Source organism: Staurois parvus, unplaced genomic scaffold (assembly GCF_062004578.1).
Source record: "Staurois parvus isolate SC_StPar_1 unplaced genomic scaffold, SC_StPar_1.0 ptg000715l, whole genome shotgun sequence".
NCBI lineage: Eukaryota > Metazoa > Chordata > Amphibia > Anura > Ranidae > Staurois > Staurois parvus.
In genome coordinates, this window is record NW_028318511.1 from 1,829,369 (window position 1) to 1,973,547 (window position 144,179).

Here is a 144,179-nt window from a genome sequence, read left to right on the forward strand (position 1 = left end):
ACCATTTCTCAGCTGGTTGTTGTTGTAGCACCTGGTTAGCTTCCACTCAATTCCAGGAATGTGTGCAATGGGAATATTGTAAGTCATAAATAGGAACCAAGTCATAAAACATTTGGTTTACTAATTTTCATTTATACAGCAATCCATTACCTGTTTACAATTGAGCTCACCCTTTTTATAATACACAGGTGTGAACTAAAATCACTAAGCATATACAAACTGTTTGTTTCAAATATACTTAGTAATTATGAAAGCCTTCAACATCTACTAACTATACTAATTTTACAGCCTAATGCATACAGACCTGGTTCAATTACCACCCAAGTTTCTTTGACCTGGACCAAGCCTTTCATGTTGATTTTTTTTTTCTTAAGATAAGCTAAACATAGCCATTTCTTTTGTAATGCTTGTCATGCACTGTGTCAATGAACCTCCAAGACGTCTCTTGTGAAAGTAAATTTCATCTATCCAATTAAGAGCAAACATCCTGGGTTAAACTTCTCCGTGCTCAAGGACGCTGAGAAAAAGGCTTCCTAAGGTTGGTCCACTCTATTACCCACCCATTAAACAGTTCACATCCTCTCTGATGTGACATGACTCACTGGGCCACAGAGTTTGTTTCCTATAAAAAGGCTTAGTTGAGGGGAAGAAGAGCTGTACCACCTCTGAATGACCACATGTTCAGTACCTAGTTACTGAACTTTACAAAAATGGGGACACAGAGGGGTGTGAGTTTAGCAATATGCTTCTTTGTAACAGCCCTAACTACTATATCCGTGCAAGGTGAGTACTGGGTGTGGATCACTGTAGGAATAAAACTGATTTTGCCTAAGTGGAAACTCTCAGTTTCTCTCATTGAGATTCTTAGGTGAACTATGATTGAGAATAAACATACATTTACCAAAATGGTGATATGTTGCCAAAATTATATATTTGGCAAAATTTAGGGTAGATGAGAGATAGATAGATAGATACTTTATGCAATAGTTCAATGTGTTTAGGAGCACAAGGGCCATTTCCTGATGGTAGAAATTATAGAATTAATATATCTGTATACAATTGGTTGTCAAAAAAGGACAGACAGAGAGGTCAAATAGGCAACAAATGCATACCTAGATATAAACGTATTAAACCAATGCCAGAACTAGTGTAAAAACATACAAGGGTATAGTACCTGTAAATAAAAAAAAAGGAAATATCCTACTATATAAATAATAATTATACATAATATGGCTGTATTTCTCTATTTTAGCTGTTCACTAGAGTGACATGAAATTGATTAAACTAACATATTATCAAAGAAAACACCACTGTGTAGTGACTTATGACTGATGCAAATTCCATAGTGCTAAATCGTTAGCTAATTTTTCATGAATAAATATCAAGCCAGCTAACATATTTCCAGTCTGGAATAATGTTTTATTTTTCTTTCTTATTTTGCTGCTATACTATTCACTCTTCTCTGCTTCTTGAATAGGTGAACTGTTATCATATTATTCAGTGCAGCAGACAACTGGTAAGAATCTTTTTTTTTGTTTGTTTTTTTTAACATTGAATGCAATAGTAATTTAATGGCAAGAAATATAATGAGCATTAAGGTATAATAAAAATCGGCCGCAAATGGTGGCGCGGGTAGGGCGCATGTGCGGCTTGTGCGCGGTCCCTACCCAGAAATGCAGAATGACGTATATATACGTGATTCTGTGCACAGGTGCCGCCTTTTGCAGTATATCTGTTATAGGGTGGTCCTTAAGCGGTAAATAAACTATATTGAAGCTGTGAATGTATTACATTGTTTTGACTTCACATTTAACCAAATTCTGGTGGTCAATCAATACTCCTAAATTGTAGATCGCTTAGTTTCTGTTGTTTACGTGGAAATGCATTTACAATTCTTGGTGGAAAAAATGTGGTGGAAACTGCTATGTGTATGGCCAGCTTTACTGTGTTACTGAGTTCAAATCCAAGTGACACAGCTGTAGTAGGGCAGCTATTTAAAGATGTTCTCCAGTTGGCATACATCATTAGAAAACCTGTGCAGTTTAGCTTCAAATGAACAAGCAGTAGTAATTGTAGTAATAATAAAAATAATAATAATTAAAAAAAATAATTAAAATGTTATAAAATAAATAGAAAATTGCTACTGCTAATAAAATAGCAATATTTGCATCCATGATTATGACTTTAAAGTAGGTACTTGGCTCTAATTGCAGCTCTGATAACACATATGCTACTCTTGAAGCTTTTGATCGAGTCTAATATTTACTTTCCCAGCAAAATGTCCTTTTACTGAGAAAAGTAAATGTCCAGTTTGTTATTCTATTTTTTTGCAAACAGCTTAAATTCACAAGCTTTTTGTTATAACAATCATTTATCCTAACATAAATGTATTCAAATGATTTACTCCAAAACAAATAAGTTTTGTTCTTGTAAAATAAAGTCCCATGAACATTTTTACTTGCATATGTAGATTATGTATTTCATGGAAGATGTAATTTCTTACATACAAAGGTTGCCCTCAAAATGCTTTTCAATAACTAATTAAAATCTACATCATTATTCCCAAAAAAGATTAATCAAGGAATAAATCAGAATACTAATCCTAACAATTTAATTTGTAACCATCCTGATTACAACAGATAGCCATGACATCTTGGGCAAGCAAAATGCATCTAAACATGACATAAGAGTTGAAAATATACATGCAAATAGATTTATATATTACATATAAGAAATAACATTTCACAATTGTCACACAATGATTTATAGTTACATATTCTATACCACATAATATCAAGTGAACATGTATAAATGTCTTGAACACTTTATTAAGTTTTAAACAACTGTTTCCACAGAAGTTCCTACATTGATGACTTTCATTGGTACTCAAGCTCCTGTTATAAGAAGTAAGTTTATACAGGACAGTAAAATACTAGTTACGTGTATAACATGGTTTATAAGAGTATGCAAGTCTTAGTATGGAAATGGTGGTCATTTAGATGTGGGAAAATAATAAATACACAGAAACTATTAACTTGGAATGATAAAAATGCAAGGTGGAGAAAATAAACAAACAGAAACTCTAAGGGGATTACCTGGGACACACATGCTTCATTTTTTTTTCCATGAAGAATAAAACAATGTAAATAAAAAGCGACCTTTGTAAGCACTCTTTAAAGTATTTTAATTGTCTCAAAGCCTATCACTTTTTCTGGAAAGCTTGGTCTATGTGTAAATGTGGCATAAGCTATAAATAAAGCATGTGAAAAACAAAAATAAATTAGTAACTTACTAAAATACAGTATCTGCTGCAATAGTGTTTCTCTAATTCCTTACACTAAATAAATATTAATGGGGTACCAGATAATGTTCAATTAATAATAGCCACCCAGACTGTCCATTATTACCTCTCTGAGAGGAGCTGCCACTGATCTATGGACTCAACAGGATGTGATAGAAATTACTTCATTGCTCTTTGATGTCACTGAGCAATAGAACACATTTATGGTGATAATTAAATACACTGCATGCAGTAATTTAAATGATGTTTTTGACCCAACACAGTGCCTGCTGCAGTATTTACTTAAATCTAGCTAGTGTTTTCAAAACCTGAAAAACAGGAAAATAGATAACAATGTAAAAAAATTGAGCTTTTGTCAATAGCAACAAAATGGCATTAGTCTTTCATGGTATTGGCAAATAAATTGAAAATCTGATTAACTGCTATGGTCAATCTATATTTTTTTTTAATTTCTCAAAATAAGCCCAAGATCCAGGGTCACAGGTTGTTTTGTGTAGTATATATGTCACTTGGAGGACCCCTAATTCCTAAAATGAGTGAAGTCTGCCTTAGACACTTGTTTTCCATTGACAGGTGCCGGTTCTGCTCACAATGGACAAGTCTGCAGCTCCTGGGGAAATTATCACTTCAAGACCTTTGATGGGGATGTCTTTTATTTTCCTGGCGCGTGCAACTACCTCTTTGCTTCAAACTGTAAAAGCAACTATGAAGATTTCAACATCCAAATTAGGCGATCGATTGTAAATAATCTTCCAACAATTAGCCAAATAACCATGAGATTAAATGGCTTTTACATTGAACTGAAGAGTGGGGGTGTGACATTCAATAAACAACCGTAAGTAATGTAACATTTGGTTTCTTAATCGTCCTCTACTTCAGACATGGCCAGAAACATTCCATTGGAAAAACCAAATAATTGCATCTAGGGTTGGCTTTTCTATGCCGAATGGCATTCAATTCAAAGATTGAAATAAAAGATCAGTCTATCAGTTTACTCAAAAGATGATATTAATTTATAAGCAGAGCTTGGTTTCTTTTATGTCATGGGTACTCCACATCAGGATATCCCTTCCATAGTTTCTAACTTTGTTTCAGTTGACCTGAGAGTTTTGCCTGTTCCAGACAAAACTATTGGATGGTGTAACTCTGAAATATCTAGCAAAAATGGATACATTTGGATAGAATGATCCTTAGAAATTAACTTATATTATGGGTCATCATCATTTCCCTTGGAAGAACCAGGTAAAGACTGACCAATGAAGAACCTCTTTCATTTGTGGTTTCTTGAAAATCTAAATAGATTTTTCCTTAGCATTCCAATTCAAGTGCTGAAAAACTCACTACTCAATTCTTTGTAATTTCCTGTAAAACACTTAGAATAAAAATATATCACCTATTATATTAAGAAATCTTCTAATATAGTAACAGAATTTACAACCATTTATTTAATTTTAGCCACCGTATTTGACATAAGTTATTTGTGACCTTGTACAGCTGACCTCTGCAAAATCCAACTGTCTTTATCTCATATCTTTTACAGAGTGGCGCTTCCCTACAGCTATTCTGGAGTTCAGGTTGGCCGGACTGGTCTTTACATCACGGTAACTGCAAAACTGGGCTTGCAGTTCATGTGGAATGAGGATGATGCTATTTTGGTAATTTAAATAATGTATTCTTTTTTTTTGCTGCATTGAGGTAGATAACTGATAGAATTTATCCTAAATTTTGAAAGGTTTACACCTAATATGATTTTGCACTTTGCAGAGAAAAACACATTGGTTGCCCCTAAGGCCTAAACACACTGACCCCTAAAGCCTCCACATTTCTCTCGTGGCTGGTGTGCTTTAACATAAGAGTTATTCTTTGTCTTCTTACAATTACTTTTAATATTTAGGTTTTCATGTTTTTCTTCCTTTTAAATGACTCATCCTTTGTATTTTTCTGTATGTTAGTAGACAGGTATGGCTAAATAAAGCATACTGTGGATAAAGGCCATTTCTTTCCCAGCTGGACAGCTGAAAGGAAGCAAATATACAAAGAGCCTATTATTCTACATTTCTCAAATATGAAATGTCTGTACATCTCCTAACGACTAAATAGATACATATTTTAATTTTTATTTGTGGAGTGGAGGTTTTGTATTTATTTGGCTGCTGTTGGGCCAACGAGAGCTCTTGTTTGAGATAAGTTGAAAAATAAGGCTAAACAAATCTATAGCAGTTTTTATGTGATCTCTCACATAGCAGTAATAAATCATCACCTTAGTTGGAATTTCTTTTTATTCCTGTATTTAGAACACCTAGTGATAACAGATTTTGGAGAATACATGGAGTGAAACTGACAGGGGTTAGGTTTAAGGCTGCAGATAATAATATCTTTTGACTCTCTAAAGGGTAATTTATCTTGCTTCTTGTTATAGCTTTCGTTAGTTAACTATGCTAACAATATTGTCACTCTTATATTTTTGGAATATATAATAGCATTTTTTGGAATATCCTTTTCTATTATTAGTTTGCATATAGCATTAGATCAGGAGATTTATCTAACATACTAGTTAGACCATACTACTATTCCCATCTACCTAAAAATTTAAAATGGCTTTCTAAACCTTAGTCCTTTATGGAATTAATAAAATGGAATCTGTCAAATAACAAATATACATTATCCTGGAATGGTAGGCACCACAAAGTTGTAAATGTCATCAGTCAAATGGAGCTTAGAGGGCTATTTTTTATGTATTTACAAGTCCCTCGTGTTGCCTACTGTGAGTAGGTTGTACCCAATTATAATGTGTTTTGTATTGGGAACTTACCTTTAAGTTTACTACTCATGAGTAGTAAAATTAGACCATATTTATCTTTTTTACTTACAGCTGGAGTTAGATCCATCATTTGCCAATCACACTTGTGGTCTTTGTGGAGACTTCAATGGGATTCCAATTTACAATGAGTTTACTGCAAACAGTACGTTTTCATTTAAATTTTAAAACATGGTGTTATTCAACTACAGAGTTATAGCTTAGTAATGTTTTGCAGATGTTCAGATGACTGATATTCAGTATGGAAACTTGCAGAAGATTAATGGACCAACAGAATCATGTCTGGATGTGACAGTGAAACCGAAGAACAACTGCACTGACACTGTAAGTTATAAAACAACTATAAAGCATATAAAACAGGCATAACTGAAAATGCACATGTGCTGATTCTACTTACAGTGCTTGCCTGGACTACAGTGGTAGTATAAACAAAGGGGTTATACAGAACAGTATGCTAACTTTCAGCATCAAGGGACTAGTGCTGCTGTTTTTTGTTGTCGAGCTACCGGAAAAGAGCTTCTTGCACAGAGAACATTTTCCTTCCCCAAGGTCCCCATCATGCTAACACTTGCTGTGACTTCTATCATAACTTCCTGCTCTCCTTCCCTGTAGCCAGATTCTAACTTTTGCACTAACCCACCCTTTAATCCAAACACTAACCTAGCTGTGCTTTAGACGATTTCACTCTTCAGAAATAAATGCATGAGGCTGTAGGCTCAAAACTGCCTAGGCAAAGTAAATGCATTGTTTTTTTCTGTAGGAATTGAAGACAAATGGCACATTTTACATTTTTGGATGTTCCATTATAAGATACAGGAAACAAAAGCAGCACTTGCAGAGGAACACACCTTCAATTAAATGGAGGAATCCAAACTCAGCTGAGGCTCTACAGTGTCCTCCAACCACTAGATCCAATATATACAAATAGAAGGAGAAGGCAACTCCAAAGTCCTTGTGATGATTTTTAATGAGTGTACAGAAGTGACATAAAAGCACACTGACACGTTTTGGCACACAACCTTGTTCACAGCATATCCCTTATTAGATACATAGGTGTAGGACTCTCCTAGTGTATTAAGATCAAGCCTGGGTCAAAGTATGGTTGGAATTGGTCCTGAGCACAGTCCTGCAGAAGGAGTCACTAGCCTGTATGGGGCTCTGCCCCTATGTAAAAAATAGGACTATCCAGTTCAACTTGCCAGCCTACCCCAGTCTAATAATGGCTATTGTTGGCAAGAAACATGGATAAGTATAACTTATCAAAAGAGGGGGATATGAAAGCCAGTTCAAACTGCCAGCCAGTTAGCCAACTATCAAAAACCAAATTAACCTGTCGAAGAACATGCGCTTAAAAACAGGGGTTTCTACAACAATTTAAGCTTGCTTCCAGTTACCCCTATTGTCATGAGCTTATGGCCTTAGCTTACGTGCAGGCGCCGCGTCCACCCTCCCTCCCGCTACAATCCTGCATGGCGAAGCACAAGCACAGGAGGCTTAATGCAGCAACATCCCAGATTGCACCACATTGGCTCCCGATTACTACAAGAATAACCTTGTCGTAGCCTCGTTCAATATTGCTGCATGTGTTCTCGTATTTGACTTATTGCTGTGTCGCTGTATGTAGTGCCTGTTATCTCGTTCATGTAACATGTGCATGTCTTTTGTACCATTATGCTCTTTATTAATAAAGGCTTTTCTCTTTCGAAAAACAAAAACAAAAACAGGGGTTTAGTTAGCACACATTTGCAAATACATACGTAAGCCACAGAGCCACATCACGGCACCCTGAGTATCTGTGGTCCTAACTCTATAAATCTTGAAAGTCCTCACAATGGAGGCACATGGATTTAAATGGATAGAAACAAGGGCAGGTGAACCTGAGGGAGCCCACCCCTCATTAAGGTCATGGGAGCGCACCTGACACCCAGCATGTAGCACAACGGCAGTCAGGGTGTCCAATGCACCCACTGAACCTCCAAAATTAACATACAAAGAAAAAACTGGTCACCTACCCAGGTCTATAACTGGCTTTTTAAACAGTGAACATGGAAGGCGTCACAAAGTAAAAAATAGGACTATCCAGTTCAACTTGCCAGCCTACCCCAGTCTAATAATGGCCATTTTCGGCAAGGAACATGGATAAGTATAACTTATCAAAAGAGGGGGATAAGAAAGCCAGTTCAAACTGCCAGTCAGTTAGCCAGCTATCAAAAACCAAATTAACCTGTCTAAGAACATGCATTTAAAAACAGGGGTTTAGTTAGCACACATTTGCAAATACCCTATGGGCAGATTTCTGGAATGCTGACTCATTGAGGTCCCAGCTATGGCATTGCTGGTGGGCCTATTTAAAAAGGGCTACATTTGGGGACCAGATCTGGAGAGCTCCTTGAAGAGTGCCTAGTGGATAGTGGAAGGAGGTATCCAGTGATCCTGTGGCATTGTAATTACTGACTTGGACTCAGAGCCCTAGTGACTGTGTGCATTTTTTTTTCTTGTTCCCAGAAGGCCCTAGTATTTGCTTGGTCAGTGGTGGCCTTTACCAGAATTTAGTTTCAGCTACCTATCCTACCCTTTGATTGTTTAAGAAAGGACGTGCCATCTTGCTACTGAGTGTCCCTGGGGTATCCCATACCACCTTTCACCCTATCCCAGTTTCTTTAGCAATAAAAAGAAAAAGCTTAAACAACCTCCCCTAGACTATTTATTGATAAGAGAGAGGAAAAATGCTGTGTTCCTGGCTTCAGAACCATCCAAGTCACAGTGGCTCCTCCGGGGGTAGCATTACATAATCTTCACTTTTTGAGTTCCTCTTCCAATTCTACTCTAAGTAAACGACCACTTGTTTACATACTCACCTGTCTTCAGTGCTGGACCAAAAGGTAATCTTCCTGCACCAAAACATACTGGCCCAAAAGATAAGGGGTTGAATTCTTCAGTGATAAGAGAAAAACAATTATAATGTATTTTACTAATGATACAATGATATTATTAGGTGCCTATAAGATAAGGTTTTAAATGTATTTATTTTTGTAATATACAGTTGTGCTCCTTTTCCATCTTTTAAAGTTCCATTACCTTGTTACGCAGGACTTTTGACAGTTCTTTTCTGATCCCCATGGCTCAGCATCTAGCCTAGTCAGTGCTTCCATGTAAGAGCTAACAAACTCATTGACTGTTTATACACTTACACTAATTGCAATTTAAAAAGCCACAGATGTGGAACATTAACCTCTAGTTGGCATTTTAACCCATATGTGTCACCTTGTGTGTCTGTTCCAAGGCCAAACATTCCAGGGTATGTAAACTTTTGATCATGGCCATTTGGGTGATTTCTGTTATCATTATGATTTAAAAAGGAGCCAAACAACTATTTGATAATACATGGCATCATCCTGCAATAAAAGAGCATTTTTTGGCATGATCAGTCATATTTTCAATATCAATGCCAACATTTCCCAATTTCTGCCAGGGTATGCAAACTTTTGAGCATAACTGTATGAAATAACAGGACTGCTTGCTAGAATGACCTTTCATAAAGACTGTTTGTATAAATGGCTCTCCTTCAGATTTTTTTAGAATGTTTTATTGTGCAGCATGGACACAATTAAAGTGCACCTTTCCCCTCATAAATTAAAATTCACAGGTCCGGGCAACTCTGCATGCTGATCTGTATTTATGTCACATGCCTATGTAAAATAAAAGCATTGTTTGTGAACGTACCTTTTTATTTTTTCTACTTCCTGGCCTTCCTATGCATTGATGACATAGCTTGGGAAGGATGAGCTGCCCCTGGGAAGGATGAGCTGCCCCTGGGAAGGCTGCGTTGCCACTGTATTTTAGGGAGATCTTGAGAGTACAGTGCGAGATCTTGCAAGATCTCAGGGAAAGGTTCAGAAGAAAGGAGATCTTGGGTGGAAAATTAGATCAGGTGTAGACAGCATTGGTGGGCTTGGCTACTGATGACTTTTTTTTTGAAAATAATGGCTTGGGATTCAGAGGACAGGCAGGAAGGGTGAGTGTAGTATGGAAATAATTCATTGAAAGCAGTGTGCCACTTAATGTAATTGAGCTTGCTTTCTTATATACGTACATTGAATTGTTGTTGTTTTAAGGTGGGAAGGGGGGGTTCTGCTTTAATCTCCATGTTCTACAGGAGGCATTTGGGAATCTCCAGGCTGGTAAAGCTGATAAGGAATTCTTACATAGCAGAAAGAAATGTCACTTGTAAAATCTTGCTTGTGCACCTACTTAAAGCAGAGCTCCACCCAAAAGGGGAAGTTCCGCTTTAAGGACTGCTCCCCTGCTCCCCATTAAGGATTGCCACCTTTGGGAGGTGAGGGGGAGCGGGTACCCGAATTTGACAGGTAGCCACTTCCAGTCCGATCGCCTAGGCGTTCGGAAGCAGAAGGTGTCCTCCCTCCCTCCCTCCCTGTAGCCTTTTGGGACACGTGACAGGTCCCAGAAGACTACAGGACCATTCATGAAGTGCAGCGCTACTCGCACAGTGGATACCCAGCTGTGAAGCTGCAAGCTATCACAGCCGGGTGCCCACACTGAAGATGCCAGCATCCTGGAGTACAGGACAGCCATTGAAACAAGCTGCGGGGGACACACCATGGGACCGAGGGACAGGTAAGTGGCAGTTTTTTAAAAGTCAGCAGCTACAGTTTTTGTAGCTACTGACTTTTATTTTTTGACAGGGTGAGTGGAACATATGTAACATATTTTTGTTTGGGAGGATCCTACATGGCAATCCTTAAGATTGGAGCATAAAAGCCTCCATTTTTTTTGTCAGAAGATCAGATCCTTGGAACTGCTGCCATTTCAAGGGGGTCTAAATGTGTGCTATTTACTCTATTTTCTAATTTTTGCTTCTACTATTTAGAACACTTCTTTTCTTAATAAACTTTAAAAACTGCACTGTGAGAAGAAGGGCATAGGTTTTCCTTATTACCTGTCTACTTTGAAATATCCATTAAAAAAAAAAAATAATACACAGTGACAATAGAAAACATCCCCATTGAAATAAACAGTACATGTTTCTGAGGACTTACTTGTGTCATGCTGTTATTATTCCTCTCTCAACAGCAAATGATATGTGAAATTGTACTGACGGGCACTGCCTTCTCACAATGTAACACTCTGCTGGATCCAGCTCAGTACATTAATGCATGTGTTCAGGATCTGTGTAGATGTGGAAAAGATGCCCTGGGCTTCTGTTTGTGTAACACCTTTGCAGAATACTCCAGACAATGTGCCCATGCTGGCGGAACCCCACTAAACTGGAGAACCAACGAAATTTGCCGTAAGTATAAAGAAATTCCAACGACAAAGATATTGGACATGATTAAAAACTATCAGCAGTGATAACTTTCTTACAAAGAATAATAAAAAAAAAAACACTGATTGTTATCACTTAAAGCAAAATCAAAAATAAGACCTGAGAGTAACTATCTTTTCCTTTTCTTTGCAGCCTTGAAATGCAATATGAATTTGGAGTACATGGAATGTGGAAGTCCGTGCCCCAACACATGCACTAACCCAGATAGTTCATTAGTCTGTAACAACCACTGTATAGACGGGTGCATATGCCCTGCAGGTAAGCATACAACACAATATAATACAATTCAATATATCTAAAATGAAATACAATATACAAATACAATTTATCTATAAGGGCTCATGCACAGAGGGCATAAAAATGCCTCTTTTACCAATGTTTGACAATATTCAGTCTAAAAAATCACATCTATGTTAGCCTATGTGTCCATGCACACATAGGCATTTACAGCCATATTTGAAGAGGAATGTTTACAGGTGGAAAAAAAAACTTAATACTGTGAATGCGTTGAGTGCTGAAACGTGTTTAATCCTTAGAACTACTTTAACTATCCCACGGCTTATCTCTTGCCCAGCTATAATGAAGCTACAAGATTCAGCTTGATACAATAAAATTATTTCTCCCTTCAGGAACTGTATTTGATGACATCAGCAATGCTGGCTGTATCCCTGTTCAGCAGTGTTCTTGTACTTACAATGGAAAAGTCTACTCTCCAGGGACTGGATATTCATCTCAGTGTTATTCTTGGTATGTTGCATGTGGCACAAAGTAAAACTATGCTGGTAGTTTTGATGTTGGGTATATTGAAAAAATTACAAGTTCTACCTTAGAAGTGCCGCTTGCCCTGCACACTTTCCTAACCAAGTTGCCTTAGATACTGCTGTACAGCTCCCTGAACTTGTAATATTGTCTTTTCCCAATGAATTAATCATCACTTTTTGTATTTTGTTGTTCATTTAAAGCCTACTTCTTTACAGTCATGCCTATTAGGAAGCAGAAGGAGATCAACTACTGGACCATATCTGCAGCAATGTGTGGCCTACATGACGAAATGTTAATTAAATACATTAAAATAAAAAATATACTCTGGTTTGCACAAAAACTGAGAATGTATAATAAATGTGCTTAGGAACTCATTTGAGATATGTCCAACAAGAAAACTGGCACACTATGTTGCATTCCTCAGCAACATCTTTCAGTACATATCACCTTATTTTACAGATGATTGAGGCATCAAATGCGCCTTTTGATATATTTTGATATTCCTGTACACAACACATTCTTATAATATATATATATATATATATATATATATATATATATATGGATAATATACTCTATTTCCAGCACCTGTAATGGAGGAAAATGGAGCTGTGCTAACACAGAATGTGCTGGATCCTGTGCAATTGAGGGGGGATCCCACATTACAACCTATGATATGACTCGTTACACCTTCCATGGAGACTGCAGCTATGTGTTTTCTAAGGTAAGAACTTAAGTTGCATCTATTCCTTTTCTAACTGCCCATTAGCAGTGCTTGTTATGATACATGGCACATCCAGAGATTCTGATGACTAAGCTCATATTCATCTTTACGGAGCCCACATGCACAGTATTGAGCGTGCTCCCATTATTGCAGTCTCAAGCAGAAACATAAAGGAGAGACTGAAAATATTTTAGTGGAAAGAAAGGTACGGCTGAAATATAAAGCTTCCAAAATGTAAGAAGGTGGTATTTGGTCTCCTCACTGACTGTTAGGAATGGACTTGCCAATAATGGTGGGACTCACCTGCCTTGTGGGCTGCAGTACCAGGGCTGGCCAGCGGGTGCTCTCAGCAATCAGAGACTCACCCCTGCAGTCAGCCAAACACCTGAAGCTGATTGCAGGGGTTGTATTTAAGGAATGGCCAGACTCACAGTCAGGGCCTTGGTGTGTGTTTTTCCATGGGCCCCTGTATCTTGTATCCTGTGTTCCTGCCTGACTTGTTGCCGACCCTGCCTGATCCTGACCTCTGCTGACTTCTCCTGTTTTATCCCTGGCTTGTGACCCTGACCATTCTCTGCCTGACCCTAAGCACCACACTGCCCGTGAGTTACTGAACCCAGCTTGTGACCCCGACCACTCTCCCGCCTGTTCCTGGTACTCCGTTTGCCCATTTGCTACTGACCCGGCCTGCCTGACGACTCTTGCATTGTATGTATTGTTATCGGTGGGTGGTTTGGTTTGTTTGCACTGTGTTTATGTTTAGTTTTGCACTGCGTTTTGTATTGTTAGTCTTAATAAATCATATTGTTTATACTATATCTGAAGCCTGTGTTTCCCTGTGTCAGTCCACACACTGCTGGTCACACCCGCATCCCTGACACTGACCTTCACAATTGTGAATGATAGAACTATACTTTAATATGGTTCTCTTATAACTAACCTGTTTTCTTCAAGACTTGCTACAACAACACCTTCATTGTGTTGGGAGAACTTTTTCAATGCGGCCTGACAATCACTGAGACCTGTCTGAAGAGTGTGAGCCTCAGTTTGAACAATGGGATGGATGTAAGTTCCACATACCTTGCGATGTAAATAGAAAAAAAATGTATATATTTCAACCACAATATTGGGAGTCAACTTGTACAGGTTTCTAACTGCACAATATTTTTCTTTTTTACAGTTTATCTATGTAAAGTCCTTTGGAAGTGTATATGTAAATTCACTTTACACCCAACTGCCCATCTCATCAGGTATTTTAATAAAATTAGAATCAAACAAATTAGGAAATGTTTGCCTAAGCATTATAAGATTGCCTTCTGAAGTTTTTGATATGATTAGAGAAAATGTATTAATTCAACCTCCAATCCATTTTGTTGTCAATGGCCCCCAGCAGGGAAAATTTACTTTTATCTCAGTGTTTTTCAACCTTTTTTCAGTCGAGTTTAAAATTATCGACAGTCTCAAGGCACCCCTTTCTAAAATGTGAAAAACTATTCTAATAGTTATACATATTTCAGCAACATCCACACACATAGGACACCCAACATTAGAGGTGATTTCTTCTTCTAAAGCAAATACACCCTTACACACTGGTACTGACTAGTATTCTTCTCCCTCAGTTTCTCTATCTCATTCAGCTAATATGACCCCAGTGCTGGCAGAAAGGGGCAGGGAAGGGGCAAACAAGGATGCTGTGCAGGAGCCCGATTTATTATTTATCAACCAATGACATCATTGGTTGTTAGGATTCCAGCAGCTAGAAGGTTGTAATGGTGCACAATGAAAACATGTGAATTTGTGTAACTTAAAGGCAGACTTGATCCACCCACTGGTTTGTATACAAGTTTTGGGCAATTTTTAGGCATTTTGCTAAGGCACCCCTTAAGAGACCTAAAGGCACCCAAGGTTGAAAAAGGCTGCCCTAACTCTTCTCTAGGTAGCACTGCTCTGCTCTGTTCTGGGCATGTTTTTGAGGCAGACTTCCTAATTCCCTCTCTTGATTACATTTTTCATATACAAGTTTTTGAGACTTTGATAAAATATTCTTGAATAATTGAGAAATCTTGAAATGTACTCAACTTAGAAAATAAAGTCTGTGCTGGAACTATACAAACATGAATTTAAAATCTATTTAACATCAACATGTGTATTAACATTTATCATATATGTATAATGGCCATTTAAATCAGTGAAGTGTATATCATTTATACAAAAAACAGGTACTTGATAAAAAAGTGGCTTGTGCCCTGAATCCAGGTATCGACCATAATGACTTACATTTTCATCCACAGCCAGTGTCACCATCTTCCAGCCTTCAAACTTTTACATTATTATACAGACTAATTTTGGTCTACAGCTGGAAATCCAACTGGTGCCCATAATGCAGCTATACATCAACCTGGATCCATCTTTTAAAAATGAAGTCTGCGGTAATTACTTTTTTTACATTACATATATTAATGTACTATCAAATAAAAAATATAACAAAAACTCAGTAGAAAACATAGGTTATAAGTAAACGATACCCAGTATTTTTAAGTAAATATTCATATATGCCATTTGCCATTTGAAGAGCATAGTTAGTAACCATCTCTGTCTCTTCAATGCATATAGCAATATGTATTTTAATTACATACCTATAAAGAACTCTAGTTTCCAACATGTACATCATTTAAGAATTCTTCCACAGTTATTTCAAGCAATAATATTAGGAATGAAAGTGTCCTAGCAGATTTTAAAACAAGTAAGCATAAAAAGTGATTTGTGATTCTCTTTTTTAATTAAATGATGGGTTTATTGACCCACATGGTTCTACAGCAGGATCGGTACTTGTATTCAAGATGAATTAGTATGTACTACACTTGCATTTTGCAAGTGAGCACATAAGATTTATTTTATTTACTGATATATTGTTGAATCATCTATTGCAAAATAGAGCATGACTCTAGTATAGCAGTGTTATACAATTCCTAATGAATTTTTGCAAACCTCCTTTTTTTTATTAGAATTAAGGCTGCCATATGCAGAATGAGGCACCATATATTGCCAGTACCACTAAACTAAATAAATTAAATTTTTTGTTTGTAGGTCTTTGTGGAAATTTCAACAATATACAAGCTGATGACTTCAAAGTTCTGAGTGGAGTGATTGAAGGAACTGGGTCTGCATTTGCCAACACCTGGATGACACAAGCCAACTGTCCCACTGTTACAAACAGCTTTGAGGATCCTTGTTCCCTAAGCATCGATAATGGTAAACAACTCATGTACAAGACATATACTGTGCTACAGGATTGTGCAAATATGGTGGCCAAAGACATTAGGCGTTCCAAATGACAGTTGTTCTTATTCTCTTTAATTGTGTTCTACTTATTGTGGATCATACTTTCATGTTTTCTATGTACACTAAATCATCATACAATTAAATAGTTCATTTTCTTTCAGGAAAATATATCCATTTTTTATATTTTAGTAAGCAACATCACTTAACCAGTCAAGTGCCAATGTTACCTGTGAGCTAATATGGTAAAATTCAATAATGTTTAAACCATCAATAAATCAATCAAAAAATATATAAACATGCACAAATTGTTTGCCAGCGCCTTACACCAACTCATACATAGTGCTAATAACTGAATATATAAATTCAAACAATATTGCAGCGCTCCCGTGCTAATTGATAAGATTTAAAATAAATAGACAACCATAAATGATACTATAAAACCATGCTTCTGTGACTTCAAATCCGTGAAATGTCTATTATATCAACAATAGTGAAAAATTCCCAATAATAGTGACCAAATCAATATATAAATATAAAATATTAATGCCACAAAAATAAACAATATATCCCATCAAAAAAATGTCCACTAATCATACCGTCCTCATAAAATGATAAATGAAAAAGGACTTGTTCCAACATATGGAATACATGGATTTGAAGTCACAGAAGCATGGTTTTATAGTATCATTTATGGTTATCTATTTATTTTAAATATTATCAATTAGCACGGGAGCGCTGCACTATTGTTTGAATTTATATATTGAATCACTTAACCAGTCATTACTATTGTCTAGAACATCTTATGATTTGCAAGAAATCACAGTTCACCTTATAACATTATCCTTGACTATTGACTATATATCCTTGCCAAACCAGAATGTCAATTTAAATAATGTACGGACATGAGTGTGTCCTTTCAGTCTGTTGCTCTTCAATTTCCATAATGATCTGTAATTTAAGAAATTAGAAGTTAAGCATCATAATCTATTCTCCAATTGTCTTTCCCTAGAACAATATGCCAAACATTGGTGCTCTATGTTAACTGACCCAGAAGGAGTGTTTGCAAAATGCCATTTAACAGTGGATCCAAATGTTTACATGCAGGTAATTGTGTGTTCTGTTTCATGTGTACATATCTCATTAGTTTACTACAATATAGCTTCTATACATGTGCCTATAATATACTGTATATGGCATAATAGAAAAATGTTGGACCTATTATGAATTCGTAGTTGTCCATGATATTGGTGAATCCCCCCTACAGGTAGACATGAGCTCATGCAGAGTCAGCAGATTGCATGGTCTTTACTGCTACCATCACAATTACGGTATATCTAGAGTTCACCAGGCAACAACATTTTGAGTGTGGCACTTGGGTTTGTCCCACTGCTAACACTCAAAAACTGGAGAAAAACTAAGTAGGAACAAACATAAATTTAAAGTTCCAAGGTTCCAAGGGCACAGATAAGTCAGGGCTAGTATTTGAGACTCTGGGCAGTCAGGTGTAGCTGAAAATTCATCTCTCTGAAAATCATGGTAAGACAGCAGGCAAGCAGAAACAAGTGAGACGTAGGTCAAAAAGAGAAGAATAAGTAAAATATTCAAGCAGGCAAAGCTCATACAAACTGACAAGAACATTTTGCTCAGGGACTAATGCAGTACAGAGACACATTTTAAGAACTTGACTCGGTGACTGTCCCTATACAGATTTTTTAAAGTAACATACATTAGCACAGGTGTAGCAGTTTCGTCTCATTAGAATATCCATGTCATGAAAGAAAAGAATATTGTAACATTTTCTAATAAAATATTTACTGGCATATGCATGTTATGATGCATTGGTTTGGTGTTCATCTAGTTTTACAATAGATTTGTAACAGGGGAAAGTGCAAAACGAGCCATGAAAAAGGGGATGGGTAAAGAGACTTACTTAAAGTTGAGTTAGAGTTCTGACCCTGGGGTACGATCAAGTAGGAGATGTATTCTTCAGAGAATATAAACTCATGCCAATAATACCAGTGGCAATGGAAAGTTTCCTCTGTGCCGAAGGTAATAAGGTGTATATCTTGTATTTTGCCAAACTATTGTGCCAAGGTTGGGGGATCCAGTTGATGCCAGAGCACAAGGATACATGTCTTAGATGCGTTATTATGATGGATAGTTAAAGAATTTTTGTATACTTTTCTTGAGAACTTGTAATAGAGCAGAAGAAGGCCGGATCGGAAGAAATGGTGTAATCTGTAAACTTCTGGATAATCAGTATTTCTGAGCTCTAGTATGGTTAGTGGTTTGCCAGATGTGTAGAATGTTTCCCTTTGTATCAGTACATGGCTAATATCTAGTAGAGACCAATGGATACCTGCTGTGTAGAACAGAGGGGCTCTGTACCAGCAGGGTAGTGTTTTGTAACTTGCTGTCTGATGTGCATTGTTTATAGATAATCTGTGGTTGTAGTAAATTACTTTGTAAATATGATCAAGTGAAAACCTAATTTCCAGGTCCTTCCCCCATTTCTGAATAAAGGACTGTGTAGGATGTAGTCTTGGGGTTACCAAGAGTAAGTAGAGAATAGACAGAACATGCCTAACTCTGCTACCCTGTTCTGCACAAGGTGTTTTTTGTGGGTTGTCAAGGGACGAGTTTATTTTTTGTGAACAGTTCCGAGTTTTAGCCAGCAATGGTCATGGAAACATGCCTAGAAATAATGGGAATAATGATAAAGAGGATGCTAAAGACAGAACTTTTTAAAACAACGAAGTTACCCTCAAAATAAAGGAAAATGGACTTAAATGTGCAAGGCATATGTGGGAGCAGCACGCATACGTTTGAAAAAAAAAAATGAAGCAAACTAATTTTGAATAGCAGCTTAAGTGCTAACCAGTTTCCTATTCTCTACAGAACTGCATGTTTGATTCCTGTAACTGTGCAAAGAGCGAAGAGTGCTTATGTGCTGCATTGTCTTCCTATGTGCATGCTTGCACTATGAAAGGGATCATTATCATAGGGTGGAGACAAAATATCTGTAGTAAGTATATAAATAGTCATTAGCCAATCAGCTCCAATCATGTAGGATTGATTTTATGGACCATAAAACACAGCATTATCAGCTGTTCTTCTCAGTGCAATTACTTCTATATTGTTCCAGAACTACTATTTTTTGTGGTCGATGCAATCATAAGTATTCACTGACACCTTGCTCAGTGTTGGATAAACCAGTAATTATATGCATAGTCTAAGACACATGAACCAAGGCAGAGTTGGTAGGCAACCCAAGCAGAAGCTTAGAGCTTGGGGAATGTCCTGGGGGCCCAGCTACAACCTCCATATTCCTATAGCAATGAGGAAAGCACAACCAGTCAGAGCTGGACTCCCTTCACAGGGAAAAAAGCATTTGTACACAGTTGGGGGGAGATTTACTAAAACTAGAGCACTCAGAATCTGCTGCAGCTGAGCATAGTAATCAGCTTATATGTTCAGCTTGTTCAGTTAAGCTTTGACAATAAAACCTGGAGGCTGATTGGTTTCTATGCAGTATTGCACCAGAGTTTGCACCATGCAGTTTTAGTAAATAACCCCCTAGGTGCCTGATTGGGCCCTGGCAGATCAGACAGTACAAATGAGAATGTGGTTATTGCAATCCTTTTCAATATCAATTGAAGGAATGGGGAATAAATATGCTCCCCTAAGTCCCCATTCTGCCTTCATCCATCTGTGCAGGCATACTAGCACATTATGGCATAAACCTGCAGGGGGCACATTTAAAAAAAAAATATGGCTTTGTACTGCTTTAATGGGGGGGGGGTTCACAGATTTTGTCTCCAAAAAAACTATAAAACTGTTTTAATAACTTTATGATCCATATCCACCAGCAGTGAAGCAAGATTTAAACTGGTAACCCATTGCTAGCAAATACCTTCACATTGAGACTCTGGAAAGTACACTAGCAGTTAAAGTATAATTAAAGTCAAAACTTTTTTAGCTTTAGATAGAGTGGAGATGGATTAGAACACCTGTCATGTTTTTATCACCATCTGTATTACTTTTAGGGAAATTCACCATCTCTCTTTGTCTTGTTTACTGTTATCACTGAGAGTGAAAGGGAAAAAATTCCAAATTTTGGATTATCACCAGAACAGGAATAGAGGGAAAATCTTCCAATGGGGTCTCTAGTTTTAGTGATCCTGTTGACAAACCAAAGGTTCCCCCACCTTTTGAAGTATTTCTTCTCAGTTCTTGTTTTGAATATGGAAAAGGGAGTGAAAGAAAATCTCCTCAATGGGACATATATGGCAACCCCCCCCCCCCAAAAAAAAAATAACAGAACTGACTGGGAGGTGTAAATCTATCATTCTATTCATAATAAAAAGTTCCACTGTGTCAAAGAAAACATCAGTTTCTTTGACTTGCTTCAATTCCGTTTTGCTGCTAAAAGATTTTTAATTATGAATATGTGTACCTCTAAATATCCTAATGTAATTCTCTCTTTTTAACCTTAGCCACATACACAACAAATTGCCCTGCCACATTGACTTACAGCTACTCAGTCGGTACCTGCCAACCAACTTGCAGTTCCCTCAGCAGCCATGACATTACTTGTGACATCTCATTTGTACCTGTTGATGGCTGTGTCTGCCAGAATGGAACCTACCTGGATGACAGTGGTAGATGTGTCCTCCCATCAGCCTGTCCCTGCTACTTCAAAGGAACCACCGTGCCACCAGGAGAAGTGGTTAATGATAATGGTGGTATTTGGTGAGTAAATTAATGTTGTGTTAAAACTTCTGAGATGTGGCAAATCATAGCATGCTGCCTTTGAGAAAAAGTGTTAAGTACGTACAAACGCTTGATACCAGTGCGGGCTAACATTCTTCATGCTTCAAAACAAGAAGAAAATAATTATGTTATGGCTATTTTTAATAGCAAAGCCTAAACATAAGCTGTCTACACAACTGTTCTTATCAGAACATTATTCGAACCACACAACAATGAAATAATCTTCAGAAGAGTGTCTGCAGAAATATGGTACTTGACAAAGTCATCTAAAGCAGGGGACTCCAACATTTACAAAATTAATTTCTACCTTACATCAGAGTCCTCCTTACATGAAAGTCCCCATCATAGTCCCCCATTGCATCAGAGTCTCCATCAAAGTTCCTTTTTTGATAAAGGATGAAGACTGAAATAACAATATGCATCATTATCTGCTTATGGCCCCTATGCTGGTAAATTTTAACAGGATTTTTTTCACTGAAGAGTTATGAGTCAAAAAATGTATATTTGTTGTTTAGCATTTAGGTTTTTAATACATTTCTTGATCAACTAATCATTTGCATTCCTCTGACACAGGGGTGGACTGACCATTTGGAAACTCGGGCACTGCCTGAGGGCCCGGGGTCAGTAGGGGGCCCCATGAGATGCCCCTGGTACCTTTTACATAGGCGTTTTTGAGTTTGGGCAAGGACACAGGGGTCCCATGATCCCCTATTGCCCGGGGCCCCATGAGTTGTCAGTCCACCCCTGCTCTGACAACTAACTACAGCCACAGTACATATAAAAGCTGTGAAAGGGTGGGATCTGTGTACGACAAGAGTTAATGGTTGGCTGATTCTGCTTTAAAGCGAACCTTTCATTTTCCTATGCAGGGCAAAATAGAAAGATAACTTGACTCCCTCCCTCTGAGTAGCATATACTAATCTTTCTTTTGCTCTCTTGGGGCTCCATTTACCTGCTGGGAGTTAAGTGAATTATTTGGCACTTTCTGGTATGTGTTAGCATTTGACTCCCATGTGACAGTCATGGTACAATATGATTGGCCCAGAGCTGTCACCAGGGGGTAGGAAAGGAATACCATATTTCTGTGTAAGCACTAAAAAATGGAGTGGAGCCTCCACTGGTTCTGGAAGTTAAGTGCCCTACATGGCCAAAGTAAAGGGTCACTTTAGCATAACCTTTTAATATTACCCACATGACCCACCAAGGCTGTGCGTGATTGCTGACAGAGCCTGAACATGTTGGTATGTGAGTATTAGGCAGCTTTACCTACTACATTAAGTGATAGAGCAACCAAAGGGCAAGAGGCTGTGAAATAGCTTATTTTTTAACAGTTATAAACGTTACTTAAAGTTTTTAATAACAGCAGTATCTGTAAAACATAATACCACAGATCAAGTAACTTACATTGTTGTAGTACAATCACAGATGTATAATTTGTATGAACCTTACAGAAAGTAAAAATTAGTGACAAAATCAGGTAGCAAGAGAGTCCTTTCTCAACGGAAAGGTCTTTTTAGGCACATAATAGGGGAAGGAGAGAAGGATGGAGGAAGAAGGGAGATCAAGCAGAGTCCAATCATACAGAGAAGATTTGATCATATTTGGCTGAGTAGCCTCTGATCATATATGTCAGTTGATATAAAGAGAGTGCAGATCTAATAGCTGAACACCAATGAATGTAGAAGGGTGGAAAGTTTACATTTAAGGAGAATTTCCCTTCTAGCCTAGTAGAACATGTAAAACAACAGCGATTTAGCATGTTTTGAAATATGGAGGGAATCATAGATGCCTAACAGCAAAACAATGGGGTCAAGAGCCAGCAATAGTGCCAAGGCCTTGGCCAACCTGGATGTAGCCAATAATCATAAACCAAAGGACAGGCCCACGCCATATGATAGAAGGTGCCAGTGACATTTAAACATTTGTTGCAAATTGAAGAAAGAGAAGGATTGAGGCATTGCAACCTCTGATGGGTATATTAAATCCTATGTAAAAATGTAATATGGATAAATTTATACCTAGCAGATATCATCGGTTTAGTATATTGAGCTACCATATCTTCCCACCCCTCTACACTGAGGCTAGGAGTATCAGTTTTATATTTCTGAAACAATAGAAAAGTCTCAGCCCTGTGATGAATTATGAGGAAGACACAATTTGAGAAAAGGGGCTTATCACGAATGGAGGCATTCAGAAGAAATTCTAATGAGCTCTGTTGGAGTCACTTATTGGAGATATTTATCTGTCAGTGAATCATAGGGACAGAATTCTCCTGTCGAGAAGATATGACTAAGAGTGTGGACACCTGCTTGTTTCCAAATCAGAGGTCCAGGACAGCGGAAAGATGAGAGTGATCCCTTTTGTATTGAAAATTGTAACAGTTGTGGGGAGTCACCTATAACCACCTCCAAATCCAAGGAGGGGTTTCCATTAGGGAGGACAAGCCATCAGTATAGAGTACCTAAAGTGAAGCCAAACAGTAGAAATACAGCATAGGCAGAGCTGGACAGGCTTCATATATGAGGGTGTATGCCTGTCTAAGGAGAAGAGGATGAATTTGGATCAATGTAATTTTATACCAAAGCAGGAGAAATAGCATTTTTTTTAGAGCAGGGTTTACAGACTGTCAAACTCACATCATTTTCTTCATGTTATAGCACCTGCTCTTTAGGAAAACTAGACTGCATTGGAGTTACTCAAGTACCAGGTATCTGTACAGTCCTCTTTTGTACACACTTTTACATTTTATATGTTTTAGGGGTATTATATGTTTTAGTTAATGATTATTCCTTACCAATGAGCCATTATGAAATACATCACAGCTGGTTTGGCACACGATTTCTAAAAGATTCTAGTGCATTGATCATAGTGCTAAATGGAACCATCTTATCTTAAAATATTACTAGTTATGGGAAATAATAGAATATCACTATCACAGTGCAATGATATGGGAAAGATAAATAATGTTCAGAAATACTGTAGAATAATAGAATTGACTGCCAACAGAAGTAGTATTGAGAGCCCCAATAATTTCCGGGGCAGTTCCAGAGGTCACACCCATGGAGAACTTAGAAAGCAATAGATATAAAAGAATATTTTAGTGAACCACAGGCATCTGTAAAATATATATCTTTTTTCAAGTTTAGTGTCCCTTTAAACAAATATCGGATGCATTTGATATTTTAACCACTTGCCATCCAGAGGATTTACCTCCCCCCTTCCTGACCAGACCATTTTTGGTGATACAGCACTGCGTTAATTTAACTTACAATTGCGTGGTCGTACAACACTGTACATAAATTACATTTATGTCATTTTTTCCCCACAAATAGAGATTTCTTTTGGTGGTTTTTGATCACCTCTTTGTTGTTTATTTTTTATTTTTTTTATAAACACAAAAAGACCAACACGTTTGAAAAGAAAACTATATTTTTTACTTTTTGCTATAAAACATATCCAATAAAATAAATAAATAAATAAAATTTCTTCATAAATTTACATCAAAATGTATTCTGCTACATGTCTTTGCTTTATTTTTTATTTATTTATTTTTTATATGGACAGCATTCAACTAGGAACACAAGAATTTAAGCATGCTCTAGATATTTCCCATGTGTAACTTCGTATTTTTTCCACTGACAATAAAAATATTTAGTCTCTAAAATCTCATAAGTAATACTGATCTTTATTTGGCTCTTGTTCTGTTTTTAGTCTGTACTGCCCCCATGGTGTATTTTGACTGCACACATAAGGTTGCAGGAGCAAAAGGAGCTGAGTGCCAGAAGAGCTGTCAAACCTTTGACATGCAGTGTGTAAGTTACCACAACATTAGTAAACACATACAGTATATTACTAATTATATATGCATTTTGAAATCAGAGGATCAGTATACCAACCATACCTTGTAGTTTTCTTTCAGAAGGAATTATTTAGAATTGTATTTAATCTAATTTGCCCTCAAAATTATAGATGGAATCTATTTTACTTGTTATGGAATGCAGGACTTTTTTCTTTCAATTTTAAAAAATGAAAATCACAACAAATAGCAGACTCTCTCTATTGGGTGACAAACCAGTCCCAATCTGTGTTATGATCCGCCAGGCGGTGCCTCTGGCTGCCCACTTGACAGACCTACCCAAAGCATGGAGTCTAAGTCCCGGTCTGTGTTTTCACCAGGGCCCCTGATGGTGGGGATGGACTTGAAACAGACCAGGACCAGGTCACGACCTCTGAGCAGGCCCACCAGTGGCAGAGGGAACCTCCGGGGATGTATAGGTACCGGGAGAGCCAGATGTGAGGAGGCCGGCAGGACCTAGCAGGATGGATCACGAGTAGTGGTCCCGTGGGGTAGGCGAGGTACAGAATCGGCAGGCGGAGAATCGTCAGGTCACACGCAGGGTCAGCAGGATAAGTCAGTCCGTAGATAGGTCAAACAAGCCGGGAGTCAGGATGGGAGAAGGCAGAGTAGTCAGGACGATCCGGGTCAAATACAGGAGAAGGCAGAGTAGTCAGGACAATCCGGGTCAAATACAGGAGAAGGCAGCGTAGTCAGGGTCAATAACTCAGGTACAGGACTCAGGAACTCAGACCTTGCGGCGATCAGTGACAGTGCAGGGCATCTTTAAATATTGTGCCCTACACTGTCATTGGCCACCCAGGACGCGCCCCCGGGCTGTCATTGGCCGCCCGAGGCGCGCCCGTGGCTCCTACTGCGCATGCGCGGCGTCCTGTCATCTGCGGCCCGCCGGGACCTGGTGCTTGTGTCCCGGCGTGAGCCGTCACCAGTGCGCGTGCGCCGGCCGACAGGACGCCGCGATCCCTGACAGTCTGTCACTAGCATGTGCCAATAGGGTCAGATTGTGTTATTGATATTGATATGCCCAGGGCTTTTTTTCTCAGAGAAAAGATGCAGGAACTCTCTGTTTCCAAGTCACCCCTTGTCTCTGTCCTACACCGTGCCTTGGTTCCACCTCTTACCTACCTCCCAGTACCACCCTTTTATAAAACACAGAACAATTTGTATGGAATTTGTAAATTATAACAAGAAAAACAGTCAAATAGATCCCCTGTAGCCAGCAAAAATGGACCACCTGCAACAAAATACCCCCCCAGCAACAATAGAACCCTGGCAACAAAAGATCTCCTCAGAGCCAGCATAAAAAGACCCTTCAACAGTTAGCGATAGACCCCTCCCTCAACAAAAGATCCAGCAACAATAGATCTCCCACCAGCAACAGTAGACCTAACCAGAATCAATAGATATTCCCCCAGCAAAAACATATCCCTTCCAGCGACAATAGATCCCCCAGCAGCCAGCATCACTGGATCCTGCAGTACACCCCACCACCTCTTGCCATTACATACATTTAGTGCTGGAGGTGCCAGAACTGCATTCCCCCACGTTCCCACTGAAAAAAAGCCCTGGATATATCTCAAAGACTTGTCAAGTGTGCCTGCAGTCAAAGGGGTCAACTATGGTTGTAGTTTTGAGTACCAAAACTAACCTCTAGGCAGACACAAAAATAAATAATTAAATATATTACTAATTTACTAATTTAATATATTAACTCATGCAAATGCCAGATGCTGTGTAATCCCTTGTACAGCTGCACTCAGACTGAGAAAGGGAGAGTCAGTATTCTGAGCCAGCCAGGTTCTGCTGCATGCACATGTGCTCAAAAGGAACAAGCTGACATAAGAGTAGAGCAGAAAAATGGCCTCTTAGCTGCTGCTCTTTCATTGGCCAACCATAGGCTAAGGGATTTGTTTTTAAAGAGACTTTCACCAGACCGTTCATTTATGGCAGATCTTCACCATCCCCCATTCTTTTTAAACCCCTGATTGCCGGGTTGTTGGTTATGCAGTGATCGGGTCCTGCACTACTTTATTCATTGTGACATCACGGGAGGCTGCCAGCTCTTTGGGGCTTAGTTGGCGGGCCTCCAGATGATGTGCCGCTAAGCCCACCCCCTCCTCTTTTGTGAATGCAAGACTATGCCTCCTAGGATATGTAACGTTCATATACTAGGAGGCACAGGGAGCACAATGCATGTCACTCGCCTCAGCAAATTACTTTTTTGGGGAGGTAGGACTGAAAGCTGTACCTTAATAAAAGGGTAAATGAACAAAAAAAGAAACGTGCTATTTGTGTAGTTAGCTGAGGATGAGTGGAGAGGAGAGAAGTTGGTTTAGAAGGTGAAGGTCCACTTTAGTAAATCTACCCCATAGTCTTATGGGACAATTTTTGTTTAAACTGGAGAATGCAAAATCGGGTGCATCTGTGCATGGTAGCCTCAGCTTCTAACTTCAGCTTTTTCAATTAAGCTTTGACAATAAAACCTGGAAGGTGATTGGTTTCTGTGCAGACCTGCACCAGATTTTGCAATCTCCAGCCAGTAAATCAACCCCCAAGTGTGCATTTAATGTTCTTTATGAATGTTATGTACATGTAATGAAATCCCTTGTATAGACATTCAAAAACTCGGAGACTGCTGCTGGACATTGCCATCATGGATGTGATGTCACAAGCCCAGCAGAATCGGAGCTTTCACTCAAGTATCACACTTTAGTATTCTCCTACACTTCTTCCTTGGTATCTACATTGAAGGATAAGTTCACTCTCAGTAACACGTTAAAGCAATACTGAAGACTTAAATTTTTTTCTCTAAAAAAACAAAAATGTCTATACTTACCTGCTGTGTGCAGTGGTTTTTCACAAAGTAGCCTGGATATTCCTCTTCTCAGGTCCCCCGTAGGTTTTTCTGGCTCCTCCTGTCTGTTGGGTGCTCCCACATCAAGCAGCTTGTTATGGGGACACCCTCTGATCTGTGTGCCCATTCACACACAGAACCATGGCTTGGCCCCGCCCCCTCTCTCCCTCTCTTCATTGGCTGACTGGCTGTGATTGAGGAGGCAGAGACCCAGGACAGCTGAGCCCTGCAGGCTCTCGTGCCCTCCCCCTCCTGCCGGGTGCCCCCACAGCAATCAGCTTGCTATGGGGTCACCCGCTGATCCGTGTGTCCATTCCCACACAGAAACACAGCTTGGCCCCACCCCCTCTTTCTTCTCATTGGCTCACTGGCTGTGATAGACAGCAGTGGGAGCCAATGGCTCCCGCTGCTGTCTTAGCCAATGAGGATCCACCTTTGTGACAGAGTGTGGGGGAATCATTATCCTGCACCTGATGTCACAAGTTAACAGGGAGGTACAAGCATACAGCTTTACTGAGAGTCTGCAGAAGCCTGGTAATGCACCTGTGATCTGCTGATTTTATATACAATGCTCTGCAGACTTCTAAGAAAAAATAAAAAAGAAAGGAACTTTTTTTAACCTGAAAAAAATGTGCATTTATGATAGGATAAGGTGAACTTATCCTTTAAATGTTACATAGGGAAATAAGGAGAGGGTAAGAGATCCTGGGCCAGCACAAAGAGTAATTAGACATTCCCAAAGGGGGTCGTGACATGCAAGAAGGCAGGGGGATTTGCTAGGGAATTGATTCTTGAAGTAGTCAGATTTTTATTTAAATTGAAAGTTCCATAGTGCAGATACTTGCAAAGACTTGTTCTCCTTAATTATCCAAAAAGGGTCAAGGCGGTAAATGGGACACACAATTTGGGTGCGTTGTGTGATCAATCTTTCTATTGGATATCCTAAATATGTTTTATTATGTCTCTTATAGTACAGCACTCAGTGTATCTCTGGATGCATTTGTCCCGATGGCCTTATAGCTGATGGTCAAGGTGGATGTGTTCAAGAACAGCAGTGTCCATGTATCCACAACAATGAAGCTTTCCCTCCAAGTGCTAAAATTAAAGTGCAGTGCAATACTTGGTAATCATTTAAAAATCTTTTTATATAAAATTAAATATAAACAGACTTTTTTTTAAAGAAGATGAAAACAGAAGTGTTACTCAAGACAAGGTAAAGATATGTATAGGATTGGCTTTTGAATGAAACATCAAGGTTTTTCACATGCCCTATATCTTGTAAAGTAATATTAAAATCGTGAAAACTGAGCATAAAGTAAAGAGAATGAGCCTGGTGTACCTTTTGTCAGCACTCTCAGTGAATTTCATTGTAAACATTTTTAACAAGTCTCTGCAGTAAACTATCTACATTACTTCTCTAGTATATTGGGGTGGTGACTGCACTAGTTTGGGGGAATTCAGTAAATCCCCACCAATACTTTTCTGCCACTATGGCTTCCAGATTTAAAAACCTGTGCTGCCAGATTCGGTAACTTTACTGACATATGCAGCAGATTCATGTAGTTATTGATAATGCCACTTTTACAGAGTGGCACTACTAATGCACCAAATTCAAAAATAAATATTTCAATTTCGTAGATAACAAAACTGGAGGTAAAACTGTTGGTGTACAGAGACAGCCAAAGTGCCTGTCCCTGAACGCAGTGAAGAAGAGTGGCATATTTGCTAAAGCTAACTCTCCCCTGTCACTGGTTATTAAAGGCTAAGTTCACCTTTTACAAAAAAATAATAAATGCCCGGGTTTTGGCAGGTAAAATAAATGTCATTTATCTTTTTTTTCTAAGGAGCCTGCAGATCTTGGGTACAATGTTAGGCTCCTGGAGACACTTGCTACAGCTTTCTGACCATACCACTGTACTGACTGTCTATTTGAAGGCTGTAGGAAGTGTCAATGAACAATGAGAGCGCTCACCAGCGCCCTAGCAGTTCATTGAGAACTACAAGCTACCTGCTACAGTAGCAGATGCTACTTGTAGTTCATTCATTCAAAGAGTGCTGTGAATTAATGTCATGGTTGGGGGAGGGGGGTACCCTGCTCAGCTGTGCTGTTTTTCAAAGCAGCAGGTCGCAGGGAGAGGATTCCCCTGCCCGTTGTCACAGGGAAGTGGAGTTTTGGGGGTGCACAGGGAGTTTGCTAAAAATGTTACATGTTACACCCTTAATATAGGTGTAACATGCAACATGTTCAGAAAGGTGAACATATCATTTAACTACTTCAAGTCCAGACACTTTCACCTCCTTCCTGTCCAGGCCAGTTTTCAGCTTTCAGTGTTATCACACTTTGAATGACAATTGTGCGGTCATGGAACACTGTACCCATATGCATTTTTTAGCATTTTTTGAGACAGATAAAAATTCATTTTGGTGGTATTTATTCACCGCTGAGATTTTTTTATTGTTTTGCTATAAAAATGAAAAGGTCCAAACAAAAGTGTTTGTCTTATAAAATTTTGCAAATAAATAATCTTTCTTCATAAATCTTGGCCAAAATGTATTCAGCTAACTTTTTAGTAAAAAAAAACCCCACATTAGATTATAACCAAAAATTATAATTAAAAAAAGTTTAAATTTTTTTTTTTATATTATTATTTCTGTTTTGTTTTTTTTTTTAACATACTGTCATCCTAGCAGTACAGTGTCACCATAGTAACACTGTACTACTTGTAGGGGTGATGAAGATTTTTTTTTTTTACACTGATTGCTTTTACACCTGTAAAGACTGTAAAAGCAATCATTTGTCCTTCTCTCTGGCTGCATTCTTACAGCCATTGAGAAATACTGTGAGAGCTATGATTGGTCACAGCTTGTCACATGGTACAATGCTGTTGTGAATAGCCTTGTACCATGTGACCATTGTGATCTTCACAGATTTCATTAGTAGTAAGCAATGATGTCAGAAGTGACATCTTGCTTATTACTATTCATGTGATCACTGATTGGCCAATCAGTGATCATATGTTCAGGACCTCACACAGAGGTCCCGTACAGTGATCAGTGTTCCGCCGTGTCCAGTGCCGCGCAATCCTGGGGAGCGCGCACAAGCAGGGAAGCAAGAGGACGTTTATAAATGGCCACCTGCTCCTGCACTGCTCCCATCTGGCCATTTATGTATATGGTAGAGACGGAAAGTGGTTAAGGATGCTGTCATCTTTACAGTTTTCAGCCTCCTAGCAACTAGTGATAGTGCAGTGGGTGGAAACTAAAGGAGGCTGAGACTCTAGTTCCCTATCAGGTCCTCTCTCTCCTTGCAACTAACGGCAGAAAGTGGGCAGATTCTACAGCCAAAAGTAACCTGTTTATTAGCTAAGATCTGCCCAATGCCTACTGTCAATCACAAGGGGAGCAGACCTTATGGGGAGCTACAGTCTGTGAATCTCCATTAGGATCCATCCACCCAGACCCAAAACGTCCCGCCTCTGTGCTGTTTGTATGACAGCTGCACCATCAGGAGGAAGCGCGGATGCACTGAGGGCAGAGTCTCCATATGGACGCTCCAATATCAATGCACCTCCTCTACAACAGGTACTTGAATCTGTCGCCCACACACATTTGTTGTGTGGAAGCATGACGGAATTCTAAAGAGTGTCATAGACACTCTTTATGAATTCCCCACAGTATCTTTATCACACATTATATGAACACTAATAAATTAAGAAGATTTTGGATAGATCTTTCTGCACAAAACTCATGGATTGTGGGATTCTTTAATAAATTTGTTGTATGACTATTATGTACAGTTGCAAGAAAAAGTATGTGAACCCCTTGGGATTACGTGGAGTTTTGCATGAATTGGGCATAAAATGTGCTCTGAACGTCATCTAAGTCACAACAATAGAAGAACACAGTCTGCTGAACATAATACTACACAAACATTAGATGTTACCATGGTTTAATTGCACATAACATGTAAACATTCACAGTGCAGGAAGGAAAAAGTATGTGAACCTTTGGACTTAATAACTGGTTGACCCTCCTTTGGCAGCAATAACCTCAACCAAACTTTTCCTGTAGTTGCAGATCAGACCTGCACAACGATCTGGAGTAATTTTGCACCACTCCTCTTCACAAAACTGTTTCAGTGTAGCAATATTCTTGGGATGTCTGGTGTGAATCGCTCTCTTAAGATCATGCCACAGCATTTCAATTGGGTTGAAGTCAGGACTCTGACTGGGCCACTCCAGAAGGCGTATTCTGTGCTGTTGCAGCCATTGTTTTGTTGAATTACTTGTATGCTTAGGGTCATTGTCCTGTTTCATCACCCATCCTCTGCGGAGCTTCAGTTGGCGGACAGATGGTCGTACGTTTTCCTGCAAAATGTCTTGATAAACTCTGGAATTCATTTTCCCATCAATGACAACAATCCGTCCAGGCCCTGAGGCAGCAAAGCAGCCCCAAACCATGATGCTCCCTCTGCCATGTTTTACAGTGGGGATGAGGTTTTGATGTTGGTGTGCTGTGCCTTTTTTTCTCCACACATAGTGTTGTGTGTTCTTCCCAAACAACTCAATCTTGGTTTCATCTGTCCACAGTATATTTTGCCAGTAGTGCTGTGGAACATCCAGGTGCTCTTTTGCAAACTTCAAACGTGCTGCAATATTCTTTTTAGACAGCAATGGATTCCTCCGTGGTGTCCTCCCATGTACTCCATTCTTGGTTAATGTTTTCCTTATTGTAGATGTGTCAACAAAAATGTTAGCATGTGCCAGAGATTTCTGTAGGTCTTTAGCTGACACTGTGGGATTCTTCTTTACCTCATGCAGCATTCTGCGCTGTGCTCTTGCAATCATTTTTACAGGACGACCATCCCTAGGGAGAGTAGCAACAGTGCTAAACTTTCTCCATTTGTAGACAGTCTGTCTTACCGTGGACACATGAATATCAAGGCTTTTGGAGATACTTTTGTAACCCTTTCCAGCTTCATGCAAGTCAAGAATTCTTGATCGTAGGTCTTCTGAGAGCTCTTTTCTGCGAGGCATGGTTCACATCAGACAGTGCTTCTTGAAACCAGTAAACCCAAACCAGGTGTGTGTTTTTTAAGAGCAGGACAGCTGTCAGCAACACATCCAATATCATCACACTGATTGGAGTCAAGGTTGGCTCACTCCTGGCTCCAATTAGCTCTGGGAAAAGTCATTAAGCTAGGGTCTCACATACTTTTTCCTCCCAGCACTGTGAATGTTTACATGTTATGTGCAATTAAACCATGGCAACATCTAATGTTTGTGTAGTATTATGTTCAGCAGACTGTGTTCTTCTATTGTTGTGACTTAGATGACGTTCAGAGCACATTTTATGCCCAATTCATGCAAAACTCCACGTAATTCCAAGGGGTTCACATACTTTTTCTTGCAACTGTATTTACATTATATTATTTGACTTATTTAGTTATTTATTTATTCTATCATGTCACATTTTTTTGCTGTAATTGTGATGAGTTATGATTCATTCTTGCACTAGTAGCCTTAATTAGATAACGTTGACACAAAATAACATAACAAGGGAAAACTAAACTATGAATTCTGTGTTCATTTACCTCTACTGTACACTTCTTCATTTTAGTACTTGTGTGAACAGAAACTGGGAGTGTACTAGTGAATTGTGCATGGGAACCTGTACAGTATATGGTGATGGTAACTACATCACATATGACACCAAGAGATACAGCTTTAGTGGGGACTGTGAATATACACTTGTTCAGGTAAATATTCATTTTTCTGTCTTTTTATTGTTTTCATAGACTTTACCACCCACTTATATTCATGCACTCTTCAAATCATAAGTAATCCTTCTTATATGAATGTGCTAACTTGTTATATTTGCCCCTTTGATGTCAGGATTATTGCAGTAGCGATCCATCCAATGGAACTTTCCGTGTTATCACTGAGAACATCCCATGTGGATCTACAGGCACAACTTGTTCTAAGTCCATAAAAGTCTTCCTCGGTGTAAGTGTTATTTTCAAAATACAAAGTAAAATAGAAATCAAAAAATTATTTCACAAATGTTTTTTCTTTGAAAATAAGGTTTGTAGGGTTTTACTGTCAATAAAGAAATGTCCCTTTAACTTAGAACTACGAGCTTATATTGAGCGATGGGAAATTTGAGGTCATCCAACTTAATTCTGGAGAATATGTACCATACAAAGTGCACCAGATGGGCATCTACACAGTGATTGAAGCTCTCAATGGATTGGTTTTGGAGTGGGATATGAAGACCACTGTGTTTATCAAGCTGGATCCAAGCTTCCAGGTACTCTATTGTAAATTTTGAAAAGGTTTAACAAACCTTGCAATGCCATATCTTTTAATCGAAATGTCTGTATTGTAGTAAACACTAGTGTTTTTGAATATTTTCTTTGCTTTTGTTTAGGGTAGAGTGTGTGGATTGTGTGGCAACTATGATGGAAATGCCAATAATGACTTTACCACCAGAACTCTGTCTGTAGTAGGAGATGTGGTAGAATTCGGCAACAGCTGGAAGCTCTCACCAAGCTGCCCAGATGCTGGAAGCCTCAAGGATCCCTGCTCACTAAACCCTTACAGGAAACCCTGGGCACAGAGACAATGTAGCATCATCACCAGTCATGTGTTCTCAGCTTGCCATCCTGTGGTATGATCCCATGTATATAATCAATATAAGTGCAAAAGCTATAATAGTTCAAATTCAGATAATTCTATGATAGTGTGGAAATGAGCAATATGAGAAAATGCATATTTTTTTAAACTCACCAATACATTGACTTTTATTTTCAGGTTGATCCACTGAAATACTATGACGCCTGTGTCAGGGATGCCTGTGCTTGTGACACTGGTGGGGATTGCGAGTGCTTCTGTACTGCTGTGGCTTCATATGCTCAAGCTTGTAGTGAGGCCGGAACCTGTATCAACTGGAGAACCCCCGACATGTGTCGTGAGTAATTCATTCAGCCTATGTTGGAAAAGGATTAATAGAACATCGAATTATTCCATTGCACAACTGAACATATGTATAACCATAGAGAGATACATTAAGTAGGATTTTGCTTCAGAAAAAAAAACACGCTACACACTACCTGGACTTGTAATTTGCTGTTTGACATTCGCATAGGAAGTGCATAACTCCCAAATGTTCCTCATTGTTAGGGACGGTCCATCTTTTAGTAACAAATCACTTTGTTTCTTTTTCCTTCTTGGGTGTTCTTCTCTTTGATTTGATGCATAGACTTCTAAAAAAATGTACTATTTAACCATTTCAATACCGGGCAATTTTACACCTTCCTGCCCAGGCCATTTTTCAGGTTTCAGCGCTCTCACACTTTGAATGACAATTGCGTGGTGATACAACACTGTACCCAAACTAAAATTTTATCATTTTCTTCACACAACTAGAGCTTTCTTTTGGTGGTATTTAATCACCGCTGGGGTTTTTATTTTTTGCTAAATTAACAAAAAAAGACCAAAAATTTTGAAAAAAAAACACGTTTTTCTTTGTTTCTGTTATAAAAGTTTACAAATAAATAATTGTTCTTCATAAATTTAGGGCGAGATGTATTCTGCTACATGTCTTTGGTGAAAATAACCCAAATTAGGGTGTATTATTTAGTTTGTAGGAAAGTTATAGAGATCACAAACTATGGTATAGATCTGAAAATTGATCAATCCTGAAGTACTGACGGCCAATCTAATTTCTTGAGGTCCAAGAATGTCAGAACAGTACAGATATCCCCCAAATGACCCCTTTTTGCAGAGTAGACAGTCCAATGTACTTCATAAGAGGAATGGCGAGTTTTTTGAAGTTGTATTTTTTTTGTCATAATTTTTCGGAAAATGAAAAAAATGAAAAAAATTATTTTCACAATTTTTTTTTTACATACTGTCACCAGTGCAGTACAGCATCATCATATAACTGGCATGGTGGTGAACAGGGACACTGACTGGTGACAGTATGATTTTTTTTTTTTTTTACACAATTTGCTTATAGCAAAGTATTACTTTGCTATAAGCAAGCATTTACCTGAATGACATCGATTCATTCAGGTTTTTTTTTTCTTTTTGTGCTTAGCTGTGATTTGGCGACAGCTATTCACATGACATGTGCATGTGACCTGCTGTGACCATTCACAGCTAGGCACTAGTATACAATGGATGGCATGAATGAAGCCATCCATTGTATACAACTGTCATGTGACCTGCTGTGATTGGTCACAGCAGGTCACATGGCACCGGCAACGGGGCCTGTACTCAGATTTGTCATTGGCCGTATCCGAGGTACATGGCCGGTGACAGATCGCGCCGCTGCGCGGCCCTGCAACCGCTTGAACTGTGCATGTGCGGGAGGACGCCAAATGGCGTGCACCCGGAAAGGTAATACATTTTTGCCGCCGCCAAACGGCTATAGGCCGGGCGGCTAATGGTTAACCATCAAAAGTGTTGTACTACACTAAACCTTCCATCCTTTAAATCAGGGGTCTCCAGACTTTCTAAACAAAGGGCCAATTTACTGTCCTTCAAATTTTAGGGGGGGGAGCGGACTGCGCCCAGTGGAATTAAACAATGTCCCATCTTTGGTATTGGGGGAGAAATAGTGCCCCATCACTGGTGTCAGTGGCAACAATAATCCCTCAAGGGCTGGATAAAGGAAAGCAAAGGGCCGCAGTTTGGAGACCACTGCTCTAAATGACTGAATTTGTTAATCTTAAAACCCAATATAAAATAGTAAGTATTGATGAAATACAGCACTGGTAGAATTAACCAGTGAAATAATGCTTTATGGTCAACATTACTAGGGGCACGGCAGGACTGTGTCCTCTGCCTTTATACTTTGTGGTAAAAGGTCTCATTTCAGAAAATTAAGGGAAATCTAAGGTTACAGCATACATTTTTTATTTCATAACATCAGAACTGTAATAGCAATACAAACAATTGTCTGCTGACCATCTCTTTCCACAACTTCCTAGATTCCATGCATGGTTTTGCAGGGACTACATATCCCATGGTACCTTGCTGCCTGCAATCAGTAATTCCTGTACTGACTCCTGAAACTCCTCCTCTTAGCATTTTTGTAGTTCAGAGGGCAGGCTCTGTGAAATGTTTGACACAGCAGTACCTACTCACAGGGCATAGTGACTATGTGTCACGGAATTCAAGGAAGTAATTGTGTGGGGCTCTGCATAAAGTATGTTTACAAAATTCAAGATCATTCATATTAATAGGAGTAGGCTAGAAATTATTGAAATTCAATGTGGAAATGAATATATGACTTTATCTTTTGACCATAAACAGTGCTTTGAAAAAGTATTCATACTCTGAAATTTTCCACATTTTGTCATGTTACAGCCAAAAATGTAAATGCATTTTGTTGGGATTTTATGTGATAGCCCAACACAAAGTGGCACATAAGTGTGGAGTAGAAGGAAAATGATTTTCAACATTTTTTACAAATAAATATCTGAAAAGTGTGGCATGCATTTGTATTCAGCCCCCTTTACTCTGATACCCCTAACTGAAATCTAGTGGAAGCAATTGCCTTCAGAAGTCACCTAATTAGTAAACAGAGTACACCTGTGAGTAATTTAATCTCCGTATAAATACGCTGTTCTGTGAAGCCCTCAGAGGTTTGTTAGAGAACATTAGTGAACAAACAGCATCATGAAGGCTAAGGAACACACCAGAAAGGTCAGGGATAAAGTTGTGGAGAAGTTTAATGCAGGGTTAGGTTATAAAAAAATATCCCAAGCTTTGAACATCTTATGGAGCACTGTTCAATCCATCATCTGGAAATCAAAATAGTTTTTGGTAGTAACAAGACAAAAAATTTGGAAAATTTCAAGGGGTATGAATGTGAATATGAATACCTGTGCAAGGCACTGTATATTGGAGAGATTAGTGCTCTCATGTGTTAGGGCTGCCTAACCTAACTTAAAGTGTTACTAAACCCACAACAGTAAAATCAATCTGTATATGCAGTAAACCATGCTTGTTATACTCACTGTGGAACCAAAAGCGTTAAACCTCCGCATTGAGTAAAAAGGCTGTTTGATCCTGTCTTCTCTTATCCTCCCCTTCTTTAACTGTCCCCAGTCCATCTGCTGATAGTACAGTGCTCTATGAGTCACTCTGCACATGCTCAGTTTATTGTGTATTGCTAGAGAATTTTTTTTTCTCTTTGGGAGGGTGCATGTGATTAGCACAGGGCCAATCAGAGCTGTCAGGACAGGGAGTCAGGGTTATGCAGCCTCATAGGACAGTCAGGGGAGAATGAAAACTCCTCCTACAACCTTTAGCTAGTGCTCAGCTGGACACTGGTAGAAGTCACAAGCCAGCTATATACTGCTGATGAGAAAATGTATTTAGCAGTTTATATTCACTAAAATAATTGCATTTCCATGTTGTGTGTAGTGTGGGAGACCAGATATAGTGAATACAGGGTCCTGGGTTTAGTAACACTTTAGGTTCAAGAGGAAATAGACCAGTCGTTAACAGATCTATCCATACCTACGAAAGGCAACATCTGGACAAATTTGCTGTAAAAGCAGCTATACAATAATCACATACATTCCAATTCAGTTGACTTGAGAAAAAAAGACAGTATTTTTATTATTTTTTAGTGTATAGAATGGAGAGAGATTAGAACACATGTCAGTTTTTTATTGCTGTCTGTGCCCCCATTAGGGAGATTCAATTTCAATAAAATCCCAAATTTAGGGTTGACATTAGAACACTAATAGAGGGGAAAGCTTCCAGTGGGGACACTAGTTCTGGTAAAACCCCAGGATTCCTTCACTTTGGAGGGATTCCATCTCACTTCCTGTTTTGGCTATGGGACAGGAAGTGAAAGTCAAATGGGACACAGATGGCAAAAAAAAACTGACACTGTTTATAATTCTCTTTTTCTATCCAAAATGAAAAAAAAACCAAGGTTTGCCTTTATTTACACTTTAAAAATGTTATTTGTAACAGAACACTTTGTGCCGACCTGCACCTATGTGGAGGTGTGTTGGGATGTTATTCAAAACGAATAGTAATGCAGTGCATCAACGCATGTCACTGCACTATAAGTGGGGTAAATGGGCCTTTACATTTAAATATTATTATTTTTATTTCCCTACATATACAGTAATCACTGTAAATGTAGTTTAAACATGAGAATCACACATTTTGGTAGAAATGATTTGTTTAACCGCTGTTTTAATATATTTCTTTGGTCCATCTGAATATAGCACTGTTTTGCGATTTCTACAACCCAGAAGGGGAGTGTGAGTGGCACTACAGACCATGTGGATCACAGTGCATGAAAACTTGCAGGAACCCTGATGGAACCTGTTACCAGAATCTGCCAGGTTTGGAAGGTAAGAAGTGAAGTCACTAACAGTTGTCACAAAATTACTTTGTTTTAGTGGGAATGAAAGAACGCCATATGATGTCCTCCTGGTATATTAGTGCTCCTGACATTTTTTATAATAGGCCGGGCGAGAGGTGGTTAAAGAGACTCTGTCACAATAAAATAATAATACGTATGAAGTGCAGACATCAAGGGGTTTAGTTATAATAAGTGCATTGGATGAATGTCACAAGCGTTTGCCCAAATTGTCCCTGTATTTTTTCTAATAAGTGTATGTCCTATCATTGTCAACTCCATCTTGTGGTCATAATGTGGTATTTCCTTGCATTATGGCCACATTATACCACATTATGGCCACTAGATGGAGCTGATGACCATAGGAAATAAGTCTGATAGCGAACATATGTTGACATTTGTCCCTTGATATTTTTTTTCATAAACAGACCCCCTAGAGTTACCTGCACAATTCTGTAACAGCTTTCTGTACCTCCTACCTCCTGCCAAATCCCATGCCATTCTGACAAGCAAAGCTTCAATTATTTCTGATTGAGCTGAAGCTTGTCCACTAGTGCTACCCCCCCGAAGGAGCCACTTGATAATTCTGGGTTCACTGTTCTGCACTTCGACACCAAAAACAACCTTAGTCCCTCGGGCACACCTGGTTAAATGAGATAACTGCGAACACAAGCGCTAACAACACCAAAAGGGATAGCTTTGCAGAATATTTTTTTACTAAAGACAAAAGTCAACAGGTGACAGACATTGTAAACTGTGGGTACTCCCCAAATTGTAGGGTTTAGCATGGAAAAGAGTCACAAAGATATGCAATAAATGACCATAACAATGGACTTGACTGTAGGGCCAGCAGACCCCAGGTGGACCTATGATCCCAGGAGCAAGAGTAGGAAGAAGAGACCTTTTTGTTAGTCGGCTCTCTCTATGCCCTGATGCCACAGGCAAGAAAAGGATGATAAAACACAATATAGGAAATCTAGAATTGAGTTCCTCTTCAGGATTAGCAATTGCTACACTAGAAGGAAAAGCTTTAACCAATGACAGACTCTTCAGGCAGAATGAGGCACACACCTCAACACTGGTGTACAAAGTGTGAACAGGCCCTTGTGTTTTCTTGGCATACAGCACCCAAGCAGCTTGTTAGTTGCAGTTGTATGGACAACTGATATTTACATGCTTGCTCCACGTTAGTGGCTCCCCAAGTAGTGAAGATATGGACAACATTCCTGGAGCAAGTAGCTTTCAAAGCTTGTTAGCAATGGTACCTCCTATATTCCTACCCTGACCTATTCCTTTTAACATACAGATTATGCACTCTCATGTATTACTGATGTATTGTGTTCTGTAAACAAAATGCTCAGTATAAACTGGATTAGTGTTGTTTGTAATTTCAATGTGTTCAAACAGGTTGCTATCCCAACTGCCCCAAGGACAAACCATACTATGATGAAGAGACAAAGCAGTGTGTCCTTGAATGTAATGTGTGTTATGATGAATATGGTCACAGATACCCCTTAGGATCTGTAGTTCCAAATGACAACAACAACACTTGTACCATCTGGTAAGATTCTTCTCTACAAATTAGACTTTCCATGTCAGAATATGTAAAATTCAGTATAACAAACTGTGTCAGATTCTACTAGCCAGTATGTTATCAGAAGATAAAATTTAGGAATTCCCTCTCAAAGATTGAGGCCCTGTTCACATCTGGCATTTTGGGATCTCAGGCAGAATCCCTGCAATTCTACCTGCGATCTAAAAATGCACTGCAATAGTTGGAAAGTGCATCACATGCGCTCAAGTGCCATTAATTTTCAATGGCACCCAAACGCAGTGCGGATCTGCTGCAATCGTCACGTGATAAATTGCCCTACATACACACTGCTTCTCACCCAAAAGAAGCTGCTGGTGCTTTTCGGCCGAGAAAGAAAAAAAAAACTCAGCCCTAATAAAATTATTGGAGTTTTCACATTTCTGCTTTTTTAAGATCTGGTATTAACGAGGCATCAAGTCTTGGACCCCCATAATTGCTTTTTTTTTTGTAAGGAAAGTGAAAAAAAAATGAACAACTCTGCATTTAAAAAACAATCTACAGTTCTTTTTTTAATTGGGCTTGGTTTATTTAAAGAGAGATTGCTAATGCAGCCTTGTCTCCTGATAGCACACTCCTTCAACAAAGAATACTCACTATCTCCTCGCTGCAAAAGTCCACCGCAAGTAATGTTCAGTGTTGGAGCTTACTTGGGTGGATCATGTCAGTGCCCCTCCCCACATCAGAGTGTTGGGGCCTGTTGACTGGATTCTCAATCCTTAATATTGTTATATGAGGCTGTCAAATGCTCATCCATACCCAGAATCCCTACTTCTGAGTAAAAAGGTAGAGAAGGAGTAAAGAATGATGAGTACAACTTGCTAAGAGGATGGGCTATCATGGGGAGCTGTCAATTTGCAGAGAATGTGACACTTAGGGGTCTATTTGTAAAAAAATTGTCGGATGACTGTAACAAGCATTTGTTCATCTTGACAAATCCTGAATGTATTTAACTTAATACAGTCATTTCCTATGATCATCAACTCCATCTAATGGCCATGATATAGTATCTTGTTTCTGAAATACGTCAATCAGAAAAAATACAGCATTATGGCTATTAGATGGAGCTGACAATCATAGGAAATCAAATAATATGGTCAGAATTCCTCAGGGCTGAGTGAATGTTTGTCACATTCTCACAACAAATTATTTTTTAGAAACAGACCCCTTAATGTTGAATTTCTTAATTTCACTATAAAAATGTCCTACTCCCTCATGTATATTTTGGGCACTTTTTCTTTCTTTACCCCTTGATAGTTTATATGACAAAGCTGTGTTTTTGCATTCAATGGTTATAAAGATATAACATCCATGACCAAATCTTGCTGTTGCGACAAGACCCTCAGTAATACGCTACCAATGTGCTAGCTTAGTGAATGCATCAAAATACTCTGCTGAGGAAAGCATTAACATCTGTTATTCTGCAGATCTTCTACCAATCTGGAAAATCTCAGTGTATGAATGCTTCTGATGGTCAGAGGTGGTCTTTATTGCCTGCCAGAGGCCCTGATCATTGCAAACAATGTTCGATAAACCTGTCTATGGCTACTTTAAGATAAAAATCTTATACATTCAGAGCACTAAAAGACAGGCAGACCTTAAAAGACAGGCTAATTATAGGTCTAATGTAGTAATCAGGAAAAAAATTATTTTGGCATAACTGTTTACTACAGTATGGCATTTTGGATAAAAAAAGATGATTTCTCAACATCGTCCCAACCTGTTATGCAATATTTATGTTGTTTTCCTATGTCTCTTCTTAAACAGCAACTGCACAAGTGAAGGCATCAAATGTTACAACTTAACAGGTAATACAATCACTTGACTATGTCTTTTGGCCGGGAATAAAACTGACTGTGGCATACAGTTATTTGGGGATGGACTATGGCCAAACCTTATGAAAGAAAACTTAAGGCGCAACAAACTCTCAATGATCTTTTCATTGTGTATGGGTTAAAGGTGTATGGTCTAGCCAAGACAACGCTTTAAATACTGTAGAAAGGCATGAGAAAAGTAAAAGTCAGGTACCAACACGGTATGAAGTTAAATTGCAGTACTTTATTCGATAGTCCTCAAGACATAAAAAGAATCCATCTAGAGTAGAGATTGACACGTTTCATCCCCACAAACTCTAGGCCTTAGTCATAATCTAAGGCCCAGAGTTTGTGTGGCTGAAACGTGTTACTCTATACACTGGATGGAATCTTTTTATGTCTTGATAGATAACGAATAAAGTACTGAAATTTTACTTCATTCCATGTTGGTGACAGACTTTCACTTTCCTCGGGGTTCCCTTATTTGCAAACCTCAACCTCTAGTAGAACCAGAGAATAGTTTATGCATTCAGGTTATGTTGGGGAGGTGAACATATTGGAGAGGTCCATGCTCCAAAACTATACTAGGCATAATATCCAATATGCTGAATGTATGCTGAACAATAAAACTTCTACCAGTCCACTTGAAGCAGATACTCATTACAGTGAAAATAATATGTGGAATCACTCAGCTTAGCACACATGCTTAGCTAAAAGATGCATGTGAGCAGTAGGTGAAAATATGCATTTACAATCTTTAGTGTATCTCACAAAAGATTTTTTATTCAATGTAAAGCTATTATTCTATTTTAAATAAACCGTAAACATTTGGATGGTTTAGGGCCCACTGGAGCTATGCTCTTAGCTATTTCCAGTGCAGCTCCAATGCATAGACACGCCAAAGTGCTTTGTTTCAAATGGTGTCAGTTCACATGATATTGTTGCTGCAGTGTGCATGCAGTGCTTTTTTCAGCACACTGGGTTACAACGTAAACCACAGCATTGCAACACTGCTGCAGTGAATAGAACTGTATAAAAATGTCATTTGTGACATCTCAATAAAGTTCTGGGAAATTAGTAAACAGTCTGATGAGGTGGGATCCGTGCATCAGCACTGTGTCTCCCAGCACACACTAATGGCCTTGAGTTCAGCATGGCCCACTGGTGTGAATGAGAAAAAAGATTTATATTTCAGGAAGATCTGTATTTTGATTCACCATAGAATCCATTCCCTTACAGTTCCTTTAATTATAGAAAGCTGCATGTGTAACGTGTAAAAAAAAAAAAAAAATACTTACGGTATCTTTAGTCACAAAAATAAAGTTGAACGATTAAAAAAATATTAGCATATTATGTTTTTTAATCATTTTTGCTAAAAAGGATCATAAAAGATTTTTAGTCTGTTCATTCTTCAGCATCATTAAAACCCACAGTGTGCACAGCAACTCACAGTTTTAGAAAGACCAAGTACATGTACTGTAGATGGATATTATGTACACCTTGGGAGCCATCTGAAAAACAGTAGTCTGTTTAACAAATATATATGTTGCTATGCTATCCTTGGGAGTCTGGTGGAGCACTGGAGGGTAAATAAACACTCTCCTATGTAAATTGGCCCATTAGTCAAAAATAATTTTTCCATGGCTGGAGTTCTCCAGTCAACTTGAACTTCAACTAACAATTTTGTTTTTTTCAACAGATTGCTGCTTCTACGATGGCCATGTGTACAAGAATAATGACACAATTTACAATACAACTGATGGTATCGGAGGATGTATAACAGCTATTTGTTACAACGGAATTATAATAAGAATAACCGAACCTTGCAGCACTACAACACCTAGTACAACATTCCACTTCTCTACCACTCCTCCAGTCACTTCATCCACCACACCTACAACAGTCACAGTCACAGCCACAACAGGTAAGTTTCATTATTACACATAGTTAGACACCCATATCCTGTATACAGAGTGGCAAGTTAATATGCCCACTCTGTGAAGCCATGTTCATCATTACTCCAGGGCATGTAAAAAAAAGACACACTTTAAGTACTTAGAGGTAATTAAGTATAAAATGTGCATGTCCATATATTTAGAATACTTTTCCATCCAATATAAATTATTAAATGCCCAACCTTACCCCAGCTCTACTGCTACATTCAAGATTCAGAAACTGGAGACTGGTGCTATGGCTGGGGCATTCATCTCCAAAAACATAAGTCCATAATGTATAAAGCCAGCCACTCGGTGTACTCTTAATAAGACAATCCTTTTTACATTATAAAATGACACAGTGTCAAAAATGCAACACATTTCGGCTTATACAGCCTTCTTCATAGCATACAATGTATGCTGTGAGGAAGGCTGTATGAGCCAAAACGCATTGCATTTTTGATACTGTGTCATTTTATATGAAGCCAATAAAAGGATTTTCTTATTAGGAGTACACTGAGTGGCCAGCTTTATACATTATAAATGATTGTCCTTTTTGTATGATGATAATAATTACAGGTGTCAAAACCAGTAAACATCGTTAGAACAAATTGAGCGCAATTCACAAATATAAAACACAAGAACAAGAAGCTTTATTTTAGCCACATGGCTATAAATTTCAAATCTCATTGGACTCTGCTGAAAATAAATGTCTTTTTTTTTTATAAAGAAGTTTCCTAAGCACGGTGGGTTAGCTTTGTGAATTGAGTCTATAGGTTTGTTCAGTTAATATTTTTTTCTTATTTTAAGTTTTTATTTAATTTGGAATTGGAGAGAAAAAATTTACATAAATCGTACAACAGTGAGAGTGTTCATATTATAAAACAAAATTTAACATATGTACATAACTCTCAAAGGCTTGAGAATTATGAAAAAAGATTATGAGAAAAGGGAAGATGCTGAAAACTATAAAAAGAAAAAGTAATAAAACAAAATATAAAGTAAAAAAGTAGGCCACATTTAGATAATGTGTCATCACAGTATAAGGGTATACAATGGAAAATTTCAAAATCACTTATATAGCTAGATAAGGTAACATCAGTATTACAAAGTGGCTTCTTGATACCTATTGGTATGCAAATTGTAGTAAAAACAGGGCGTAAATACTAAATATGAGCAGTACAAGCTAGGTGTTGTAGCACATTCCACTGTTCCAAAAGAATTTCTTTTTTCCATTTTTAATTGCAAACATTAGCTCAAAAAGTGTTTGTACATTAAGGTTTTGAACACAGGGGGCAAATTATTAGGCCATAAATAATGAAAGGTCTATGGGTAAAGGCCCAGATATAATAGTTTAAGATGGTTAGAACTGTGTCTGGGTCACAATCTATGGTGGTATTAATTATGGAGGAGAGAAAAGGGAAGATGTATTTCCAGAATGGTAACACTTTAGGGCATCATGCAATAATGAGCCGATTTGCCATAGTCTTCAATCAGATGAGGAAGAAGAAGAGAAATTGGATAATCTAAATGGGGTGTAATACCACATGAGTGACACATTTCATAGATGTGAAGAGTAACCTTGTTGCCTTATGCTAATGAGGCACGCCTATTACACGCCTACCGAATTTTCATTGTGAATTATTATGATTTAATCATCACCAGGGGTGGACTGACAACTCAAGGGGCCCCCGGGCAATAGGGGATCATGGGGCCCCTGTGACCTTGAACAAACTCAAAAAAGCCTATGAAAAAGGTACTAGGGGCATCTCATGGGGCCCCCTACTGACCCTGGGCCCTCGGGCGGTGCCCGAGTTTCCAAATGGTCAGTCTGCCCCTGTTCATCACAGTTGTAAACAGGTGGGGATTTTTTCACTACAACACACTTAAAAGTTTTTTTCTCTGTGGTTTTATAGGAACAGGATTGGCAGCACAGCATTTATTTTATTTCATGTAAAACAATATGATAATTTACTCTTTTGTATAGAACTGGTCAAATAACATATTCAATTTAGAAATAACTATACTGATGTTTTGTACTAGTTTTTAACATTTTATTTTTACTTGATTTTCAGTTTGTGCAATATGTACTTGGTCAGAGTGGTATGACGTTACTTATCCAATGATTAAAACTGGACAGACTGACACCGGGGATTTTGAAACCTTTAAAAATATCAGAAATACAGGACACAATATCTGTGAGTCTCCTCGCAATGTAAGATGCAGAGCAAAGGCTTTTCCTGAGACTCCACTTGAAGATTTGCAGCAAAATGTAACATGCAGCAAAGATATTGGATTGATCTGTTACAATGCTTACAATTTACCAGTCTGCTATAACTTTGAAATAAGTATAGAATGCTGTGAGTTTATTCCTTCGTGTGACGAAACCACATCATTAACTCCAACAAGTAGTCCATCATCATCAACTGAAATGTCTACGGCTACATCCAAAACGGAGACTGAATCCACTTCCAGCACAAGCACCCCATACACTGCAACACACAGCATTGTAACAGGGACCAAAACAACACCTACCACAACTGTTTCAACTCCAACTACTACATCTTCCACTACAGTCACTGTTACTGAAACAACTCCTACAACAACTGTCTCAACCACTTCTAGTACTGTAACATCCAAAACGGAGACTGAATCCACTTCCAGCAAAAGCACCTCATACACTGCAACACACAGCATTGTAACAGGGACAAAAACAGCACCTACCACAACTGTTTCAACTCCAACTACTACATCTTCCACTACAGTCACTGTTACTGAAACAACTCCTACAACAACTGTCTCAACCACTTCTAGTACTGCCACATCCAAAACGGAGACTGAATCCACTTCCAGCACAAGCACCCCATACACTGCAACACACAGCATTGTAACAGGGACCAAAACAGCACCTACCACAACTGTTTCAACTCCAACTACTACATCTTCCACTACTGTCACTGTTACTAAAAGAACTCCTACAACAACTGTCTCAACCACTTCTAGTACTGTCACATCCAAAACGGAGACTGAATCCACTTCCAGCACAAGCACCCCATACACTGCAACACACAGCATTGTAACAGGGACCAAAACAACACCTACCACAACTGTTTCAACTCCAACTACTACATCTTTCACTACAGTCACTGTTACTAAAACAACTCCTACAACAACTGTCTCAACCACTTCTAGTACTGTCACATCCAAAACGGAGACTGAATCCACTTCCAGCAAAAGCACCCCATACACTGCAACACACAGCATTGTAACAGGGACCAAAACAGCACCTACCACAACTGTTTCAACTCCAACTACTACATCTTCCACTACAGTCACTGTTACTGAAAAAACTCCTACAACAACTGTCTCAACCACTTCTAGTACTGTCACATCCAAAACGGAGACTGAATCCACTTCCAGCAAAAGCACCCCATACACTGCAACACACAGCATTGTAACAGGGACCAAAACAACACCTACCACAACTGTTTCAACTCCAACTACTACATCTTCCACATCTGTCACTGCTACTAAAACAACTCCTACAACAACTGTCTCAACCACTTCTAGTACTGTCACATCCAAAACGGAGACTGAATCCACTTCCAGCAAAAGCACCCCATACACTGCAACACACAGCATTGTAACAGGGACCAAAACAGCACCTACCACAACTGTTTCAACTCCAACTACTACATCTTCCACTACAGTCACTGTTACTGAAAAAACTCCTACAACAACTGTCTCAACCACTTCTAGTACTGTCACATCCAAAACGGAGACTGAATCCACTTCCAGCAAAAGCACCCCATACACTGCAACACACAGCATTGTAACAGGGACCAAAACAACACCTACCACAACTGTTTCAACTCCAACTACTACATCTTCCACATCTGTCACTGCTACTAAAACAACTCCTACAACAACTGTCTCAACCACTTCTAGTACTGTCACATCCAAAACGGAGACTGAATCCACTTCCAGCACAAGCACCCCATACACTGCAACACACAGCATTGTAACAGGGACCAAAACAGCACCTACCACAACTGTTTCAACTCCAACTACTACATCTTCCACTACTGTCACTGTTACTGAAACAACTCCTACAACAACTGTCTCAACCACTTCTAGTACTGCCACATCCAAAACGGAGACTGAATCCACTTCCAGCAAAAGCACCCCATACACTGCAACACACAGCATTGTAACGGGGACAAAAACAACACCTACCACAACTGTTTCAACTCCAACTACTACATCTTCCACTACAGTCACTGTTACTGAAAAAATTCCTACAACAACTGTCTCAACCACTTCTAGTACTGCCACATCCAAAACGGAGACTGAATCCACTTCCAGCAAAAGCACCCCATACACTGCAACACACAGCATTGTAACAGGGACCAAAACAGCACCTACCACAACTGTTTCAACTCCAACTACTACATCTTCCACTACAGTCACTGTTACTGAAAAAACTCCTACAACAACTGTCTCAACCACTTCTAGTACTGCCACATCCAAAACGGAGACTGAATCCACTTCCACAACAAGCACCCCATACACTGCAACACACAGCATTGTAACAGGGACCAAAACAACACCAACCACAACTGTTTCAACTCCAACTACTACATCTTCCACATCTCTCACTGCTACTAAAACAACTCCTACAACAACTGTCTCAACCACTTCTAGTACTGCCACATCCAAAACGGAGACTGAATCCACTTCCAGCACAAGCACCCCATACACTGCAACACACAGCATTGTAACAGGGACCAAAACAGCACCTACCACAACTGTTTCAACTCCAACTACTACATCTTCCACATCTGTCACTGCTACTAAAACAACTCCTACAACAACTGTCTCAACCACTTCTAGTACTGCCACATCCAAAACGGAGACTGAATCCACTTCCAGCAAAAGCACCCCATACACTGCAACACACAGCATTGTAACAGGGACCAAAACAGCACCTACCACAACTGTTTCAACTCCAACTACTACATCTTCCACTACTGTCACTGTTACTGAAACAACTCCTACAACAACTGTCTCAACCACTTCTAGTACTGCCACATCCAAAACGGAGACTGAATCCACTTCCAGCAAAAGCACCCCATACACTGCAACACACAGCATTGTAACGGGGAAAAAAACAACACCTACCACAATTGTTTCAACTCCAACTACTACATCTTCCACTACAGTCACTGTTACTGAAAAAACTCCTACAACAACTGTCTCAACCACTTCTAGTACTGCCACATCCAAAACGGAGACTGAATCCACTTCCAGCACAAGCACCCCATACACTGCAACACATAGCATTGTAACGGGGACAAAAACAACACCTACCACCACTGTTTCAACTCCAACTACTACATCTTCCACTACAGTCACTGTTACTGAAAATACTCCTACAACAACTGTCTCAACCACTTCTAGTACCGCCACATCCAAAACGGAGACTGAATCCACTTCCAGCACAAGCACCCCATACACTGCAACACACAGCATTGTAACAGGGACCAAAACAGCACCTACCACCACTGTTTCAACTCCAACTACTACATCTTCCACTACTGTCACTGTTACTGAAACAACTCCTACAACAACTGTCTCAACCACTTCTATTACTGCCACATTCAAAACGGAGGCTGAATCCACTTCCAGCAAAAGCACCCCATACACTGCAACACACAGCATTGTAACAGGGACCAAAACAGCACCTACCACAACTGTTTCAACTCCAACTACTACATCTTCCACTACAGTCACTGTTACTGAAAAAACTCCTACAACAACTGTCTCAACCACTTCTAGTACTGTCACATCCAAAACGGAGACTGAATCCACTTCCAGCAAAAGCACCCCATACACTGCAACACACAGCATTGTAACAGGGACCAAAACAACACCTACCACAACTGTTTCAACTCCAACTACTACATCTTCCACATCTGTCACTGCTACTAAAACAACTCCTACAACAACTGTCTCAACCACTTCTAGTACTGTCACATCCAAAACGGAGACTGAATCCACTTCCAGCACAAGCAGCCCATACACTGCAACACACAGCATTGTAACAGGGACCAAAACAACACCTACCACAACTGTTTCAACTCCAACTACTACATCTTTCACTACAGTCACTGTTACTAAAACAACTCCTACAACAACTGTCTCAACCACTTCTAGTACTGTCACATCCAAAACGGAGACTGAATCCACTTCCAGCAAAAGCACCCCATACACTGCAACACACAGCATTGTAACAGGGACCAAAACAGCACCTACCACAACTGTTTCAACTCCAACTACTACATCTTCCACTACAGTCACTGTTACTGAAAAAACTCCTACAACAACTGTCTCAACCACTTCTAGTACTGTCACATCCAAAACGGAGACTGAATCCACTTCCAGCACAAGCACCCCATACACTGCAACACACAGCATTGTAACAGGGACCAAAACAACACCTACCACAACTGTTTCAACTCCAACTACTACATCTTCCACATCTGTCACTGCTACTAAAACAACTCCTACAACAACTGTCTCAACCACTTCTAGTACTGTCACATCCAAAACGGAGACTGAATCCACTTCCAGCAAAAGCACCCCATACACTGCAACACACAGCATTGTAACAGGGACCAAAACAGCACCTACCACAACTGTTTCAACTCCAACTACTACATCTTCCACTACAGTCACTGTTACTGAAAAAACTCCTACAACAACTGTCTCAACCACTTCTAGTACTGTCACATCCAAAACGGAGACTGAATCCACTTCCAGCAAAAGCACCCCATACACTGCAACACACAGCATTGTAACAGGGACCAAAACAACACCTACCACAACTGTTTCAACTCCAACTACTACATCTTCCACATCTGTCACTGCTACTAAAACAACTCCTACAACAACTGTCTCAACCACTTCTAGTACTGTCACATCCAAAACGGAGACTGAATCCACTTCCAGCACAAGCACCCCATACACTGCAACACACAGCATTGTAACAGGGACCAAAACAGCACCTACCACAACTGTTTCAACTCCAACTACTACATCTTCCACTACTGTCACTGTTACTGAAACAACTCCTACAACAACTGTCTCAACCACTTCTAGTACTGCCACATCCAAAACGGAGACTGAATCCACTTCCAGCAAAAGCACCCCATACACTGCAACACACAGCATTGTAACGGGGACAAAAACAACACCTACCACAACTGTTTCAACTCCAACTACTACATCTTCCACTACAGTCACTGTTACTGAAAAAATTCCTACAACAACTGTCTCAACCACTTCTAGTACTGCCACATCCAAAACGGAGACTGAATCCACTTCCAGCAAAAGCACCCCATACACTGCAACACACAGCATTGTAACAGGGACCAAAACAGCACCTACCACAACTGTTTCAACTCCAACTACTACATCTTCCACTACAGTCACTGTTACTGAAAAAACTCCTACAACAACTGTCTCAACCACTTCTAGTACTGCCACATCCAAAACGGAGACTGAATCCACTTCCACAACAAGCACCCCATACACTGCAACACACAGCATTGTAACAGGGACCAAAACAACACCAACCACAACTGTTTCAACTCCAACTACTACATCTTCCACATCTCTCACTGCTACTAAAACAACTCCTACAACAACTGTCTCAACCACTTCTAGTACTGCCACATCCAAAACGGAGACTGAATCCACTTCCAGCACAAGCACCCCATACACTGCAACACACAGCATTGTAACAGGGACCAAAACAGCACCTACCACAACTGTTTCAACTCCAACTACTACATCTTCCACATCTGTCACTGCTACTAAAACAACTCCTACAACAACTGTCTCAACCACTTCTAGTACTGCCACATCCAAAACGGAGACTGAATCCACTTCCAGCAAAAGCACCCCATACACTGCAACACACAGCATTGTAACAGGGACCAAAACAACACCTACCACAACTGTTTCAACTCCAACTACTACATCTTCCACATCTGTCACTGCTACTAAAACAACTCCTACAACAACTGTCTCAACCACTTCTAGTACTGTCACATCCAAAACGGAGACTGAATCCACTTCCAGCACAAGCACCCCATACACTGCAACACACAGCATTGTAACAGGGACCAAAACAGCACCTACCACAACTGTTTCAACTCCAACTACTACATCTTCCACTACTGTCACTGTTACTGAAACAACATCTCCTACAACTGTCTCAACCACTTCTATTACTGCCACATTCAAAACGGAGACTGAATCCACTTCCAGCAAAAGCACCCCATACACTGCAACACACAGCATTGTAACAGGGACCAAAACAGCACCTACCACAACTGTTTCAACTCCAACTACTACATCTTCCACTACAGTCACTGTTACTGAAAAAACTCCTACAACAACTGTCTCAACCACTTCTAGTACTGCCACATCCAAAACGGAGACTGAATCCACTTCCAGCACAAGCACCCCATACACTGCAACACACAGCATTGTAACAGGGACCAAAACAACACCTACCACAACTGTTTCAACTCCAACTACTACATCTTCCACTACAGTCACTGTTACTGAAAAAACTCCTACAACAACTGTCTCAACCACTTCTAGTACTGCCACATCCAAAACGGAGACTGAATCCACTTCCAGCACAAGCACCCCATACACTGCAACACACAGCATTGTAACAGGGACCAAAACAGCACCTACCACAACTGTTTCAACTCCAACTACTACATCTTCCACATCTGTCACTGCTACTAAAACAACTCCTACAACAACTGTCTCAACCACTTCTAGTACTGCCACATCCAAAACGGAGACTGAATCCACTTCCAGCAAAAGCACCCCATACACTGCAACACACAGCATTGTAACAGGGACCAAAACAACACCTACCACAACTGTTTCAACTCCAACTACTACATCTTCCACATCTGTCACTGCTACTAAAACAACTCCTACAACAACTGTCTCAACCACTTCTAGTACTGTCACATCCAAAACGGAGACTGAATCCACTTCCAGCACAAGCACCCCATACACTGCAACACACAGCATTGTAACAGGGACCAAAACAGCACCTACCACAACTGTTTCAACTCCAACTACTACATCTTCCACTACTGTCACTGTTACTGAAACAACATCTCCTACAACTGTCTCAACCACTTCTATTACTGCCACATTCAAAACGGAGACTGAATCCACTTCCAGCAAAAGCACCCCATACACTGCAACACACAGCATTGTAACAGGGACCAAAACAGCACCTACCACAACTGTTTCAACTCCAACTACTACATCTTCCACTACAGTCACTGTTACTGAAAAAACTCCTACAACAACTGTCTCAACCACTTCTAGTACTGCCACATCCAAAACGGAGACTGAATCCACTTCCAGCACAAGCACCCCATACACTGCAACACACAGCATTGTAACAGGGACCAAAACAACACCTACCACCACTGTTTCAACTCCAACTACTACATCTTCCACATCTGTCACTGCTACTAAAACAACTCCTACAACAACTGTCTCAACCACTTCTAGTACTGCCACATCCAAAACGGAGACTGAATCCACTTCCAGCAAAAGCACCCCATACACTGCAACACACAGCATTGTAACAGGGACCAAAACAACACCTACCACCACTGTTTCAACTCCAACTGCTACATCTTCCACTACTGTCACTGTTACTGAAACAACTCCTACAACAACTGTCTCAACCACTTCTAGTACTGCCACACCCAAAACGGAGACTGAATCCACTTCCAGCACAAGCACCCCATACACTGCAACACACAGCATTGTAACAGGGACCAAAACAACACCTACCACCACTGTTTCAACTCCAACTACTACATCTTCCACAACTGTCACTGTTACTAAAACAACATCTCCTACAACTGTCTCAACCACTTCTAGTACTGCCACATCCAAAACGGAGACTGAATCCACCTCCAGCAAAAGCACCCCATACACTGCAACACACAGCATTGTAACAGGGACCAAAACAGCACCTACCACAACTGTTTCAACTCCAACTACTACATCTTCCACTACAGTCACTGTTACTGAAACAACTCCTACAACAACTGTCTCAACCACTTCTAGTACTGCCACATCCAAAACGGAGACTGAATCCACTTCCAGCACAAGCACCCCATACACTGCAACACACAGCATTGTAACAGGGACCAAAACAGAACCTACCACAACTGTTTCAACTCCAACTACTACATCTTCCACATCTGTCACTGCTACTAAAACAACTCCTACAACAACTGTCTCAACCACTTCTAGTACTGCCACATCCAAAACGGAGACTGAATCCACTTCCAGCAAAAGCACCCCATACACTGCAACACACAGCATTGTAACAGGGACCAAAACAACACCTACCACCACTGTTTCAACTCCAACTGCTACATCTTCCACTACTGTCACTGTTACTGAAACAACTCCTACAACAACTGTCTCAACCACTTCTAGTACTGCCACACCCAAAACGGAGACTGAATCCACTTCCAGCACAAGCACCCCATACACTGCAACACACAGCGTTGTAACAGGGACCAAAACAACACCTACCACCACTGTTTCAACTCCAACTACTACATCTTCCACAACTGTCACTGTTACTAAAACAACATCTCCTACAACTGTCTCAACCACTTCTAGTACTGCCACATCCAAAACGGAGACTGAATCCACCTCCAGCAAAAGCACCCCATACACTGCAACACACAGCATTGTAACAGGGACCAAAACAGCACCTACCACAACTGTTTCAACTCCAACTACTACATCTTCCACTACAGTCACTGTTACTGAAACAACTCCTACAACAACTGTCTCAACCACTTCTAGTACTGCCACATCCAAAACGGAGACTGAATCCACTTCCAGCACAAGCACCCCATACACTGCAACACACAGCATTGTAACAGGGACCAAAACAGCACCTACCACAACTGTTTCAACTCCAACTACTACATCTTCCACATCTGTCACTGCAACTAAAACAACTCCTACAACAACTGTCTCAACCACTTCTAGTACTGCCACATCCAAAACGGAGACTGAATCAACTTCCAGCAAAAGCACCCCATACACTGCAACACACAGCATTGTAACAGGGACAAAAACAACACCTACCACAACTGTTTCAACTCCAACTACTACATCTTCCACTACAGTCACTGTTACTGAAACAACTCCTACAACAACTGTCTCAACCACTTCTAGTACTGCCACATCCAAAACGGAGACTGAATCCACTTCCAGCAAAAGCACCCCATACACTGCAACACACAGCATTGTAACAGGGACCAAAACAGCACCTACCACAACTGTTTCAACTCCAACTACTACATCTTCCACATCTGTCACTGCAACTAAAACAACTCCTACAACAACTGTCTCAACCACTTCTAGTACTGCCACATCCAAAACGGAGACTGAATCCACTTCCAGCAAAAGCACCCCATACACTGCAACACACAGCATTGTAACAGGGACCAAAACAACACCTACCACAACTGTTTCAACTCCAACTACTACATCTTCCACTACAGTCACTGTTACTGAAACAACTCCTACAACAGCTGTCTCAACCACTTCTAGTACTGCCACATCCAAAACGGAGACTGAATCCACTTCCAGCAAAAGCACCCCATACACTGCAACACACAGCATTGTAACAGGGACCAAAACAACACCTACCACAACTGTTTCAACTCCAACTACTACATCTTCCACTACAGTCACTGTTACTGAAACAACTCCTACAACAACTGTCTCAACCACTTCTAGTACTGCCACATCCAAAACGGAGACTGAATCCACTTCCAGCAAAAGCACCCCATACACTGCAACACACAGCATTGTAACAGGGACCAAAACAACACCTACCACAACTGTTTCAACTCCAACTACTACATCTTCCACTACTGTCACTGTTACTGAAACAACTCCTACAACAACTGTCTCAACCACTTCTAGTACTGCCACATCCAAAACGGAGACTGAATCCACCTCCAGCACAAGCACCCCATACACTGCAACACACAGCATTGTAACAGGGACAAAAACAACACCTACCACAACTGTTTCAACTCCAACTACTACATTTTCCACTACTGTCACTGTTACTGAAACAACTCCTACAACAACTGTCTCAACCACTTCTAGTACTGCCACATCCAAAACGGAGACTGAATCAACTTCCAGCACAAGCACCCCATACACTGCAACACACAGCATTGTAACAGGGACCAAAACAACACCTACCACAACTGTTTCAACTCCAACTACTACATCTTCCACTACTGTCACTGTTACTGAAACAACTCCTACAACAACTGTCTCAACCACTTCTAGTACTGCCACATCCAAAACGGAGAGTAAATCCACTTCCAGCACAAGCACCCCATACACTGCAACACACACCATTGTAACAGGGACCAAAACAGCACCTACCACAACTGTTTCAACTCCAACTACTACATCTTTCACTACAGTCACTGTTACTAAAACAACTCCTACAACAACTGTCTCAACCACTTCTAGTACTGTCACATCCAAAACGGAGACTGAATCCACTTCCAGCAAAAGCACCCCATACACTGCAACACACAGCATTGTAACAGGGACCAAAACAACACCTACCACAACTGTTTCAACTCTAAATACTACATCTTCCACTACAGTCACTGTTACTGAAACAACTCCTACAACAACTGTCTCAACCACTTCTAGTACTGCCACATCCAAAACTGAGACTGAATCCACTTCCAGCAAAAGCACCCCAAACACTGCAACACACAGCATTGTAACAGGGACCAAAACAACACCTACCACAACTGTTTCAACTCCAACTACTACATCTTCCACTACAGTCACTGTTACTGAATCAACTCCTACAACAACTGTCTCAACCACTTCTAGTACTGGCACATCCAAAACGGAGACTGAATCCACCTCCAGCAAAAGCACCCCATACACTGCAACACACAGCATTGTAACAGGGACCAAAACAGGACCTACCACAACTGTTTCAACTCCAAATACTATATCTTCCACTACAGTCACTGTTACTGAAACAACTCCTACAACAACTGTCTCAACCACTTCTAGTACTGCCACATCCAAAACGGAGACTGAATCCACTTCCAGCAAAAGCACCCCATACACTGCAACACACAGCATTGTAACAGGGACCAAAACAACACCTACCACAACTGTTTCAACTCCAACTACTACATCTTCCACTACAGTCACTGTTACTGAAAAAACTCCTACAACAACTGTCTCAACCACTTCTAGTACTGCCACATCCAAAACGGAGACTGAATCCACTTCCAGCACAAGCACCCCATACACTGCAACACACAGCATTGTAACAGGGACCAAAACAACACCTACCACAACTGTTTCAACTCCTACTACTACATCTTCCACTACAGTCACTGTTACTGAAACAACTCCTACAACAACTGTCTCAACCACTTCTAGTACTGGCACATCCAAAACGGAGACTGAATCCACTTCCAGCAAAAGCACCCCATACACTGCAACACACAGCATTGTAACAGGGACCAAAACAACACCCACCACCACTGTTTCAACTCCAACTACTACATCTTCCACTACAGTGATTGCTACTAAAAAAACATCTCCTACAAGTGTTTCAACCACTTCTAGTACTGCCACATCCAAAACGGAGACTGAATCCACTTCCAGCAAAAGCACCCCATACACTGCAACACACAGCATTGTAACAGGGACCAAAACAACACCTACCACCACTGTTTCAACTCCAACTACTACATCTTCCACTACAGTCACTGTTACTGAAACAACTCCTACAACAACTGTCTCAACCACTTCTAGTACTGCCACATCCAAAACGGAGACTGAATCCACTTCCAGCAAAAGCACCCCATACACTGCAACACACAGCATTGTAACAGGGACCAAAACAACACCTACCACAACTGTTTCAACTCCTACTACTACATCTTCCAATGCAGTCACTGTTACTGAAACAACTCCTACAACAACTGTCTCAACCACTTCTAGTACTGCCACATCCAAAACGGAGACTGAATCCACTTCCAGCACAAGCACCCCATACACTGCAACACACAGCATTGTAACAGGGACCAAAACAGCACCTACCACAACTGTTTCAACTCCAACTACTACATCTTCCACTACAGTGACTGCTACTAAAAAAACATCTCCTACAAGTGTTTCAACCACTTCTAGTACTTCCACATCCAAAACGGAGACTGAATCCACTTCCAGCAAAAGCACCCCATACACTGCAACACACAGCATTGTAACAGGGACCAAAACAACACCTACCACCACTGTTTCAACTCCAACTACTACATCTTCCACTACAGTCACTGTTACTGAAAAAACTCCTACAACAACTGTCTCAACCACTTCTAGTACTGCCACATCCAAAACGGAGACTGAATCCACTTCCAGCACAAGCACCCCATACACTGCAACACACAGCATTGAAACAGGGACCAAAACAACACCTACCACAACTGTTTCAACTCCAACTACTACATCTTCCTCTACAGTGACTGTTACTAAAACAACTCCTACAACAACTGTCTCAACCACTTCTAGTACTGCCACATCCAAAACGGAGACTGAATCCACTTCCAGCAAAAGCACCCCATACACTGCAACACACAGCATTGTAACAGGGACCAAAACAACACCTACCACAACTGTTTCAACTCCTACTACTACATCTTCCAATGCAGTCACTGTTACTGAAACAACTCCTACAACAACTGTCTCAACCACTTCTAGTACTGTCACATCCAAAACGGAGACTGAATCCACTTCCAGCACAAGCACCCCATACACTGCAACACACAGCATTGTAACAGGGACCAAAACAGCACCTACCACAACTGTTTCAATTCCAACTATTACATCTTCCACTACAGTGACTGCTACTAAAAAAACATCTCCTACAAGTGTTTCAACCACTTCTAGTACTGCCACATCCAAAACGGAGACTGAATCCACTTCCAGCAAAAGCACCCCATACACTGCAACACACAGCATTGTAACAGGGACCAAAACAACACCTACCACCACTGTTTCAACTCCAACTACTACATCTTCCACTACAGTCACTGTTACTGAAACAACTCCTACAACAACTGTCTCAACCACTTCTAGTACTGCCACATCCAAAACGGAGACTGAATCCACTTCCAGCAAAAGCACCCCATACACTGCAACACACAGCATTGTAACAGGGACCAAAACAACACCTACCACAACTGTTTCAACTCCTACTACTACATCTTCCAATGCAGTCACTGTTACTGAAACAACTCCTACAACAACTGTCTCAACCACTTCTAGTACTGCCACATCCAAAACGGAGACTGAATCCACTTCCAGCACAAGCACCCCATACACTGCAACACACAGCATTGTAACAGGGACCAAAACAGCACCTACCACAACTGTTTCAACTCCAACTACTACATCTTCCACTACAGTGACTGCTACTAAAAAAACATCTCCTACAAGTGTTTCAACCACTTCTAGTACTGCCACATCCAAAACGGAGACTGAATCCACTTCCAGCAAAAGCACCCCATACACTGCAACACACAGCATTTTAACAGGGACCAAAACAACACCTACCACCACTGTTTCAACTCCAACTACTACATCTTCCACTACAGTCACTGTTACTGAAAAAACTCCTACAACAACTGTCTCAACCACTTCTAGTACTGCCACATCCAAAACGGAGACTGAATCCACTTCCAGCAAAAGCACCCCATACACTGCAACACACAGCATTGTAACAGGGACCAAAACAACACCTACCACCACTGTTTCAACTCCAACTACTACATCTTCCACTACAGTCACTGTTACTGAAAAAACTCCTACAACAACTGTCTCAACCACTTCTAGTACTGCCACATCCAAAACGGAGACTGAATCCACTTCCAGCAAAAGCACCCCATACACTGCAACACACAGCATTGAAACAGGGACCAAAACAACACCTACCACAACTGTTTCAACTCCAACTACTACATCTTCCTCTACAGTGACTGCTACTGAAGCAACATCTACAACTGTCTCTTCTACAACTAGTACTCGCACAACCAGAACGGTTACTGAAACCACTTCCAGCACAGCGACCCCATATACTGAAACACACCCGACTGTAACATTTGGTGAAGCAACATCCTCCTCCACTATTAGTATCTCCACAGAGACAACGCCCATCAGCACTGGAACAACTTATTCAACTTCTCTCACCACCTCATCCCCTGTAACTGTGACTTCAACATCTGGAACTACCACATCTCCAACTTCCACTTCAACAATAATTACTTATTCAACTTCACCAACTACAAGTAGCACTTCTCTGAGTACATATATCTCATCAACTTCTCCAGAAACGACCATATCAACAACACCCACAATTTCTACTTTGTCTTCAACAGTCACCACTACCTGTTTCTGTAAAGTAAATGATACGCTCTTTTCACCAGGTAAGTTGCGATCAACTGTTATAAGATTGGGGGGATTTAATAAAGGCAAATACAGTGGTCACTTTTTAAGAGAAGCTGAACTTTTCTATGGAATTTTTCCCAGATTTTGTGACTGAGGTGAAGCTCTGTCTACTTCCATCATCCAATTACGTAGAAGGCCATTTCTTTTTAGGGTGTATTCACACTTGAAAATGCTTCCGCACTTTGATTAGAGGCAAGAGCCCTTTAGCTGCAAGAAGCAGCCTCATTGAAAGCAACGTGCAGCTACCAACTCTCACAGGTAATTGCAGCCACTCTCAAGTAATCTATGCATCGATAACATGTGAGCAATTGGCCCTGCATGCAGACTCCATGCCCAGGGCCGATCATACGCATGTGATCGCTGCATGAGAGAATACATGCAAGTAGCTGTGATAAACTGCAAGAACTGGCAACCTCCCTGTGCTTTCAATGGGGCTGCCTCTCACAGCTAATTGCAGGAACCCCCACTGGTGTTTCTTGCATCTAATCGCAGTACGGTTGCATTCACAAGTGTGAATGTATCCTTAGTTTCCTAGTGATTGGGTATGTTTTGCAAAGTGAAATTTATCCTCATTTACTAAGTTCTCAGAATAATTCCCTTGCAAAATGCAACTTCTCTTTTAACATGAACAGCTTTACTTTCTGTAAGTCAATCCCATTGTTTTAATAATTGAAGATAATTAATTGATAATTATTTATAAGAATAGGGGTGCTTTAAAAGTTGCAGGTATAGGTAAAGTTGCCAGTGACTGGTACAGTTCTGCTGAGAAATAGATTATCAGCTGGATTCTTATGGGCAGTGCAAAACTGTCTTTTCATACACAATGTATTTTCTAGTCCTATCACATGAGAGGACCAGAAAATACATTGTGTATGAAAAGTCAGTTTGAGCATGCAGGTAAAAAGCAAAACAAATGTAACTTTTAGTTTCTCTGCTCTCATGGCAAAGTTTTGCTGGCATATATTGATCCTGTTTTTAGAGGTGTTTTCAGAGACACTGTATTTCAAATAAGAAAGTGTGAACGTTTCATTTTTTAAACTATAATTTGATTGCTAGTTTCTTAATTGTTATTTTTAAAAGCTAAGTTCACCTTTTCTTTTCTAAATTCCAGTTTCCCTATGCATCAGTATATCAATAATGTACTTTTTTTCCAGAAGAGAAAAATCTTTCTCTAACTTCTAGGACAGGCATTACCACCAGCCTCCAGTGTCTCCTATAGGAACCTCCAGTGCTTCCTGCTGTATCCTGGTATTTGGAACGTGAAAACTGTTAGGGCTAATTCACACACTGTACGGTGACAGACAGTTACTGCATTGTGAAACACCGGTCACCACAAGGCAGGGGCGTCCCTAGGGTTGGTGTCACCCGGTGCGATAACACTTGGTGACACCCCCTCTGACGATCCCAGCATAATGGATTGAATCTGCAGATTGAGCATAATGGATTGGAGTCCGATCCATTATGCTCCCCAATCTGCAGATCCGATCCATCCAGCAGGGATCATCAGCATGCAACCTATACGGGGTGACACCGGACCAGCTCCACAAAAATGTAAGTAGTAAAGGAAGCCGACGGCTTGCTTTACAACTTACCTTTTCGCGGAGCGGGTCTGGTGTCACCCGGTGCGGTAGGTGTCACCCCGTGCGGCGCGCACCCCCTGTACCTGCCTCGGGACGCCAATGCCGCAAGGACACTCAGAAAACAATTTTTTCCTGTGTGTACCATTCATACTGCAAAGCAGCTCACAGCTGCACTGCAGCATGCTATGATATAATGCAGACATGCTGCATTTTATCGCAGTGTACAGAATTGCATGGCACTGTACAGCAGTGCAGTGCATAGTTCTGCTGTACAGAGCCATACATGAAGTCTATGTTTTGTACATATCAAATAAAGTTTCTTTAAAACAAAACAAAAAAGGGAGCCGTGTGGTGCACTGAATTGCACATCACACTGTCCCCTGGCGCAGTCAGGAGCAGACAGCTGCCAGACAGGTAAAGTGTCCAAGAGCTAAGTGTGAAGCCTTAGTGAACTAATGAAGTAGTCCACAAGCTGCCTTTGGTAACTCACCCTTCCCCTGCCCTCCCCTTTCAGAAGATTTTTCCCACCCAACTCTGCAGTTTCATGCTTCTCCAATGCAGGCAATGTTGGTGAACACTGTTCTCACTAAATACACAGCCTTCGATTGTTTTGTACCTTCTTTTTCCATAGATCATTCATTTGGCAGAGTGTGCAGGAGATGAATGATCACATAACATCCTATGTGGAGTGTTGAAAACTAGAGAATTATGTCCTTAGAAGTTTGTAAAGCTCACCATGCACTATACAATCTGATTGTACAATCCTCCTTTAAAGTGATATTAAAGGCTTAATTTCTTTTAAATAACAAACACATCATGCTTACCTGCTGTCTTCAGTGGTTTTGCACAGAGCAGCTCAGATCCTCCTCTTCTTGTGTCCTCTGCCTGCGCTCCTGGCTCCTCCCTCCTGTCAGGTTCCCCCATAGCAAGCAGCTTGCTATGGGGGCACCCGCTGCTCCGTGTGTCCATTCACACATCAAGCTACAGCTTGGCCCTGTGCCCCCCCTCTTCTCACTGGCCCACTGGCTGTGATTGACAGCAACGGAAGCCAATGGCTCCCACTGCTGTCTCAGCCAATAAGGAGGGGGAGTCCAGGGATTGCCGAGACTCCAGTGCACATTGCTGGATCGAGAGGGGGCTTAGGTGAGTATTTTGGGGGGCTGCTGCACAGAGAAGGATTTTTACCTTCATGCATAAAATGCATGAAGGTAAAAAACCTTGAGCCTTTACAACCACTTTAAATCTACCATCAACTATGTAGGGCAAGGGCCTGCCTGATCGGATACAGAGTGATTGGATACATAGGTGAGTCCTCCCATTATATAGTTTTTGTAAACCTAAAGGAGATCGTACAGATATTAGACAATCAGATTGTATAGCGTATGGCCACCTTTATACACCTAAAAGGAACTAATGGTGCAATTAATTTTTATCAACACCCCAAAAAACAGAAGTAAACACACATTTTGTTCAGTGCAAAATGGTCTATAAATGAGCAGTACAAAATCTGCAAACTGCAATGCACCAAAATGCCCCCTGAAATCAATGGGCTGCCCAATGAATGTAATGGGAAATATGCACCAAAAATGTGCACTCCCACTACACTGTGTGAATGAGACCTGAAAGTGAAATTGGTGTGTTTACACTCTCTCCCTCCCTAAGTTGGACCTGGATTAAAAGAACAATGACAACTGAATGCCTCCTTCCCATGTCCTTGTATGAAGTTGGCCATACACTATGCAATTTGAGTTATCAAAACTATGGAGTAGGAGGACCCACCTGACCAATCCATTCAATTTGTGTTCAATCAGGCAGGCCAGCCCTTGCACTACATGGCTGATGTTAGATCTAAAGGAGCTTGTACATTCAGATTGTATGATATATGGTCACCTTAAAGGAAGAAGCAGGAAAGTGGGTGGTATAGTAATGAGGGAGGTGTAGTCCAGAGAGGTAAAACATACTCTATTCTGTAATGCAGTATGGCAACGCATGAACCTGGATGGTCACATGACACTAGAGGAAGTCAGGGCTCAGAGTGCATTTTATGACATTTTGAACTGAGAGATACATATATAAAGCTGCCATGGACTAGGTAGGTGAGAGATAAACACATTAAGATGGCTTGGACAGAAAAGACAATAGAAAAGACTTCTATTTATTATGAAAAGTGAAATTCTGTTTGAAAAGGTTAACTTAGCATTTAAGCAATTAGACAGTACGTTTGCTAAACAGCATTTAACAGGTAATTGAAGTTAAAGCAGAGTTCCACCCACTCTGCAAAAAAAATAAAAGTCAGTAGCTACAAAAACTGTACCTGCTGACTTTTAAAAAACAGCCACTCACCTGTCCCACGATTCCACATTGCCCCCTCTGCAGCCCGTTTTACCGGCCGTTCTGTATTCCAGGCTCCGGCATCTTCAGTGTGGGTGCCCACTGCGAATGCATGAGAAGCACTGCGCTTCCTGAATGGCCCCGTTGTCTTCTGGGACCTGCCATGTGTCCCACAAGACTTCGGGGAGGGAAGGTAGGAGGACATCTTCCATTTCCGATCGCCTAGGTGATCGCAGTGGGAGTGGGTAGCTGTCAAATTTAGGTAATCTTCCCCCCCCCCGCTCCCCAAAAGTGCCAATCCTTAATGGGGAGCGGGGGACCAATCTTTAAAGAGGAACTTCCCCTTTTGAGTGGAACTCCGCTTTAAGTACAGTTGTTTTAAGTCCGACAAGTTTTTTACTTACTTGTCCCCCAGCAAGATCAGCAATCACAGCCTTTTTAATACACTTGTGAGAATCTTCCATGCTTAGTTCACATATGTGCCAACATTTACATTCAATCCTATGGAATGTTTGTACTCCCTACTCTATACAGAGTATTGATTTTTTTTATAGGATTGAGTGCAAATGGTCGCATGGATGAGATTCTGATATGTGGCTGTGCAGCACCTAGGAGGCCATATAGCCAAGATATTACCATACCCAGGGCATGGTAATATCTCAGCTACGTGGGGCAGGTAAGTATAAGATTGGCAGGGGGGACCAGATTCAGGAGGTTTAAAACAACACGTTTAACTGAATTCAAATTGCAGTAAAACGTTATACATTTATATTCCAACATGTCTTTAAGTTACAGTATATCCATTCTGCCCATAGCAGTCATGTTTGTCTATAGCATTCTAGAGTTTGTAGGGGAATGCTCATTAAAAAAAAGGTTAAAAAATACTTATAAAATGTTCCTTTATGAATATTATTATAATCATATTATTTATTGTTTAGCAGCACTAATGTTTTTTTCAAGCGATCCTGTCACCACAGGTTCAGACTAACCTGTGAAAGAAACCATCTATACTTACCTTTCTGGTGTCCCTTCCAACTCCGGTGCTTTGCTGATCCCCAGCTACTTCAGGTGCCTGAAACTTCCAAGGGCGTGTTCCTGCTGCACACTGTTTTTTCTCTTGTCAGTTTGTATGTCACTACAGGATGTACAAGCCCTTGGGAAGAACCATATCATGCTGCAATGGAAGCAGGTATTTGGCACACCCGGAAGTGGTAATTACCTACAATAGCTGGGGATCTGCAAAGCACAGCAGGTTGACCGAAAAGGTAAGTAAGTGTCCTTCTTTTACAAGCTGTTCTTGGCTTACAAGTTACCCTGTAATAACAAAAAGTTTATCTGTATGGCAGTTTTAGAGAAAAGCATTAATAACCTTTTGGATTTGTGGCTTTGGAGTTATTCAGCATAAATGAGTACACCTCAACAGATTTGTCAGAAAACCTTTACTTTTCTTTCAGAATCAACATTTTCTTAAACTTTATTTCAACTGTCAATCATAGTAGGAGTGTGAAACAAAGGTCCTATTTAGACCCAGCCTCTCTGTGCTGCTTATGCCTGTGGGACACTAAACTACAAAATACTTCCACAAATGCAGACCATTGATTGCAAACAAGATTTGTTAATTTGCACACACAAAAAAGTATTATACCTAACAAAATCATTCAAGATCATGTTGCAAAAATGAATACACCCCAATAAAAGTCTTAGGAGCAAAGCTAAGTTCTAGACAACAAAATCCTAATTAACAAGAATTCGACTACAGGTAGACTAATTATTCATTAGCCAGTTGTCCAGCAGACAGTTGATTTTAAAAGGACGTAACCCACTCCCATTTCATGCTGTCAGTAATGGTACCACATGGAAGAGAAATGTCACAGTGGCTGAGAAAGAAAATAATTTCTTTACACAAGAAAGCTGAAAGCTTCAAGAAGATCAGCAAAGCTTTAGTTATCAGTCAGAAAAATATAGCAAAAGTGATATAAACATTTAACAAAGATGGAACTGCAACCATTTCACAGAGACGTCCAGGCCATCCATGGAAGTTAGCACCTCGAAAGGAGTGTCTCCTGATGAGAAGGGTTGAAGAAAATCGGCATGCAAGTTCACTGCAGTTAGCTAAAGAAGTAGAAAGTCAAATTGGTGTGATTGTTTCCAGTGACACAATATGGCATACACTGCAGAGAAATGGCATGCATGGGTGTCATCTATGAAGGAAGCCTCTCCTAAAGCCCATGTACAAAAAAGCCCACCTAGAATTTGCCAGGGCCCATGCTAAAAAAGAAGACTACTGTACTCTGGAGTGATGAGACCAAGGTAAATGTTTTTGGAACTGATGGCTTCAAAACTGTATGGCATTGCAAACGTGAGGAGTACGAAAAAAAATGCATGGTGCATACAGTGAAAGATGGTGGTGGCAGTGTCCTTCTGTGGGGCTGCATGAATGCTGCTGGTGTCGCGGAGCTGCATTTCATTGATGGTACCATGAATTCATGGATGTACCATCACTCCGTGTCCTTGGTCATTACAGTACTTTTCCAACACAACAATCATCTAAAACACACATCTAAAACCACTGTTGCATTTCTGAAGAAGAACAGGTGAAAGTGATTCAGTGGCCAAGTATGTCTCCTGATCTGATCCCAATCAAACACCTATGGGGAATTCTGAAGAGACAAGAGAAAAGAGATCTTTCTTGAAGAATGGAAAAAGATAGATGTTGCAATATGTCGCCAACTTGTTCTTTTCATGCCTAGATTATGGAGGTCATACAAAATACTAGATGTAGTAGTTTTTGTTGTGGGGTGTATTCATTTTTGCATCAACTAATTTGTGTAAAACTAAAGATTTTGTCATCTAAGTTATATTATTAACCTTACTTTCAATGAGCTAAACAGATGATCTATAAAACTCAGTTTTGTCAAAATTTTGGAAATTGTTCTTGTGCTCATTGAGATATTCATCGAAATCTTACTTTTCAAAAGGGGTGTACTCATTTTTGCTGAGCATCGTGTGTGTGTGTGTGTATATATATATATATATATATATATATATATACACACATGAGGGGCTAGCAAGTCAACCCAGGACTTTTGAATTTATATAATAAAAGAAATCATTTCAGTGGAAACTGCATTTATTTTTTGACATACTGCCTGCTACATTTATATACCTATCCCAGAGTTTAATGCCTGGAAAGCTTCGACATAGAAAGATTTGTCAGTACGCTTGAACCATTCCAGGACAGCCTGCTCACTTTGTCATCATTGTGCTCCCAAAGAAAGATTCATCTCTTGTGCAATTTCACAATAGGTTATGCATCGGTTATCCAGGGTTAGGCGTTCCATGCACTGAATGTTACAGGAATGACTGCTGTGATCTGGGAATCACCACCTCTGGGATCATCACTGATGGACGTATGGCCATCTTTGAAACATTTACACCATTCAAATGTCTTACTGCAACTGAACGTCTCATCACCGTACTGTGCTTGAAGTCTTCTGTAGATATCCGCGGGTTTTACATGTTCGTTCTCAAGAAATGTCATTACAACACACTGTTCCATGCACGCACTAACACTGTTGTCTGCCATCTTGATTAACAGTCTCTGGACTGGCCCACGTTATGTGAGCCGCTTATCAGTAATAGGACACACTTGCCACTTAGTACTGTGTGTAGTACCGCCATGCTAGTATTCCTTTTTATACCTGTACAACTAAAATTCTCGGTTTGACTTGAGTGCCCCTCATATATTACAAAGCAAAATATACAATTAGGAAATATCCTTCAATGATGTTGCTTTGTTATACACTTCAGCTTTGCTTTAAATCTATATTTCAGGTGAAACAATCTACAACATAGAAGATGCTCATGGCTGTCAATACAGTGCCATTTGCAGTGATAAATGTGTAATTCAGAGAAGTGTGGGGCTTTGTACAACTCCTATAACAACAACATCAACCACTAAATCCACTACCTCATCAAGCACGGTAACCAAAACCACTCCAACTCCTTCATCTACAACTGTACCATCAACAAGTACAACCATCTCAACTCCACCAACTTCTACACCTGTTTCCAGTACAACAAGTAAGTTTTGTCAATAGGATTGATTTACAATCAATACATGTGCAAGTAAATATATTTCCATGTGTCCAGTATACGTAAATAGTTACTGGCAAGGCCTTATAGGATATATATATATATATATATATATATATATATACAGTTGCAAGAAAAAGTATGTGAACCCCTTGGGATTATGTGGAGTTTTGCATGAATTGGGCATAAAATGTGCTCTGAACGTCATCTAAGTCACAACAATAGAAGAACACAGTCTGCTGAACATAATACTACACAAACATTAGATGTTGCCATGGTTTAATTGCACATAACATGTAAACATTCACAGTGCAGGGAGGAAAAAGTATGTGAGACCCTAGCTTAATGACTTCTCCCAGAGCTAATTGGAGCCAGGAGTGAGCCAACCTTGACTCCAATCAGTGTGATGATATTGGATGTGTTGCTGACAGCTGCCCTGCCCTTAAAAAGCACACACCTGTTTTGGGTTTAGTGGTTTCAAGAAGCACTGTCTGATGTGAACCATGCCTCGCAGAAAAGAGCTCTTAGGAGACCTACGATCAAGAATTGTTGACTTGCATGAAGCTGGAAAGGGTTACATAAGTATCTCCAAAAGCCCTGATGTTCATGTGTCCATGGTAAGACAGACTATCTACAAATGGAGAAAGTTTAGCACTGTTACTACTCTCCCTAGGCGTGGTTGTCCTGTAAAAATGACTGCAAGAGCACAGCGCAGAATGCTGCATGAGGTAAAGAAGAATCCCAGAGTGTCAGCTAAAGACCTACAGAAATCTCTGGCACATGCTAACATTTTTGTTGACACCTCTACAATAAGGAAAACATTAAACAAGAATGGAGTACATGGGAGGACACCACGGAGGAAGCCATTGCTGTCCAAAAAGAATATTGCAGCACGTTTGAAGTTTGCAAAAGAGCACCTGGATGTTCCACAGCACTACTGGCAAAATGTACTGTGGACAGATGAAACCAAGATTGAGTTGTTTGGGAAGAACACACAACAATATGTGTGGAGAAAAAAAGGCACAGCACACCAACATCAAAACCTCATCCCCACTTTAAAACATGGCGGAGGGAGCATCATGGTTTGGGGCTGCTTTGCTGCCTCAGGGCCTGGACGGATTGTTGTCATCGATGGGAAAATGAATTCCAGAGTTTATCAAGACATTTTGCAGGAAAACGTACGACCATCTGTCCGCCAACTGAAGCTCCACAGAGGATGGGTGATGCAACAGGACAATGACCCAAAGCATACAAGTAATTCAACAAAACAATGGCTGCAACAGCACAGAATACGCCTTCTGGAGTGGCCCAGTCAGAGTCCTGACCTCAACCCGATTGAAATGCTGTGGCATGACCTTGAGAGAGCGATTCACACCAGACATCCCAAGAATATTGCTACACTGAAACAGTTTTGTGAAGAGGAGTGGTCCAAAATTACTCCAGATCGTTGTGCAGGTCTAATCTGCAACTACAGGAAACGTTTGGTTGAGGTTATTGCTGCCAAAGAAGGGTCAACCAGTTATTAAGTCCAAAGGTTCACATACTTTTTCCTCCCTGCACTGTGAATGTTTACATGTTATGTGCAATTAAACCATGGCAACTTCTAATGTTTGTGTAGTATTATGTTCAGCAGACTGTGTTCTTCTATTGTTGTGACTTAGATGACGTTCAGAGCACATTTTATGCCCAATTCATGCAAAACTCCACGTAATCCCAAGGGGTTCACATACTTTTTCTTGCAACTGTATATGTATAATTGTTTGTGGTCAGTGTTAATTGGGCTTGTTCTATCCCCCATATTCAAGGCATTCAAGATATATATATATATATATATATATGTATATATGGGGGGGGAGTGCATGGTGTTCCCCCTAAAATCCTTAGCAGGCCCTCTAAGCTTGGTAAGACTTTCATGAACTCCACCCCCCCAAAAAAAAAGCATGGGCTTCCCCTTAAATTCCGGGGTGAACAACCAGCCAAATTCTATTACCATTTGTGTGTTTGCTGAACACATGAACGGCTGATATTCAAGTCGAACTTACGTTTGACTCGAACATTAAGGACATCACTTCTTACAGTGTGTTTGACGCAGTATACATGGTATATGGTGTGCATCTATGATGATGACTCCATACTTTATTTTGCTGAGAAATCATTTTGGAAAACAACCCCTGGCATTTCGGACAGTGGCCATCTTGAGTAATGGCAGATGATTCATATAGTATTTACTTCTTGGAATCCATCAGCCCTTAGCGTGGGCATTGGCTGAGCTGAGAAACCCCCCCCCCCCACTCCTGAAGACTGCTGGGATGTATGACATCATTTGCCTAGACATAAAAACCAGGAAGTAACTGAAGACATTTAAAAAAAAAAAGTTTAAAATAAGTAAATATGATATATTTTCCTATCCATTTACTAATGCTAGCATTAGTAAGGATTAAAAATAATCCAAGTTGGTTGAGAGAGTGAAGTTCCACTTTAACAAACAAAGTATATCTCCACCAAAAAACATTTTTTAGTTTTGGGTAAAACAAGAAAAGGATTAGAACTCTAGTCACCTTTTTAAATCTCTGCCTCCACGTCCCTGGTGGGGAAATTTACTCTTTCTGTCTGTCCTAATGTCCAAAGTCATCTGAGAAAAAATGACGAGAATCCAAAATGTTTCCTGTTACAACTGCAAAAAAAGTCATATGGGTTATAACACTTTCCTACTAGTTTCTCCAAAACTAAAAGAAAAAATTGGAGCTTTGGATACACTTTAAATCAAACTTTGTTGTGACAGTGAGTGTTTTTGTGTCATTTTACAGCATGTGGAGTTTGTGAATGCCAGATGCCAGTATGTGATGTAGGCTTTAAAGTGGCTACTTTTATTCCACCGGATGCATGCTGCCCCAATATTACATGTGGTAAGTCCAACAGATCATATATAAGTTACCTTACATTAAATAGATCATATACGGTATAAGACATCTTACATTAAAAGTACTCTCTTTTGACAATTGTTCCTGCTTATTCTGCTCAGGTTATAAAATAAGGAGTGAGGGAGGGAATAAGCTGAACTGTAGACAGATAAAAAAGACACAAATTATGGCAACTCTATATTCATTATTACATCATTATTGTATTATTAATTGCAAGTCGTGTAAGTATCTGAATTTGACCTAATATCTGCCTCTTGCAGACCCTATGGGACAGAGTCAGAGTAAAAGTGGAACACGCAGTACAAGGAGCCAATCAGTTCATATGCTGACAATAAGCATACAGATAGGAAGAGAGAGCAAAGAGACAGAGAAATGAGTTATCACTGTGCTGCTTCTCCTTTTACTGTCCAGTCACAGACTGGGTGGGGGGTTGGTTCCAGGGCACTATGCTGTGCTATTTGGTGACTAAATGCAGTCAAGCAGTGCAAAGAACACTCTGGAGTCTGGCTTGAGTGGATTATAAGGAATTTAGATTGAGACAAATTCGGCAAACTTTTGGGTTCAGCAGTTGTTCTGTTTGCTGGATAGCATTAATTTCACTTTCACTGGCAACTCAAATTCATAATCCTTCAGCTATCAAGTATTTCCTGTGCAAAAAACGAATTTAAAATCAGAAAATAAGAAAGCTATTTGATGTTTATTTTCTTTTTCTTACAACAGTTCCTGAAACAGTGTGTGTGTTTGAAAATGTAGTCTACCAGGTAAGATACTAGTCTTTGTTCTCTTGTTTTATAGGATACTATAGTGTTTTATAATTAGATCAGCATGTTCCATTAAATGTGTTATACAGTTTTCAGTTTGAACAAAAGTGAAGATATAGCAAGATATTCAAAGTTACACTAAAATATATCATGACCAGTGTACAGTGCTGTGAAAAAAGTATTTGCTCCCTTCCTAATTTTTTTTGCACATTTGTCACATTTAAATGAGTCAGATCATCAAATAAATTTTAATATTACACAAATAAAACTCAAGTAAATACAAAATGCAGTTTTTAAATGATGATTTAATTTATTAAGAGAAAACACCTGTCTAAAATTGCCTGGCCCTATGTGAAAAAGTAATTGCCCCCTCTCCTTGCTAAATCATGATTGAACTAACATAACCCACTTGTTTTTGGAAAGCCGAGTTAAATTTCATTTGCCTCACCATGGTGACACTGAACTGCTTTGATGACAGTATGTAAAAAAAAAAATAGAAAAAAAGAAACAATGTAAAAAAAAATTATTATTATTTTTTTACATATTGTCATCAGCCAGTATCCCTGATTACACCACACCAGTCATCTGATGATGCTGTACTACACTGGTGATAGTATATTCAAATAAAAAAACATGAAAAAAAAACACATTCTTTTTTAATTTCTCAAAAAAATTGTGACGTTTACAACTTAAAAAAAATGCTCCAAAAAATGGTCATTTGGGGGGGTATATGTGCTGTCCTGGTATGTTAGGGCCTCAAGAAATGAGGTCATCAATACATCAGGAATTATCAATTTTCAAATATATATACCATAGTTTGTAAACTCTATACAGTAACTTTGACCAAGACTAAATAATGTACAATGATTTGAGTTATTTTTACCAAAGGAATGAAGCAGAATAGATTTTGCCATAATTTACGAAGAAAAATTATTTGTTTGTCAACATTTTCTGTTTTTTATATATATATATATATATAGCAAAAAGTAAAAAAACTCTTTGTGTTTTTAAAAAATTATATAAATATGATTTTGGTACATTGTTATATGACCGAGCCAGGTAAAGTGCTGTCTAGCATAAAGGGGGTAAAACCTTCCAAAGATCAGATGGTTAAGGAAAACCTGTACTAAAAAACTAGAGAAGTTCCTAGTGCTAACCTCTCCTTCTAAAATTACCAGTTCCCTGTTCTATCATGCTTACTGAGTAACTGGACCTTAACAAGTTGCAGAGCAGGAGTTCTGACTTCACTCAAAAATTCTTGATCTGCATGATTGTTCAAAATCAGTAACTAAGAAAGTACTGAAGCCAAAGGTTCAATTTGATAGTCAGGCAGTTAGCATTTTCAGAATTATACTGGCAGATAGGCTTTCCTTAACAATAACATCCTACTGTATTTATCTGACTTAAAAACTGGATACATATTCAGAAAATGTTATTTTCCTACACACAATATTTCAGTAAGATAAATATACACTATATCACATTTCTGTTACTATATTACATTTCCATAATCAATTTTTTTTGTTGTTTAGCTTGGCTCAGAAATTCCTCAACCCCAGGGTTCCTGCCAAACATGTAAATGTTCCAACATCATGGACCACAACTCCAAGTTTTATGCAATTGAATGCCAACCAATCCAGTGCAAGACAACTTGTCAAGCTGTAAGTGTCTTTGTAATGTAGCTAACTAGTTTAGCTGTTACTTTCCTGCATTTTCTTATTAGTATTTATGTGGAAAGATGCCATGAGTTTCATCATTTGGAGATTAAGTATGTGCTTCTCTGACAAAGCTGAGCAGTTTGAATACAGGTGATTTAAAAGGGTACTAGTCTTTACAGGCCATAACTAGAACCTCCCTATCATGCTTCCCAGATCAATGCATGCGCATGTTTTATACCTGAAATATCACCAATGCTTTTTCTTGGTTTTCACATGCTTCATACTAATATACTGAGAGTAGGTAGAGAATGGTAGGAATGGTAGAATACTGGTCTCTTTTTTAAAGCACATGCTTTACTGAGACCAATTGTCCACTGATAGAAGGGGTCAAATCACAGTCCTTTGCCTACACCTTACAGTGGTCTTTTATGTCCAGGAAAAAGTATATTTTATATATATAGATATATAAATATAGGGCCTATCTTTGACAGCTGTCACTGGGACAGATCCCCACTTGGAGACTTCCACTTACCTTCTTTTCTGGTGGCAACTAAGAAATTCTGAATTTCCCATCCTTCTATCCCAGTAAAGTCAGGAATGTGGTTGACACTATTTAACAGAGGCACGAACAACAAATAAAACCTGAGGAAATCTGTGTGCCCCGCTAAAAAGAAAACATCTTTTGACCGATGTTCAGCAGCAAATATTTCTTATTCAGTCAGCCACAAACATTAACTTGCATAAATGAGCACTGTACTTCACAAATGTCCTCATCCATAACTATTCCACACAAGACTGATTAAAAAAAAGAAATTATATTAAGGTCATTGTGCCAGTGATATTACACATAAGCTGTTCTATAATTATTAAACTGTGCTTCCTTTTTTAGGGGTATACGTATAAAAAAAAAGCTGGAGAGTGCTGTGGAGAATGTGTACCCTTGCAGTGTACAATGATAATAAGTACTAGCACAACAGGCTCAAGTGGCACATCTGGTGGCTCAACAAGTGGTACATCCAGTGGTTCAACAAATGGCACATCCAGTGGCTCAACAAGTGGCACATCTAGTGGATCAACAAGTGGATCGACTAGTGGTTCATCAAGTGGTGCAAGTGGATCAGCTAGTGATTCATCAAATGGATCAAGCAGTGGTTCATCAGGTGGATCAAGTAGTGGTTCATCAAGTGGATCAACAAGTGGCTCTACTAGCGGGTCATCAAGTGGATCAACTAATGGATCAAGTATCACCTCAACCACTGACTCAACTGGCACAACTACTGTTAACATTCCAGTATGTATTTAGCTAGTAGAAAACTTATGACTGCTTGCTTAACTATGTTAATATCTAGAAAATCAAAACCCTAATAGGACCTCTTTTGTATGACAAATTATTAAAAAATGTACATATGGGACATAACTAGTAACCTAAGTATCTTTAATTTGTAAGTAGATTGCCTGTTTCTACTTTACAGAAACATATCTGGGAAAAGATCCCTTTAAATTTAACCTGAAACTTCCCATATTTTAAACATTTTCCTAGTTAAACTGACTGCAACAAAAGTACACACGATTTATTATGTAAATAACACAGGCAATGAAAAAAAAACAACAATCTCACAAAAATATTAAGAAAACCACTAAAAATGGAAAATGTGTATTCATTTCACAGATTGGACAAATTTATCATGTGCCAAAGAACAGCTGTGTCTACTATGAATGCAATGAAGAAAATGGAGTTCCAATCCTGACCAAAATACAGAAAGTGTGTCAGGAATTAGACCTAAGCAATTGTGAACCGGTACAGTATCTACTACTTATTACTCTTTTACATCTTGGAACATAGATATGAAGTGTCCTCTTTTCATCTTACATACATTGCAGTGTGCTTCAGGAGACCGAAAATCTTTGATGTGCTATTATGCTATTGTTGGCCATCTCCTGTAGTCAGCTCAGGCCCACCCAGCCTCCTCATGGTTAGTGAGGCCACCCATCATGGTTATTGGCCAATAATTAGGCACAGAAGTGGGATAAGGTGGTCTCAAGCTGCCTACCACTGTAGCTTGTCAAAAAGGTTAACATGTCAACCCCATTTTTTCCTTTCTTTAACCCCAAAGTGGAGGTTATTCCCTCACTTGGTGTGTGGTTACTAAGCTGTGAAATGAACAGAATCCACCCAATGGAGAAAAGAGAGGGAAGAAAAAAGAAAGTCCCTATAGACTGCAGTAAAAATCTGATAGGGGTGTCACCCTCCACATCTATTAAAAACTAAAATTGTTTTATTTGGAATTAGTATGTAAAGTTCAAATTTGCTAAAATACAAATATCCTGTAGTCACTGTAGAAATGCTAACCCTCCACCATTTAGTGTATGTGTGTATCAGAACAGGTTTTATACAGGTCAATTAACTTCACTAAAGTTCAACTAAATTTTGTTTCCACTTCAAATGCCAGATAGATATTTTTTTTTAGATCTATACAGTTAATAACTGTATCATCTTGACAAGTCACTTTGTAATACATTATTGTAAAGAAGCTTCTTTAAAGGAACGTAAATCATTAAATTTTTCCTTTTTTTTATAAACCTCAATTTCAAAAAGCGTGAGATGTTGGTACCAAATCTTGCTATGTAAAACTGTCTTGCTCTAGTATCAACTACCAGTGTGAACCTGTGAGCTTCTGTGGACATTCTGGATGTTGGCAGTGTATGAGGTAGTATATATGGTAGTTTTTAATAATACACCTGCCGAAAAGTTTGGGAGGAACTACTAATAAAAACTAGGTAAAACATTAAAGAAAAAATAGAGGTACAGCACAAAGTAGTCAAGCAAAGAACACATGGAGAACTAATATGCAAAACATGATTGGTTAAAACCACCAAGTGTTTTTTCCTACCACTACTTTTCCTTTATATTGGGTTTCCAAAATAAAAAAAAATAATAATTTAGAGGTTGAATAAAAGGTTTGGCATTGTATAAAACCTTTGGTATTTACATAATACATTTTTTATACTGATCTAGATATCAGGCCAAAAACAGGGACAATTGAGGAAAAAGGGATAGAGGAATTTGCTTACAAAAGACACACAGTTCTTCTCAATTTTTGGAATTATGTGAAAACAGTGAAGAAAGGATAACGAGCATGTACATTGTGTCTTACAGGGAACTGTTAAATACAATGCAGACGGATGCTGTCAGACTTGTACTCCTAGGAAGGGTAAGGACTTTAACAAAACTGTTTCTTAAAAGTGGTGCAAAAAATATGTTGCCTGTAGGTTTTATTCACGAGAAATCCTATGGGTATAAGAAATTAACCAAATTGCATTTTAAACTCCCAACATGGTAAATCTGGTTAATGAAAATACCAATCCCCATAACAGATTAATTACCAAGACCAAAATTAAGCTCACAATTCATAATTTGACTCCTAGACCACTTGTGCTGCCCTCTGATCACAAATCATTATGGCTGCAATATACTTCATATAAAATTAGGCTGATTTACTAAAACTGGAGAGCTGTGCATGGTAGTTATTCAGCTTCTAATTTCAGCTTGTTTAATTAAAGTGTCACTAAGCCCACATCATAAAAACTATCAATAAATGATACATTACATGCTGTTCATACTCACTATGCTGTCACTTGAGATTTATTTTCTGCATTATGGAAAAAACCTGGTTGATCCTGATGCTCTCTTTCTCTACCTTCTGTTCATGTCCCCAATTAAGTTACATGTTTTGCAGCTGTAGTGACAACTCTGCACATGCTCAGTTTTCAGCGAGTTTCTATGCTGAGTATTTTCTCCCTATCAAATCTGAGCAGCCCATGTGATTGTAAAATCACACATGTGGGCATATACTAAGTGGTAAATGACAGCCCACTCTATCTCTCCTTCTCGATGCCCACTAACCAGCTAAACACAATGGAAGTGGGATATTACATGTAGATTAATGGTTGCTTCACCTCCCTCTTATTCTAAGACACAAGTTGGGGGGTTGACACAGACTCTGACTGCCCACACCTTGTTATTTCCACAAAATACTAAAGATTTGATTTCAAATATATATGTGTATGCCAATTTAAAACAGTTTATAGATATTATTTATTTATTTTTACTCTGTATTCCAAAGGCTGTTTTTTTTTAATTTTTAACGTGTGAGCAGCATCAGAGAACTAGAAGCTCCTCTTGATTATGTTTCCCTACAAACAGACTTTGAAAGATCTGGGTCATGAGACAGCTGTATATTGATTAGGAAAAAAGTACTTAGATGTTTCTTTTTAAATTAAAATAATTACAGTTCTGTCATCCGTATACAGAAATAGAAGGGACAATGTAAATTAAATAGTATCACCTTAAGCATTGACAAAAAAAATTGAAAGCTGATTGGTTTCTACGCAGAGCTGCACCAAGTATTGCACTCGCCAGTTTTAGTATATCAACCCCACTGTATCACATATACAGTACACCAGTATATTCTAAATATATGCAGTTACATGATTTTTAGATGTGTGGTTCTGAATCGAAATTTGGACAAAATATTTGTTATTCAGAGATTCAGATATATCCGAATTACAATAGTAATGAATTTAAGCAAAACCAAAATAATGGAACAATTTATTTTTAAATAAAAAAATTATCTGAATTTGAAATGATTTTGAAACAAATTTGAAATGTAAACGTATTGCTGACTATTGCTGATTTCCTTCAAAGACTGTGTGTATTAGAATATAGCCATCTTCCTAAATACAAATTTTGAAAACAATAGCAAAAATTAGAATAGATTAGAAAATAAAAGAATAGAACAGATTAGTATGAAATAGAATATAAAGGAATATAATAGAAAAGAATAGAATAGAAAATAAAAGAATAGAATAGATTACAATAGAACATAAAGGAACATAGTAGAAAATAATAGAATAGAAAATAAAATAAAATAATAGAAAAAGAATAGATTACATTAAAAAAAATATAGTCGTCATACGAAATTCTAATTTCAAAAAGAATAGAATAAAAAATAAATAATACAGCTGTCTTCTCCAAATTCAAATTTCAAAAAGAATAGTATAGAATGGACTAAAACAGAATAGAATAAAATAGAAAGAAATAGAATGGAATATAAAAGAATAGAATAGACTAGAATAGAATAAAATAGAAGGAATATAGACATCTTCTGAAATTAGAACTCAAAGTTCACATTTGGAAGAGAATAGAATAAAATAAAACAGAAAGAATGTAGCCGAAGAACAAAAAATGTAATAAAATAGAATAGAAAATGATAAAGTAAAACAGAATAGAATATAAAAGAGTAGAATAGAAAATAAATGAATAGAATACAATAGAAAATAAAGGACTGGAATAGGAAATAATAGAACAGAAAACAAAATAGAATAGATTGTAAGCTCTAACGAGCAGGGCCCTCTGTTTCCTCTTGTACCAAATTGTATTGTAACTGTAATGTCTACCTTCATTTTGTAAAGTGCTGCACAAACTGTTGGTGCTATATAAATCCTGTATTATAATAATAATAATAGAAAGAATATAGCCATCTTCTGAAATTTCGAATTTCAAAATTTTAATTTTGAATAAAAAAATAATAGGATAAAATAGAAATAATATAGCCATCTTCTGAAATTCTGAAATCAGCTATTATTCACAATGAATTAATATCAATTTTATATTTTTGATTGAAATTCAGTTTGAATACTTCAAATCCATTGTAAAAATCTGAATCTGATCGAAAACTAAAAAATTAAGCAAAACTAAACTAAATGAAACAAATTTTGGTACGAATGCAACAAAACGAAACTAGTAACTTAACGTATCGATCCAAAACTATTTTTTTTGTTCTGCACGTCTAGTTTTTTTTCTACCAACATTAGAAAAAAACGTAATAAAAGAATAGAACAACAGTCTTAGGACAAATTTTTTTTACCACTCTAAACTATTATGCTTGTACTTAAAGTAGGTCTAAATGCAAAACTTTATATTCATATTTGGATAAAGTGGAGAAGGAATTTGCACACCTGCCAGGTTTTCCTTTATTGCTCTCTGTGCCTATAAGACATTCACCCCCTCTGTTTGTCCTGTTTACCGTTATCACTGAGAGAGATTAAAGAAAATCCCAAATTTTGGGTTGTCACCAGAACAGCTTTACCAGGGGATACCTAGGGGTTTCCTCACTTTTGAGGGATTTTCTCTCCCTTTCTGTTTTGGCCATGGGACAAGAAGTGAAGGGAAAACTCCCCAGAGGGACACAAATTGCAAAGAAAACTGGCAGGGGATATAGCCCTCCTTTGCTATATCCTAAATGAAAAAAAGCTTTGCTTTTAGTTCTGCTTTAAAGTATATTTAAAGGCAAAACCACTTTTACCTGCTGGGATAATTCACTCTCTCTATTGCTCTTGGTGATCATTGTCACTGGGTCTGAAAGTGAAGGAAATTCTAAAACTTTTTATTCCAGAAGAGGAATATAGATGAAATCGTCTGATGGGGACAATTGTTCTGGTGACTGCTGTCTAGGAGAAGATTTGCTTCTCCTGGAAAGGTTTTCTTACTTCCTGCTGTGTCTATAAAACAAAAAACACACTTAAATTATATAGCTTTTAATTATTCCTTATTGTATCCAAAATGGAAATAGCTTTGGGTATACGTTAAAGTGCTTTTAAAGGTTGTAATTAAAAAAAAAAAAAAGTTATGGTTTTCACAGAGCAATCGCAATCATTGTCCCAAGCTGGTGGTCGTGCCTCCTCCCCACTGCCGAATGCTCCGAAAACCTAGCCTCTTACAATGGGGGCACTCAAGCAGGATCGCTCCTGAGCTGAGCTCCTATGAATGTACATTGCCCATTCATTCAGCCCCACCCCTTGCTCTCTTTTCATTGGCACACTGGCTGTTATTGACAACAGCAGGAAGCAATGGCTCCCTTTGGTGTGTGAGCCAATGAGGAGAGAGAGACCCAGAAGAGCCACTGCTCTCATGCACATCATTAGATAGTTATGTATAAGGGAGGGTCTGGGGGGGGGAGCTACACCCAGAAGGTTTTTTTACCTATATGCATAGTGTGCATTAAGATAACAAAAACCTACTGCTTTAGGACCAGTTTAAAGTATGTGTAAAGCTGAATTTGGAATGAGTAAATCCCTGGCCCCATTTTTTGTCATCCATGTTCAATTCAAGAGATTTCTAATGAAGGGATGGAAGCAGCTAGCACACTGCATATATCAAGGCTTTTGAAAATGCTCCAATAACCCTGACTCTGTTGGTTTTTGATAGTAAACAAATGATTCTTCAAGCAGAAAACAGTGCAATGGCAAAAAAAAGAGATTACATGGCACATATTTCCATATTGTTCAGACTTGATTTCTTTTCTTTTTTTGTTTTTTTTTGAAGTGGTAAACATCACAACTGTAGAAGACTGCAGTGCTCGTAAGAATGAGACCGTCCTAACAAATGGAAACTGCTCACTCACTGTAGAACTCACATACTGCGGTGGACCGTGCATGGGATCATCATTGTAAGTCAATAATATATCAAATTGGCTGTTTTAATACCTTAACTATCAAAATACACAACTGACTTCATCATTATGTAGATATGTACAACTTGGAATACTTTAATAAGTCAGAGGATACTAAGTATTAAGTTGGTTTAACAAATCTAAAATTATAAAAACATATATGTATTCATAAAATGTCTCAGAGCCTGCACCTCCTGTCGAAGTTAATAGTCTCTTAGCCACATGTTTAATCTAGATGATCTCTGAGCAACAGCAATAACTTCCTTTGCAGTTGGTTGTATAGGCAGAATAATAATCTATACTGAGGAAGGTACACAATATGAAAACCATGTCATAAAAAATCCTTATGGAAGAGGGAACATGGTAGGGCAGTAGGTTATAGAACAGTGGTGTACCTAGGGGGTTGCAGCCTGCTCAGTCAAGTCAAATGTAAGTTTCATGAGTGCATATTGAGGCTGAGCTATACCACAGTTGCAGCTGCAGCTTGCCTGACTAGTCCAGCAGGATCTGCTGCACTGTTGGCTTAGCAAAGTTTTTCTGTGGGCAACGGGCAGAGGGATGGAGTGATTCACCCTCCTGCTGTATAGATCTCACCCTCTCAAGCACAGCAGAATGCTGCTGGGGCAGCAGGCAGGATGAGAGGAGTGATTTAGTGCTGGTGCGACTTTGCCCTCCTCCTTCAAAAGCCCTGCACATCATTGAGCTGCAGTGCTCTGGCACCTTGTCTGACAGAGGCAGGGATGGTTGTCAGCTCTGCACATTAGTCTTTGAAGGGTGAGCTTGCTTGCAAGTACTGGACTGGGAGGCGGGTGTGGAGAATCCCTGGACCAGGTGAGAGGGGGTGGTGTGGAGAAACCCTGGACTATGAGAGGGGGGGTGTAGATAATCCCTGAATTGGGTTTGGGTGTGTGAAGAATTCCTGCATTGGGAGAGTCTCTGGTCTAGGAGAGGAGGGGTATTGAGATTTCCTAGATTGGGGGGTAGAGAATCCCTGGACTGAAAGAGGAAGGTGTAGATAATCTCTGAACTGGGGTGGGGGTGTGTGAATAATTCCTGTACTGGGGGGGAGGAGAGAATCCATGGAATAGGAGAGGGGGAGTGGAGAATCCTTGGGCTAGGAGAGGGGGGTGTAGATAATCCCTGAACTGGGGTGGGGGTGTGTGCAGAATCCTTGCACTAGAGGGGGGATCTATGGACTAGGAGAGGAGGGGTATGGAGAATTCCTGGACTAGGGGTGGAGAACCCCTGGACTAAAAGAGGAAGGTGTAGACAATCCCTGAACTAGGGTGGGGGTGTGTGAAGAATTCCTGGACTAGGAGAGAAGAGGTTTGGAGAATCCCTGTACGGGGGGGTGGCTTTAAGGAATAGGAGAGGGGGGGCAGAATCCTTAGACTAGCAGAGGGGGTGTGGAAAATCCCTGAACTAGGAGAGGAGGGGGTGGAGAATCCCTGAACTAAGGAAGGGGGGGGGGTCCTTGGACTAGGAGCGGGAAGGTGTGGAAAATCCCTGGACTAGGAGGGGGGGGGTTTGTGGAGAGTTCCTGAACTAGGAGAGAGGGGTATGGAGAATCCCTCGACTAGCTGTGGAAGTGGAGAATCCCTGGACTAGGAACACGGGATGTAAAGAATCCCTGGGGGGGTGGATAATCCCTGGACCAGGAGAGGGTAGAGAATGCCTGGACTAGGAGGGTGTGTGGGGAGAATCCCTGGAATAGAATTTCTGAAAGAGAATGGGGTGCAGAATCTCCCAGTTAGGAGGAGAGGGGTTTTAGAGAATCCCTGGACCAAGAAGGGGGGGAGTGGAGAATCTCATTCATAGTGTCCTTGGCTTTTATAGTATTAAAGGTTTTAATCTATTTTGGAGGGGGGGCATAGCTAAGACCTTAAAGTACTTTTTATTGTGATCTATTACAAGAAATGATGCACCTCCATCCCTTAGAGTACAATCGAGAAAGACTGATAGAATGCCCATGGGACATTATTGTGGTACATCAAATACCAACAAAAATTATATAAAACCATTTTTTTTAATTTTATGTATCAAAAGATAAAAGCTGATTTACCCTTCCACTATAAGGAATATTTAAAAGAAACGCTGATTTACTTTTGATGTACTGTACCTCAATAATAGTCCCATGGGCAGTCTATCAGTCCTTAGATCATAGATAAGTCCTTATCTACTGTTGAATGCTTCTTTGATTTTTGCCTTTAACTTGGTAGATTTAACAGGTTATGTTAAACAAGTTAGGTTTGATAGGTAAAACTATTCTTATAGGGAGTAATTTACACACAGTGTTTCCTCAAATTAACCTTTCTGACTTATAATGGTAACATGAAAAAACAAATCGATGGAACTTCTTTAAAAAAGGTAACTGCTTGTAAAGCAGGAATTACTATGACCCCTGTAAAACACACAACAGTCTTTATCATAATGAAATGCTGGTTATCTTTTAAACACATCACCTTTACAACATACAGTTTGCTACAAGGCACAGGTGCACTTAAATGTAAATGAACTGCTCTGAAAAAAAAATCAGATAAATGAAAGCAATTATTACACTTTAACTTAGAAGGGTGATAAATGCCTCTAACCCTGAGGTTGCTTCCAAGACCACCACTGCAGATCAGTAGTAAGTGGTATGAATGTCACTAGGAATTCGAAGTGGTGTGGTCCATTGGGTGATGTGATGGTGATGTCCACACTCTGGTGATGTTTACATCTCAGTTGCAGATCCAACACATTTTTGTAACACTGGGAAAAGCAGGGACTCATATCAAGAGAACTCTTCCTCAGAGTGTCAAATACTGTCCACGAGTAATAAGCAGTCTGTAGACTCATTTCCCACCTTTTAATAAAGTGTGAATGTGATGATTGCTTTTACGTTAGTGTTTAATGTACAACATTGGGAAGCTGCATAGATTTGCAGCCACGATTTAGGCTGATCTTCGTTAGACTACAATACATTCGTTTAGATATATATTTATTGATTTTATGCAAGAAGCTCAGACCTTGAAGCTAATTTTTAGCCCAAAAACAATGCCCAGTTGCAGTAGATGAGTGGTAACTGCTTATCCCTTAGCCATCAAATATTCAGCTTTGAATATGTGTAGTTGTGTTAAATTGTATCTTATTCTTATGTACTTTTTGATGTTTTTCAGCTACTCCATGGAACGTCAAGCAATAAATCACCAATGTTCCTGCTGTACAGAAATGGAAGTCCAAGAAAAGACAGTACAGCTATTGTGTTCAGGTGGATCTTACCAGAGTTTTACCTACATTGATGTAGTGAGATGTGGTTGTGCTGGGGCACTGTGCACACCCAAAATATAATCCTTCCAAATGTACTACCAAGACCCAAGACTAAAAACACTGACTGATTAAAGCTTGGAATGATATGTTACTTTATTCTAAATGTGCCATGGCAGCCTTCACAAAATATTTTTTCTTGTGACCCATACTATTTGTTCTAAACAAAATGTCTTTTACAATCTTACAAAGTAGTATAGCAGAGCCTGTATTCTTAACAACTAGTTGGATATTTTTAGGTAAAGCAGTAGAATAGCACACAAGCAAAACTGCATATAGGTCAGGTATCTAGAACATAGTCAATGGGCTGAAGGATTTTGTGAATGTCACCTTCCTTGTATATTTTAATTAGAATAGATGGTAATAAACTTCAGAACTGAAAGCAGTCACTGTATTGATTTCCTCATTTGTGTTCTTATAAATAAAAAATACATGCAAATCACATATTAATAAATATTAACCAGTTCCTAATTATTATTATGATAAATATTTTTTCTACAAGTGTATAACCTTCTATTAAATAACATCATTATGCATGCCCTTCCACATATTACCCAACTTATATCCCAGTGAGCTGAAACCTTGTATTCAAATGTTATTCATTTTTGTTTACTGATTTTTAAGGGGAAAACCTAACGCAGAAGCTCCAAGGGAACATTTACCCCAACGTGCCATGCTTAGTGCTAAACTGCAAAACTCTGCATTGCAGCATGCGTACATTGGTCCATCGTGGTTCTCTTTAATGAATGGCACCCCATCACACCATCAGAATGCACCTGCATTGCACTATAGCACACCACAACTCATAATATGGCCCTTTGCAGGCATAATGTGGCCCCTTGAAGAATTATTCCACTGAATTCGACCCACAATTTTATTTGAGTTTGAAAAGGCTAAATAGACTGGTGACCTTTGATTCCATGATCTAGGATTTTCTTTCTGGATCTGGCAATGCTCCTTGTCATGAAATCCTGCAGACTGTCACTGAGATCCCTAGCGAACCAGTTTTGGGAGAGGTAGCAGCAACCAGTTGTGCTGGCTACTGTTTTCCTCAAGATAGACTACCAGAAGAGTTTAGATGTAAATATGCACCCTTTAATCACTTCAAAACTGGATTTTTCAGCAGATTTTAATCTGTGCCTCTGATAGCAATCTCATGTTTATGTTCAGATTAAAGCAAAGTGTATGGAAACCCATTAGGCCCAACTAACCTGAACTACTGAACTGTATGATTAGATGGGCAGTGTGTCTATTGTAAATTTTCTGTAACCTTTGCATCAGAGTATTGGGACTTCCAAGAAGCAGTAGTGAAGCATTAAAGTTAGTGACTGTGGTCTGCAGGTTTTGGATAGTGTTTGCTAGCAACAAGTAAGATTAGCCCAATCCATTTTTCCCAATATGGGTACACTTAAAGCAGAACTCCAGGCAAAACTTTACATGTCCTTGTTGCTGATTTCCTACTTTTACTGAATATGTCATCTATCTTTTGGTTCACTCAGCAGTTGCTCTGAAATAGCCTATTCATTTTCAAATTGGGTAATTCTTGTTGGTTTCCTTTTTGTAAGATCAGTGGCTGCTTTGCCTCCTACTACCCCAGCCACTGGTCTTGGCACATCCCTTCTGTAGTTCTTTCTCCAGGAAGCAATTCAGCCTCACTTTCAATGGTGGGTGGACGGATTTAACATGTACAGGCCTAGTGTCACCGCTCACATTCACTACAATTCCCTGTGTTTGATGGGCACTGTAGTTTCCTTTTACTGCAGAGAGAGGAGAGGATATGATGTAATCCCTGCTGTTACACCTCCTCCTTGGCAGAGCAGATGCTGTTATCTTTTAAATTACAGAGATGAGGTCATTCAGGAAAATTCAATGAGAATTTTCTCCTAAATGGTTTCAAAATTGTATTAACTGTTTAATGTTTTGCGTAGGGGGGTGTACTACTGGGTGATGTTTTTGCCTATCCTGGAGTTCTTCTTTAAAATACATGTAATTCCAAACAATTTTCTTATTTTGGATAGAGCAGAGGAGGGTTAAAACCCATGTCAGGTTTTTTTTGCCATCTGTATCCCATTTGTAAAATTTCCTTTTACTTTCATTCTGGTAGACACAAGAAGAATTGAGAGGAGGTCTCTCCAGGGTGAGGGAAATCTCCTCTTTGACAGTTGTAGCCAGAACAACTGTCCCTATTGGAATATTTTCTTTTTCTGGAAACAGCTGACGTTTTTGGATTTTCCCTTATTTTAATTTCTAACGATAATAGCCACAAATATACAGAAAGAATTTAAATACAGACAACAATTAAAACCTGACAGCATTTTAAATCATTCAGCACTATATCTAAAGCTTAAATAAAAGGTTTTGGCTTTAAATACACTTGAAAAATAATACAATCCAAAGACTCAAGGAGTAATATGCACTCTGTATTAAACAGTGGCTCTCATCTAAAGCCCCAGTCTGATCTTAAGCCAAACCCAATAAAAGCTTAGAATGCAACACCTATTCTAATGCTGCTAAAGTGTACATCCAGCCAAATCCAATTGCTTTTTGTGGGTTTAAATATCAAACTTCTTAGTAATTTATCTGGTTGGACTAAGTCTTTCCCGGGCTTGTAAAGGTTGCTGCTAAACATATTTGTCTAGCTGCTGTTAAATATCAGATATTTACCGAAGTGTCTCCAGAAGAACAAACCTGTGTCTATATGTAATGCACAGATGATTCAATGGAAAATATTAAATTAGTAACTAAGTAAAGAAAGTTGAAATTGAACCCATTTGAGCCAAGTCAATAAAGTAACCATAAGTACAGGTGTGGCGGTAATATTTTTTAAGAAGCTTACTAGTCATATTTCACTGGAAGCTGTAATCGATTAACAGCTGGAGAAGGATGTAAAAACAGGACAAGAAGAAGTCACTGGTTAGAATGAGAGAGTGGATAGAAAAATTGTATAGAGAGCCCTCCGCGGTTATTTTGGTTAACGGAGAGAAGTCGGAACCTATTGGGATGTCAAGTAGAACAAGACAGGGATGCCCACTGTCCCCATTGTTGTATGTATTGTCATTGGAACCTTTACTGGCAACAATTAGGAAAAATATGGACATAAAAGGGATACAGATAGGAGGAATTGAACATAAAGTGGCTGCCTTTGCGGACGACTTGTTGTTCTATGTAGTAAATCCTAGGATAACACTCCCAAATTTAATGAGCTTAAAGGATTATGGGGAGCTATCAAATTTGAAAATCAACCCAACAAAAACTGAGATCTTAAATGTTAATCTTCTAAATAGTGAAAAAGAAAAGATACACAAAGAATTCCCTTTTATATGGAAAGATAGAGAGGTAAAATATCTAGGGGTTAAACTCACTGCTTCATATACGAACTTGTATAAGTTAAGTTATATCTCACTTTCAAATGAGATTAAGGAGGAACTAAAGAAATTGGGAGGAGGTAACCCGTCTTGGATAGGGCGCATAAATCTGATAAAAATGGTAATTGTACCTAAAATCCTATATAAATTCCAGATGATCCCAATTAAACTTCTGGAGGGTTTTTTTAAGGTAATTAAAAAGATGTTAACAAGATATATATGGAAAAATAAAAAACCTAGAATATCTTATGATTTGTTGAGTAGAAATAAAGAGAATGGAGGATTGGGAGTGCCAGATTTTAACAGGTATTATAGAGCAGTAGTTCTAGCAAGAATTTATGACTGGACACACAATCCAGAGGGGAAGAGGTGGGTCAAAATTGAAAATGAATTAAGTGGAGTTAACTTGAGTAAAATCATTTGGGTACCAGCACATTATAGAGGATTAAAAGATACCACAAGTGTTTACACATTAAATGTTTTAAAGGTTTGGGATAAACTGCACAAGCTTATGAAATGAGATTTTAATTCACAATTAATGTCACTGAGGAACATGGAGTATTTCCCTCCAGGTAGGGAGGAGAGCACAGGAAAATGGTTTAAAAAGGAGGATATTCAACTGAGGGATATTATGGAAGGGCAGGAATTGAGAACACTTAAAGACCTGAAAAAAGATAAAAGAGAACTTTTCATTAAGATAGACGAGTGGCGATATCACCAATTAAAACACTTTGTTGGGAGTCTTCCGAAACCTTTGAGATTGAGAAAGGATTGGAATTTGTTTAAGAGGTTGTTGTTATCACGTGGAGATGGGAAACGGGGCACGGGAAAAATTTATAAGATTCTCACTGAGTTAGATACACACACAAAGCCAATGTACATAGTAAAATAGGAAAGGGAGTTGGGAATAGAGATAGCTGAAGACAAACAAAGGAAAATATATAGACTAACACATGAGAACGTAAGCATGAGAGAGGTGGAGGTAAACTATAAGTGTTTAACAAGGTGGCACATTGCACAGAACGTTGAATATAAGATGAGTGGGGAGAATACACCAGAGTGTTGGCGGGGGTGTGGAAAGATAAGTACGTTATATCACATATGGTGGGAGTACCCAGAGATTCAAGGTTTTTGTGAGACAATGGTTTATTTAATTGGGATAATCTCTGGGATAAAGATAGGATTGGATCCAGAGTTGTGTCTATTACATAGTACAGAACTATCAGTGAACAAATATATGGATTCGGGTATATGGTATTATCTAAATGCGGCAAAGGGTCTGATACCTAGGTTTTGGCATAGCTCAGAGGTGGCAAGAGAAGAGGATTGGCTGGAAAGAGTGAATCAGATACAGTACGCAGGATGGAGAAACTGTATTATATGCAAGAAGACAAGATGGAGTTATATTACAGGAGGTGGGAAAATGGGAGGATTTTGTGTCCAAGGTGAAATATATGAAGCAGTAGAGTGGGATATGTGAAAGTACCCCTTACTTAGGAAAAGATGTAATGGAGAAATGCAGAGTAGGTGGTTTTTTTTCCGGGGGGGGGTAGGCTTCTGGGTGGGTGGGGGTATTAGATAGGTGGAGGGGGTAATGGGAATAATGATTGAAAGGGATATAACTGATGGTTGTGTATGTTATATGAGAGTAATGATAGAACATGTATTTTATATGGAAAATGAATAATATTTAAATTAAAAAAAAAAGAAAAAAGAAGTCATTGGCTGTTTTTTTTAGTTGTGCCACAACAAGCTGCATGGTGCCGTGGGACCATGCAGTTTGGCGTGTGTGAAAATGTGTTGCAGGTGTAGATGTTTGGGAGTGCCATTAAGAATCAATGGCACTGCTGTGCATCTGCTAAAGAGCAACTTACTCTGTTACTCTGTGGGTCAGGAACATGTGCAATTTTGCATGTGTTCTCCTGCTGCAGAGGTGGGAATGACTAAGAGGAGAGGGGGGCTGTGGTATGAAGGATCTGAGTCATTGCACAAAGATGCGATTTGGACTTCTGCAGGAAGAAAAGTTTACTAACTCGACCTCCATGAATGTTAATTCAATATTCCTGATATACATCCATCAACTCTTCCCCTCTGCCCTATAGCAGAAATACTACTACAGGGCAGCAGGGGTGCGCAAAATCATGTCAATCCTACTGCAGGGCTGTCAATCACCGGGTCCCGGCCGGTGATTAATCTCCGGCACCTGGTGATCACTGAGTATCTCTGACGTGCGAGAGACCTGTATGTAAACAATACAGATCTCTCACCTGTCAGCTCCTGCACACTGCTTTGCACGGCTCTGCTTAGCAGAGCCGTATAAAGCAGTGTGCTTTCACTGAAACACACACACAGCCCTTATAGTGAAACAGCACACAGTTAACCCTTTGATCACCCAGATGTTAACCCCTTCTTGCCCAGTGCCATTAGTACAGTGCCAGTGCTTTTTATTAGCACTGATCACTGTATTGGTGTCACTGGGGATGTCAGTGAAACCAAATCAGTTCCCCCCAGTTCCAGAATGCCCGCTGCTGTTTCACAGTCCTGCTATAAGTCGCTAGACTCGCTACCATTACTAGTAAAAAAAAAACAATTTAAAAACAATTCCAGTATATATACTGCCATTTGTAAATGCTATAACTTTCACATAAACCACTTAATTTACACATATTGAGATTTTTTTTATAGTAAAGACATGTAGCAGAATACCTTTTTAGCCTAAATTTATGATGCAATTTGATTTTTAAATTCTTTTTAGTGGACATGCTTAATAGCAAAAACTCAAAAATATAATTTTTTCTCAAAATTGTCAGTCTTGTCAAAAAAAAAATGCACAGGCAATCAAATACCACCAAAAGAAAGCACTATTTGGGGTAAAAAAAGGACATAAATTTAATTTGGGTGCAGCTTTGCATGACTGCGCAATTGCCAGTAAAATAACGCAACGTCGTATCACAAAAAATGGCCTGGTCAGGAAGGGGGGTAAATCCTCTGGAGGGCAAATGGTTAATCACAATGCACAACACTCTCAGGAAGAAAAAACACAAAACACAAAATGTAAATGTACAAATGTAAATGTAACTTAATGTAACGATACTGCACACCGAATGGCATCTTCCCAAGTTGTCTAGACACATCTACCTGTCGGCTGAAATTAAATAATAGTAACTTTAAATATGAGTTATTATCTGCATATTTTGGCCCTATCCAAAAATAAACACTTAAAACAAGGTAACAAACTAATAAAAAAACTATTGAGTTAAAAAGAACACATTTTTGGGATATTGTTAGTTTATTACTTTGTTTTAGGTGTTTATATTTATATAGAGTAAAAATATGCTGATAATGGATGTTTAACACCTTTATGACAGCAAGATGCCTATACACGGCAGCGGGACGAGTGAGCCTTAACACTCAGCCATCACACACATGCTTCACTTTGTTTGTCTGGGGAGTGCTTCATTGGCGCCCCCAGAACTGTGACTAACACCCCCATCTCACAATTATGTACCACTTAAATGGGACCTGTAAGATGGGCTTCTGATGATGTCAGTACTGTGCAGTCAATCACAATGCCACATAACTGAGAACCCTCAGGTGTCACAGCTCACTTAAAGGGCTGGCTCCCAGAACCAGTAATGCTTTAAAGTAATTTTTCTTTCATTTGGAGTTTATTTTTATTTTAATTCTTGATAATTATAAATGAAGCATCTAGTATGTTGATTGTAACACCTGTGGTTTGAATAAAGAAAGGCGGAGGTTTACCTCACCATCATTTCCTGCTGGATAATTTAATATTAAAATTTCTAAATGTACACTCTTATATTATTATTAGTGATTCCCTAGCTGCTGTAATACATAAGGACATTCTCCTGATATTCAGAATGTCATACCAGTATAGCCAATGCAACCCTATAAAGTGAACAATGCTCAATCCTGAATAATATACTTTATCAAAGTAATATTAAAACAATTGCTGTAATGAATAAACCCACCAAAGAGTTACTGTGTTTGCATAATAATAAATAGATCCTTATAGTTCCAAATTCCACAAACCAATACTCATTAAAGAGTACCTCAACTTTACTGAGAAAAAAAACAATCCCTTCTGGCTGATATATGTACATTGCAGAGATTTTAACAAACTTTGATGCAGATTTCTACCTTTTGTTATTCTGAAGAAATAGCGATTTGTCTGTGTCCATGTGCAAAGTGAATGTGAATGGGAGTGACTTTATAGTTATCAGTCAGCTGCTGCACTTGCAGGCTTTTAATGAGGAAGGAAGCAGGGTCTGAATCCCTTTAGACTTGAGTTCCCTTTAGGAGTATCTCACCAAAATGAAATTTTGTTGCAGGGGATGTCCAAAATCTGACTTGTATTTTAGTGCAGACTTCTAGGAAAATCAGTAAGACAATCACACAAGCATGAAATTACATTTCCGGTGGGCGCTATGTATGCCATCCGGCGAGGTCCAGCTTTCTTCTTGTCCAATTCCTTGCTGGAGGTAGGCCCCTTCCCTGGAGCCTCCTTCCAGGCTCCACACTCCAACTCCAGCTCTCACATATTCCACCCAAACTCTCCTGCTACTGAGCAGGCTTAGTCACTCTCAAGGGCTGTCTTGACCCCATGCCACGCCTCATACTTGGGGAGTGGTCAGGATCTCCTAAGTGTGCAGACCAGCTCCTCCTTACCCCCACCTAGTGAGTTCTAGAGACTTCTCCAAGTCAGATCAGGGGGAGGCATCAGCAAACTTATCTGCAGAGCCTCTCAGCCCTGAACCAAATTTGACCCTCTGACTATTGCACCAGACTGCTATTCAATCTCTCTAACTAAAAAATAATTAGCTAGCTTCCCCTAGCCAACTAGGAGGGTGCTACAAATATATGACACAAGGTTTTGATGATGATATGTGAATATAATTTTCTTTTACAAAGGTTTTTATTGTTGTTCAATCATACGAACAGAGCCAACAGTTACATAACAGGTTGGAGAGGTGAAAACTGAAAGTGGACACATGATAAAGGCAGAAAGCTGTACAGTATGAAAGGTAGGGGATCCAAACCAGTTTGTGAATTCCAGTAATATAAAAATATCAAACAGCATATCACATTATGCATCCAAATAGGTGTGGAAATAGCATGCATGAAGCACACTATATTGCCATGAGTGAGCATTACATATATTGTAACTGTCTAGACCAAGCTGATGACTGACTGAAAGATAAAAAAAACAGAAGAAATGAAGGAAAGGGAGAGTAAGAGAGAAAAAAAGGGGGTCCCAGGAATTCACAGCGAAGGGTTGTTAGATCGACAAAAGAGCATTGTCGAACAGAGATGGTTGAGCATGGGCAATCCAGGGTTGCCAAACCCGAAGAAATTTCTCATGGTTATTAGGTGCCCTGGAAGACGTCAAGTTTGACGACACGTGTAGGGAAGACTACTGTGGCATCATCACACAACCAGAAATTCACTGGAAGCCATTTTATGTTACCAGCCAGAGTTTGTATAGCAACTTTTACATGTGAGTGTTTTACCGTCTAAAATAAAGATATATTTTTACTAGTATATGCTATTTGGAGCTCTCTGATTTGATCTTTGAAATGATAATACTTGGATGGATGCACAATTTTGGAATTCCTTTAATGTAGCTTTTGAGATGATTGGAACATGGTTAAACTTCTGACGACTTCACTTGAGAAGATCCCTGTGATATTCTGTGATTAAGATGCATTTTGACCTCTCTTCAAGTAAAAGGTTTTCTACATCTGCTTGTTGCTTGTTGGTTTCTGTTTGATTATCACGTACATTTTTGTGGGTTTATTATGGTATTAATTGAATCACGTTTTTCACTTTCTTTCAATATTGGAATAATTCCTTTATGATAGCATCTAATAATATGGCTGTCAACTTCTCATTGAACATAATGTAATTCATACAGTGTTTGACAGCCTCAGACTTAAGAGTGGGGGTTTTCCAGTCTCTCGCTATAGTTAGTTAAGTTGATGTAAAGAGGTGCGATGCCATTCATCATTCAGGGCAAAGTATTTTGTTGATCAGTTTAAAGAGAAGGCATCGTATGGGTGTGTGAAGCAAATTGCAAAGAAGTGTGTAGACCCTGACCCAAAGTCTGCATAACTTAAATAAAGGAATGCGCTAAAACCACAAACTATTCCTAATTTAGTGTAGAAACATTAGTGAAGCAAGTAAAATGAATGCTTCATTTTATGTATAGTTTTTGGTTTGTATTTTTTAGAGATATTTTATGTATTTTTTTCACACATTTATATATGTATTTTTTTATATATATAAATTTTGATTGTAGAGTTCTTCTTTAATGTGGGTATGGCCGTTTAAATGTACGATCTTAACATTTTATGCTGCTTTTTTAGTATTTTGATGCTGTTATATGGCCTGGGATATTTGTGGATGTTTTTTAAAAAGGAATTGCAGGGTATAGGGCGAGGTTGGAGGCTTGTTTGGAGATTGTGCTGCTTCGCCATAACATTCTGTAATTGGAGATGCATATTCATGGAGTTGTTAGTGTGATTGGTTAAGCTGCTCAGCAATGCAGAGTGCGGGTGGTATATTAGAGAGGAGTCGACGTCTGCATCCACCCCTTGAAGACGTCATTCATGACGAAACTAGTAGGGCTTCCTGGATGCTGACGTCTGTGGAGAAAATTGAGTCACGAGCGCTGTAGTGAGTGTGTGGGGAACAGGAGACTGTTATACCATTTGCTGTTTTATACTGGTGTCAGTGAAGACACCCTTATTGTGAGTGTAAATCTTTATTAAATTGTTGGATACTTTTATAAAAAAACTGGCTGCACCATGATTTTCTCTTTCATTCCCAAACATGACCTCGGTAGAGAGATATAAAAAGAGAGAGTGATATAATGCTCCTGGAACCATTATATTGAGTGGTGGATACCTACCTTATGGATGATTGTGTAGCTATTGATCATCACACCTGAGAAGTTGATTTATTGCATCTGCTCCCAGAGCAAAAAGCGTTTTTTGCTGATCTAGAGATTGATCAGCATGGAGCTCTGGTGAGTTACCCAACTTTACTTTGGTGGTGGATTTTGGCACAATTTCTTTGAGAGCACCTGAATTTGAAAAGGATTTGTTTGGACATTTGAAGAAATTCAGAATTGGACATTTTTTTATATTCACAAATTGAATTATTTAAATTACTTATGCACTAAAAAATAGTTTTGCACATAATTTTGATATTTTTTGATATTAATTGAGAATAGATATATATATATTTTGCACTAATGTTTCTACACTAAATTAGGAATCGTTTGTGGTTTTAGCGCATTCCTTTATTTAAGTTATAGCACTAAGAAATTTATTTGGTTTCTTTGAGGTGGAATTGCTGCTTTAAAGTATTAAGGGTGTGGCGCTTTTATTACACTTGTGCCAAAGTCTGCATACCCTCGGGCAAGACCATCAAATGTGTGTCATTGTTCCCACCTGTAAGCATCCTCGGAAGTCAACGAATAGGAGGGAACAAAGTGATACTATCTATAGTGTAATACTATCTATACAGGATTTTGTAGGCATTTTTCAATATAAGTACTTTCTTGGAGCTCTAAGACAGCATCAGGGTCATGATCTGACAGTTCTCCAAATCCAGCCACACCCCTATTACTCTTTCCCAATGAAGATGGTAAGGTTGCAACAGGGGTTTTCTGTAAAAGATATTATAGAGGAGTAGAAATTAAATGAAATTAGACAAGGAGAGTGAGGTTGGACCCTACAAAGACTTTCAAAGAAGACAATGCATAGGGGGCGAGTTAGAATTTAAGGAGTTGTGAAATAAAGTGAGGGAGCTGAAAGTAACTACAGTGCTGCCACAGTGGAATGTCTTGTGAGGACCTAAGGGCATCAAACATTAAGATCCTAGTGGGAATGAGAAGGGAGTGAATATCAATAAACTATGGTCAATCTATCAAGAAAACTGTCCAGAGTTATCAAAAACTGTCCAGAGTTATCAAAAACTGTCCAGAGTTATCAAGGCTTGGAGGGAACAGCAGACTCCGGAGAAGACATAACAAAGGGAGGTGGGGTGGGATCAGGTCCACATAAAATCTGAGTCCCACAAGAGTGTGAAGCAATATTGGGCCAAGAGTTGTATGACAAAAGGCTGTAGAAAGCCATAATAGTGAGGGTAAGGGCATGGGATGGGTATCAACAAGATCTATAGTATCCCAGATATGTGAATATAAATCTTAATCAGTATTGGTTTGTGGACTTTGGAATTTGTGTTCTAATATCACTATGATAAGAAATATCATTTAAGTTTGAGCATGGTTCACTTTATTTCGCTGCATTGGTTATTATTATATAACATCTAGACATAATGTGCACCATCCTAACAATAAAAAATATTATTAATTATTAATAAAAATATTAATATTGAAATAACAAACATGTTATACTTACCTGCTCTGTGTAATGGTTTTGCATGGAGCAGCCTTGAACCTCCTCTCCTCGTGTCCACCTGTGGTGCTCCTCTCTCCACCCCCCCCCCCCACTGAGTGCCCCATATCAAGCCACTTGCTATGGGGGCACTCATGTGTGCTCGCTCCCGAGCCCTGTTTTGTGTATCCTCCCCTCACTGGCTCTGAATGACAGCAACGGAAGGCTATGGCTCCTGCTCTTGTATCTGAGCCAATGAGGAGCTAGAGAGTCTCAGCGATTGTGCACATTGCTGGATCGAGGTCGGGCTCAGGTATGTATTTAGGGGGTGCTGCAGGGGAAGCATAGAATGCAGTAAGGTAAAAAAACCCTTCCCCTTACAACCACTTCAAGCACTTTATGCATATGTACATACATTTAACCTGTTGTGCTTCCCCTTTAAAAATAGTTGGATCAATAAAATGCAGTTGATAACCAAAATATGTTATAACTCAATATAATGTCTCAATAAATATATACTGGTGAAAAAAATCAGTGGATAAAATACATTCATATAAAATAATGTCCCACAACACCAAAATCACAAACAAATATATTGGTGATAGATTGCCACAATAGAAACAGAGACCATCCACATGTGAAGAAGTGCTGATTGGAACTCACATGCTCCTGTGTTCCAACACCAAGCATGGCTTCTTACCAGGGATATCAGACCTTTAACATAAGGTTAAGTCCTGCCAACCACTCTGTTACAATGCAGCGGCTGGAGTGCGGTGCAGTGAGGTCCGGCCGAGAGTAACGCAGTGATGATGCACCATTCTCAGCATGCCACACTGTTTCCTTTTTTGTTAAAACAAACTTTATTTAGATGTTGCACAAACAATTAAAAAAGTTCAATTGCCGGCCGCTTGGTGCACTGTGCTGAAAACAAATTACTGTACGCAGTACTTTTTTTCACAGCGCACCACTGCAACACAGTGATGTAAATCAGGCATATAGGGAGACAAGGCATTTTGCCTTGTCATGTGGTGGGACTGTGCCAGAATAGCCGCCCAAGCACAGTCCCACCACATGTGGTGTAAATATACTGTATAGCTCATAAACGCAAGAGGACTATCCAGGATAATCATCATAAATGGACCATCGAGAGAAAAAGGACAGACTCTTAGTGCAATGCTGTTATACAGTTTTATTCTAAAAGGCACAATGGGAATTCACATGAGGAAAAATTAACTGCAGCATGTATCAGCCAAAGGTTGTCCACCAGCAAAGATGATGACATCAGCCATTCAGGCTCTGCCCAACATGTTTCATCTCTAGAGGACATCTTCAGGGACCAGTGCATCCTCTTGCGATGATGTTTGGCTGATATATGCTGTATTTTGTTTTTACTCGTGTGAGTACCCATTGGTGCCTTTTACAATAAAACCGTTTTGACAGTATTACACTATGAGTCTGTCCTTTTCCTCTCACCATGGTCTATTTATGATATTTTGATGAGTTGTGATGCCTGCTTGAGGGGTTCATTTGACAGTTACCCTGGATAGTACTTATGAGTTTATGACCTTTATTTCCAAAATTCTATAACAGAAACTTACCTTTTTTCTCCAAATGTTCAGTCTTTTTTCGTTTGTTTAGCAAACTAAAAAAACCCAGTGGTGGTTAAATACCACCAACATAAAGCTCTATTTGTTTGACAAAAATGAGGAAAAGTTCATATGGGTGCAGTGTTGCATGACTTCGCAATTGTCATTCAAAGTGCGACCATGCTGAAAGCTGGAAGTTGGGCTGGACAGGAAAGGGGTGAAAGTGCCCGGTATGGAAGTGGTTAAAGAACCCATATAGTTTCCCTTTTTATTTTTCTATTTGTTATAGTCCGGAGAAAAATATAGTTAAATGTGAAATATTAAAATGGAAATGGTGAATAGTGCTGTGCACCATAGGTTTGACTATTACCGTATCAATATGCTGTAACAACTAATATGTTTATATAAATAATAAATATAACCAAAAAGATAAAGAATAAACACAATGCAATTAAATATGTGATAAATAAAGTTCTTGTCAAATGCATGTGCAATCTCCCTTTTTTTTACATCAACACCTTAGTGTGTGCACATAAAGATCAATTATATAGCCACAATTATTGGGATGCCTTGCCTTTACACAAACATGAACTTTAATGGCATCTCAGTCTTAGTCCGTAGGGTTCAATACTGAGTTGGCCCACCCTTTGCAGCTATAACAGCTTCAATTCTTCTGGGAAGGCTGTCCTCAAGGTTTAGGAGTGTGCCTATGGGAATGTTTGACCATTCTTCCAGAAGCACATTTGTGAGGTCAGGCACTGATATTGGATGAGAAGGAAGGGCTCACAATCTCTACTCTAATTCATCTCAAAGGTGTTCTATTGGGTTGAGGTCTGGATCCTGTGCAGGCCAGTCAAGTTCCTCCACCCAGAACTCACTCATCCATGTCTTTATGGACCTTGCTTGTGCACTGGTGCGCAGTCATGTTGGAAGAGGAAGGGGCCATCCCCAAACTGTTCCCACAAAGTTGGGAGCATGTAATTGTCCAAAATGTCTTGGTATGCTAATGCCTTAAGCGTTCCCTTCACTGGAACTAAGGGGCCAAACCCAACCCCTGAAAAACAATCCCACACTATAATCCCCCCTCCACCAAACTTTACACTTCGCACAATGCAGTCAGGCAAGTACTGTTCTCCTGGCAATCACCAAACCCAGACACACCCATCGGATTGCCAGACAGAGAAGCATGGTTTGCCACTCCAGAGAACACACCTCCACTGCTCTAGAGTCCAGTGGCAGCGTGCTTTACACTACTGCACCCGACACTTTGCATTGCATTGTGATGTAAGATGTTGCTGCAGCTGCTCGGCCATGGAAACCCATTCCATGAAGTTCTCGACATACTGTTGTTGTGCTAATCTGAAGGCCACACAAAGTTTGGAGGTCTTTAGCTATTGACTCTGCAGAAAGTTGGCCACGCCTGCGCACTTCAGAATGCGCTTACCCCTCTCTGTCATTTTACGTGGCCTACCACTTTGTGACTGAGCTGCTGTTGTTCCCAGTTGCTTCCACTTTGTTATAATACCACTAACAGTGGACCGTGGAATATTTAGTAGCAAGGAAATTTCATGGATGGACTTATTGCACAGGTGGCAACCTATCACGGTACTACGCTTGAATTCACTGAGCTGCTGAGAGCGACGTGCCTAGGTGCTTGATTTTATACACCTGTGGCCATGGAGGTGATTTGAACACCTGAATCCAATGATTTGGAGGGGTGTTCCAATACTTTTGGCAATATAATATATATATATATATATATATATATATATATATATACTAAAGTCCTTATCAAACTTAAGTGCAGACTCTGTGCATGCACATAAATATTGTATATATTCCACTGCAGATGCCAGAAACCAGCGAAACTCCAATACTGTGCAAAATGACTTCCATTCAGGCTACCTAAGTGCTCACAATGCTCTCACCTCACACACTGTATATAACCCACATAAAATGCAAGGTAATATAAGGCATGTTGTGCATCCACCAGGGCCTCTTATACCCTTGGATACTCACTTGTGCACTTGTGTTGTATTCACCCAGCCTTCCTGTACACTGGGATGCCAGCTTGCGCACTTGTGCTTTCACCCAACAAAATTCAGTGTGGGTCACTTTAAGACTGTTAAACACTCATGCGGCCATGTTGTACACGCCAACAAACCATGCCAAGAGATAGAAACAGCCTCCAATAATGTAGTAATTAAATATAGATGATTTATTGTTAAAACTGCACGCACAATGTTTAAAAAGTAGCTTGTAAAACACACAGAAATACCGCTATTGCTTCAAAAAATGTCACTTCCTGTCTGTGCTACCCAGGCTCCACTCTGTGCATCACGTCAAGGCTCACGTATAAGCAGTAATGTTTTGGCACAAATATGAATCATAAGGTGTTGATGTGAGATTGCACACACGTTTGATAAGGACTTTAATTATCACATATTTATTTGCATTGTGTTTATTCTTTACAGTATTTAACTTTATGCTTATGTTTATTATTGGCAGAAACATATTAGTTACAATGTATTGACACGGTAATAGTCACAAATATATTGTGGTAGTGCTGCACCATTCATCATTTTAGCTTTTTCCGTTTATGTGGGAATTATGTGTTATTTATAATTTTTTAGGTAGCGCAGGAGTTATTTCCAGATATAAATGTGTAATATTGTAGGTGAATATTTTATATTTACATTTCCATCCAGCAGGTGGCTCTCTCTGCATTTTAAAGTGACCCTGACCCTGTTTTTAAACCCTGAGAACACTAAGGGACACAGTAGCGACACGGGTTGGCAGAATAAACTGTAGAGTGCAATATAGGACCAGGCATTTAACACACACACAGAAGTGTAACGAATACTGATATATTTGGGGTAAAATTATCTTTTCAACTGTGGGGAGTTTGAAGGAGTGAGGACTGGGAAAATTAAGGTTTAACTTTTTGCTTTGCAGGGAGCTGTTGCTTTCAGGATTTGAAATTATGACGGGATCACTTTAATTATAAAACAAAAAAAGGTAGAGCTATCGAATTAAATGTCGAAAGCAAACATTGATAAATAAAACAGTGAACATTTTTATTTAAATAACCAAAAACAATCTTTAAAAATGTTCTCTTTCCATCAACAGTGAAGAATGTCCATCACCATAAGAACAGATTTGTGCAAACCCACCACCAACAGAAATGAATAAACTCACCAAAGCAAATTGCCAGTTAAATTATAAACCAGCAATTGGACTTGTTTGCTCTGGGAGCAATACTCTGCAGGCAGACTCAGCTGTGACCAGCTTTTCAAATTATTCCTCTCTCAGCTTGTTGATGTAGTATACTGCAAGTCAGGGAGACTCAGATATCCAGACACTTATTTATCCTCTCTGGGAGCAATACTCTGCAGATCTATAAACTCAGCAGCGAAAACTTCCAGACCGAATTCTAAGAACTTCATACACAGGCTCAGAAAAGAAAAGAAAAATAAAGCAAACGATCATGTGATACCGTACGACACGTTTATTTGTAAAAACTCATCATAATCCACTCACATGGAACAGTGTCTTAGCCGACACTAGCAACAAACACATTTCGTTAAAATCACAGAAAGCCGAGATGCCAGCCTCACACAGAACATAGTGACGTTAGTCCGAAGCTCCCGACTATTATTATTATTATACAGTATTTATAAAGTGCCAACAGTTCGCTCAGCGCTGTACATTACAATGGGAGACAGAACATGCGACAGTACGATAACAATACAATGTGATACACGAGGGGTTCGAGGGCCCTGCTCTTTTGACCGTACAATCTAGGAGGGAGGGGAGGGAGGAAATGGCTGTGGGGGATGGAGTGGTAGGAAGAGTGGAGGAGGTCGGCAATTAGCAGGGGGTGGGGTAGGCTTCCCTGAAGAGGTGGGTTTTCAGGGTGCGCCTAATGAGAGGAGAGTAGGTGATAGTCTGATGGATTGGGGTAGGGAGTTCCAGAGGATGGGTGATGCCCTGGAGAAGTCCTGGAGGCGGGCATGGGAGGAGGAGACCAGGGAACTAGAGGGAAGGAGGACTTGTGAGGAGCGGAGAGTGCGTGTAGGGTGGTATTTAGATATTAGGTCGGTGATGTAGTTTGGGGCAGAAATGATGGACAAGTTTGTACGTCAGTGTTAGAATTTTGAATTTGATCCATTGGGCAATCGGAAGCCAGCGGAGGGATTGGCAGAGTAGGGTTGGCGGAAACGGAGCGGTTGGTAAGGTGGATGAGTCTGGCTGCCGTATTCAGGATCGACGGAAGCGGGGATAGCCAGCGGCGAGGCAGGCCAGTGAGGAGGGAGTTGCAGTAATCGAGTTGTGATATGATGAGGGAGTGGATGAGCTGCTTAGTAGTTTCCAGGGTTAGGAATATGCGGATTTTGGCGATGTTGCGGAGGTGGAGTCTGCATGAGTTTGTTAGTGATTGGACTTGGGGCTGGAAGGATAGATTGGAATCAAGTATGACCCCAAGTACTCTGGCTTGTGGGGCGGGCCTGATAGTGGCATTGTTGGACGTGATGGAGAAGTCAGTGGGGGGGGGTGGTATGCGGGCTGGGGGGAAGAGGAGGAGCTCAGTTTTGGAGAGGTTCAGTTTAAGGAAGTGGAGCGACATCCAGTCTGACATGTTGTTCAGCAGGTGTGTGATTCGGGCGGAGACCGAGGGGGTGAGGTGGGGGGTGGAGAGATAGATTTGCGTGTCGTCGGCATAGAGGTGGTAGTTGAAGCCATGAGAGTGTATGAGTTGGCCAAGGGAGGAGGTGTAGATGGAGAAGAGAAGGGGCTCAAGGACAGAGCCTTGTGGGACCCCAACAGAGAGGGGGAGTGAGGGGGAGGTGGTAGCGTTGACTAACATCACTATGTTCTGTGTGAGGCTGGCATCTCGGCTTTCTGTGATTTTAACGAAATGTGTTTGTTGCTAGTGTCGGCTATGACACTGTTCCATGTGAGTGGATTATGATGAGTTTTTACAAATAAACGTGTCGTACGGTATCACATGATCTGTTGTTTTTTTTTCTTTTCTTTTCTGAGCCTGTGTATGAAGTTCTTGGAATTCGGTCTGGAAGTTTTCGCTGCTGAGTTTATAGATCTGCAGAGTATTGCTCCCAGAGAGGATAAATAAGTGTCTGGATATCTGAGTCTCCCTGACATGCAGAATACTACATCAACAAGCTGAGAGAGGAATAATTTGAAAAGCTGGTCACCACTGAGTCTGCCTGTAGAGTATTGCTCCCAGAGCAAACAAGTCCAATTGCTGGTTTATAATTTAACTGGCAATTTGCTCTGGTGAGTTTATTCATTTCTGTTGGTGGTGGGTCTTTAAATAAATTTTTTCACTGTTTTATTTATCACTGTTTGTTTTGGATATTTAATTTGATAGTGCTACCTCTTTTTGTTTTATTTTCAATAGGTTTTATTGAAGGGTTTCATAACATAACATAGCATGTAAGTACGGTTCATTATCAAGTATAGCAGTACAACTTAGTATAAAATATGTTCCCCACCAGTTGGCTGGGGATAATAGTGATGTATATAGCGTTAGCATGAGAGGTATGCTTGGTTTGTTCTGAACCATGATGAGGTGTGTAGGTAATCTAGAAGGGATGAAGAACAGGGGTAGAGGTGCAGTGGGGGAGAGGAAGGGAGGAGGAGGGTGGGTGCACCAGGCTATGCATAGGGGTCATGGTCGTTTACAATTAGATTATCAGACTTTTACAGAACAATATGGATTTTGTAGCCATTGAGACCATTGAAATTTAAATATGTGGTGGGTGGAGTTGTTGAGGGCTGATCTTCTTTCCATGTCACATTGGAAGTTAAGGTCTGTTATCAATAAAGTGAGAGAAGGGGTTTTAGTAGTATTCCACAGTTTAGTAATGTTGATCTTAGCTGCAGATAGTGTGTGGATAATGATGGTACGAGAATCTCGGGGGAAATTGTTGATTCCTATGTGGAGTGCAAGAGCGGGGTTTGGGGTTAGTGGAGTGTTACCTTTTTTGTTTTATGATTGCAACCTTTATTTAAGGGTAAGGTTTAGCAGCTTATGTTAATTGATAACGTGAACACTTTTGGTGCTATTTTCATTTATATTTTTCCTCACTTTAATTGTTTAACCACTTGAGTACCAGCCTGTAATACCACTTCAATATCACTTGGGGGAATTTGTTGATGTCAGTGGATTAAATAGTGCCCCGAGGGCCAGATAAAATCAAGCAAAGGGCCACATATGGCCCCCGGACCGCAGTTTGGAGACCACTGCTCTAGATATATTAATGTACAGGTCTTACACTCAGGAAAGAAGCAGCAGAGGGGTTAATGTACTAGTCACATATAGAAGCATCATGGAGATGAAGGAGTTATTGTTCAGATGTGCTGGATGAGGGGGTGAGCAGTTAATATACAGGTCACTGGGGACTGTATTGCAGATTGTATGTGTGTGTGTGTGTGTTGGGGGGGGGGGGACTGCAACAGAATGAATGAATCAGCACCTGCAGACACTAATCCATTGATTCTGTGCCCATTCATAGATACTGATCTCTCCTATTGCAAGGGGATGTGGAGGGATCAGCACAGTATGCAATACCATGTGATTGCTGTGATGACCAATCACAGAGATGAGATGGCACCCAGCCACTAGGATTGGCTGGGCACAGTATCTCTGCATACCCAGCCATCTAATGGCGGCTTGGTACACGTCAATCACCCGGCGGATCAGCTGCCCAATGGCTATTTATTCAATGCCTTTCATAAAAACACATACTCTGGTACTAAAGTGGTTAAATGGAACTCCAGGCAAATACAAAAAATAACAGACATTTTTTTACTCCATCCATCACACAACAAATGGTTGAATACCATTAGCATGATTTCTGGTAGAGAAGGGCATAGAACTTGGCACACAAAAGATAACAGCAACTATAGGAGTAGGGTAGTATATACAGGGTATGTGTGGCATATAGAGATTAGGATGCTTGCCTAGTGTTCTGTTTTAAGATAATTCTAAAAGAAAAAAAAAATCTGTTTTCAATGATTAACAAAACATTGTGTAAAGTTCTGACTATTGTTAAGGCTTATAATACTAATAATGAATCCTTTGTTAAGAATACACACATTTTAATTCAGGACCACTTTAAGTGACATGATAGAGTTTACATTTAGTAACCATCTTGGCCATCTCATCTGTCATTCCATACTGCCTTTTCTGTTGATCTAATGAGTTACACAGATCTTTAAATAAAAAAAACATTTATATTAACATATGGGCACGAGTCAAATCTTTGAATTAATTTTATGTTGCATAAAGAATATCCAAATATTTTGACCAAGCATATTAGTTTTGAAAAGAATATTAAGGCAAGTGTACACTACACACTTCTGTGCACAGTGCACCATTTCTGCGCTGTGGGATTTCTCTTTATTTTTTAAATTTGCAGAATACAATATATACTCATATATGCAGCTCTGAGCCCAGAACACACCAACAACAGGTCTGGGTATTCTTGATGTACCCTACACTCTGCAGGCATGCATAAAGTGGAGGCAGCATGTAGCTAGTTCACTACTGCATATATTGTATGTATGACATTAAAGTATAACTAAAGGCAAAACTTTTTTTTTTCATCTTGGACAGAGTGGAGAGAGAGAGAGAATATCTGTCAGGTTTTTATTGCTGTCTGGGCCCCTGTTATGGACATTTACCCTCTCTATTTGTTCTGTTTACCATTATCATTGAAAGTAAAATTAATAGAAAATCCCCCAAAAATTGGTTGTCCCCAGAAAAGTAATAGAGGGGATATCCTCCAATGCGGACACTAATTCTGGTGTCCTGGGGGTCCCCAAGGTATTGCCTTAATTTGCAGGGATTTCCTATCACTTCCTGTTTTGACTATGGGACAGAAAGTGATGGTAAATTCCCCCAATGAGACACAGATGGCGAAAAAAATCTGACAGGGGTTATTACCCTACCTTACTCTATCCAGAATGCCTATAGTTCTACTTTAACGCATAAGAAAAAGAAAGCAGTGGATAGAAGGAGCAATTCTCAATCTCGCACATCATAAACCCGTTAAATATAGAATAAATAATAGTTTTTAAATGTTTAACTAGATTTATGATATATCAGTGTAACTTTATATGAGGTATGAATGCTATACATATATTTGAAATATTAGACAAATCACAAGCACATACTGTATGTGATTTATTTGCCTTAGTTTATTGTACCATCTGTAGCCTTGGAAAAAAAATGGACAGAAAACCTGTTGGATGAATATTGCCATGTGCATAACATCATTCTGTTTCCATATGTAAAATCTATTGGATAATCCCCAATGCAATATTATCTTAGGATCGCATAGAACATATGGGACTGTACACACAGTATGATTAGGTGGGTGAATTGAATGAAGAGGAGTGAAGATGAATTTTGAAAATCTGTTCTGTCCATTTTAAAGATTAATAGTAAAGGGACTGAAAAAAAGGCACACAAATGTTAATAAATACAGTAGGCAATAGACCCTCCATTTTATCTGAGTTTAAGGCGACATGGGTAAAACAGCAATTCTTTAAATTACATGCATCAGAGATGCCTTTAAAGAATATTCAAGAACAATACAATTCCCTAGAACAGCTTCAATAACCCTGTATTCTGGCATCACATAATTTGTGTGTGTAAAACATTTCTTATTGTATGTTATTTTATAAGTTAACACAAAATGAGCAAAAAAACACCTCAAAAACCACAACTCCACATTCTAGAGACAAGGCAATTATTAGGAAGAAAAAAAAATTACAGAGCTGTATTTTAGAGACAAGAGTCAGACATACATCACAGTGGCTGGAGAATATATACACAGCTTGATTCAGCACTAGTGTAAAAGGAAGAGACATGGCAAGTTGTAAAAACATAAAATTAAAATCACAGTAGTTTATGTTTGAGAGAGAAATACTGCAGAGGCACACAACACTCATGTAAACCTTTTTTAGTAGGCTGCATTTTAAGAAGGAGAGATAAGGCATTTTTCATCCAGAAATAAAAATTATAGTGAATTATGCCAGAGATGCAAGGTGTAATATTACAGAGACATGCTGCACATTATAGAAGCATTTTTGTAGACTGCATTTGAAGGTGAATTAACAAGACATTTTTATTTTAGCAATAAAAATTACTTTGGAGTATTTAAGAAACACAAAGCAGACATATTACAGAGACATGCTGCACATGTAAGCTTTTTTTAGTAAACCAAATTTTTGATCCAGAAATAAAAATACAGTCAGTATTACTTTACATATAAGCATTTTTGGGCAGAGTGCACTTGAAGAGGGAAAACTGAGGCATTTTTGATCCAGAATCCAGAAGAAGCATAAAACAGAAATATTATAGAGACACGCTGCACTTCATGCAAGCTTTTTTAGTAGACCGCATTTGGAGATAGAGAAACAAGACATTCCAAGACTCCAGTATGTAAGTACTTTTACCAATGTACAGTTTATTGTGGAGAGGACAGGCATTTAAAAATCATTTTTAGGCGACACTATTTTAGAGACAATAGCCACAAATATTATGGATTTACGGAGCACAGGAAAAGGCTGACAAATGGGAGACATTGCTGGATCACCACAATGCATCGTTTTGAGGCACAAAACAGATATGATCCAGCATGAAAAATGTCCCAAATTGTATGGCTGAGGAGTAGCTGCAGAAACATTATCTGTGTTACCTTTCAAGAACTAAAGCTGTAGTGGTACCACAAGATAGTAATGCTGGTTGACCTGAAGCGGTGGAAGGAGATGATAAAGCTGGCAGATGGTAATGTACCTCCAGCACACATTGAAAAAAGGATAGTGGGAGAGCTGACTTTTTAGGTGGGACTTCAAACATTTTCAGAGCCCCATTATTGCCCAATGCTTTATATCTGACCAAAGTGTACATGTCAGGCAAAGCATTATGGGTGGTCAATTCTGGCACCTGTGTGAATGCGCCTATAAGTTTTCTGTTCAGCTGAATGGCAAACAAGCTAATTTTGCCAAAAAGGCAACCTGCGGAAACCTCAAACTTCATCCTCAGTCTTTAGTTTGATGATGGGCATCATTCAAACCACTTTCTCTGAGCCCGGGTTGTCTCAATCTGCATACAGTTCAGATGCAACCACTTCCCTGCTATATTTGCATAGCTGTTTTACTGGGGTGTACATTGCACAAATATATCACCTGATGCATCCTGAAAAGTAATTACATAACATAACCTCTAAACTTGCTACTATTTATCCGCAGGTGTCTCCACTCTGCTTTCACGGCTGCCTTCGCCCAGGTACTTTTCTCCACACCTTCTGGGAATGTGAAAAAATAGTTCCAACATGGCAAGAAATCTTTAACCTATGCTCAATTAGCAGACAGACATCTTGTTTTAATGTGTTCTCATTGTCTCCTCTTTTCCTCCTTTTTGGACCTTCCTCGCCTCTTGGAAAGATTACTTTGCATCCTGTTTGTAGCTAAGCACTGGACAATCGCATACCATTGGAATTCGCTGACCTTACCATTAATCAAATTGTGTCTAGAATGCATGCCATAATACTGATGAAGAGAATCTTTCACACTGTCAGTTATTCTAAATCCAGCTTTTATGCCAAGTGGGATCCTTGGTTTTTGTACCATTTACCTTAGTAAATTATACTATCTTTGTATCCTTGATCTTGAGATAGCAGAATGTATAATAGTCTAACAGTCCTCTACCCGAAAGGGTTTACAGCTATTTTCTGGTTTATGATATATTTATTATGAGACTAACAAATACTTTCTTTTTTACCTTGTATGTATCTTCACCATGTGGACATTAGTGTGGTTGCACTATTTCACTTGACTAAATGTCTTTTCTTGCTTATTTATCTGTTTTAATTAATAATTGGGATATCTCTTATACCTACACTGATAATTTCCTTTTATTATTCTTTTCGAATTGTAGATGGATCCCTTTTGGATCTTCTTTTCTCGATACTATTTTCATAAGTCACAATTTTATGACTTGATTCAATAATAGTTTGCAAACAAAAAAAAAGAAAAAAGAAAAGTAATTACATATACATAGGGTGCCATGAATGGCTTTTTTAGGCATGTATAGTGTGTGCCATATGGCAATGAACCTTTAGCCTTTAGTCCCTAAGAATCTACTGGATATAGTAATTTAGATATGCATAATGGATATTATCGACATACCTGCTTCATCTCTTCTTCATTCATGCAGGACTAAACATGTTAACATGGCCACCTGAATGTAAGCTTTATACAGGATGTAAACCTAGAGAAATAAAAATGGAAACAAAGTCATGTGCAGATTTGGAATATGAGTCTGGTATACATATCTGGATAGACACTTTATGCGCTTCACTGTTTTGTTTCTTTATATATTGGGTAAAGTTCTAAACTGTAACAAAAAGCACTTACAATAGAAATATTTGAAATAATTGTTTCATCACTGATTGATTGTATCACTGAATGTAATAATGCTGATTGAGCTTCAGCACAGAGCTGTGTAATACATAGGACACTTTTTTTTAGGAATTTTGTTACCAGCTTTAGTTTTTGCCTTTTGAAATTTGCACATGACTCTGTTTCCATTTTTATTTCTCTAGGTTCACATCCAAAAATGCCAAGTGCAAAAGCATAAAAATTATATATAGCAGTCATTCCAGTGTGAATTTGTATGCTTGCAGTGCCAACCAAGACAGACTGTGTTCAATCCCACCAAGTGCTCCTCTCCAGTGCAGGGTCCTCCACCACCATGCACTCACCAGAAAGCTACTTGGTCAGTAGCATATAACTCCTCATTAAGAGATCCTGATTATGCACTCTCCAGAGCTGTTACAGACCCGGTTTGGACCTTGGAAAAAGATGCTCACTAGAAGGAGCCCCATTGTATATAGTGTAGTAATTTAATAATACTTATAAAAACATTACATATAAAATAAATATTCCATGTGGAAGAAAGTTAACAATCGCGGTCATACATACCAAAATGTCCGCCGGAACAAATCCAGGCTGGCAAATCTTTTTATGGCCAGGTGGGAGGAGGACATCATCTACTCCACAGATTGATGTGAATTAACATTTTACCGGTGATACATACTGTAGATGATGTCGTGGTCCTATGGCAGGGGGATGAAGAGACCTTGAATAATTTTGTTAGTACTCTTAATAATAATTTGATCATCAGCCTTACACATTTGTATAGTCAGAAGGAAATTAACTTTCTGGATTTGACACTAATTAATGATGGAGCTAGGATTGTCGCCAAATCATTCTTCAAGCCCACTGATAGAAATGGATTTATCCCAATTGATAGTTGTCACCACCCACTTTGGCTGAAAAATATACCTAGATGCTGATTTATAAGAATAGGGTGTAATTGCCAGACTTTAAGTGATTTTTATTCACAAGCCGATTTCTTAAGGAGCAGAATTCTTGAGAAGGGATATCAGGCAGCTCCCCTAGATAATAATATAATACAGATGGCTGGGCTGGAAAGGAATACTTTACTCAGTACCCAGGAAATTACCACACATTCCAGGATGGTGTGTCCCTTTATTACTAACTTTTCTATTCAACATTCACAGGTTAGGAACATCATCACTAATCATCACTAAACATTGGGGAATTTTTAGGAATGATCAGATTTTGGGTGAGTTTCTACCGGAGAAAGCTGATGTCATTTTCTGTAGGGCCCCTACTTTAAAGGACAGGATTACCCCTAATGTGGTTGATCCCCAAAGGAGGTTTCATTTTCTCGGATTTAAAAGGTTTTTTCCCTTGTAATTGGTGTATGATTTGTAAACTAGAGGGAATTAGAAGCAGTAAGGCTATTGCGTTTACGTCTAATACAACTGGGAGGAATTAGTCTATCAATTCTTTTATTACCTGCAATAGTCAATATGTTGTGCATTTGCTTGAATGTTCTTGCAAAAAAACAATGTAGTGGGAGAACGATAAGAAGAATGAGAGACCGGAAGAGGGAGCTTTTGCACAACATCAGGAAGGGATTTAAGGAACACTCTCTTTCTAAGCACTTTAGAGAATTTGCAGGCAAGTCAGGTTCCTCCATCCTCCATTTTATGTGGCCTACCACTTCGTGGCTGAGTTGCTGCTATTCTCAGTTGCTTACTTTTTGTTATAATACCTCTAACAGTTGGAATATTTAGTAGCAAGGAAATTTCACAGATGGACTTATTGCACAGGTGGCAACCCATCACAGTACCATTCTTGATTTCAGTGAGTTCCTGAGAGCGACCCATTCTTTCACAAATGTTTGTAGAAGCAGTCTGCATGCCTAGGTGCTTGATTGAATACACCTGTGGCCATGGAGGTGATTGGAACATCTGAATCCAATGATTTGGAAGGGTCACCCAATACGTTTGGCAATATATGGTATATGCAGGCAAACTATTTATTGTTCGTTTTCTTTTTTGGAATATGTCTGCACTCATTAAGACAACCATTGACAACATGGCGTGTATTTATATAATTTGTGTTCTCAGCCTTGTAGATGTTGATAGTATGATCGGATATAAGGCTTCTTTTTGGCAAGATATAATCAGTTAATTTGCTAAAAGAATATGGCGCTGCTTATTTCTTAATGTGCTTGCTTCTATTTGGTAATGAGCTACAACTAAATGGTGCCTGTTAATTATCAGTGCACCCACAGGCCTATTTAAATGATAGCTATGTTGAAGTTGGCAATGGGTAAAACGTGTTGGGTGGAGCCTACGTACTGACGTCATGTCGCTGTGTCCATGGAGCGGCCATTTTGGTATGCGTGACCGCAATTGCTAACTTTCTTCCACGTGGAATATTTGTTTTCTATGTAATGTTTTTATGAGTATTAAATTACTACACTATATACAAATTCTGGGGATCTGTGTGGTGAGCATCTTTTTCCAAGGTCCAAACCGGGTCTGTAACAGCGCTGGGGAATGGATAATCAGGATACCTTAATGAAGAGTTATATGCTACTGACCAAGTAGCTTCCTGGTGAGTGCATGGTGGTGGAGGACCCTGCACTGGAGAGGAGCACTTGGTAGGATTGAACACAGTTTGTCTTGGTTGGCACTGCAAGCATACAGATTGCCACTGGAAGGACTGCTATATACAGTATACATGTTTTATGCTTTTTCACTTGGCACTTTTGGAAAACATTTTTTTGCATGTTTTCACTCTTTGGGTTGGACTATGAAATTGGTATACATACTGTATCTGGATAGACACTTTAAACGCTGCACTGTATTATTATTTATACACGTACTTAGATATGTCACATTCTTTTAGTGCAAGCTGCTCTTAACTCTGTAGCACTCAGCATTTACTTTTATCTGCATTCTGTTTACCCAATATATAACTGTTTAAACCAGAAGCTCTTAAGGCTGAACGTTAGCTATGGTTTTAATTACAGCTTGGACCAATTTAAATATACCCATCCCATACCTGTGGAACCACTGTGGAAGCAGAGAATCTCTGTAGTATTTGGTATTACTCAAGTGATTGCTGCAATCTTCCATCTTCTGCATAGTAACTACAGGGATTTGATTGCTTGGCACAGAATGCTATGCATTTTTGGTGGAGAGGTGGGGCAGTGACATTGCATTCTCTATCTCATCCAATCAGAGAAGACCCAATGTAACTATGTAATAAAAACCATACTTGTAAAACCCTTTCCCTGGTTCATACTCCTTTAAAAGCACCAGGCATGCCTTCCACCCCTACTCCAGTGTAAATTAGTTGCATTTTGGTGAAGAATTAAAAGGCTTTCATTGTGTGGATGTTTCAAATAGGTGCTTGATGATGCTGCCATTGGGGTCCTATGCCATATGGCCTAAGGAAGGTATGGAGTGGGCTACTGGATGGTGATGGTTAGGCCATGTCAGAGGCCCCCCAGGGGTTACTCAGTGTTGGTGCTCAGGGTAGGATCCTATGCCCATAGCACCTTGGTGTGTCTTAGGGGACCAACCTATGCAGGCAGATATGGGTTAGAGAGTACACATTCTCCCCCACCATGTGGCTGTACAAGTGGAGGACATGCAGCCTTGCACACAGCTGGGCTACAACACAACAAATACACTGAAACAAAGTAACATGCAAAAATATAATATTCTATTATTCCCTCAATGGTAAATCCACCCCTAGCATTAAACAAGCATCTGCTTGAAATGTTTTGTTGACTATTGACAAACACACCACACCACACCACACCACAAACAAAATCTCAATTCCCCACACCAACACATGAACCAAGCTTTGGTATATTTCACACCAAATAGATATATCTTGCACCCCAGGTTAAGAACTCTTGATTTAAAGTTCTAATAATACACATAATGATAAACATTCATGAAAAAATAATAACTTATTCAGGGTCTCTAACTTACATTCTTCAGGGCCTACACAAGGATTATGAGCACTGGCTAATGTCCTCTGTCTCTTCTCTATTTCAGTCCTGCTTTAGGGAAGTAGAAGAAAGAGGGAATTGCACAGTTTTATCTGAGAGCAAAAGCTGACTTCCTATCCATGCGACCACTAGTTGAGGTTAAATTTAATTGAGAAATTAAAATTGTGTATAACCCAATCTGATCCCTCCTCTTTTTAAAGTCGTACTGTAGACACAGTACGCAGAGCTTTAAGCAATTCTGCCAAACTGACAGGAGAAGGATTGTCCCAGATTATTCCATCTGATTGCTATTGTTTTTACTCAAGATAAAATGATACCAGAGTCTTCAACAATGTTCTATTCCTCTAAACAAGAACATTTATCCATTCTGAACATGAATGTTTGAGGAAAGGTCTTTTGTCAAAAAGTTCTTTAAATCCAGCATTTCATAGTATCTTTTAATCAAAGTCCAGTATATCTGAAATATCCATCAAGTAGTTATCTTTTTACATATCATCATTATACTTTGCTTCAAATTATGTGCAAAGAAGACATAATTAACCTTTTTGCATATGTTTTTGTTCTTCGTGGAGAGTATATCCATATCCTTAAGAATATACAGTATCTAAAGCAAAAAATAATTTTGTGTGGGGTGTGGTTAAGAGTTACAACCACTATCAGCAGAACTGAATAGGATAGAAAATATTGGAAAATTCATGTCTAGGCATTAACTTTCCTGACTATCTCACTAACAAATTAACCTCCCCACCTATTCAATTAAAACCATTATACCAACAAATTGAACAGACCTCCAAGAGACAGTGCTCCATAACTGGATATTCTTCAGTTATGAAGGTGGGACCCATGTGATACCATGGAGACAGCCAGGAAAAGAAAATGACAGCAAGTATTTGGACATTTCCCTGGCATCACATTAATAGAAATTAACTAGACAAACAAAGAAGAGATGCTTAAACAATTTAATCTGAAAAGTTGCATGCAAGAATTTTTTGGCCACAGTGGCAAGAGACGACAGTTCAACGTGGTTATAAGGTAAAGAAGAATGTGCATGGAAGACATCCTGAACTGCCTTGCAGATAATCTCTGCTGATACTCATCTGGAAGCTGCCCAAGAAGTTGAAATACTGCTCTGTCTCTGCAATAAATGTTCAGTTTATTGGTACTGTATATGGTTCTAATTGAATGGGGGGAGGGGTTAGAGGTCAACCCATTAGTATGATATCAGGGAGCTGTCAGGAAATTATGTATAACCAAACTAAATTAAACTGGTTACCACATGCAATCCCGAAGCCACTTGCTGGGTTTTTAGGTCATATTAAAGCACTCAGCCGTTCTACCTGCTACTGTTTTCTGCATCAGTCTATGCTGTTTTGGATCCACTGCATTTGTTTTGCTCTGGATGAGATATTTCACTGTTTAAATAATTACAGCATACAGTGTAACACAGATACCAGAAGCAATTCCAGAAGAAATTCTTCACATGGAAAATACTACTTTTACAAGAAAGAAAAAAAATATGACAATTGCAATGTCATTATGGAAACTGATTGCATAAAGTAGCATTTATTTATGCTGCAGATTTGCCAGGAAGATACAACTTACCATAGCTGTGTGCAGCCTATTGCATTAGGGTGTGCACCCCAAAGCAGAAGCACCTCTCTTATGGCAAAGTTGGTCAGAGGGAGATCTTTCTCATGTATCCACCAGCACATAGAGCAATACGCTAATGCGCACAGGGTGGTTGGGTGTGCCCAGGCACAGCTGGTGCACCTTGTGCGCAAGCCTATTCAGCTTACATACATTCAGTGGTTAATAAGGTCTATATTGCAAAAAAAGTTGTATTCTGATAACTCCATGTGGTTAAAATGTGTGAACAGAGTATTTAGTATATTATTATTATTTTTTGTTTTTGCACACCTTTATTTATATTTCTCCTTATTGTTACACGCAGACACAGCTGTACAGTGACAGTGATGATGGTAGAGGATGGTAGAGACTGTTACAAACTATGACAGTGCCAGGGGTGTTTCAGCAACAGCTTTTTTTTAGGATGAGTTAAACCATGTATGTAAAAGGTGATCATTGTGCACACCCCCGGCAGTGTTATAGTTTGTCTCAGCCAATGTCACTGTCACTCTGGCTGGACAGTTTGTTCTGTATGTAAAAATGCACAAAACACAAAGAACAACTTAACTAAGAAAATAAACCCATGTGCTGAATACCACCATTACATATTTTAATGCATACAGTTATAGGAAAATATTTTATATCTTTCATGATTATGGTTATTTCACCATTGATACATAGATGAAGACATATTTCAGAAGTGAAATCTGTGGCAAAGTATTTAACTTATGCCCCGTCACTGCTCAGTTTTATAACTGATAATTTTACTTAAATATATTATTTATTGGAAAATATTTAGATGAATTTAGAGGTTATAGACAATACACATTTAAAAAAGTTGAAATAAGCTGACACAGTAACTTAAGAGTAACTTGACATTATACTTTAAATGGTTTAATAAGTAACATTTGGGTTTGGATACCGATAAATAGGCAGATGTTTCACCAAGCATGATGGAGTGAGACACCTGTCAGCTCCTTTAATGTATTTACTCAAGATTCTTTTGAAATCCTATGTGAAGAATAAGCACATTTGAGTGAATCTTGTGTAAAAACATTGAGATCCTTTATTAAAAAAAATGATTTTTTTTATCATACCTACATTTGAGACATATCCAGCATGGTAAAACCAGATTTGTGGTAGCTATATATAATAATTTCTTGGCTTAAACAATTTAAAAACATATATTGGTTTCATGTTACATGTAGCATAATTGTCAATATCCTAAATTAATCTCCAAGGAAAATTTCTGCTGAACTTAACTTAGAATACCATATCTGTGCAAGGGAAACCTGATTGTATCTTGCATGGGATTTACTGATAGATTAAATTCTATCTCTATATAATCAACATGTTGTGTTCAACAAATTACAATTCACTTCCAAACAATGCAGCAAATGCCTAGCCAACTATTATAAAAGACCATAGATTTTGTTTTCCAGTTCATAATACTTTATAAATTCTTCATAAAACTTGCACATACATAACAATTTAAGTAAGGTTCTAAATAAGTGAAGTATTTATTATGATACATATGCCCTTACCTAATTGCAGAGGATGTTTTACTGCAAATACTGTAGATAAGGTATTTGCACTTGAAAGAAAATCAAGGATTAAAGCAGAATTATAAAAATGGAAGATTTCAGATATATTCACACAGGGAGCCTAGTGTGATAAATATAAAATCAAAAGTGCATAACAATATTAATCTGATCTCACATGTTAATACTGTAGCCTAAATACACCATACATGCTGTATTCAGTTAAATGAATTTTCTACAATCATATCATACATGTATTTTTATATGTCATTCACTTTTTGCATTTTACATATCCATATAACAAAACTGCATATAAAAACAACTGCCACACAGAATTTATATAGACACTACAAGTCTTTAAAATGGTAAGTTATACATGTACACACGTCAACACAATGTGCATTAATGTAACATGCAATCATGAACAAATCATACTATACCTTATGTAATAGATATGTCGAATGTCAGCAGTAAGCTATAACAACTTCACATGGGAAAAGAATGGAAAAATTGAGGTTTGGCTTTTTGTACAGTTAAAAACATACAAATACATGGAAGAATATGAAGTGTTGACATTGATTTGACACTGGAACGAATGGCTGAGACAACCCTGGCAAATCAACGTGATGTCCAGCAAAGACTCTGCCCCACCCTTCTACGTGGACTGCTAGGCTATACAAGGCATAAGACATTGCATAAGATGGCATAAGGCATTGCATAGAAAGACATAAGATATTGCATAATACAAATTGCTACTAGCACAAGTAGCTTATTTTACCATTTACAATCATTATATATTTTTGATTCTATATTTCTAGACTTGATGAAAAGCTAAGTTTTTCTTTGTTCATTTAAATGCATGGCAAATTTGTTACATTAGTTATATCAGATCTGTAGTTCTACTGTATCTTATTTATGTTGACTAAGAAAGTTCTTCACTAAAATATTTAATACATATGTAAATTCAATACAACTCTATAAATAGAATAACTGGAGTCAAAGAGCTCAGTTGCATTATATGTTCAAATGAATTGAAGCATAATTCCTTTAGTGGGGTGGCTGGATATTGCATTTGCAGATATCAAGAAAAGAATTATATCAATTTCACTCAATAAACTGGTGCAAGGAGCAAAGCACTAAACTTGGTATATACCAGTAGAATTTCGAACAAAAATTTATGTAAAAATTCTTAGTAAAATCTCAGAACATTCAAATGTCATTACAAAGGTTTTGTTTGCTTTTAACATTTGATTTTAGAATGAATGGACTTTAACAAACAAAAACCATATAAACGGATAGAAATTCATACATTCCATCCTGCTCCTTCAAATTTTCTCACCACTGTGGTTGGAAACAACATCGATTTCACCCTACTAATAGTTCAAAAATGAAACAAATGTCCTTAAAACATTCTTACAATGAAAAATGTAAGGATCCATTCACACTAGTGCATTTCAAATTGCAAGCGGAATCACCACGATTCTGCCCGCTAATTGAAAACATGCTGTGAAAGTGTGAAAATGTGCAATTCTGCGATTTGGTTTGTGCGATCGCAGAAAAATGTACTGGGGTCGTGACAAAAACGTCCTGTGTTTTCAGGTACTATTGAAATGAATGGCACCTGAACAGGCTATTGTGCATTTTCACACTTTCACACCATGATTACAGATCCTGGGCAGAATCACAGTGATTCTGCCTGTGATTTGAAATGTCCTAGTGTGAATGGAGCCTAAAACAAAATTCTACTAGTACGAAGATCAATAGCAAAAAAGTGAGCGCTCAGAGAAAAGAGACAGCTAGCACAAAAATTGGTGATGGACCAACAGATAAATATATAAAATGAATAAGTGCAGCGCTCATATAAAATATATGTGAAGTGCAAATATACAAAGTTCACAAAAAGATAAATGTATATATATAATAAATCTCATCAATAAAGTAAATTATAAATTACCACCAAAAGTGACTAAAAATCATAGAAATGATAATAAACACAAAGTGCTCAAATAAAGAGAACGTACATGCATCATGAATAACAGTTCATCTGTACAAACGTTCAACTGATGAAATTTCCCTGGGTAATAGCGCCCAATGCATATTGTAATCTCCGCAGAACACTCATCTTCCCAGGTACTACCACAGACGACTGGCAATCCTACAAAAGGTAGCTCATTACGCGGAGCCCAAAATTCATCTCATGGTGTAGTATGTTTATTATAAACCAGGTAAGAAAAACAATGAATAAACAAAAGCTCCATGTGGAAAGAACATAAAAATCGCCACCAGTCAAACTTACTCAGATGGCCACCATTCCAAACACGGGATACGTTGGGAGGGGCCTTACGTGGTGGTGTCACGCTCTGTATACTGTGTTTGGAACAGCGGCCATCTATATTATTATAACAACCCCACTGTTTCTTTTTAAATATTAGATCCAGATTGGTACAGAATATGTGATAGATGATGTTTACATTAGTACAAGATACTGGGGTTGGATTACTAAAGGAGTGGGGGTTGATCAATCAACAAAGTGAATTTTTGTTGTAAAGACCCAAGGATTGTTACACTCATGCATTCTATGAACCCCGCCCCCCAGCTCGCCCTAATACCTACCAAGTCCTATCTCGTTCCAGCGATACGCACAAGAGCCTCAGCTGTTCTGTTTCACTCTCTCCTAATTGGCTGAGACAGCAGCAAGAGCCAATGGCTGTCAATCACATCCAGTGAACCAATGAGGAGAGAGTGGGGGATGGGGCTGAGAAACAGCTGTGTGTGAATGGACGCACACAGAGCAGCGGCTCGGGAGCGAACCTGCTCAGGTGCCCTCATAGCAAGCTGCTTCCTATGAGGGCACTTGGCAAGAGGAAGGGGCCAGGAATGCCAGTGGGGAACCCAAGAAGAGGAGGATCGGGGCTGCTCTGTCCAAAACCACTGAACAGAGCAGTTAAGTATGACATGTTTTTTATTGTAAAAAAAAATCTTTATTTACAATTACTTTAACTTTGTAAACCCATTCATATGTAAGGAAAAGCAAAAACAATTGCTAGGACATAATAAGTTCAGTGAACATTCACTTTGCTAAATGAACAGCTTCTACTCGTATAGTAAATTAACCCTATATTATAACTTGATGGTATTAGCCTAAAGAGCTAATAAGGTGGCCATGGAATACAGAGCTATATGAGTGTGTTATACACGTTTAAAAAAACACACACACACAGAAAGCCATGTATGCTATTACTATTATATCTGTTTATTTATAAGGCATAATAAGCACATCATACAGCGATTAAAAATACACGAGTGCCATATTCAATTCAGTGTTTGCAATAGTGGCAATTAAAGTCTAAAGAGTACAAGAGTGGCAATTAAAGACTAAAGAGAACAAACTTTCATACAAAAATTCCCAGTTCATTTGATGACTTTGCTGATCAATGTTTTTAACATTTGATTTTAGAAAGAATGTAATTTCCCAAACGCAAACCACATAAACCACATCAAATATCATATTATTTGATTTATGGTGGCTTGTAGAACTATAATATATTAATTTGGAGATGTAATTAATTTTGTGTCCTTCTCTTCTTCAACAAATAAATGGATCTCTCAAGTATTGGTACCCCACCAGCATCTGGAGTATGTTGCCCCAGTCATGCGCAGCAAAATAAAGCCCGCAAAACATAAAGGGCCGCAAAGCATACATTTACCCAGGTGCTATTTTGGTCATATTACACAATTAAAGTCTTTTTCACAGATTAAGTCCATATACCTCTCAGAACTCTTGTATGTCAACCAGTCTTTCCACATATCAAAACATTTATCTAAAGAATCATCAGACAAATAAAGTAATTCTTCCATTAAACATATATAATCTACTTTTGTGATCCATTCTTTCGTCATTGGAGTGTCTAGTATATGTCAGTGTGTCATGATTAGCCCCATAGCATTTAAAAAGCAAGAGATGAGTGATTCTGTATATTGTGCTACAGGGATATCTGTGTTATGAAGTAAATATACCCATGGATTCATGGCTATTCTAAAACCTGTTATACTATGAATATTAAGGGAAATTTATTTCTAGTACACTTGTATTTTAGGGCAGTTCATACTTTACCTAATTTAAGGTAGATCCAGAGTTTTATGCTCTGCACTTTACTCATCCAGCAAACAGAGCAGAGTACTTTACCAAACATGTCATATATTATTGTAATCATAAAATATAGGAGAGTACAATAAAACACAAGCATATAACAACAGACATATGCACCCAAATGCAAAATTAAAGGATTTGTTCACTTTTTGACCATAAATAATAAACGCGCATTTTTTTGCAGTTAAAAAAATGTGCTTTTATTATTTTTGCTTATTGGAGCCTGTAAAGCATTATACCAGTGATCAGCAGATTGCTGGTGACATGCAGGTCTCCTGCAGACCTGTCAGTATATCTGTTTGCCCGTATGGGATGTACGGGCAAGCAGATATACTGACAGGAAGAATCAATGAACTACCAGGGCGTGCCACAGTACTGTGGTAGTTCATTGAGAACTATTGAGAACTACAAGCCGACAGCCGCTAAGGCTGCCAGGGCTCGTACTTCATTATTTCACAGAACTCTGTGAATAAATGACATGGCCATGTGGGCAGAGGCCCATGTGCCTGCACTGTTTTTATAAAGTGACAGCTAGTATGGGGAACTTCTCCCCGTACTTCTGTCACAGGGAGAGTAGGGATCAGGCAGCAGATGCAGAAGTGGGAACAAGTTACATGTTCGTCCCTAAAAATGGGTGGAACATGTAACAAGCTCCCAAAGGTGAACTTATCCTTCAACCTCCCTGGCGGTATTCCCGAGTGTAGCTCGGGGTTAACTTTCAGTACCAAGAGCGGTAACCCCAAGCTACACTTGGGATTACCCTGCAGCGTTGCTCAGGGATTCCCTCCAGCACTTACCTTGTATTGTGCTCCCGCGATGTCCCCCCTGCAGCGTCCCCAGCCATCTCCTCCGACCGATGCCGGCATCCGTCTTCCGGGTTCCGTTCTCTGTGAGCGTAGGGACGTACGGGACGTACGGGGGATGGAACCACCGGGAAATTCAAAAATTTTAAAAGTGACATTCACCAAATACACTAAAATCTCATAGTATAACATTACTGTATCAAACCTTTTCACATACATTTTGTCCCTACTGCTTTGTCATGTGCCCTGCTTGCATTTGTACTGTTCTTTCTGCCTGGAAACTGAGAAACGTCCATGGCATCCAAAAAGCGTCCCTTTATGTCAAAAGCGGTTTTAGACCAACTAGAGAACAGCGATAGTAAATTAGAACCACTTGCAGAATTGAGTGATAATGATTTGTGGGGAAATTTGTCATCAGACACTAAAAACGATTTTGCAACTAAGATCAGTGATGTGCGAACTTGGCGCTCTATTTCAAATTTCAGTGTTTGTGGTTTGATTATATTATTGAATTACATGTAATATTATTATATTATTATTTTTTATGATTATTTATTAAATTATAATTTATGATTTCGTGTTTCAAATTTTATCATACCTGGGATGTTTACTAGACTCTTGTTCGGACAGATTTCAGTGAGTTAATCCTAAGAATTACAGGCCTACAATAAAAAAACAACATATTTCCATGCAAAAAAAGTACCACTTTGAGCACAGAAATACTGACATAATCAGACCGCTAGGGAGGTTAAGGATTTATTGACTAGACAACCATTGTAAGCATGAACTCAGGAGATGATACGTGGAAAAGGACCACATATTAACATTTTAAAATTGGTTAAATTTTAATAATTCAATAAGCTAAATTTGTGTTCTACACAATAACAAGTTATTCCATGTGGTGTGGTTACTTAAACCAATGAAATCAATAAGACAGAAAAACAACAAACAATAAAATCTCTGCATGGCATAGCCTTCAATTATTTACTTACATTCTGCTGCACTCCACATAAAGTTTTATGACCAACAAAAAATCCCACAACAAATAAACTCATGTCATCTCATAGAGCCCCCATATACATATACTAGTGTTCTAAACTATTTTGTGCATACAAACAAATAAAAAATGTTATAATGCTTCATTAACAAGTGATAATATTTGCACACCGAGGTGTAATTCCATATGTTGAAGTTAATCTGTTTATTTCTAAAACACTATATCAGACAAGCACGCTACATGGAAAAAAGGCAAGTAAATTTATTGACTACCTTGTCGATGGAGCAGCTGCTTCATCACCCTTATTTGTCCTGTTCCACCTCTGACGTCTCTCTGGACAAATAATGTGGATCACACATATCATTTCCATAAGAAGGCTATGGCCCATCTCCATCCAATACATACCTAAAACAAGTCAGCTCTTCCTTTGTAAACTGGTTTCAAAGCAAGGATCAGAGGTAATATCAGAGAAATAAAAGCTCAGAGAACAAGACTGGTTGTTTTTAATTAGACTGGATGGAAAAAGTTAGCATTTTAATGCAGGCCATAGATGGGGAGAAAACCGGCTGATTTTTCTTTAAAAAAACGAAAAATTGGTCGTTCAAGCGGCCAACATTACCAAGAATGGTAAAAAAATCGGCCGATTTTCATCTCGTCTACAGCCAGCAAAAAGTGTCCCTGCAGAGAGCTCCGCTATTTCTTTGACAGTGCTTTGACATTTATAGAGGCTGCAACAATGTATCTATTTGTATCCATTTCGGATACAGATGGTTTTATTCGGAAACAAATAGATACATTGTTGCAACCGCTATAAATGTCAAAGCACTGTCAAAGAAATAGCGGAGCTCTCTGAAGGGACACTTTTTGCCGGACTGGAATTCTTCTTCATCCTCTTCTTCATCTTCTTCATCCTCTTCTACTTCTTCCTCTTCTTCTTCCTCTTCTTCCTCTTCTTCATCCTCTTCTTCCTCTTCTTCTTCTTCCTCTTCTTCTTCCTCTTCTTCTTCATTCTCTTCTTCATCCTCTTCATCCTCTTCTTCTTCTTCATCCTCTTCTTCTTCATCCTCTTCTTCATCCTTTTCTTCTTCTTCTTCACCCTCTTCTTCTTCTTCTTCATCCTTTTCTTCTTCTTCATCCTCTTCTTCTTCTTCTTCTTCTTCATCCTCATCCTCTTCTTCTTACTCATCCTCTTCTTCTTCTTCATCCTCTTCTTCTTCTTCATCCTCTTCTTCCTCTTCTTCATCCTCTTCTTCTTCTTCATCCTCTTCTTTTTCTTCATCCTCTTCTTCATCCTCTTCTTCTTCTTTTTCTTCTTCTTTCTGTCTTCCTCTTGCAGGTCACTGCTCATGCGCAGATTTTTTATAGGTAAAAAGATCGGCCGATTTGCCCATAATTGCCGCGAAAATCGGCCGATCGGCAAATTGGCCGATCTTTTTCCAACTTTACCGATAAAAAAAATCTGCCAAAATACCGAAAGACGGCCAAACAATTAACCCACTAACGATCCAAAAATCGGCCGAAAAATCGTCCGATTTTCGACCCATCTATGGCCTGCATTACTGTAACATCTGGTTCCAAACTATTTTGATTTGTTATGAGTTGTTGAAACCTAATGCCTTGTACACACATTCAGTATTTTTTCACCCACAGGCTGAACGAAAATAAAAACTAAGAGATCGCAATGTTAGTGCACTAATCTCACTCGCTGTGCCTTTGTGTTCTGACAGGGGGCCTCCCCTCCAGCCAAAACACACTAATCAGCGCTCGTAGCCAATGGCAGTCAGTGCTGATCGGATGCTGGTTTTCCAGCATGTCCATTTGACAAAAGCTAGTCCGTAGATTATCTTCTGTCGGAAGGACAGCTGTAAACATGATCCAAATGTTAGCAGGTTCTTGCTGAACTGGCCGATGTTTGGACCGTGTGTACCCAGCTTAACACTTAAAGTATATATTAATGGTGTGATTTTGATAGTGTAAAATCAGGTAGAATCAGTGAGTTGTAAGATTTTATTGTTTTGTAGGTTTTCACTGGGAAGATTCACTCTCAGAATTTTCACTTACTGAAGTAGTAGAGATTTCACTTCCCAAAGTAAATTTTCAGTTAGCTTACTAGACAGATACTGCGACACTAAGTAACACTTTGAAAAGAATACCCAATCATGTGTGAGAAATAAAAAAAAAACTGAATTTTTGCTCAAAAAACAAAATGTCTCCTTTAATAAATCAACCCCATTGTCTCCTATGCAAAAAGTGATGGGAAATCCAACGAGTTGTCACAGGAGCAATTGGTAAGGGAATGTCATTCAGTCTAGAAAACTGTTCTGATGATAACTCTCTAGGAGGACATATACTTTTCTTTGAAGAGATCTTCTCCTACTTCACCCTCCTTGATGGGACACAGACTACACATGAACACAGAGAACAGATCTTAACCCTTCCCTATGTATCCTAAATTTTAAAAAAATGTTTTTGTTTTGCATACATTTCTTTTTTTTAAGCAATAAGTTTTATTTGATTTTTAGGCATACAAAGGTATACAGAAAGACAAATTCATTAGGCTAAGAGCAATATCAAAGGAACATCAAGACAGTGATATATGTGGCAGTTTTCTTCACAATCCTGCATATGCAATACAACCCAGAGAAATCTATGTAATAGATTTGTAATAGTATGTAATAGTCATAAATAAATTAAAAATGTCTGTGCAATTATATTCATACAGTGCATTCCCAAGCATGTTTTAATATACTTACATAGAGTCTGTTATGTAGAGTCTTTTGTACCTCCAACAAGCAGGAGTAATATAGTAAAGGATCAGATAGTCCCAGTGGAGCAAAGCTAAAACAAAACAAAACAAAACAAAACAAAAAAACAGGAGAAGAAGAAAATTTATCAAAAGAGAAGAAAGGGGACGTGTGTGTTTGTGTGTGTGTGTGGGGGGGGGGGGGGGGGGGGGGAGTTGGGTGAGGTATTGGTGATATTGGTGAAAGGGAACAGAAAGAGGATTTAATAATATGGGTGTCTGGTTGGGGATCCATTAAAATATTACTTGGTATGTAAAGGTAACTCTGGGTGAAGTTCAGAGATAGACTAAAGTATAGATGAGCTGAAAAACTCAATCTGAGCAAACTATATTACTTTAAACTTTGATTGTTGCGTTTGTCAACTGGAAGCTGAAAAAAACACAACAAAAGAAAATACAAAAACACACACACAAAAAGGGCAGACTCGATGGACCATTCGGTCTTTTTCTGCAGTCACTTTTCTATGTTCCTAGATTGTAAGCTCCAAGGAGCAGGGCCCTCCTATCCCTCTTGTATTGATCTGTATTGTTGCTGTATTGTCTCCCATTATATTTTAAAGCGCTGAGCAAACTGTTGGCGCTATATAAATCCTGTGCAATAATAATAATGTTTCTATAAGTTATCTCTTTCATTCTTATAATATGGTTGAGTTCCTCTACCGATTCCCTACTAGTGGAGATAGTGGTCATTCACCAATGCCTGGGCATCAGAATTTGGCCTGCAGATAGAAGAAAACGAAGAAGGCTGTTTTGGTCTTTGTTACTGGTCCCAGTGTAATAGATACTGTAGAAGGGCCAACTTTGAAGTTTCTGGCCAAGTTTTCCATGTAATCAAATGGCAAAGCTGGAATATAGATTTTTAGAAGGGCCTAAAATAAGAAAAGGTCCACAATACATAGAGCAGTGTACCACCGTTTTCACCACATCTCCAACACTGGTCTGGAATTGATGGCATTATTTTGTGTAATATGGCAAGACTTCTATAGTATTGAGCCAGTTTATCATTTCTTTCTTGGGTTTGGCTGGCTATACTTGATTTAAAGGTCAGAAAAATTATTTGTCCCAATCATTCTCCAAGATGGAATGTCCCAATTTTCTCTTCCATTCTCTGATGTAGATGGGATGATTCGGGATATAATAGGTGGGCAATCCATGCCAAGAAGTATTGAGGCCGTTTTGAGAACAAATGGAAGCCCAACCTAAAATTAGCATGATGTTCCTAAATAATTGCCTAATGTAGGATGAGTTTATAGCAGTGTTATAGCATTTCTAAATGTGATTTCTTTTATTAGAGCAGCCCTCTCACTACGACACAAGGTTTAGGTAGGGAAAATAAAAGATTGCCAGCACAAAGTAATATTGGGGGTATTTTTAGCAGTGAGTGTCGGTTCACATACTGTAGAGTATATGCGGATGGGATGCAGTTTGAACCACATCTGATCAGCATGAAATGAAAAAACATTGTTTCCTATGGTGCCTGTTCACATATGTCCAGTGCAGACAACATATGATTAGGGACAAGGAAGGGAGATATATCTTAGTAGCTGGGAAAATTAATGAACACTAAATCATACTAACGATTCAAGCTTACCCTTGGACCAAACACTAAACAACAGATTTAACTAAATGAGTCCTGGAAAACCCCACCAACCACTTCTTAACCTAACATCAGAGCCACATTAAACTCTGTGAAGGACTCTAGGCACCTGAGACCTTTGGGCCCCCCTTGCAGGTTTCTGGAGGTTTCTCTCACATGCAGTCTAATGGAATAAGATTGAACTAAGAAGTTTGCATGAAGGCCGCTAGATGGAGAGGACCACCACTACTGTATATTACATGTACATAGGTTGCACCAAAACTGACAGCTGAAAGAAGATGAGCTTTTAAGACACAAATTGTAATGTAAATCTGATGTCTATGGTTTATGTACTTTAGGTTGTTATTGGGTACAGTACATTAATATAGTATTTTCTCTACTGAGTCTTTAACCACTTGTCCTCCAGAGGATTTACTCCCTTCCTGACCAGGCCATTTTTCACGATACAGCGCTGTGTTATTTTAACTGACAATTGTGCAGTCATGCAACATTGAAGCCAAATGAAATTTATGTCTTTTTTTCCCACAAATGGAGATTTCTTTCCGTGGTATTTGATCAACTCTGGGTTTTTTATTTTTTGCTCTATAAACAAAAAAAGACCGACAATTTTGAGAAAAAAACAATATTTTTTTACTTTTTGCTATTAAACATGTTCAGTAAAAAAAATAAAAAAATCTAATTTAGTCATAAATTTATGCCAAAATGTATTTTGTTATGTGCCTAGCTAAAAAAAAAATCCTAATATGTGTAAATTAATTAGTTTACGTGAAAGTTATAGCATGTACAAATGGCAGTATATATACTGGAATTTTTTTTTTGTACTAGTAATGGCAATTATCAGAGACTTATAGCGGGACTCTGGGCAGTGATACTCGGTGATCACCAAGTGGCAGCGGGGAAACACTGGCCAGAACCCGGTGATCGACAGCTGAGGCTGCCAGAAATGAAAAATCATGTATATATATATATACACATGATTTTGCGCAGCCCTGCCACTTTGTAGCAGTATTTCTGCTATAGGGCAGCAGCTAAGCGGTTAATATAAATTTTTCATTTCTTTGAGTTGATTCATTTTTTTCTATCCTTTGTAAACAATTTAAGAAAGCTGCATTATAATTGTCTTTCACGTTCAAATCAATATTATTTTGATCTGTTGTTGCTGGGCCTGTAAACGGCATTGAGCCCATAGGCCGATGCCTATTCTGCCTATTTGGTAATTTGCCACTTTCTAGAATGTTTGTTATGCATCATGATCAATGTCACAGTTTGTCCTGCCTCACCCCCTTGCTGTAGTAGTTCTCCTAGACCTGTGGTTCCATTCACGTGTGTTGTTTGTCTTCTGTGCTCACCTATGGGTGTTGCCTGCTATTCTATGGGTTTATATTTCCTTTCCCTTCTATCACTTCCTGGCTCACCTCCCAGTTTGCTTCCCTATGGAAGACATGCTCAGTGCAGTCAGCAGTTGCTTGAGCAACATCCTAGTTCTCTGGGCTCTTGTTTGCCTACTATTACTATAATTGTATTCATTATCTGACTTCCCGTTTACCAACCCCAATTTCATTTACAGTTTGTGCTTGCCTGCCACTTGAACTGACCTTGGTTTGCTCCTTGATTTCCTTCTGTCTCCTGCTGTTTGTACTCTCCACACGAGTGATCTCCACATCTTCAGCTGGGTGTACCTGGGGGCAATGAACTAGTTCCAACTTACTGCAAGTCCATTACCACCATCAGGGGCCCTGGTGAAGAATCAGGCTGGGGCTTAGACTCCGCTCCCTGGGGAACTCCGAGTTGACATTCTACAAGGGCTCACAAGTACAGAAACCTGACAATCAAGTGGGATTCATCCTCAACCAGCAGGCCTTTGACCAGACTGCTAATTGATTCTCCCCTTAGCATTGTACCGTCATTTTGCTGTACAATTCATGATATGTAACCTATGTGTACCTTCCAATATGTAAGCACTTTAAGGATGGCATACTATTCTGGTTATACATTTTTGGAAGTATTCCCCTTAGTGTTTTTTTTTTATAGATGGTTGTGGTCCTATATGTGGATACATGTATGCTGTACATCTTCAGTTGTAGGGTGGAGATATGTTGTTGTGTGGGTCTCCCTCGGTTCGCTTGTGGAGGGATTCCATTGCGTTTCCTTTTTTTGGCACATGACCCTCCCTCTCTCCACTCTGGGTCTTTGGGCGGAGTGCAGGGGCTGGGTATTGGAGAGTGCTCAATAGGAATCACTTTGCGCATGCACAACGTGGCACGCACATGGTGTCCTAATCTAGCTATGGTGCAACTGCTGATGGCGAGCGGCAGCTGATTGGCCCAATTAGAGTATATAGGGAGCTGAAGATCATTGGTGGGGGCGGCCCGGAAAGCAGGTGGTGAATTTATACAGACTCTGTGAAGGTGGGAGTTTCTTTAGCCTGTAATTTTAAGCACATTATGAGGTGTTGCTCTCTGGTTGTTTATACTATGTCCTTGGTTAAACTAGCTGTTATCTCTTTGGTTATTGGCAAGCAAAGGCAGGCTTACCTGTCATGGGGCAGTGAGTCACCGGCCATGCAGCCTATGGATGGCTTATGTTATTTGGATTTACACTGTCCTTTATATACTGTATCGACATGTGGATAATGATTACCAATATCTTGCTTATAATTTACTTGTCTTCTCTCTGTATTTGTAGAGCATTATCTTCATGGTTTCTCTATCATGGTCTGGCCTTGCCTTGCTCACTATCATTATTGAGGATTTATTTACGATGCTGCTTTATAGCGTCTAGTTTTTCTGCTTCCTTCTTTGATAGCAACTTTGTATTGGACAAAGGATATATTCTGCTGTTATATGCCATTCTGTGGGAGTTTCCCATTAGTGGTTTATGTAGTAAGTTGGGATGTAAAATGTGTAGAGTATGTGCTTTTCTGGAGAATCGAATCTAATATTATCATTTCCTGATTAAGACTTTTTGTCCTTGCTTAGTTTGGCCAGAGAGTCTCGATATTGCATGCGAGAAAATCGCTTGCTGTACTGGCCGAGGCTCATCCTGGGGCACATTGGTTTTCCCTTTGGGTGCTCCTGTATCTGCCCCCGGGACCTATTTTTTAACCATCCACCTCCCATATTACTGTGTCCTTATCAGGCAAGCATTATACACAGTACATACTATATATAATGTTATTAGTAAATATACAGTACGTGTATGATACATGAAGCTTAGTATGTTCTGTACCTTACATTTTAGAGCAACACTCACCCAACCAGTCCTAAGGAAGAGAGAATCTTCACGAAACACTTTGACTTATGGATATGTAGAATCTATGGACACTGATATAGGGGAATGAAGCTCATGTGATGCCACAAAGTTATTCATGTGTTCTCTCAGTTATATATGGATGAATGATACCTATGTTACAATGTCCTCTTTTAGCTCCATCTCAGGGTTGGGTGGTATTGAGTAGCAGACATTTAGTTGTGGTTGCCTGCTTTTTATAACGATTTTAACATTGATTTAAAAATGAAGTATATGTTTTGATGTAAACTGGTTTTTGTATAATTTTGTATATACACTAAAGATGTGGAACAGTGAAGGTCTTCTTTGTGCTAACGTCAAACGGTACTAAACCTTATCTCAGCTGCCCAATAAAATTGGGATAAAGGATGGCGTTATACGGAGTCACAAAGAAAATTGATTTCAAGAGTCCACATTTAAAATGGAGGCTGATGCTTTGAGAAACAGATTGCTTGAAGGAGGATACTCGAGGGCATGCCTTCGTAAGGCATACATTAGAGCTATCAAACAACACTTGTTTAAAAAACAAAGCCCCTCTACTAGGCAGGCACCCATGCGGGTGATCTTACACCATACCACTCAACATGCAGAAATTAAAAGAATTTTGAGCTGACAATGGTCCACCTTATTAGAAGATTCTACTATAAAGCAATGTATCACTCCTACACTGGCAATCATTTTCAGGAGGGCCATCTCCTTGAAGGATAAGCTGGTCAAAAGTGATTTCACTGAGGCCATTCGAGGCAAGCTGTGCTGATACCTAGGGACATATCCTTGTGGAGATTGTTATTATTATTATTATACAGTATTTATAAAGCGCCAATAGTTCACTCAGCGCTGTACATTACAAAGGGGGACAGAACATGTGACAGAACAATACCAATACAATGCAAAACATGAGGGGATTGAGGGCCCTGCTCTTTCGAGCTTACAATCTAGGAGGGAGGGGATAGTGGTACAGGAGGAGATAGCTGTGGGGGATGGAGTGGTAGGAAGAGTGGAGGAGGTCGGCAAATTAGCAGGGGGTGGGGTAGGCTTCCCTGAAGAGATGGGTTTTTAGGGTGCGCTTAAAGGAGAGGAGAGTAGGTGATAATCTGATGGGTTGGGACAGGGAGTTCCAGAGGATGGGTGACACCCTGGAGAAGTCCTGGAGGCGGGCATGGGAGGAGGAGACCAGGGAACTAGAGAGAAGGAGGTCTTGTGAGGAGCGAAGTGTGCGTGCTGGGTGGTACTTGGATATTAGGTCGTTGATGTAATTTGGGGCAGTATGGTGGACAGCTTTGTACGTCAGTGTTAGGATTTTGAATTTGATCCGTTGCGCAATCGGAAGCCAGTGGAGGGATTGGCAGAGGGGGGTGGCGGAAACGGAGCGGTTGGAAAGGTGAATGAGTCTCGCAGCCGTATTCAGGATCGACTGAAGCGGGGATAGCCAGCGGCGAGGCAGGCCAGTGAGGAAGGAGTTGCAGTAGTCAAGTCGTGATATGATGAGGGAGTGGATGAGCTGTTTAGTGGTTTCTGGGGTTAGGAACGTGCGTATTTTGGCGATGTTGCGGAGGTGGAGTCTGCATGAGTTAGTTAGAGATTGGACTTGGGGCTGGAAGGATAGGTTGGAGTCCAGAATGACACCAAGTACTCTGGCCTGCGGGGCGGGTTTGATGGTGGCGTTGTTCGATGTGATGGAGAAGTCAATGGGGGGTGGTGTCCGGGCTGGGGGGAAGACAAGAAACTCGGTTTTCTAGAGGTTCAGTTTAAGGAAGTGGAGCGACATCCAGTCTGATATGTCGCTCAGTAGGTGTATGATTCGGGCGGAGACCGAGGGGGTGAGGTGGGGGGTTGAGAGATAGATTTGTGTGTCGTCGGTAGAGATGAGCGAATCGAAGTAGCCGAAGTGGAATTCGAGTCGAATATCGGAAAAATTTCGACGCGCGAATCAAAATTTTTCCGAAAATGGCGGCTGACATGTGCGGCGACGGAGCGGGGATGTCTGGGAAGGCGCGCAGACAAGGCGCGCTGACCCATAATGCATTCCTCAACGACATGTGATCGCATCAGCCAATCAGCAGCCAGCCAGCCAGCACTGTGTAATGGTCGAGCTATAAATAGCGGCCATTTTGGAATTCTTCATTTGCCTGCAGTCATTGAACAGAGGCAGACCGCTCTGTATTAGGGACAGGGACAGAGTTAGGGCCACAGAAACGATACTTGGGGACAGAGAAACGATACTTAGGGACAGAGAACTATTACTCAGGGACACAGAATTGTTAATTAGGGCCACAGAATCGTTACTTAGGGACAAAGAAACGCTAGTTAGGGCCACAGAATTCATACTCAGGGACAGACAGAATTGTTACTGAGTGCCAGAGAATTGTTACTTAGGGCCACAGAAACGTTATTAGGTCCACAGAATTGTTACTCAGGGACAGACAGAGAATTGTTACTCGCACAGACACAGAACTGTTACTGAGGGCCACAGAACTGTTACTTAGGGCCACAGAATTGTTACTCGCACAGACACAGAATTGTTACTCGCACAGACACAGAATTGTTATTACTCAGGGACACAGAATTGTTAATTAGGGCCACAGAATCGTTACTTAGGGACAAAGAAACGCTAGTTAGGGCCACAGAATTCATACTCAGGGACAGACAGAATTGTTACTGAGTGCCAGAGAATTGTTACTTAGGGCCACATAAACTTTAGTTAGGGCCACAGAATTGTTACTCAGGGACAGACACAGAATTGTTACTCGCACAGACACAGAACTGTTACTGAGGGCCACAGAACTGTTACTTAGGGCCACAGAATTGTTACTCGCACAGACACAGAATTGTTACTCGCACAGACACAGAATTGTTACTCAGGGACACAGAACTGTTACTGAGGGCCACAGAACTGTTACTTAGGGCCACAGAATTGTTACTCGCACAGACACAGAATTGTTACTGAGGGCCACAGAACTGTTACTTGGGGCCACAGAAACGTTAATCAGGGACACAGAATTGTTACTGAGGGCCACAGAACTGTTACTTAGGGCCACAGAATTGTTACTCGCACAGACACAGAATTGTTACTCGCACAGACACAGAATTGTTACTGAGGGCCACAGAACTGTTACTTGGGGCCACAGAAACGTTAATCAGGGACACAGAATTGTTACTGAGGGCCACAGAACTGTTACTTAGGGCCACAGAATTGTTACTCGCACAGACACAGAATTGTTACTCGCACAGACACAGAATTGTTACTGAGGGCCACAGAACTGTTACTTGGGGCCACAGAAATGTTAATCAGGGACACAGAATTGTTACTGAGGGCCACAGAACTGTTACTTAGGGCCACAGAATTGTTACTCGCACAGACACAGAATTGTTACTCAGGGACACAGAATTGTTACTCAGGGACACATAATCGTTTAATTAAAGAGTATGTCAGACAACATGCAGAGGAGTGGCAGAGGAGGCAATGTTTTAGGAGCGAGCAGACGTGGCAGCAGAGGAAGGGGTCGAGGCAGCACTATTCGCAGCCAGAGGCCAGTGCTCCCGGTGTCATCCAGCGGTCGTGTCTCCACCGACAACCCTGCCGTCATCGATTGGTTGGCTCGGTCGTCTTCCTCTTCCCAGGTCACCTCTGACACCTACAGCCAACGGTCGGTGGGTACGTCAGACACAACCGTTAGTTGGCATGGCCCGGGAGCAAGCCCACTGAAATCACGTGTCCTCTACCTGCCCCTGTCCTTTGGTGTTCCCTCACCAAGCGAAGTATCGCATGCTGTGGGCTCAGCCCCACTGTACAGTGAGGAAGAGCTAACAGAGGGCGGTCAGGAACGGGGGGAGACATCCGCCTTTTCAGCAGCCAGGCAAAGAAGTAGTGGCGAGGAGAGTGGCCCGGTAGCCGGTCTAGAGACAGGTCTGTCTCCTGACCCAGACGCAGCCGAGGGGGCTAGTAGTGAGGCGGAGACCCTACTTGATGATGAGGAGGTTGATCGCACTTGGCAGCCTCGTCGTCATCAGGCAATTTCTTCCGCATCATCAGGAGAAGAGGGTGGCAGCTTGGCAGTGAGCGAAACAGTCGGTGGGTTGCCCAGGAGACAGCAGCAGAGTCGCAGCAGTGTCAGTGGAAGCAGTGTCAGTGGAGCCAAACGGCCACGGAGTAGAGCACCAGCTCCACTGCAGCCTACCACCACGGCCAGTAGTGGTGCCGGTGTGCACGGAGGAAGCAGCAGTCAGCCAGTGAGGAGTATCGGGGGCAAAGTTTCCTACTCGGCGGTGTGGCAATTTTTCGTCAAGCCGCTCGAGGAAGTAAACGTAGCCGTATGTCGACTATGTGGCCAGAAAGTCAAGCGTGGCCAGGGGGCCCATGTTGGGACTACAGCGTTGTGGCAGCATATGCAGCGTCGCCATTTGGTGGCCTGGGAAAACCGTGATAAAGATACGGCGGTTCTGCCCGCCCCAGCCCCCGCTCCATCACCCGCTCCGTTACTTGCTCCGTCACCCGACGTCAATCGCCCTCCATCAGCCAGTCAAGGCTCCAACACCTCTGCTGAGGGGAGTTGTCGCTCGTTGGCATCTTCCGCTCGTTCAGATGCTCCTTCTCCTGCTACTCCTCTTCACGGATTCCGTCAGCAGTCTTTCTTGGAATCCGTTTCCAAGAGACAACAGTTTGCGAGCACGCACCCGACGGTGCAAAAGCTGAACGTCCTCCTGTCCAAGTTGCTGGTGCTGCAGTCCCTCCCTTTCCAAGTGGTGGACTCAGCACCTTTCAGAGAAATGATGGCTTGTGCCGCGCCGCGGTGGAGAGTGCCAAGCCGTCATTTCTTCGCCAAAAAGGCAGTGCCAGCCCTGCATTCACATGTAGAAGACATGGTGGGCCAGTCTTTGAGCATGTCGGTCTCTGCCAAAGTGCACGGCAGCGCCGACGTGTGGAGCTGTAACTACGGTCAGGGACAGTACATGTCATTTACGGCCCACTGGGTGAACGTGGTGCCGTCACAGCCGCACCAGCAACTTGGACAGGTCACGCCGCTTTTGCCTCCACGTTTGCACGTCCTTGGTCCACAAAAGATGTCCGCCTCTACCACCTCTTCTTCCGCCGTGTCCTCAGCCGCCACCCCCGTGCCAAGTCCCATTACCCGACCGGCATATCACATGTGCAGGGCGCAACGGTGTCACGCTGTTCTGCACCTGGTATGCCTTGGCGAACGTAGTCACACAGGGGAGGAACTTCTGAGTGTAATGAACAGAGAAATCGACAGATGGCTGTCTCCGCGCAAACTGAAAATCGGAACCATGTTGACCGACAACGGAAAGAACATGGTGTCTGCTCTGCGTCAAGGAAGGTTGTGCCATGCGCCATGCATGGCTCACGTGTTCAATCTGGTTGTCAAGCGGTTCCTAAAATCCACCATCCCACTGCAAGACATCCTTAAAATGTCACGTAAACTTTGCATGCATTTCAGCCATTCCTACACCGCAAAGCACACCCTCCTTGAGCTGCAGCGGCAGAACGGAATTCCACATCATCGCCTGATCTGCGACGTTGCAACAAGGTGGAATTCAACCCTACACATGTTAGACCGCCTTTACGAGCAGCGAAAGGCCATCACCGATTTCCTGATGTTACAAGCGGATAAAGGTACTCCCCTGTGTAACTTCGATGTCAGCCATTGGCAGCTCATGCGTGACACCTGCCGCTTGCTCAGGCCCTTTGAGGAGGCCACGCTATTCGTGAGTCGGCAGGACTATGGGATGAAGGACGTCATTCCTCTGTTGCACGTCCTTGAACAAATGCTGTTAACAATGGCTGGTCAGGGTGCGGTAGACGTGGCGCACAGATCTCAACGCCACATGACCCCTGTGGGGGCAGGACAGGAAGAAGAGGAGGAGGTAGAGGAGGACATTTGTGCTCAGGAATTATTGAGTGAAATGGGTGGTTTTTCCACTCAGCGGACAGGAGTGGAGGAGCAGGAGCATCTGGTAGAGGAGGAGGAGGAGGAGACAGAGGACCCAGACGCACTGTGGCAGTATGCTGTGGAGATGGAGGCAGGGAGTCCCTCGCATTCCTTGGCACAAATGGCCCATAGCATGCTCGGTTGCTTGCGTAGCGACAGCCGAATAATAACCATCAGACAGAGGGATGACTTTTGGCTGTCCACCTTGTTGGACCCTCGCTACCGTTCAAAAATGGTGGCCTTTTTCACACCTGCTGAGAGGGAGGCCAAAATAACGTACTATAAAAACCACCTATGTAGTCAGCTGGTCTCTGCCTTTGTGCGCCAACGTCCATCCTCAGACACTGTGGGCCCTGTGCGCTCGCGTTCCGCTGCCATGGCAGCAGGGGAGGGGTGGGGTGTTAGGAGCAGTGGCAGCTCCACCAGCAGCGGCTGCCTCAGTCTGCAGTCGATGATGAGTAGCTTTCTTCACCAGCGCAGTGAGGAAACTACTAACCAGCCGCAGCAGCATCAGGTGGACCTGGAGCAGGACCTCAAACAACAGGCTTGGGCCTACTTGGACAGCACCCTGCCAACCGAGGTAGACAATCCCCTTGACTACTGGGCAACGAAACTTGACCTTTGGCCCCAACTAGCTGAATTTGCCCTTGAAAGGCTGTCATGCCCGGCCAGTAGCGTGGCATCGGAGCGCGTGTTTAGTGCGGCAGGAGGTATTGTAACTCCGCGGAGGACACGACTGTCCACCCAAAGTGTGGAGAGACTCACGTTTGTGAAAATGAATCAGGCGTGGATTAGTCTGGATTTCAAACCACCAGTTCCTGACACAACTGACTAAATCCGCCATGAATCATGCCCCAAACATGTGCCACTTTCAGGTCTCCTCACACACTGCTGGTGTGTTGAATTTTTTGACATAGGGTGCTGGCAGATTACGGGCCTCCTATAGCTGCTGCCAGGCCCCTAATCTGCCATGGGCCCCTATATACCGCCTCCTCATGCTGCTGCCAGGTCCAGAGTCTCTCATGGGTCCCTGTACGGCCTCCCATTGCTGCTGTCTCCATCGCCACACTCTGCCATGTGCCACTTTCAGGTCTCCTCACACTGCTGGTGTGTAGAATTTTTTGACATAGGGTGCTGGCAGATTACGGGCCTCCTATAGCTGCTGCCAGGCCGCTAATCTGCCATAGGCCCCTATATACCGCCTCCTCATGCTGCTGCCAGGTCCAGAGTCTCTCATGGGTCCCTGTACGGCCTCCCATTGCTGCTGTCTCCATCGCCACACTCTGCCATGTGCCACTTTCAGGTCTCCTCACACACTGCTGGTGTGTTGAATTTTTTGACATAGGGTGCTGGCAGATTATGGGCCTCCTATAGCTGCTGCCAGGCCCCTAATCTGCCATGGGCCCCTATATACTGCCTCCTCATGCTGCTGCCAGGTCCAGAGTCTCTCATGGGACCCTGTACGGCCTCCCATTGCTGCTGTCTCCATCGCCACACTCTGCCATGTGCCACTTTCAGGTCTCCTCACACTGCTGGTGTGTAGAATTTTTTGACATAGGGTGCTGGCAGATTACGGGCCTCCTATAGCTGCTGCCAGGCCCCTAATCTGCCATAGGCCCCTATATACCGCCTCCTCATGCTGCTGCCAGGTCCAGAGTCTCTCATGGGTCCCTGTACGGCCTCCCATTGCTGCTGTCTCCATCGCCACACTCTGCCATGTGCCACTTTCAGGTCTCCTCACACACTGCTGGTGTGTTGAATTTTTTGACATAGGGTGCTGGCAGATTACAGGCCTCCCATAGCTGCTGCCAGGCCCCTAATCTGCCATGGGCCCCTATATACCGCCTCCTCATGCTGCTGCCAAGTCCAGAGTCTCTCATGGGTCCCTATACGGCCTCCCATTGCTGCTGTCTCCATCGCCACACTCTGCCATGTGCCACTTTCAGGTCTCCTCACACTGCTGGTGTGTAGAATTTTCTGACATAGGGTGCAGGCAGATTACGGGCCTCCCATAGCTGCTGCCAGGCCCCTAATCTGCCATGGGCCCCTATATACCGCCTCCTCATGCTGCTGCCAAGTCCAGAGTCTCTCATGGGTCCCTATACGGCCTCCCATTGCTGCTGTCTCCATCGCCACACTCTGCCATGTGCCACTTTCAGGTCTCCTCACACTGCTGGTGTGTAGAATTTTTTGACATAGGGTGCTGGCAGATTACGGGCCTCCTATAGCTGCTGCCAGGCCCCTAATCTGCCATAGGCCCCTATATACCGCCTCCTCATGCTGCTGCCAGGTCCAGAGTCTCTCATGGGTCCCTGTACGGCCTCCCATTGCTGCTGTCTCCATCGCCACACTCTGCCATGTGCCACTTTCAGGTCTCCTCGAACTGCTGGTGTGTTGAATTTTTTGACATAGGGTGCTGGCAGATTACGGGCCTCCCATAGCTGCTGCCAGGCCCCTAATCTGCCATGGGCCCCTATATACCGCCTCCTCATGCTGCTGCCAAGTCCAGAGTCTCTCATGGGTCCCTCTACGGCCTCCCATTGCTGCTGTCTCCATCGCCACACTCTGCCATGTGCCACTTTCAGGTCTCCTCACACACTGCTGGTGTGTTGAATTTTTTGACATAGGGTGCTGGCAGATTACGGGCCCCCTATAGCTGCTGCCAGGCCCCTAATCTGCCATGGGCCCCTATATACCGCCTCCTCATGCTGCTGCCAGGTCCAGAGTCTCTCATGGGTCCCTGTACGGCCTCCCATTGCTGCTGTCTCCATCGCCACACTCTGCCATGTGCCACTTTCAGGTCTCCTCACACTGCTGGTGTGTAGAATTTTTTGACATAGGGTGCTGGCAGATTACGGGCCTCCTATAGCTGCTGCCAGGCCCCTAATCTGCCATAGGCCCCTATATACCGCCTCCTCATGCTGCTGCCAGGTCCAGAGTCTCTCATGGGTCCCTGTACGGCCTCCCATTGCTGCTGTCTCCATCGCCACACTCTGCCATGTGCCACTTTCAGGTCTCCTCACACTGCTGGTGTGTTGAATTTTTTGACATAGGGTGCTGGCAGATTAAGGGCCTACCATAGCTGCTGCCAGGCCCCTAATCTGCCATGGGCCCCTATATACCGCCTCCTCATGCTGCTGCCAAGTCCAGAGTCTCTCATGGGTCCCTCTACGGCCTCCCATTGCTGCTGTCTCCATCGCCACACTCTGCCATGTGCCACTTTCAGGTCTCCTCACACACTGCTGGTGTGTTGAATTTTTTGACATAGGGTGCTGGCAGATTACGGGCCTCCCATAGCTGCTGCCAGGCCCCTAATCTGCCATGGGCCCCTATATACCGCCTGCTCATGCTGCTGCCAGGTCCAGAGTCTCTCATGGGTCCCTGTACGGCCTCCCATTGCTGCTGTCTCCATCGCCACACTCTGCCATGTGCCACTTTCAGGTCTCCTCACACACTGCTGGTGTGTTGAATTTTTTGACATAGGGTGCTGGCAGATTACGGGCCTCCCATAGCTGCTGCCAGGCCCCTAATCTGCCATGGGCCCCTATATACCGCCTCCTCATGCTGCTGCCAAGTCCAGAGTCTCTCATGGGTCCCTATACGGCCTCCCATTGCTGCTGTCTCCATCGCCACACTCTGCCATGTGCCACTTTCAGGTCTCCTCACACACTGCTGGTGTGTTGAATTTTTTGACATAGGGTGCTGGCAGATTACGGGCCTCCCATAGCTGCTGCCAGGCCCCTAATCTGCCATGGGCCCCTATATACCGCCTCCTCATGCTGCTGCCAGGTCCAGAGTCTCTCATGGGTCCCTGTACGGCCTCTCATTGCTGCTGTCTCCATCGCCACACTCTGCCATGTGCCACTTTCAGGTCTCCTCACACTGCTGGTGTGTAGAATTTTTTGACATAGGGTGCTGGCAGATTACGGGCCTCCTATAGCTGCTGCCAGGCCCCTAATCTGCCATGGGCCCCTATATACCGCCTCCTGATGCTGCTGCCAGGTCCAGAGTCTGTCATGGGTCCCTGTACGGCCTCCCATTGCTGCTGTCTCCATCGCCACACTCTGCCATGTGCCACTTTCAGGTCTCCTCACACTGCTGGTGTGTTGAATTTTTTGACATAGGGTGCTGGCAGATTACGGGCCTCCCATAGCTGCTGCCAGGCCCCTAATCTGCCATGGGCCCCTATATACCGCCTCCTCATGCTGCTGCCAAGTCCAGAGTCTCTCATTGGTCCCTCTACGGCCTCCCATTGCTGCTGTCTCCATCGCCACACTCTGCCATGTGCCACTTTCAGGTCTCCTCACACACTGCTGGTGTGTTGAATTTTTTGACATAGGGTGCTGGCAGATTACGGGCCCCCTATAGCTGCTGCCAGGCCCCTAATCTGCCATAGGCCCCTATATACCGCCTCCTCATGCTGCTGCCAGGTCCAGAGTCTCTCATGGGTCCCTGTACGGCCTCCCATTGCTGCTGTCTCCATCGCCACACTCTGCCATGTGCCACTTTCAGGTCTCCTCACACTGCTGGTGTGTAGAATTTTTTGACATAGGGTGCTGGCAGATTACGGGCCTCCTATAGCTGCTGCCAGGCCCCTAATCTGCCATAGGCCCCTATATACCGCCTCCTCATGCTGCTGCCAGGTCCAGAGTCTCTCATGGGTCCCTGTACGGCCTCCCATTGCTGCTGTCTCCATCGCCACACTCTGCCATGTGCCACTTTCAGGTCTCCTCACACTGCTGGTGTGTTGAATTTTTTGACATAGGGTGCTGGCAGATTACGGGCCTCCCATAGCTGCTGCCAGGCCCCTAATCTGCCATGGGCCCCTATATACCGCCTCCTCATGCTGCTGCCAAGTCCAGAGTCTCTCATGGGTCCCGCTACGGCCTCCCATTGCTGCTGTCTCCATCGCCACACTCTGCCATGTGCCACTTTCAGGTCTCCTCACACACTGCTGGTGTGTTGAATTTTTTGACATAGGGTGCTGGCAGATTACGGGCCTCCCATAGCTGCTGCCAGGCCCCTAATCTGCCATGGGCCCCTATATACCGCCTCCTCATGCTGCTGCCAAGTCCAGAGTCTCTCATGGGTCCCTCTACGGCCTCCCATTGCTGCTGTCTCCATCGCCACACTCTGCCATGTGCCACTTTCAGGTCTCCTCACACACTGCTGGTGTGTTGAATTTTTTGACATAGGGTGCTGGCAGATTACGGGCCCCCTATAGCTGCTGCCAGGCCACTAATCTGCCATGGGCCCCTATATACCGCCTCCTCATGCTGCTGCCAGGTCCAGAGTCTCTCATGGGTCCCTGTACGGCCTCCCATTGCTGCTGTCTCCATCGCCACACTCTGCCATGTGCCACTTTCAGGTCTCCTCACACTGCTGGTGTGTAGAATTTTTTGACATAGGGTGCTGGCAGATTACGGGCCTCCTATAGCTGCTGCCAGGCCCCTAATCTGCCATAGGCCCCTATATACCGCCTCCTCATGCTGCTGCCAGGTCCAGAGTCTCTCATGGGTCCCTGTACGGCCTCCCATTGCTGCTGTCTCCATCGCCACACTCTGCCATGTTCCACTTTCAGGTCTCCTCACACTGCTGGTGTGTTGAATTTTTTGACATAGGGTGCTGGCAGATTACGGGCCTCCCATAGCTGCTGCCAGGCCCCTAATCTGCCATGGGCCCCTATATACCGCCTCCTCATGCTGCTGCCAAGTCCAGAGTCTCTCATGGGTCCCTCTACGGCCTCCCATTGCTGCTGTCTCCATCGCCACACTCTGCCATGTGCCACTTTCAGGTCTCCTCACACACTGCTGGTGTGTTGAATTTTTTGACATAGGGTGCTGGCAGATTACGGGCCTCCCATAGCTGCTGCCAGGCCCCTAATCTGCCATGGTTCCCTATATACCGCCTGCTCATGCTGCTGCAAGGTTCAGAGTCTCTCATGGGTCCCTGTACGGCCTCCCATTGCTGCTGTCTCCATCGCCACACTCTGCCATGTGCCACTTTCAGGTCTCCTCACACACTGCTGGTGTGTTGAATTTTTTGACATAGGGTGCTGGCAGATTACGGGCCTCCCATAGCTGCTGCCAGGCCCCTAATCTGCCATGGGCCCCTATATACCGCCTCCTCATGCTGCTGCCAAGTCCAGAGTCTCTCATGGGTCCCTATACGGCCTCCCATTGCTGCTGTCTCCATCGCCACACTCTGCCATGTGCCACTTTCAGGTCTTCTCACACACTGCTGGTGTGTTGAATTTTTTGACATAGGGTGCTGGCAGATTACGGGCCTCCCATAGCTGCTGCCAGGCCCCTAATCTGCCATGGGCCCCTATATACCGCCTCCTCATGCTGCTGCCAGGTCCAGAGTCTCTCATGGGTCCCTGTACGGCCTCTCATTGCTGCTGTCTCCATCGCCACACTCTGCCATGTGCCACTTTCAGGTCTCCTCACACTGCTGGTGTGTAGAATTTTTTGACATAGGGTGCTGGCTGATTACGGGCCTCCTATAGCTGCTGCCAGGCCCCTAATCTGCCATGGGCCCCTATATACCGCCTCCTGATGCTGCTGCCAGGTCCAGAGTCTGTCATGGGTCCCTGTACGGCCTCCCATTGCTGCTGTCTCCATCGCCACACTCTGCCATGTGCCACTTTCAGGTCTCCTCACACTGCTGGTGTGTTGAATTTTTTGACATAGGGTGCTGGCAGATTACGGGCCTCCCATAGCTGCTGCCAGGCCCCTAATCTGCCATGGGCCCCTATATACCGCCTCCTCATGCTGCTGCCAAGTCCAGAGTCTCTCATTGGTCCCTCTACGGCCTCCCATTGCTGCTGTCTCCATCGCCACACTCTGCCATGTGCCACTTTCAGGTCTCCTCACACACTGCTGGTGTGTTGAATTTTTTGACATAGGGTGCTGGCAGATTACGGGCCCCCTATAGCTGCTGCCAGGCCCCTAATCTGCCATGGGCCCCTATATACCGCCTGCTCATGCTGCTGCCAGGTCCAGAGTCTCTCATGGGTCCCTGTACGGCCTCCCATTGCTGCTGTCTCCATCGCCACACTCTGCCATGTGCCACTTTCAGGTCTCCTCACACTGCTGGTGTGTAGAATTTTTTGACATAGGGTGCTGGCAGATTACAGGCCTCCTATAGCTGCTGCCAGGCCCCTAATCTGCCATAGGCCCCTATATACCGCCTCCTCATGCTGCTGCCAGGTCCAGAGTCTCTCATGGGTCCCTGTACGGCCTCCCATTGCTGCTGTCTCCATCGCCACACTCTGCCATGTGCCACTTTCAGGTCTCCTCACACTGCTGGTGTGTTGAATTTTTTGACATAGGGTGCTGGCAG

At 40.5% G+C, this 144,179-nt stretch overlaps 1 protein-coding gene across 1 annotated transcript; it reads left to right on the forward strand.

Moving 5' to 3' along the window:
- The first annotated feature begins 710 nt into the window (after positions 1-710).
- Positions 711-85,651, forward strand: LOC149445613 (uncharacterized). The gene is made up of 55 exons (XM_089653500.1): positions 711-783; positions 1,478-1,516; positions 2,856-2,906; positions 3,875-4,136; positions 4,842-4,956; positions 6,174-6,264; positions 6,337-6,443; positions 11,211-11,427; positions 11,596-11,721; positions 12,093-12,210; positions 12,811-12,949; positions 13,904-14,014; positions 14,130-14,199; positions 15,241-15,378; positions 16,037-16,201; positions 17,241-17,335; positions 19,130-19,256; positions 20,728-20,983; positions 23,662-23,711; positions 24,716-24,816; positions 28,686-28,837; positions 33,334-33,472; positions 33,609-33,719; positions 33,844-34,023; positions 34,144-34,383; positions 34,527-34,683; positions 38,972-39,100; positions 40,516-40,669; positions 42,467-42,507; positions 44,213-44,437; positions 46,523-48,394; positions 48,488-49,150; positions 49,244-49,339; positions 49,433-49,906; positions 50,000-50,104; positions 50,207-50,662; positions 50,756-51,040; positions 51,134-51,796; positions 51,890-54,064; positions 54,146-54,442; positions 54,536-55,198; positions 55,292-57,088; positions 57,170-57,472; positions 57,548-59,923; positions 60,017-60,301; positions 60,383-61,081; positions 68,849-69,097; positions 71,917-72,015; positions 72,751-72,791; positions 74,324-74,452; positions 75,339-75,740; positions 76,119-76,247; positions 77,607-77,661; positions 81,834-81,957; positions 85,119-85,651. The coding sequence occupies exons 1-55, from the start codon at positions 711-713 to the stop codon at positions 85,288-85,290; spliced, it is 18,588 nt and encodes a 6,195-aa protein (XP_089509626.1). The 3' UTR covers positions 85,291-85,651.
- Positions 85,652-144,179: the final 58,528 nt, after the last annotated feature.

Coding starts and splice junctions, on each gene's coding strand:
- LOC149445613 (XM_089653500.1), top strand. CDS start 711: ATGGGGACACAGAGGGGTGTGAGTTTAGCAATATGCTTCTTTGTAACA. Junction 1,517..2,855: donor TTCAGTGCAGCAGACAACTG/GTAAGAATCTTT, acceptor CTGTTTCCACAG/AAGTTCCTACATTGATGACT. Junction 50,105..50,206: donor AACCACTTCTATTACTGCCA/CATTCAAAACGG, acceptor CCACAACTGTTT/CAACTCCAACTACTACATCT.